Source organism: Pongo pygmaeus, chromosome X (genome assembly GCF_028885625.2).
Source record: "Pongo pygmaeus isolate AG05252 chromosome X, NHGRI_mPonPyg2-v2.0_pri, whole genome shotgun sequence".
NCBI classification, from domain to species: Eukaryota; Metazoa; Chordata; class Mammalia; order Primates; family Hominidae; genus Pongo; species Pongo pygmaeus.
In genome coordinates this window covers 56,739,022-56,883,200 of record NC_072396.2, presented here as the reverse complement: position 1 = coordinate 56,883,200, position 144,179 = coordinate 56,739,022, and the positions used below count along the sequence as shown (strand labels likewise).

Below are 144,179 nucleotides of genomic sequence, written 5' to 3'. Positions count from 1 at the left end.
TACCAGGTGCTGGAGTTAATGTAAATACCAAAGCTTCTTTGCCTTCAGATAGCTTTCACATAAAAATGACATCAAAGCAGCATTTAAGTTCTTAAAATTATTGTGAGTTTTAAAAAATAAGCATCCATGTCAGTAGGAGTGGGTTGTGGTGGGCTAAGGTTAGGGCAGGGAGAAAAACATCTGCTTTTCTGGAAATAAAGCTCCAGATTCATCTATTATGAACTTCATCTGAGGTGAAGGTGTTAAGGAACCTTCACTAAAGGCTCTATCTCCTTCTCCTTTCTGTTCACTCATAGCTAAGTCAGGATGACCTTGCCATCAGCCTAGGGCTAAGGAAGACATTTTGTACATGGCCATTTGACTTGAAGAGACTGCAAAATTTAAAATCAGTTCATGTTCCAGGGCTATGTACAACAGAGAAGACTGAGTCTTTACTCTAAGTGGACCTCCTGCCCAACATTCAAGTAGAGCAAAGATATTTGGTGAACCCAGTGCCTAACAATGCATCTTTTGAATTACATGAAGTACTCAGCATTTAAAAAATTAATAGAAGTCTCTAAAGTTTATAAAAATATAAAAAAGCAAAGGTTTCTCTAAGGTATTTATGCCTTAGAGAATCAGAAAAATGATGTGCCTGTGACTCTAAAAGGGAAAATTGGGAGGGGGCTTTTCTTAAGGGGCTAGTGAGATTTGAGCCCCACTATTGTCAGATCTTTGGATTTTCTAGGAGAAATCAGAAATCTGGATCTTTGTGAAATATTTGATAATTTTTAACATTAGCAAATAACTCAATTTTTAGGTGTATCTTTGAGACATTTTGAACCTGCACACCACCCACGTTTCAACACTCTTCTTTTTAATTTTGCTTTTTTGCGTTTCTTTTTTTGTTTTACACTTTCAACTTCTATTTTAGATTCAGGGCGTATATGTGCAGGTTTGTTAGTTTGGTGTATTGTCTGATGCTGAGGTTTGCGGTACAAATGATCCTATCAGGCAGGTAGTGAGCATAGTGCCCAATAGGTAGCTTTTCAGCCCTTGTCCCACTCCCCCCTCCCCTTTCTGGTAGTCCTCAGTGCCTATTGTTCTCATTTTTATGTCCATGTGTACCCAATGCTTAGCTCCCACTTACATGTGAGAACATGTCAACCCTCTGCTTTATACCCTCTCCCTTTGAATCTCATGCAATAACATTAGATGAATACCAAATCTAAATTTCTATCCCTGACCTCTCTTCTATGTTCCAGACTTTATGTCTAAATATCCGACATAGATATAGACATCAGGTGTCACTATTCAGATATTATAGATATAAAAATGCCCCATTCTCTTCATTGATTCCACTACCACTCTAGTTCTAGGACCCAACATCTGTTGTTGGAACTAATGTAACCAGTCCTTCACTGGTCTTTCTGCTTCTATTCTTGCTCCCAACAGTTTAATTTTCATTTACCTACAGCTTTCCATTATATTTTGAATAAAATGAAAACCCTTTATATGGGCTATGAAGCCCTTCATGGGTCTGGGCTTATAGGTGCTGCCTTTGGTAAATGAATCAATATTTACATTTCACAAGCCTTCCATTTTGATACAGTTTGGCTGTATCTCCACCCAAATCTCATCTTGAATTGTAATAATCTCCAGTGTCAAGGGCTGGGCCAGGTGGAGATAAGTGAATCATGGGGCAGTTTTCCCCATACTGTTCTCCTGGTAGTGAATAAGTCTCAAGAGATCTGATGGTTTTATAAAGGGGCATTCCCCTGCACATGCCCTCTTGCCTGCCACCATGTAAGATATCCCTTTGCTTTTCCTTTATCTTCTGCCATGATTGTGAGGCCTCCCCAGCCATGTGGAACTGTGAGTCCATTAAACCTCTTTCCTTTGTAAATTACCCAGTCTTGAGTATGTCTTTATTAGCAGCATGAGAACAGACTAATACACATTTCTTACAAAATCCACAAAGCCATTATCATGTTCTTCTTTTGCTACTTCTACTTCATAGGGAGCATAGAGTATAGTTACGGTGTAGTTCTCTATTTTTTTTTTTTTAAAAAAGCTCATGTAGGATCCTTTGTTTTAAAGTTAGAATGTATTTTTGTTCTTAAGAAATGGTATAAACTCACCAACAACAGAGACGTAGAGTTGGCTAATTAATTCTGTAATTTTTATGAATAGGGGAACACAACAGCAAAGAAAAGGAAGAATAATTGGAAGAATTAGGGCCTAATTTTAAGTTATTCATATTTTGTTTTATTATGTAGGGTTTTAAATTATCTTTTCATTCTTTGAATTCCTGCTCAAGGAACAATTAATATCAAAAGTGCATTATTAATTTCTGAGGGTGTGCATGCATATCTGTGAGGTATGCACAGCATGTAGCATATGCCCAAACATTTTTATTGAGGTAAAATTCACATAACACAAAAATAACTACTTAAAAGTGTATAATTAGAGTGACATTTAGTACATTCAAAATGTTGTGCAACCATTGCTTCTATCTAGTTTTGTTTTGTTTTGAGACAGAGTCTCACTCTGTTGCCCAGGCTGCAGTGCAGTGGCATGATCTTGGATCACTGTAACCTCCGCCTCCCAGGCTCAAGCAATTCTTGTGACTCAGCCTCCCGAGTAGCTAGGATTACAGATGTGAACCACCTTGCCAGTCAATTTTTGCATTTTTAGTAGAGACGGAGTTTCGCCATGTTGGCCAGGCTGGTCTCGAACTCCTGACCTCATGTGATCCACCCACCTCGGTCTCCCAAAGTGCTGGGATTACAGGCATGAACCACCACGCTCAGCATTCTATTTAGTTTCAAAAAGTTTTCATCACACCAAAAATAAACCTTATACCATTTAAGTAGTCACTGCTTACCGTTCTCTAACCCCACCCACTGGCAACTCTTAATTTCCTTTCTATTTCTATAGGTTTTCCTGTTCTTGATATTTCATATAAATGAAATAATCAAATACGTGACCTTTAGTCACTGGTTTCTTTTGTTAGCACAATGTTTTTTATTTTTTGTTTTGTTTTGTTTAGTTTTTTTTTGCACAAATCCCATCAGATTTCTTTTATTCTAAAATATATAAGACTTCAAGTCTAGAAATATCTGTAAGAGTTAAAAGCTCCTTTTAAGATGCCACAATATTATACTATAGTCAAATCAATCTTTCCCAGAAATTCTACTTACAGTTGAATTTCATTCAGCACAGGTGAGAACCTGTACAGAATGGAAAACTTTCTTCTATGCTCTTTCCATCACCACTAGCAGCAGTTCCAAGCCTTAGGCTCCTTCTCTTCAAATCCTGCCCTATGAAAGTCTGTTTCTCCTCTCCATTTCCCCCTGATTATATGATGACTGGTGCAATATGCCACATTCTGATGTGTCTAATAACATGATGCTATTATACAATTTCCTTTTTTACAATACCTTCTTCTTTCTTCCACCAGGCCACCTAAAATGGAATCTTGATCAAACTCCCTATGGGCATTCCCATAGTCATACACTCACCCAGGGACAACAGCAACTGCTACTGGCGCTGAGATTTTGGAAGTTCTTAAAGTACAACTTAAAGGTGAATTGTGCTTTCTGTTTAAAGACACCCTAGGACTACGTCTCTATTCATATAACGAAAGAAAATATGTGTTTTAAACCTTTTTCACAGCAGAATTGTTTTAGATAAGGTTTTGGACACTGAAAAATTCCTCCCATCTGGGTAGAATCTTGAACATTTTTCACAGACTATCTTGTACCTCTTTTTTTTCTTCTTCTTCTTCTTCTTTTTTTTTCATTATACTTTAAGTTCTGGGGTACATGTGAAGAACGTGCAGGTTTGTTACAGAGGTATACACATGCCATGGTGGTTTGCTGTACCCATCAGCCCGTCATCTACATTAGGTATTTCTCCTAATGCTATCCCTCCCCTAACCCCCCCACATCCAGACAGGCCCCAGTGTGTGATATTCCCCTCCCTGTGTCCGTGTGCTCTCATTGTTCAACTACCCCTTATGAGTGAGAATATGTGGTGTTTGGTTTTCTGTTCTTGTGTTAGTTTGCTGAGAGTGATGGTTTCCAGCTTCATCCATGTCTCTGCAAAGAACATGAACTCATTGTTTTTTATGGTTGCATAGTATCCCATAGTGTATATGTGCCGCACTTTCTTTATCCAGTCTATCATTGATGGGCATTTGGGTTGGTTCTAAGTCTTTGCTATCATTAACAGTGCCACAATAAACATATGTGTGCATGTGTCTTTATAGTAGAATGATTTATAGTCCTTTGGGTATATACCCAGCAATGGGATTGCTGGGTCAAATGGTATTTCTAGTTCTAGATCCTTGAGGAATTGCCACACCACACTGTCTTCCAAAATGATTGAACTAATTTACACTCCCACCAACAGTGTAAAAATGTTTCTATTTTTCCACATCCTCTCCAGTATCTGTTGTTTCCTGACTTTTTAATGATCATCATTCTAACTGGCATGAGATAGTATCTCATTGTGGTTTTGATGTGCATTTCTCTAATAACCAGTGATGATGGGCTTTCTTTCATGTTTGCTGGCTGCATAAATGTCTTCTTTTGAGAAGTGTCTGTTCATATCCTTTGCCCACTTTTTGATGTTTTTTTTTTTTCTTGTAAATTTGTTTGAGTTCTTTGTAGATTCTGGATGTTAGCCCTTTGTCAGATGGATAGATTGCAAAATTTTTCTCCCATTCTGTAGGTTGCCTGTTCACTCATTAACACAACTTTTTTTTATTATATTTTAAGTTTCAGGGTACATGTGCACAACATGCAGGTTTGTTACATATGTATACATGTAGCACAACGTTTTTAAGGTTCATTCATGTCGTAGTATGTAACAGTATTTCATTCCTCTATGTAACGGAATAATATTCCATTGTTTGGATATATCACACTTTGTTTATCTTTTCATCTGTTGATGGATATTTTTGTTGGTTCTACCTTTTGGTTATTGCGAATAGTGCTGCTACGTACATTTGTGTACAAGAATTTATTTGAACATCTGTTTTCAATTCTTCTGTGTATGTAACTGGGAGTGAAATAGCTGGACCATCCAGTAACTGTAGCTTTTTGAGACTTCCAAGCTATTTTCCACAGTTTTCCACAGTAGGTGTATCATTTTACTTTCCCAACATCAATGGATGAGGGTTCCAATTTCTCCATATTCTCATCAACACTTGTTATTTTCCAATCTAGTTGGTGGGAAGTAGTATCACACTATGACTTTGATTTGCATTTTCTTAATGCCTAGTGATGTTGAGCACCTTTTCGTGTGCTTGTTGGCCATTTGTATATCTTTGGAAAAACATCTCTTCAAATCCTTTGCCCATATTTTAAGTGGCTTGTTTGTCTTTCTCTTGTTGAGTTTTTAAAAGTTCTCTATGCATTCTGGCTGGGCGCCGTGGCTCATGCCTGTAATCCCAGCACTTTGGGAGGTCAAGGTGGGTGGATCACTTAAGGTCAGGAGTTCAAGACCAGCCTGGCCAACATGGTGAAACCCCATCTCTACCAAAAATACAAAAATTAGTTGGGTGTGGTGGTGTGAGCCTGTAATCCCAGCTACTCGGGAGGCTAAGGCAGGAGAATCGCTTGATCTCAGGAGGCAGAGGTTGCAGTGAGCCGAGATGGTGCCACTGCACTCCAGCCTGGGCAACAGAGCGAGACTCCATCTCAAAACAAACAAACAAACAAACAAACACAAACTTCTTTTCTTTTCTTTTTTTATTTTTTTTTTGTGTGAGACAGAGTCTCACTGTGTAGCGCAGGCTGGAGTACAGTGGCACCATCTCGGCTCACCACAACCTCCACCTCCCGGGTTCAAGCTATTCTCCTGCCTCAGCCTCATGAGTAGCTGGGATTACAGGCTCCTGCCACCACGGCTGGCTAATTTCTTATTTGTATTTTTAGTAGAGACAAGGTTTCACCATCTTGGCCAGGCTGGTGTTGAACTCCTGACCTTGTGATCCACCCGCCTCGGCCTCCCAAAGTGCTGGGATTACAGGCGTGAGCCACCGTGCCCAGCCGAAAGAAAAGTGTTCTTTATGTGTTCTGATACTAGACCCTTATCAGATATATGATTTGCAAATATTTTCTTTTATTCTACAGGTTGCCTTTTCACTTTCTTGATAATGCCCATTGATGCACAAAAGTTTTTAATTTTGATAATGTTCAATTTATTTGTTTTTTCTTTGTTTGTGCTTTAGGTGTTATATGTAAAAATCCAATCCCAAATGCAAGGTCATGAAAATATACCCCTATATTTTCTCCTATGAGTTCCTGTTTTAGCGCTTGTATTTTAGTCTTTAATTTATTTTAAGTTAACATTTGTATATGGTAAGAAGTAAGATATGCTACATTCTTTTGTATGGGGATATCCAGTTACCCCAGCCTATTTGGTGAAGAAACTGTTCACTACTGATTGAATAATCTTGGCAGTTACATCACCAGTGTTGGGTCATATTGAATTAGTGATTGAACAAAATCCCCTTTTGTTGTTGTTTTTCATGAATTCTGGGTTTCCCATATTTTGTAATACCATACTTGACTCAATGTTTCCAAGTATAGAACTTGACACTTATCTTGGATAGATTTCACCCTGTGGATTTTTATTCAATTATTCATTCAATAAACATTTATTGAAGTTCTACTACATATCAGGCACTGAACTTATCAAAGCAGTTCAAGATTGACAAGATTGTTTAAATGGTTGCAACAAAGTATAAAATTTTTCTTTCTCCCTGTCTTATTTTCAAGAGACATACATAACACACATTCATGACTCTCATTTCATCACTGAGATTTACCTCATAGGATCAGAAATGGGAGGAAGTAAAGAATGGTAAGGGTTGGGGTGAAACTTGGTAATGGAATTAAGTTCAGGGATGTGAAAGGGAAAGTGGGATGAAATAAGGGTGTCTATTACATATGCCACTCAGTCATTTGTTCATTTACCATATTTTCTTTGAAATGCCTACTATGTCTCAGGCACTATTCTAGACACTGGCGGACATATTAGTGAATAAGAAAAATAAATCCCTGTCCTTGTGTTACCTTCATTCAAGTTGGGGAGACAGATATAAACACATAAACAAATATCTGAGGTCAGACAGTGTTAAATAAAAGCAAGGTAAAAGACAGTGAGTGATTAGGGGCTGCTATTTTAATGAAGGAAGGCTTTTTAAAGAAAGTAACATTTGAGCAGAGACATAAAGGAGATAACAGAGAAAGATACAGGACAATCTAGAAGAAATGTTTTAAGCAGAGGGAATAACTAATGAAAGGGGCCTGAGATGAGAGCATGTCTGGTACATTCCAGGAACAGTGAGGGGAACATTGTGGCAAAATCACAGACAGAAAAGGGGAGAGTCGCAAAAGATGAGGTCAGAGAGGTAGCAGAATCCCAGAGTGCATAAGGCCTTGGAGGTCATGATCAGGCTTTGACTTTTATTGTGCATGAGACAGAAAGCAATTAAAAGGTTACAAAGAGAGTAGTGACAATGTCTGATCCATATTTTTAAAGTGTCACTTTAGGCCAGGGGCAAGCAAAAAGACCACTAAGTCAGCTATTGCATTAATCCAGATGAGGGATTATGGTAGCTTGTATCACAGTAGTAATGGTAGAGGTGTTGAGATCATGTTCCAAAGGCAGAATTTCCTCAGTATGCTGTTGGATAGGATGTAGAGTGTCACAGAGACTTCCAAGAGATGACCTCAAGGTTTTGGGCCTTGCCAAATGAAAAGATGGAATTGTCATTATTTGAAATGGAGAAGAGTGAAGGTTAAGTAGGTTTGGTGATAAAGGGTGAGGAACAAGAATTAAGTTTGGGACATGTTAAGTTTGAGATGCTTAACAGATATCCAAGTAAAGATATCACGTAGGTGGTTAGATATATGTTATAATTTCAGGGGCATGGTTTTAGCTGGGTATATACAACTTAAGAATAGTTGACATTTAGATGGCATGTGAAGGCATAGGACTGGAGGATAGTACCTAAAAAGTGAGCATACATAGAAACAAGCTCTGAACATTGATCCTTGTATCACTCCAAAGTTTAGAGTTGGATGAGATACGGAAGATTCAGTAAAGAAACCAGAGCCAGAGAGGTAGGAGGAAAGCCAAGAAAGCATAGGAAGCTAGAAGTAACATAAATAAACTGTTACCAAGAAAATGAACGACTAAAACTATCTTTTGCTATATATAATTTTGAGTAAGATGAGGACTGAAATTTTACTACTGGATTTAATACCTTGGAGGTTATTGGCGAACTTGACAAGCCCATTTCAGTGAAATGGTAGGGATAAAATCCTATAGTTAAAAATAACAAACAAAAAGATAGTTTAATGGTTTACTTCATAGGTTTCCACGAAAAATATAATTGCCTATTAGAGAAATCATAACAGAGAAGGGACAGAATGAAGTGAGTTCTGACAGATAAATAGAAATTTGCTGGGAAAAGAAAAGAAGGGATACTCTAGATAGAGGAAACAGCATAAGCAAAAGGCACAGAAGTCTTGATTTGCACAAGACTGTGTTCAAGCCACAATGAGCAATTTGTCTTCACTGAAAACACAGCATTCGTGAGAGGTGAAGTTCTGGTAATAGTTGAATTATTGTTCATATAACTTTTGGCTTCATTTCCAGCATGACAGCAGGATTTCAAGTGAGACCTTCGGTCATTTGTATCATCACCAGGTGGTAGTGAAGGCATCACCACATATTGTTTATTAAGGATACACTTGTGCTTGATTCTGTCCTCAAACTATGTAAGTAAGCAGTAATACCATGTCAGTTTTCCCCCAGTTAAGGTATAACCATAATTTCAACATAAATATGAACAGTTTTACTCTTCCAAACATAAAAAGATACCGTAAATTCACAGATACAAAAACAGGGTGTTAATGAAATATGATTAAACAAACAGATTCAAGAAAATAAGAGATTTCAAAAATAGACACATATATGAGGATTTGTATTTGATAAATGTGGTGGCATATAAAATTAATTAGAAAAAATAGATTACTTAATAAATTAAATAATCTTTAATTTATAAATAAATTAGATTGCATTTGGCAAACCAGCTATTCATTTGGGAATAACAAAGTTAAATTCTTACCTAACACAATATAATCCACTCTCTACCCACACACAAAAAAAATGAACAAAGGATATAAATAGGCAATTCATAGGAAAATATAAATGACCTGAGTCTCAACTTCAATTAACTGTTAGTAAATGCTGGTCGGGTATGGTGGCTCACGCCTGTAACCTCAGCACATTGGGAGGTCAAGGAAAGCGGATCACTTGAGCTCAGGAGTCCAAGGCCAACTTGAGCAAAGCAGTAAAACCCTGTCTCTACCAAAAATATAAAAAAAAATAGCCTGGTGTAGGGGCATGCGCCTGTGGTCCCAGCTACTTGGGAGGCTGAGGCGTGAGGATTGCCTGAGCCCAGAAGGCAGAGATCGTGCTACTGTAATCCAGCCTGGGTGACAGTGAGACTCCATCTCAAAAAAACTACAAAAAACAAAAAATTGTTAACAAATGCAAAGTAAACAATAATGAGATGTTTTTAGCCCCTTAGATTGTCAATTTTTAAGAAAGTTGATGATACCCTGTGTTGGCAAGAGTATGAAGAAAGTTTCATGCACATGCACAGTTGGCGGGTATGGAAATTGGTATAGCATTTCTTTTTTTTTTTTTTTTTTTTTTTTTTTTACTGGAGGGGCAGCGTTTTCATTTTTTTCTTTCCACCTTTTATTTTATGTGGAGCTAGTACTTGTGCAGGTTTCATATATGGCTTAATTGTATGTCACGAGGGTTTGGTGTAGAGATTATTTCATCACTCAGGTAATAAACATAGTACCCAATAAGCAGTTTTTCGATCTTCACCCTCTTCCCACCATCCACCCTCAAGTAGGCCCTGGTGTCTATTCCCCTCTTTGTGTACATGTGTACTCCAATGTTTAGCTGTCACTTATAAAAGAAAATGCATTATTTGGTATTCTGTTCCTGCATTAATTACCTTTTTATAATGTCTGCCATCTCCATCCATGTTGCTGCAAAGGACATGACCTTGTTCCTTTTTATGGCTATGTAGTATTCCATCGTGCATACGTATCATGTTTTCCTTACCAAGTCTACTGTAAATGGCATCTACGTTTATTCCATGTATTTGCTATTGTGAATAGTGCTTCAGTGAACATACGAGTGTGTGTGTCCTTATGGTAGGATAATTTATATTCCTTTGGGCATATACCCATTAATGGGATTGCTGAGTTGAAAGGTAGCTCTGTTTTAAGTTCTTTGAGAAATAGCCAAACTGCTTTCCACAGTGGCTGAACTAATTTACATTTCCACTAACAGTGTATAAGCATTACCTTTTCACCACAATCTTGCTGGCAACAGTTATTTTTTGACTTTTTAATAAAAGTCATTCTGAGTGGTATGAGATGGCATCTATTCGTGGTTTTGATTTGTATTTATCTAATGATTAGAAATGTTTGTTGGCTGCATATATGTCTTCTTTGGAGAAGTGTCTGTTCATGTCCTCTGCCCATTTTTTTAACATGGTTCTTAGTGTTTTGCTAGCTAATTTAAGTTCCTTACAGATTATGGATATTAGGCCTTTGTCAGATGCATAATTTGCAAATATATTCTCCCATTTTGTAGGTCACCTGTTTACTTTGTTGATAGTTTATTTTGCTGTGCAGAAGCTCTTTAGTTTAATTAGGTCCCATTTGCCTGTTTTTGCTTCTCTTGGTATTGTTTTTGGAATCTTTGTCATGAAATTTTTTCCATGTCCTATGTACAGAATGGCACTTCCTAGGTTTTCTTTTAGGGTGTTTATAGTTTTAGGTTTTACATTCAAGTCTTAATCCATCTTGAGTTAATTTTTGTGTATGGTGAAAGGAAGGGGTCCAATTTCAATCACAGCACCATTTATTCAATAGGGAATCCTTTCCCCATTGCTTGTTTTACTCCACTTTGTTGAAGATCAGATGGTTGTACGTGTGCTATTTTATTTCTGGGTTCTCCATTCTGTTCCATTAGTCTATGTGTCTGTTTTTTTGCACCAGCACCATGCTATTTTGGTTAGTGTAGTCTTGTAATATACTTTGAAATCAGGTATTGTGATGCCTCTAGCTGTGTTCTTTTGCTTAGCATTGTTTTGGCTATTCGAGCTCTTTTCTGGTTTCATATGAATTTTCAAAGAGATTTTTCTAAGTATGTGAAAAATATTTTTGGTAGTTTGATAGGAATAGCATTGTATTTGTAAATTGCTTTGCAGTATGGCCACATTAACAATATTGATTCTTCCTATCCACAAGCATGGAATGTTTTTCCATTTGTTTGTCTTGTTGCTGATTTCTTTCAGCAGTGTTTTGTAATTTTCTTTGTACAAAATTTCTTTCACATCCCTGGTTAGCTGCTTTCCCAGGTTTCTTAGGCTATTAAGAATGGGATTGTATTTTTGATTTGGCTCTCAGCTTGAGTGTTTTTGGTGTGTAGAAATGCTGTTGTACACTGATTTTGTATTCTAAAACCTTGCTGAAGTTATTTATAAGATGTAGGGGCTTTTGGGCTGAGACTATGGGCTTTTCTAGGTGTAAAGTCATATTATCTGTGAAAAGAGATAGTTTGATTTCTTCTGTTCGTATTTGGATGCACTTTTTTTCTTTTTCTTGCCTTATTGCTCTGGTTAGCACTTCCAGTACTATTTTGAATGGAAATGGTGAGAATTGGCATCCTTGTCTTCTTCAGATTCTCAAGGAGAATGTTTCCAGCTTTTGCCCATTCAGTATGATGTTGGCTGTGGGTCTGTCAAAGATGGCTCTTATTTTTTTGAGGTATCTTCCTTCAATGCCTAATTAGTTGAGGTTTTTAACATGAAGGGATGTTGAATTTTATTGAAAGCCTTTTTTGCATCTATTGAGATGATCATGTGGTTTTTGTTTTTAGTTCCGTTGATGTGATGAATCACATATATTGATTTGTGTATGTTTAACCAACCTTGCATCCCTGAAATAAGGCCTACTTGATTGTGGTGGATGAGCTTTTTGATGTAGCTGCTGGATTCAGTTTGCTAGTACTTTGTTGAGGAGTTTTGCATCCATGTTCATTAGGGATATTAGCCGGAAGTTTTCTTTTTTTGTTCTGTCTGTGCCATGTTTTGGTATCAGAATGATGCTGGCCTCATACAATGAGTTAGGGAGGAATCCTTCCTTCTCCATTTTTGAAATAGTTTCAGTAGGATTGGCACCAGCCCTTTACACATCAGCTGTGATTTCATCTGGCCCAGGGCTTTTTCTGGTTTGTACACTTTTTATTACTGATTAATTTCAAAGCTTTTTATTGGTCTGTTTAGGGTTTCAATTCCTTCCTGTTTCAATCTTAGGAGGTCATCCAGTTTGTGTGCATAGAGGTGCTCATAATAGTCTCTGAGGGTTTTTTTTTTTTTTTTGTATTTCTGTGGGGTCAGTGATAATGGCCACTTTGTCATTTCTGGTTGTGTTTTTTCATATATTCTCTTTTTTATCTTGATTAGTCTATCTAGCAGTCTACCAATCTTATTCATTCCTTCAAAGAGCTAAATTTTAGTTTTGTTCATCTCTGTATGGTTTTTTCACATCTCAATTTCACTCATTTTAAAACCAAGTTTGGTTATTTCTTTTGGTATGGTAGCATTGGGATTGGTTTGTGCTTGTTTTTCTAGTTCTCCTATGTGTGATGTTAGGTTGTTAATTTAAAATCTTTCTAACATTTCGATGTGGGCATTTAGTGATATAAACATTCCTCTTAGCACTGCTGTATCCAAGAGATTCTGGTATGTTGTTTATTTGTTTTCACTAGTGTCAAAGAATTTCTTGATTTCTGCCTTAATTTCATTGTTTACCTGAAAGTCATTCAGTAGCAGGTTGCTGAATTTCTACATAATTGTATTGTTTTGTGAGGCCTTCATGGTATTGATTTTTATTTTTATTGCACTGTGGGAGTAAGGTGGTATTGCACTGTGGTTTTGATTTGCACTTCCCTGATCATTAGTGATGCTGAGCATTTTTTCATATGTTTGCCGGTTATTTGTACGTCTTCTTTTGAGAATTGTCTATTTATGTCCTTAGCCCACTTTTTGATGGGATTGTTTTTTCTTTCTTTTCTTTCTTTCTTTTTTTTTTCCTGCTAATTTGTTTGAGTCCCTTTTAGATTCTGGATATTATTCTTGTCAGATGTATAAATTGTGAAGATTTTCTCCCACTCTGTAGTTTGTCTGTTTAATCTGCTGACTGTTCTTTTTGCTTTTCAGAAGTTCCTTAGTGAAGTTCCACCTATTTATCCTTGTTTTTGTTGCATTTGCTTTTGGGTTCTTGGTCATGAAATCTTTGCCCAAGCCAATATCTAGAAGGGTTTTTCCAGTGTTATCTTCTAGAATGTTTATAGTTTCAGGTCTTACATTTAAGTTATTGATCCATCGTGACTTGATTTTTATATAAGGTGAGAGATGAGGATATAGTCTCCTACATGTAGCTTGCCAATGATCTTAGCATCATTTGTTGAATAGAGTGTCCTTTGTTCCATGTGGCCATTTTTATACCAGTACTATGCTGTTTTGGTGACTATGGCCTTATAGGATAGTTTGAAGTCAGGTAACGTGATGCCTCCAGATTTGTTCTTTTGCTTAGTTTTACTTTGGCTATGCAAATTTTTTTTTGTTCCATATGAATTTTAGGATTGTTGTTTCTATTTCTGTGAAGAATAGTGGTGGGTGGCATTTTTTATGGGAATTGCATTGAATATGTAGACTGCTTTTAGCAGTATGGTCATTTTCACAATATTGACTCTACCCATCCATGAGCATGAGATGTGTTTCCATTTGTCTGTGTCATCTATGATTTATTTCAACAGTGTTTTGTAGTTTTCTTGTAGAGGTCTTTCACCTCCTTGGTTAGGTATATTCCTAAGTATTTTTTTTTTTTTTTGCAGGTATCATAAAAGGGGTTCAGTTCTTGATTTAATTCTCAGCTTGATCACTGTTGGTGTATAGCAGAGCTACTAATTTGTGCACATTAATTTAGTATCCTGAAACTTTTCTAAATTCATTTATCAGTTCTAGGAGCTATTTGGATGAGTCTTTAGAGATTTCTAGGTATGCAATCATATCATCAGAAAACAGTTATAGTTTGATTTCCTCTTTACCAATTTGAATTCCTTTTATTTCTTTCTCCTGTCTGATTGCCCTGGTTAGGACTTCCAGTACCATGTTGAATAAAAGTGGTGAGAGTGGGCATCCTTGTCTTGTTCCAGTTCTCAGAGGGAACGCTTTCAACTTTTCCCCTTGCAGTATTATGTTGGCTGTGGGTTTGTCACAGATGGACTTTATTACATTGAGGCATGTCTCTTGAATGCTGATTTTGCTGAGGGTTTTAATCTTAAAGGAATGCTGGATTTTGTAAAATGTTTTTCTGCATCTATTGAGAAGATCATGTGATTTTTGTTTTTAATTCTGTTTACGTGGTGTATCAAATTTATTTACTTGCATATGTTAAACCATCCCTGCATCCCTGGAATGAAACCCACTTAATCATGATGGATTATCTCTTTGATATGCTATTGGATTCAGTTAGCTAGTATTTTGTTAAGGATATTTGCATCTATGTTCATCAGAGACATCAGTCTGTAGTTTTCTTTTTTTGTTATGTCCTTTCCTGGTTTTGGTATTAGGTTGATACTGGCTTCATGGAATGATTTAGGGAGGATTCGCTCTTTCTCTGTTTTGTGGCATAGTGTCAAAAGGATCGGTACCAATTCTTCCTTGAATGTCTGATATAATTCAGCTGTGAATCCATCTGGTCCTGGACTGGTTGTGTTGGCCATTTTTTTAATTACCATTTCAATCTCACTGCTTGTTATTTTTCTGTTCAGTGTTTATAATTCTTCCTAATTTAAGCTAGGAGGGTTGTATATTTCCAGGAATTTATCCATGTCCTCTAAGTTTTCTAGTTTATGTGTGTAAAGGTGTTCATAGTAGCCTTGAATGACCTTTCATATTTCTATGGTGCCAGTTGCAATATCTCCCATTTCATTTCTAATTAATGTTATTTGGATCTTCTCTCTTTTTTCTTGGTTAACCCTCCTAACAGTCTATCAATTTTATTTATCTTTTCAAACAACCAGCTTTTTGTTTCATTTATCTTTTGTATTGTTTTGTTTCAATTTCATTTAGTTCTGCTCTGATCTTTGTTATTTCTTTTCTTCTTGTGGGTTTGAGTTTTGTTTTTCTTTCTTCTCTTCTGCTGGGTTTAAGTTTTGTTCTTGTTTCTCTAATTTCTTGAAGTGTGACCTCAGATTATCCATTTGTGCTCTTTCAGATTTTTTTATGTAGGGATTTAAGGCTAAGAACTTTCCTCTTATCACTGCTTTTGCTGTTTCCCAGAGGTTGTGATAGGTTGTGTCAATATTATCATTCAATTCAAAGAATTATTGTATTTGCATCTTCATTTCATTGTTGATCCAATGATCATTCAGGAGCAGGTTATTTAATTTCCATGTATTTTCATGGTTTTGAAGGCTCCTTTGGAGTTGATTTCCAATTTTATTCCACTGTGGTCTGAGAGAGTACTTGATGTAATTTCAATTTTTTTAAATTTAATGAGACTTATTTTATGGCATATCATATCATCTATCTTGGAGAAAGTTCCATGCACTGATGAATAGAATGAATATTCTATGGTTGCTGGATAGAATGTTCTGTAAATGTCTGTTAAGTCCATTGTTCTAGGGCATAGTTTAAATCCATTGTTTCTTTGTTGACTTTCTGTCTTCTTGACCTGTCTAGTGCTGTCAGTAGAGTATTGAAGTCCCCCACTATTATTGTGTTGCCATCTGTCATTTCATAGGTCTAGTTGTAATTGTTTTATAAATTTGAAAGCTCCAGTGTTAGGTGCATATATATTTAGGATTGCGATATTTTCCTGTTGGACAAGCTCTTTTATCATTATATAATATCCCTCTTTGTCTCTTTTAACTGCTGTTGCTTTATTAAAGTTTGTTTTGTCTGATATAAGAATAGCTAATCCTGCTTGCTTTCTGTGTCCATTTGCATGGAATATCTTCTTCCACCCTTTTACCTTAAGTTTATGTGTGTCCTTATGTGCTAGGTGAGTCTCTTCAAGGCAGCAGATACTTGGTTGTTGAATTCTTATCTATTCTGCAATTCTGCATTTTTTAATGGAGCATTTAGGCCATTTACATTCAACCTTAGTATTGAGATGTGAGGTAGTATTCCATTTATCATGCTATTTGTGCCTGAATACCTTTTTGTTTAATTGTATTTTGTTTATGGTCCTGTAAGAGTCATGCTTTAAAGAGGTTCTGTTTTGATGTATTTCCAGGATTTGTTTCAAAATTTAGAGCTCCTTTTAGCAGTTCTTGTACTGCTAGCTTAGTAGTGGTGAATTCTCTCACCATTTGTTTGTCTGAAAAAGACTGTATCTTTCCTTCATTTATGAAGCTTATTTTCACTGGATACAAAATTCTTGGGTGATAATTGTTTTGTTCAAGGAGGCTGAAGATAGGGCCCCAACTCCTAGCTTGTAAGGTTTCTGCTGAGAAATCTGCTATTAATCTGATAGGTTTCTTTAATAGGTTACCTGGTGCTTTTGCCTTACAGCTCTTAAGATTCTTTTCTTCATCTTGACTTTAGATAAGCTGATGACTATGTGCCTAGGCAATAATCTTTTTTGTAATAAATTTCCCAGGTGTTCTTTTGGCTTCCTGTATTTGGATGTCTAGATCTCTAGCAAGGACAGAGAAATTTTTCCTGGTTATTCCTTCAAATATGTTTTCCTAACGTTTAGATTTCCTCTTTCTCATTCTTAGGTTTGGTCATTTAACATAATCCCAAACTTCTTGGAGGCTCTGCACATTTTTGAAATTCTTTTTTCTTTGTCTTTGCTGGTTAGGTTACTTTGAAAACCTTGTGTTTGAGCACTGAAGTTATTTTTTCTGTTTGTTCAATTCTATTGGTGAGACTTTCCAGTACATTTTGCATTTCTCTGTGTTCTTTATTTTTTAAAGTTGTGATTGTTTTTTATTTATGCTATCTATTTCACTGAAGATTTCTTCCCTCCATATCTTGTATTTCTTTTTAAAAAATTTTAAAGTTTGGACTTCATTTTTCTCTGGTGCTTCCTTGATTAGCTTAATAATTGACAGTCTGAATTCTTTTGCCAGCAATTCAGGGACTTTTTCATGGCTTGGATCCATTGCTGGTGAGTTAGTGTAATTGGGGATAGGGGGGTGTTAAAGAACCTTGTTTTGTCATATTACCAGAATTGTTTTTCTGGTTCCATCTCATTTGGGTAGGCTACGTCAGAGGGAAGATCTCTGGCTGAAGGCTGCAGTTCAGATTCTTTTGTACCACGGGGTGCTCCCTTGATGTAGTACTCTCCTGATTTTCTTAAGGATGTGGCTTCCTGAGAGCCAAACTGTAATGAATGTTATTTTTCTTCTGGATCTAGCCACTCAGCAGGGCTACCAGGTTCCGGGCTGGTACTGGGGGCTGTCTGCACAGAGTGCTTTGATGTAAACCATCTTCAGTTCTCTCAGTCTCCAGTGAGACTGGCAGTGAGGTGGCAGGAGAGTGAAATGGACTCTGTGAGTGTCCTTAGTCGCAGCTGTTTAATACACTAGTTTTGTGCTGGTTGGCCTCCTGCCAGGAGGTGGGGATTTCAAGAGACCATCAGCTGTGGTAGTATAGGAGAGAATCAGGAGAATCAGGAGAATCAGGAGGTGGGTGGGGCCTTAGAACTCCCAAGAGAATATGGCCTTTGTCTTCAGCTATTGGAGTGGGTTAGGCATGTCTGAGCTCAGACTCTCCTTGGGCCTGGCGTGCTGAGGCTGCTGTGGGGGTTGGGAGGTTGGGAGTATGGTACCCATGCCAATGGAGTAATGCTCCCAGGAGAGTTATGGCTGCTCTGCTATGTCATGCAGGTTGTCAGGGAAGTAGGGGAAAGCTAGAAGTTACAGGCCTTACCCAGCTCCCATGCAACCCAAAAGGCCAGTCTCACTCCCACCGTGCCCCACCCTGACAGCACCAAGTTTGTTTCCGGGCAGTGAGTGAGCAGGGCTGAAAACTTGTCCCAGGCTACCAGCCTGCCAGCTGAGAAAGAAAGCATGGCTTTTGCATCTTTTTGCCTGTTGAGTCTGCACACTGGATTTATGCCCTCCCTCGAGTTTTGGCCAGGAGACTTCACGTTTGGTTCAAGTGGTTACAAAGTTTAGCTGGAGGTTTCCTTTTCCCTGTGGTCTTTCCCCAGTTCCTCTGGCAGCCCTCCCACAGGACCCCTGTGAGACAAGTCAGATTTAGCTTCCCCAGGGACTCAGATGGCTCACAGGGCTTTTCCTACTGTTTCCTCTACCCCTGTATTTCGCTCAGCTCTCTAAATTGTCTCAGATCCAGTTAAGTCATAGCCTTCTCCTGTGATCTGGACCTTCAGGTTCCCCAGTGAGCGTGTGTGCTGGGGAGTGGACAATCCCCCTTTCCCACTTTCCCAGTTTAGGCACTCACAGTATTTGGGCTATCTCCCGGGTCCTGCAGGAGTAATCCTCTTCCTTCAAAGGGTCTGTAGATTCTCTCAGCTTTTCTGGTCTATTCCTGCAGTAGTTCTTTGAGTGAAAGTTCATGATATGAGTCTCCACACCCTGCTCTGTCTGTCCAAGTGGGAGGTGCAATTTAGTCCTGTCTCCTTTCTGCCATTTTTTTCAGATATAACAGAGATTTAAAGACATTTTCATTTTGCAACTGATTAGATCTAGACAGTGTAGGAAGGTGAATCATCTTCACTGCTCAACTTTACGAGTGGCACCCCATTTATCCCACCCCAAAGTGTAACCTGGTATAAGATTTTAAAAGTACATGACTAGTACTTTTTCTCTCTCTCTTCCTGATTACACTTTTTTTCACATTGCAGACACTCAGTTTTCATATGTTCACAGAAATGATGTTTTGAGAAGTTCATAACTCCTCACAATATGACACTCGATGCAAATCTCATCAGCTACATTTGCACACCAACTACACTGTGGATTTTATGTTTGTTTTGCTTTGTTCTTATGATCTAATTTGCCAATTTAAGAAACTTTTTCTAATCTAGGCTGAATGCAGTGTTACAAAACTGATTCAGTTTTGATCCCATTTGGTACATTACAAGGGAGTATCTGACTTATAGATGGGTGCAAAACCTTTAAAAGCAGCTCTGAAGTAAACAATAAAACAGATAAATGCTAAGCCACTTATTTAAAGAGAAATCTTCCTATATTATGTCAAATATGGAAATACTTCTTTATTTTCTTCTTTTTTTCTATTGAGGTTGGGAGTTGGGGCATAAAATGGTCTCTTGTTGACAAGCAAAGATATTCTAAAGTAATTAAGTAATAGATTTTTCTGTCAAAGCTCTGGTGAAGGGATATATTCACAATTTTACCCAAAGCTGGTGAGCTGAACTAAGGATTGATACTAAAGTATGTTTGTTATTGTTCTATTCCTTACCTAAAGTAGAAGATAAACTGACCCCAGGAACATAAACCAGGCCTAAAGGATATGATTCAAATAATTTTCAAAAACATCATAAATTCTTTCAGTCTATCAGAGCTCCTCTCCAGTGAATGGAATTTTGTATATTTCACATGCTCTTCCTATTCACTCTATCCTTTTATTAATAATTGGCTGAAGATAGGTAAACCCTTTGAGAAAAATGAACAAAAATTGCCCCCGCCATGTGTACCTAATACACTAGTCCCAAAAGTTTCTCTCCATCTGTTGCTATACTCTTTTAAATATCCATGTTATTTTACTTGCTCTTCTCTTCATCTGGAATGCTTTCTCAATGAACCACTCATTACCACCACCCTTCACCCCTCAGTTGCTTACTGAATGTTCATCCTTCAAAATTCTGCTCAAATTCTAGCTCAAGCATTACCCTCATGATGACACTATCATCCTTCATGCCATGAAGCTCCCTATTCTAATCTATCAGTACCTGGCAAAGACCTTTAGTATAGTGTTGAGCATAATGGGAATTGTATAGTTATATTATTTCTTTGTTGGCCCTCACCTGTTTTTTTCTTTCTGGAGGGCCAACATAGACACTCTGTAGATACTCAATTTATTGTTTGCTTTAGCAAGGTTCCATGAAATAATTATTTTCCATCTTTATTGAAATAAATTGTACATTTTAAGGTATATAACATGATATTTTGATATATATACACATTATGAAATGATTACCAGCAAGCCTTCATTTAAAGTAGTTTTTGTTTTGTTTTGATACAGGGCCCTCGCTCTGTCACCCAGGCTGGAAGGTAAGGGCCTGATCACAGCTCACTGCAGCCTCAACCTCTTGAGCTCAAGTGATCCTCCAGCCTCAGCCTCCCAAGTAGCTGGGACTACAGGTACACACCATCATGCCTGGTTATTATTTTTTTATTTTTGTAAAGACAGGGTCTCACCATGTTGCCTAGACTGGTCTCAAACTCCTGGGCTCAAGGAATCCTCCCGCCTCAAATTGCTGGGATTATAGGCACAAGCAACTGTGATTAGCCTATGTTTTAGCACTGGAGCTCATGTTTTATCTGTAGTGGAGGCTGGAGTTCATGTTTTGTCTGTAGTGCTACAGTGTTTAAAACATAAGAGACACACAGCAAATTTTTCATTTGTTCAGTACTAGGGATACATTGTTAAATAAAACAATATGCCTTATAGAGCTAAATTTTAGTCAGGGAAAATGGACAATAAACAATATATAATATGTCAGAGAAACTAAGAGCAAGTAAAAGGGATGGAGAGTGCTGGGAAGTGTGTTGCTGTTTTACACAGGTCTCTCTGGGAGGCACTATTTGAATGGAGGCCTGAAAAATTAAGAAAGTGAGCCATGTAGGCCAGGCATGGTGGCTCACATCTGTAATCCCAGCACTTTGGGAGGCCGAGGCGGGTAGATCACCTGAGGTCAGGAGGTCGAGACCAGCCTAGCCAACATGGTGAAACCCCATCTCTACTGAAAATACAAAAATTAGCCAGGCGTGGTCGCAGGTGCCTGTAATCCCAGCTACTCGGGAGGCTGAGGCAGGAGAATCACTTAAACCGGGGAGGTGGAGGTTGCAGTGAGCTGAGATCGTGCCATTGCACTCCAGCCTGGGTACAAGAGCGAGACTTCGTCTCCAAAAAAAAAAAAAAAAAGAAAGAAAGAAAAAGAAAAAGAGAGAGAAAGAAAGTGAGCCATGTAAATATTGGAGGGAAAAGAAGTCCAAGCAGAAAAAATGACAAGTGCAAAGTTGCTCTGAGTTGAATAGAGTGAGTGAGTGGAAACAGGGAGTAGGAGATGGGGTCAGAGAGGGAGCAGGGACCAAATCATGCAGATTCTTTTATGTCAGGTATAGTACTTTGATTTTCAGTTTGAATAATATGGGAAGCCACTGAAGGGATCTGAGTGGAGGTGTGATCTGATCTAAGTTAGGTTAAAACAAAATCACTCTAGCTGATATGTTAGAATAAATTGTTAGGGGCAAGGATAGATGAGGAGTGATTAGTTAAGAGGCTATTATGATATTCTAAAAGAGAGATGGTGGTAGCTTGGATCAGGAATGGTAGACTGGAGGTGAAGAGAAGTGATTGGATTTAGGATATTCTGTTATTTAAGGTTAGAGCCAATAGCATTTGCCGATTTTGTTATTATATATGGACACAATGATGAATCTAATGTTTTTGGTCTTATTAACTGAAAGGAAAAGCTGCAGTTTACTGAAATGGGGAAGTCTGGGTGGAAAAGGTTGATGATAGCCATTGGAACGCTGAGTCGTGCTTTGGCTGGGTTAAGACTGGGACAAGTTAAGATGAATGGATGAAGATAAGCAGTTCTCATGTCTTTCCTACAAGCATATTAAGTCTACATGATTTTAGTGTTTTCTGAGTTACCATTAATCACAAAACTACAAAAATGAAATCAATGACTATTATAAAAATCACTACAATTTATTGTAAATAATAAGTACCAGGCACTGTGGGTGCTTTACATGCATACTCTCATCTCATCATTCCCCAAACCCTAGGAAGTACAAATTATTTTTTCATTTTCATATGATATAGCTGAGGTTCAGAGAAGTTAAGCATCCTATGTAAGTAATAACACTGCACTGGTAAGTGCCAGAGAGTATAGCACATCCTAAACCCGTTATGTATTTCTATTCTACATTCTTCCCCATAAACTAGATTTGAGCTATCCCTGTTACAGTAGATTTTCTCCAGATTTACAATTAGAGTAATGGATATTCTGGAAGGAGAAAAAGTATTTACTTAAGGCCTAACTACTGGCAGTGATGCAGACAGAAAGATACCATAGTCCAGGGAAATACCTTCTCATAAGAAACAATAGCTGACCACTAGAAAAGATGCCAGACAATAATAGAAAATGCAAATGTGACTTGAAGGCCCCATAACCTGTTGGAGGGAGCAGGTTACATTATCCATGCCCTGTTACTTGTAGATTGGAACACATGGAATCCTCTTATATAGTTGCTATTTTTAAAATAAAGTCAAGGTATCTATTCCATCTTAAGTATAGGACTTCCTTATACCTTATACAAAAATTAATTCAAGATGGATTAAAGACTTAAACATTAGATCTAAAACCATAAAAACCCTGGAAGAAAACCTAGGCATTATCATTCAGGAAATAGGCATGGGCAAGGACTTCATGTCTAAAACACCAAAAGCAATGGCAACAAAAGCCAAAATTGACAAATGGGATCTAATTAAACTCAAGAGCTTCTGCACAGCAAAAGAAACTACCATCAGAGTGAACAGGCAACCTACAAAATGGGAGAAAATTTTCGCAATCTACTCATCTGACAAAGGGCTAATATCCAGAATCTACAATGAACACAAACAAATTTACAAGAAAAAAACAAACAACCCCATCAAAAAGTGGGTGAAGGACATGAACAGACACTTCTCAAAAGAAGATATTTATGCAGCCAAAAAACACATGAAAAAATGCTCACCATCACTGGCCATCAGAGAAATGCAAATCAAAACCACAGTGAGATACCATCTCACACCAGTTAGAATGACAATCATTAAAAAGTCAGGAAACAACAGGTGCTGGAGAGGATGTGGAGAAATAGGAACACTTTTACACTGTTGGTGGGACTCTAAACTAGTTCAACAATTGTGGAAGTCAGTGTGGCAATTCCTCAGGGATCTAGAACTAGAAATGCCATTTGACCCAGCCATCTCATTATTGGGTATATACCCAAAGGATTATAAATCTTGCTGCTATAAAGACACATGCACATGTATGTTTATGGTGGCATTATTCACAATAGCAAAGACTTGGAACCAACCCAAATGTCCAACAATGATAGACTGGATTAAGAAAATGTGGCACATATACACCATGGAATACTATGCAGCCATAAAAAATGATGAGTTCATGTCCTTTGTAGGGACATGGATGAAATTGGAAATCATTATTCTCAGTAAACTATCGCAAGGACAAAAAACCAAACATCACATGTTCTCACTCATAGGTGGGAATTGAACAATGAGAACACATGGATACAGGAAGGGGAACATCACACTCTGGGGACTGTTGTGGGGTGGGGGGAGTGGGGAGGGATAGCATTAGTAGATATACCTAATGCTAAATGATGAGTTAATGGGTGCAGCATACCAGCATGGCACATGTATACATATGTAACAAACCTGCACATTGTGCACATGTACCCTAAAACTTAAAGTATAATAATAATAAAATAAAATTTAAAAAATTGAACAAAAAATAAAGTATAGGACAGACACATTACACTCCCCAGGACTCTAGACATTTTCACATGAATAGCTGTTTCTGTCTTCCTCTGAGAGGCACCCCTTAGTCTAAGAAAGACGCTGAGAAGTTGTTTTCAGAGGTTAGGCAAATGAAAAAGGATTGCATCTGATGTCTCTAGGCTATGAGGATGGAGGAGTGAAAGAAAAAGGTGTCTGCTACATCTGTTCTTCTAATTTAAAAGTACCACAACCCACATTTTACACTTCTTAAAAGTGCAGGTGGAAAAAGTATTGCTGATCATACCCGAATCCATACTAATGTAATGAAGGCAAAAACTGGAAAACCGGTGCAGACACTGAAGTGACTCAGACACCAGGGCTCTTTAAGCTGTCATCTGAGTCAAGCTTGCCCACTTGACTGTTAGCCTAAAATCAACTCAGTGTAGAAAGAGGCTTCTGAAGAGGTTTTGTAGTGCATTTTCATTTCTGAATGAAATCTACAATAGAGCTTCCTCTGACTTTTGATCTTCATTAAGAGAGTTCTTCTTGTGACTCAAGAAATGGGAATAAGAATGTGAAAGAAATGAACACCAAAAGGTCACAGTGACATAAAAAAATCATTTTCTCTGGGTTTAGCCATAGCCAAGACTTAATAGACAATGCACAAGTTTTTACGACATCACCTTTCTTTACCCAGAATGACCATAGTATACATAAGCTGGGCTAAACTGAGCCCACAGAGACTTGATACAGACTGGGAATTCTCCCAGAAAAATCCCTTGGCAATGATGTAGAAGACTCCATTGACTTCTCTCTCTATAGGCCACAATTGCCTATGGTTTATAAAGGCAGCTGTGAATGAAAAGCATCATGTTTTATATGGCATCAGAAATTGATAAACAATTCATGTACTTCAGGTAGAGAGATAGTATAGACTAGCAGTTAAGAGACTAGGCACTGAAGCCAGTTTGCTTGCATGCAAATCTACACTCTGTTATTCACAAGTTGTATGACCTTGGACAATTTATTTATTCAACAAAAACTGACTGAGGTTCTAATATATGTGAAGCTTTGTTTTAGGCACTTTGGATACCTCAATGAACAAAACAGGTACACACCCCTGCCTTCATCAAGCCTGCATTCTAGTGGGGAAATGTAGGCAATAAACAAATGTAATTTTATAGCATGTTTGAGTGTAAAAAGCATTAGGGTGAAACAAAAACGTAGAGCAAAGCCTACATTTCGTTTGTTTTGAGCTTCCTGCTTTAAGCCCTATTTCTGAGTTACCATTAATCACAAAACTACAAAAACAAAATCAATGACTATTATAAAAATAACTACAATGTATCATAAATAATAAGTACCAGGCACTGTGGGTGCTTTATATGCATACTCTCACCTCATCATTCCCCAAACCCTAGGAAGCATGCTGAGCTAGCAGGAAGAGAGCTACTTAACTTTTCTGGCCTCAGTCTCCTCACTTATAAAATGTATATCATAATGATTTAAAATGTGAAGTGCTGGACCAGTGCCTGCCACATAGGACATGCTTCATTAAATTTATTATTACTGTCCCACAATGTCATTTGACCAAAGACTGTTTTCTACCAAAATGTCATTAATGCCCTGGAAAAATAATTCTTTAGTTCAGCATCTATTTGTGGAAATAGTCACAGTATCCCATCTCAGAGTTAGGTAGATTTCAGAAACGTCTGAGAAGGGGTCAGCTAAATTGGATGCCATTTTTGTAAAATATTATATGGAGAATAAATATAGAAACAAGGCTTTATACTTACTTATAAAATTAATAACATTATAAAATGTTTCCTTCCTTAATGAGTGAAACCTCACCACTCTTCTTAGAAATAATCTCTTTTATCAATCCCTTCCTTTAACCAAACTTTCTCTTATGCTTCTATTAGTGCCCTCTGCCCAAGTCCTCATTTCATCCAATGTCTAGATAAATTACAACCTTAAAGAGTTTAGAGATTATTTCAGGCTTGTGCCCAGAATTGAGACTTTCATAAGTTTAGCTTTTCGGTCTACTAAGATCGGTAACTTTCTCTCTCTTTCTTTCTTTCTTTCTTCCTTCCTTCCTTCCTTCCTTCCTTCCTTCCTTCCTTTCTTTCTTTTCCTTCCTTCCTTCCTTCCTTCCTTCCCTCCTTCCTTCCTTCCTTCTCTTTTCTTTCTTCTTACTTTCCTTCCTTCCTTCCTCCCTCCCTCCCTCCCTCCCTCTCTCTCTCTCTCTCTCTCTTTCTTTCTTTCTTTCTTTCTTTCTCTCTCTCTCTCTCTTTCTTTCTTTTGTAAAAAGTAAGGGGAATGCACTGGCTCTCTGTCAAACATGCTTGGGGTGAAAGCTTAAGTAACACAGAAAAAATGTTGAAAGGAAGCATAACAAGGAGCCCTCATTCTAGAATCCTTGTTCTCCAAGACACTGGAGATGTCAGAAAAGCAGGAATGCTTATATCCAACTCCATTGATTTCTTACTCCACCCACTTATTGTGTGTGTGTGTCTTTCAGGGTGGGCAGGGAGTGGAAAAGGGGGAGAATTAGGAGAACAGAGTATGAGAGTCACCAAAGGAAAGAAAATAAGAAAGGAGGTAAGTGAGGCAAGGCAAATCAGAGGTCTTAAAACCAAGTTAAGGCTGGGCATGGTGGCTCACAGCTGTAGTCCCAGCAATTTGGGAGGCCTCGGCAGGAGGACCACTTGAGCCCAGGAGTTCAAGACCAGCCTAGGCAACATAGTGAGACCCCGTTTCTATTAAAAATGAAATATATATATATATAAAGCAAGTTCAACTCCAGGGAGTAGCATTACAAGAAAAAGAAAGCATAGGTACACAGAAATTTATCATATGAATAGGGCTTAAAGCAGGAAGCTCAATTGAAAAATTTCAATAATAAACCTCAATTTCTTTTCTCCCCCTTATTTAAAAGTACTTAATATTTTAATTAAAAAATAACACACGAAGTCATTAGAAATGTTCCACTATCATAGAGCAGAAAAAACTCCTTCATCTCTCTTTAAAGTAGGTTTGTACAAAAGTATTAGAACAGTATTATTAATACTATCATCAGTATAATTGAATGTATACCAGGTATCATATATTTTACATATTGTATGTTATTTATTTCCCAATTTTCTGGTAGCATCATTTTGACAGAGGAATAAACAGATGCTCAAAAAGGTTAAATCACTCATCCAAAGATACTCAGCTGATAAGTAGTGGGGCCATGATTGGAATCCAGATTTGGCACATTCCCAAACTTTTTCACTTTGGCATGTTGACTTCCAAGTATAATTTGTTCACATTTTGTTTTTTTCATATATGTCAGTCTTACATCCTCAAATAGACCATGAACTGTCATTGAGTATTCTTTCTCACCCCTCCCACAGCCCATACCACAAGGCAGGGCACACAACAAATTTCATTAATGTCCTAGTAAGTGTTTCATAAACCTTTATGGCTTTATTATCATTTCAGTTAATAAGAAGTAGAAAATAATCAAGTAATGACAACCTTAATGGTAATAAAAATTATGAAATCTTACTCAAAACATGTTCAGAGAAAAAACTATCACCCAGTTTTTGCAGATGTAGATACTGATTCCATAAATGTTTATTGAGTATCTACTAAGTGCAAGGGTTTGCACAATAAAGACACACACACAGTTGGAAGTGATTTTTCCTGGGATTAAGTAGGAGTGTTTCCCTCAAATGAGGACCTTTCTATTTATGACCATACTTACTAAGGACTATCAACTACGTTCTGAAGTATATGATGAGTCACATCAAACTTACATAGGTACTGTGGCAATAATGAAAGCCATCAGGCCCTGGCTGTGGCAAGTACCCTTTATTTGAATCTAAAGTTCAGCCAACATGGGCCATGTGGCTTTTCTCCAAGAATCATCCTACCGGGATGCTAAAGAAAAAGCTGAAGAAGGCAGAAACATGACAAGATAAATCACAATTCTTCTTCTCTGTCTTTGGGAAAAGAATTTCCAGGTCAGAAGAACTGAGCTTTCAGGGCAGTCTGATAAAATCACAGCCACGTGAAAACTAAAGGAGTCAGGATACAAGTCCAAAAGCAATAAATAATGCCAATAGACAAGTCAGTCCTGCCCACTCAGAAACGTTCTCTTTCCTCTCCCCTTTCTTCACTTTTCTCCCTTTTCTCTAACTGCAGGCTATTCTTTCTCCAACCTCTTCCTTTCCAGCCCTTCTCTCCATCCATTCCCCTTCCTTTGCCTTTTATCTTTTCCTTTCTTGATTATCCCTTTCACAGTCATAGGCAGGAAGCCTTATGTGTGTGGTGTCTGAATTTAGTGTTTTCCTTTTTTTTTTTTTTGAGATGGAGTCTTGCTCTATTGCCCAGGCTGGAGTGCAGTGGTGTGATCTCGGCTCACTGCAAGCTCCACCTCTCCGGTTCACGCCATTCTCCTGCCTCAGCCTCCTGAGTAGTAGGGACTAAAGGTGCCCGCCACCATGCCCGGCTAATTTTTTGTATTTTTAGTAGAGACGGAGTTTCACCGTGTTAGCCAGGATTGTCTCAATCTCCTGACCTCGTGATCCACCCACCTTGGCCTCCAAAAGTGCTAGGATTACAGGTGTGAGCCACTGCACTCGGCCCAGAATTTAGTGTTTTCTTTAGGTCCAGGGCATGCTACAGTCACCCTGCTCAGAAGCCAGCAGGACTCCTTGAGAAAGAATGAAAAAGGTCAAACTCTCACCCTCACTTGGAAACATGCCTTCTAAAACCCAGAATTTATGCTTCCTTGAGCCTCAAAGGGGAAGAGGTGGGGCATATTCACTTTTTCTCTCACCTTCATACAAAAGAAGAGGGAAAGGCCCTAGGTGGTGGGTGAGTGAGTGGCAGCAGGAAGGGATGACCAAAAGCATGTTTCTGGAGCTAGCAATAACACTCATCCCAAGACCTAAGAGACCATGGGAATTTCTGGAGAGCTGGTACAAATGGAGGAAATGGGGTAAAGCCATTCAGGCTGGGGACATTTTTCTATTTGATCCCTCTTTTGAGCCCTTCATGCAGGAACCAAGTGCACAGACAAATAGTTGGACACCTGGCCAGCTGCCTGGAATGGGCTCTTCCTTAAGGGAGAGCTTAGCCACTGCACAAAGGTCAGCTGAATAGTGGGAAATAGTGTTTGTTTAAAAGTCAAAAAAACTCAAGGAAAATTTCCTGTATTACCAAAGCTGAAAAATGAGATCCTAAGCCTTCAAGAGGGCTGTAGCTTGAGGTCCCTGGACATTCTACCTAAAGCTGGGCACTGTTAGCATCAGGGTTGGGATTGGGTGGCATAAGAAAAAGGAGACAAGGTAGTGGTGGTATCCAGAATTCCCACATCAGAAGAGCTTAGGGGCAGTAAGTTGGGTTGGAAAAAAAGTAGGAGACTAAAAAACTAGTTTTGGAGCTCTATTTGCATTGCAAGCATACTGTGGGACTTACATTGTAGATTCCAGTTTAGTTAAAAGTAGAGTTTCCAAAGATGCTTTTAAACTAAAAACTAAGAGATAATAGGTTGTTGTGTAGTGGAAAGATACATATATATATATATATAGCCTTTCTAAACACCCTCCACTAGTGTAAAAGAGCTGAAATGGAGTAACCATCAACTACGTGGACTTCCACATTTTCTAGTACCCAAAGAATACTTGGGTACTACCTTATGGCTCCTACCTTATGCAGATCCAGACCTGAACTTGCACAACCCATTCTTCTGCTTGCAGGCACACTGGAGAAGCCAGCCCCTTCTGTAACTGAGAAACTAGTCAGCCTACAGAAACTAGACTACGTTAAAACAACAACAAAACAACCCCAAAACCCAAAGTTTTTTTAAAATCACTAAAAATAGGCCAGGCGCGGTGGCTCACACCTGTAATCCTAGAACTTTGGGAGGCAAAGGTGGGTGGATCACGAGGTCAGAAGTTCGAGACCAGCCTGGCCAATATGGTGAAACCTCGTCTCTACTAAAACCAAAAAGTAGCCAGGCATGGTGGCATGCACCTGTAGTCCCAGCTACTTGGGAGGCTGAGATGGGAGAATCACTTGAACCCAGAAGGTGGAGGTTGCAATGAGCCAAGATTGCGCCACTGCACTCCAGCCTGGGTGGCAGAGGGAGACTCTGTCTCAAAAAATAATAATAATAAGCGGAACCTGGTGTGATGATTGCTCTGTCACAGCCAGCTTGCTTCAGCTGCCCTCCCCTGGGATGCCTCCTCAGCTCTTCCATTAGGCTCTTTGGGGATCAGGCAGCAAAGACAGAGGCAACCTTTCATTCTCCCACCATGACCCTCTTCCTCCTTTTCCCACTTTAGCAAAGGAAATAAAAGCTCTCTTCTGTCAAAGCGGACCCCAGTAGGAGGAAAGAAGGCTCTGTGGGAAGTAGATCAGTCTCTTTAACTTCTCTTCCTTCTGTCTTTCATATACAGGCCTCCTCTCTTCAAACTATGACAAATACTTTTGATTCCATGGCTCAGATAAGAGAATCCCTCACAGATTTAAGAAAAGTTATCCTGGGTCCTGCAAAACAGAGTTACATACAACATTCTCTGTATCTACACCTTCTCCAGGAATTTCCTCCCATTTGAGACTTCCTACATCGTGCCCTTCCTCCTCCCAACTATGAGCCTATGTGAACTATATAAAGTTTGTGACTGAAATATACATATGAATATATGTATATATAGTATATGTATATTCAACAAATGAATATATAAATACAATAAAAAACAATCTAAATTAGAAACTTCAGACCAGCAGAGCTGTATACTGCTTCAGAAAAAGCTTGCATTATGTAACCAGAAGGAAGAACATTATTACTGGCAAAATTTTATCACCCAGAAGTTTTTCCATTATAGTTTATTGATGATTAAATTACAATAATATTTGCACTAAAAACTAAGAGATTTTAGTGCAAACCTAAAATCTAGTGAAAGGATTTGTAATTAAGAGTTAGGAGACTTAGGCTTTCAAGTGTGACCCTGAACAAATCATCTAGTCTCTTTAGGCCTCAGTTAACTCAGGTCAAAATCTCCACTCTACCTATCTCATACAAATATTATAGTAAACAAGTGAAAATAAGACTGTGAGGGCCTTAGAAATTGATACATAAAATGTACTTAAGAATAATACAAATAGTAATGATAAGTATTTATAACTTCTATTTCAGACCATTTAAGGTTTATCTGACTTTCCGAGTTGTTTATGGCCTAATGGAATTCACCAGCTCCATTCTCATAGCGCATATTAACAGTAATAGCTGACTTATATTGAGCAGTAGGTGCCAGATATTGTATTAAGTGCTTTATATATATATACATTAGCTCCTTTGCAACTCACAACAGCCCTGTGGGGTAGGTAAACTGAGTATGAGAAAGATTAATTGTCTAAGGTCATACAATTAGGAATTGCTATAGTCTGACTTTTGTCCCCCCTTCTTGCCCTCATTCATATGTTGAAATCCTAAGTCCCAAGCTGATGGCATTAGGAGGTAGAACATTTGGGAGGTGATTATTTCATGAAGACTCTGCCCTCATGGAATGGAATTAGCACCCTTATAAAAGAGGCCCTAGAGAGGTCACTTGCCCTTTCTGCCATACCAGAACCAGGAAGTGGGCCCTCACCAGAAACCCAGTATTCTGGCTCCCTGATTTTAGACTTCCCAGCCTCCAAAACATGAGAAATAAATTTCTGTTGTTTATAAGCCACCCAATCTATGGTACTTTGTCCTAGCAGCTCAACGTACTAAAACAGAGGTGCAGAGGTTAGCACTAAAATTTGGGCAGTCTAACTTCACTGCTGCCCCACACTGACACAAGGATTAGATTAAACAGTTAAAGATAAATGAATTTGAAGAAACACTAAAAGGTAATCAAAAACATGATCCAATGTGTTGGTCCTGAAGTTGTCTTGCTTCAGAACAATTTAACTTTTTACATATGAGTATCTGAAAGTGGCACATTTAATAAGAATGTAGAATAATTGTTTCACTGTTCCTAAAGAACAGTTCTGATTGAGGAATAAGCTGAAATCAATGGCAAACTGAGGTTCTTTCTGTGTTTTTTTTCCCCCCCCAGAGATGATAGAGCACAATAGAGCAGCCAGGGTAGACTATATATTCTGTAAGAGGACAGGATCATGCTTTTCTCATAGAATGCAAAAATTCAGTGAATACAAAACCTCAGTTTTGTCTAAGGCACTTACATCTCCTGCTCAGCACTCAGCACAAGCCTTGCAATAGAGTAGATGCTCAGGGAATGTTTGTTGAATAGATTTGATTTCAAAAAGGAGCATGCTAATGTTCATGAGCAGGTTCAAATGTATATAAGGGGGAAGTTGAAATGGGAGGATAGTTACTTGTACTGAAATGTGTTAGGACTGTTATATCAAAGTCTCTGGTTCTTACAAGGTGTTTCATGGCTTGGAGAGTTCTACCTTTTTTCCCTTCTTTTTTTAAATTAATAGAGATAGGGGTCTTGCTGTGTTGGCCAGACTGGTCTCAAACTTCTGGTGTCAAGTAATCCTCCCATCTTGGTCTCCCAAACAGCTGGGATTACAGACATGAACCATCATGCCCGGCCAAGAGTTCTAACTTACTAGAAAGATCACTCAAGAACTCATGATAGGAATTTATTAAAGCATGATATTGCACCAAAGAAAGTATAGATAAGAGTTCTAACATGTTACAATGTTTATGAACTGTTAAGGTATTTTAAAGGCAGAACATTTCAAATGCCTAGTGAGCTAAGGTACAGCGTGGTGACTATAGTTAATAATATTGCATTGTACACATGAAATCTGCTAAGAGAGTAGTTCTTAAATGTTCTCACTACACACAAAAAAAGAAAATACAGTAACTGTAAGGTGATAGATATGTTAATTATCTTGATTGTGGGAATTATTTCACAATGTGTATATATATATATATCAGAACATCATACTGTATACCATGATATAGACAATATTTTATTTCTGAAGTATACCTCAATAAAGCTGGGGAAAAAAATCCCACATCCAACTGATGCCCATCCTCTCATGACCATTCCTCCTCCAGCTTTCCAGGCCCTTTTCAGGAACTTGCAAATTCTGGACCTCTGGCTATGACACTGATTTCTGGCAGAAAAGGCCACCAGGGTGAAAAGACTTCAGAATTAGCTCTCAACTGAGTGGAGATGAGGGTAGTTACTTTTCACTAGCTCTTTCATCAATTCTTCTCATTGGATCCCATCAGGCTATCTTCTCTCTCATAAATACTATATTGCAACAGATACAGCCTTTCTCTCAGAATCCCAGGCTGGATCCTCCTCACCACACCTGTTCCTGCCAGGTCCAGCTCCATATGAGCATTCAGGCTTGCAGCCAGGATCTCTTTGGCCAGATGCTGGACCTCAGACTGCCAAAGCAGTTTCGTGCCACATAGTACCAACTTTAATTTTAGAGCAGAAGCAGTCTGGGCCCCAAGGCAAAGAGCTAAGAAAGCACAGAATAAAAAGTCAAATCAGGGAAGAAATGCTGTTCTATACAAAAGCTGATCATCAGTTAGATAAGTTCATATTTAACAAAGTGTACCTGGTAACTTTAGTGGGAGAATTTGGTAATGGAATAGCTTTCACATGTGACAGAAAAGATAGATGCTCGAAGCCTAACTCTTCTCTTTATTAGCTCTGTGACCTTAGGTATGGTACTTACTTGCTCTGTGTATCAGGTTTCTCATCTGAAAAAAGTGGTAATAATAGTATTTATTTAATAGAGTTGTCATGAGTATTCAATGAGATATTCCATATAAAGTTCTTACAAACTTGCTTGACACAAGGTAAGTACTTGCTAAATGATATTATTATTATGAGAATATCAGCTTTTGATCCTGCTTAGCTGGGTACCACATCAGTTTACTAAAGGTATATCTGGTGCACTAAAAGATATTTTACTACATAATGCCTGCCCTCATGGTCTGAGGGCACTCCCAGCTTGCTTGTTCTACACCTCTGAATGGTAAGGTCCACTTCTATCACTAATTAACTCGGAACAACATCACTCCAAAATGCATAGGGAATAAAGATTCCTTTGATTATGTTTTCCCGTATGGTAAAGAAATTTTAGCTGTCAACTGCTAAACCTAGATTCAATAACGAAAATCCTCAGCAGATGCTCCTTTTCAGATGTGTCTGCTTCCATTTTGAGAATGAGATAAATCAGGACTTGAGTCTCAGAAAAAGAATTCAGAGACTATCTAACCTTCCCCTTCATGATTTTGACTATTTTTTACTTAATATATATATATATATTTATTTATTTATTTATTATTATTATTATACTTTAGGTTTTATGGTACATGTGTGCAATGTGCAGGTTAGTTACATATGTATACATGTGCCATGCTGGTGCGCTGCACCCACTAACTCATCATCTAGCATTAGGTATATCTCCTAATGCTATCCCTCCCCCCTCCCCCCACCCCACAACAGACCCCAGAGTGTGATGTTCCCCTTCCTGTGTCCATGTGTTCTCATTGTTCAATTGCCACCAATGAGTGAGAATATGCGGTGTTTGGTTTTTTGTCCTTGCGATAGTTTACTGAGAATGATGATTTCCAATTTCATCCATGTCCCTACAAAGGACATGAACTCATCCTTTTTTATGGCTGCATAGTATTCCATGGTGTATATGTGCCACATTTTCTTAATCCAGTCTATCATTGTTGGACATTGGGGTTGGTTCCAAGTCTTTGCTATTGTGACTAATGCCACAATAAACATATGTGTGCATGTGTCTTTATAGCACCATGATTTATAGTCCTTTGGGTAGATACCCAGTAATGGGATGGCTGGGTCAAATGGTATTTCTAGTTCTAGATCCCTGAGGAATCACCACACTGACTTCCACAATGGTTCAACTAGTTTACAGTCCCACCAACAGTGTAAAAGTGTTCCTATTTCTCCACATCCTCTCCAGCACCTGTTGTTTCCTGACTTTTTAATGATTGCCATTCTAACTGGTGTGAGATGGTATCTCACTGTGGTTTTGATTTGCATTTCTCTGATGGCCAGTGATGGTGAGCATTTTTTTATATGTTTTTTGGCTGCATAAATGTCTTCTTTTGAGAAGTGTCTGTTCATGTCCTTCACCCACTTTTTGATGGGGTTGTTTGTTTTTTTCTTGTAAATTTGTTTGAGTTCATTGTAGATTCTGGATATTAGCCCTTTGTCAGATGAGTAGGTTGCGAAAATTTTCTCCCATTTTGTGGGTTGCCTGTTCACTCTGATGGTAGTTTCTTTTGCTGTGCAGAAGCTCTTGAGTTTAATTAGATCCCATTTGTCAATTTTGGCTTTTGTTGCCATTGCTTTTGGTGTTTTAGACATGAAGTCCTTGCCCATGCCTATGTCCTGAATGGTAATGTCTAGGTTTTCTTCTAGGGTTTTTATGGTTTTAGGTCTAACATTTAAGTCTTTAATCCATCTTGAATTGATTTTTGTATAAGGTGTAAGGAAGGGATCCAGTTTCAGCTTTCTACATATGGCTAGCCAGTTTTTCCAGCACCATTTATTAAATAGGGAATCCTTTCCCCATTGCTTGTTTTTCTCAGGCTTGTCAAAGATCAGATAGTTGTAGATATGCGGCATTATTTCTGAGGGCTCTGTTCTGTTCCATTGATCTATATCTCTGTTTTGGTACCAGTACCATGCTGTTTTGGTTACTGTAGCCTTGTAGTATAGTTTGAAGTCAGGTAACGTGATGCCTCCAGCTTTGTTCTTTTGGCTTAGGATTGACTTGGTGATGCGGGCTCTTTTTTGGTTCCATATGAAATTTAAAGAAGTTTTTTCCAATTCTGTGAAGAAAGTCATTGGTAGCTTGATGGGGATGGCATTGAATCTGTAAATTACCTTGGGCAGTATGGCCATTTTCACGATATTGATTCTTCCTACCCATGAGCATGGAATATTCTTCCATTTGTTTGTATCCTCTTTTATTTCCTTGAGCAGTGGTTTGTAGTTCTCCTTGAAGAGGTCCTTCACATCCCTTGTAAGTTGGATTCCTAGGTATTTTATTCTCTTTGAAGCAATTGTGAATGGGAGTTCACTCATGATTTGGCTCTCTGTTTGTCTGTTGTTGGTGTATAAGAATGCTTGTGATTTTTGTACATTGATTTTGTATCCTGAGACTTGCTGCAGTTGCTTATAAGTTTAAGGAGATTTTGGGCTGAGACAATGGGGTTTTGTAGATATACAATCATGTCATCTGCAAACAGGGACAATTTGACTTCTTCTTTTCCTAATTGAATACCCTTCATTTCCTTCTCCTGCCTAATTGCCCTGGCCAGAACTTCCAACACTATGTTGAATAGGAGTGGTGAGAGAGGGCATCCTTGTCTTGTGCCAGTTTTCAAAGAGAATGCTTCCAGTTTTTGCCCATTCAGTATGATATTGGCTGTGGGTTTGTCATAGATAGCTCTTATTATTTTGAGATACGTCCCATCAATACCTAATTTATTGAGAGTTTTTAGCATGAAGGGTTGTTGAATTTTGTCAAAGGCCTTTTCTGCATCTATTGAGATAATCATGTGGTTTTTGTCTTTGGTTCTGTTTATGTGATGGATTACATTTATTGATTTGTGTATATTGAACCAGCCTTGCATCCCAGGGATGAAGCCCACTTGATCATGGTGGATAAGCTTTTTGATGTGCTGCTGGATTCGGTTTGCCAGTATTTTATTGAGGATTTTTGCATCGATGTTCATCAGGGATATTGGTCTAAAATTCTCTTTTTTGGTTGTGTCTCTGCCTGGCTTTGGTATCAGGATGATGCTGGCCTCATAAAATGAGTTAGTTTTTAAATGGACTTACCTAAAAAATGATTTTTTTTTTTTATGATGGGGTTTTACTATGTTGCCCAGACTAGTTTCAAACTCCTGAGCTCAAACAATCCTCCTGCCTCAGTCTCTAGAGTAGCTAGGATTACAGGCACATGCCAGCATGCCTGGCCAAAAAAAAAAAAAAAAAAGAAATAATTTTAAGAGAAAAATATAATCTTACCACAATAGAAAATTCCTCCCATATGTAGTATACATTCAAGGAAATCCATAACTATTCAAACTTTTTAAAATTTGACAAGAAAGAAAGACTTGTATAATTTCTTCATTTTGTAGATGAGACAAACTGAAGTGTGGAGAAAAGACCACACATAATATAAGTCAGCATAGTGAGTAAAAAGTAAAATTAAAAGCCAATGCTTCTGATGCCAATTTAAGTACTCTTTATATTTTGCTACCTTTGGTCTGTATAAAATTGTAATGCTTTTTCCTACCACTCCAAATATCCTTCACTTTTGCCTGAGGTAATTTGGGGAAATATGTGATTTCTAAAACAACTAACTAAAATATTTCTCAGTCGTTGATTCTGCTCTCATATCAGATAGACAAACTAAAGAACAAGGAAGTTATTGATTTAGCCCAGGCATTCAATATAAAAAACTATGTCTATGTCCATATGCAATATGAGGATGGTCATTCCACTTTTCACACCTCTTGGCACAGGTAGTCACACCCAATATTTACTGTTTTGCCTGCTGGATAATAGAATTCCACAAATCAAAGTTGCAAGAGGTCATATAATTGCAAACTCTCTTTATCTGACAAATGAGAACACTGAAGTTTAGAAAGAAAAACAAGCACTTGTGCAAGATTTTCCAGTAAGTTCGCAGCAGAGCGATATCTAAAAACTAGAGGAGGTCCTTGGGTCCCAAGCACAGAACTGTGCAGACTCTTGGCGGCCGCTAACATTGCGCCCAGGGGCAGCACGCTGGAGATGGCCTAAGATGACCAACTTCCTGGGGGAAGGTCGGCTGCCATCACTGGGGCTCCAGTAGGCCTTTATCCCCTGTGGGTGCCAAGGAGACTGGGCGGTTTGGATCAGTAGGAACTCCCCACAGTGTAGCACAGCAGCTGTGGCCAATCATGGACAGACTGTTTCTATAGGTGGGACCCGGATCCCTCCCTCCTAACCGGGCGGGGCCTCCTTGCGGGAATTTTAGCAACTCCAGCCAGGGAGTTACAGACAGAACTATGATCACCCAGGGACAGAGCCCCTCGGGGCAGGGGCAGCCTCAGTCTCCCACTCAGAGGACTTAGTCAGTCCCCCTGCTAGCTCTGAGGAATCCGGACAATCCAGAAGAGTGGGATTCCCCCCAACACAGCTCACCTGCTTAGCCAAGGGGCCAGACTGCTTCCTTAAATAAGCCCTTGATCTCCTGCATCATGACTGGGTGAGACCTCCCAACAGAGGTCACCAGACATCTCATACAGCTCTAGATCAAGGGGACCTGACAGATATCTACAGAACACTCCACCCACTCTACCCAAAAACAACAGAATATACATTCATATTAGCATTGAAGGAGTTCTCAAATTCAAAACCGATCTGTAAAGACTTGACTAGCAGTGTGTGTGTGTGTTTGTGTGTTTTCTTTTCATTTCTTTTTTTCTTTTTTCTCCTTTTTAATTTTTTTGTCTAGACATTAAAAAAAAAAAAAATCCCTGCCAGGTCACTGTCTGACCGCTGAGATAATAAAATGGAGACCTCAGTAACAACACAAAATAATAATTCTATATTTTGCAAAAATTAGTTTGGAAAAGTCACTATACAAATGAAAGCCCACAGCTCATAACAAGCACCAACAGTAAACCTAGGGAGGGGAGACAACTCTTATTTTCAGAGTTACCACATAACATTTAAAATGTCCAGTTTTCAACAAAAAACAAGGCATACAAAAAAAAAAAACATGAAAGTATGGCCTATTTACAGGAAAAAATAAATTAACAAAAATTATCCACAAAGAAGTCTAGACATTCAACTTCCTAGACAAAGACTGTCTTTTTTTTTTTTTTTCTGAGATGAAGTCTTGCTCTGTCACCCAGGCTGGAGTGCAGTGGCATGATCTCTGTTCACTGCAACTTCTTCCTCCAAGGTTGAAGCCATCCTCGAGTAGCTGGGACTACAGCCATGTACCACCACACCCAGCTAATTTTTGTATTTTTAGTAGAGACGGGGTTTCACCATGTTGGCCAGGTTGGTCTTGAACTCCTGACCTCAAGTGATCCACCCTCCTTGGCCTCCCAAAGTGCTAGGATTACAGGCATGAGCCACCACACCCAGCTGCATCAACTGGCTTAAACAGGCTCACAGAGGTTAAAAAGAAAACCTTAAAAAAATTAAAAGCTACAGAAAATCAGGAGAAGGATTTCTGAACATAATATCACTAAAAATGCATTACAAAAAGAACTAAAATAAAAATTTTGACACTGAAAAGTATAGTAGTTGAATGAAAATTTCACTAGAGGGGATACAAAGCATATTTGAACTGGCAGGAGAAAGAACTAGTGAAATTGAATATAGGACAATGTAAATTACCAAATCTGAGGAGCTAACAGAAAATAAGAATGACAAAAAATAAACAGACCTTAAGGGTTGTGTGGGACACCTACAAGCATACCAACATGTGCATTATGGGGGTCCAAAAGGGAAAAAAGGGAGAATGGGGTGGAAAGAATATTTGAAGAAATAACAACCAAAAAATACCATTTTTTTTCTTTTAAAAACATTTTTTTATTATACTTTAAGTTCTGAGATAGATGTGCAGAACGTGCAGGTTTGTTACATAGGTATACACATGCCATGGTGGTTTGCTGCACCCATCAACCCATCATCTACAGTAGGTATTTCTCCCAATGCTATCTCCCCCAGCCCCCGACTCCATGGCAGGCCCCAGTGTGGGATGCTCCCCTCCCTGTGTCCATGTATTCTCATTGTTCAACTCCAACTTATGAGTGATAACATGCAGTGTTTGGTTTTCTGTTCTTGTGTTAGCTTGCTGAGAATGACGGCTTCCAGCTTCATCCACATCCCTGCAAAGGACATGAACTCATCCTTTTTTACGGCTGCATAGTATTCCATGGTGTATATGTGCCACATTTTCTGAATCCGGTCTATCATTGATGGGCATTTGGGTTGGTTCCAAGTCTTTGCTATTGTGAACAGTGCCACAATAAACATACGTGTGCATATGTCTTTATAGTAGAATGATTTATAACCCTTTGGGTATATACCCAGTAAAGGGATTGCTGGGTCAAATTGTATTTCTGGTTCTAGATTCTTGAGGAATTGCCATACTGTCGTCCACAATAATTGAACTAATTTACACTCCCACCAACAGCGTAAAAGCATTTCTATTTCTCCACATCCTCTTCAGCATCTGTTGTTTCCTGACTTTTTAATGATCGCCATTCTAACTGGTGTGAGATGGTATCTCATTGTAGTTTTGATTTGCATTTCTCTAATGGCGAGTGATGATGAGCTTTTTTTCATATGTTTGTTGGCTGCATAAATGTCTTCTTTTGAGAAGTGTCTGTTCATATCCTTTGCTCACTTTTTGATAGGGTTGTTTGTTTTTTTCTTGTAAATTTGTTTTATGTTCTTTGTAGATTCTGGATATTAGCCCTTTGTCAGATGGATAGATTGCAAACGTTTCCTCCCATTCTGTAGGTTGTCTCTTCACTCTGATGATAGTTTATTTTGATGTGCAGAAGCTCTTTAGTTTAATTAGATCCCATTTGTCAATTTTGGCTTTTGTTGCCATTGCTTTTGGTGTTTTAGTCATGAAGTCTTTGCCCAGGTGAATGTTCTGAATGGTAAAATACCAAATTTGATAGACTATTGAATCTACACATCCAGAAGGCCAATGAACTCCAAGTAGAATAAACTCAAAGACCTCCACAACTAGATACATTATAATCAAACTGCTGAAAGCCAAGAGAAAGAGAGAATCCTGAGAGGAGCAAAAAAGAAGTGATCTGCAATAATGCATCACACATAAATGTGATCCTAAATAATTTAAAGATAAGATTTACCATCAGAAACCATAAGAGTTAGAAGGCAGTAGGCTGACTTATTCAAAATCCTGAAAGAAAAAGCTGTTAAACAAAAATTCTTTGTCTGTAAAACTATTCTTCAAGAATAAGCAGAGATTAAGACATTACCAGATAAAGAAAAGCTGAGAAAATTCATTACCAGTAGAAGGACTCTAATAAAATGGTAGAGAGAGTCCCTTGGGTTGAGATAAAAAGGCATTAGACAGTAACTTGAAGCCACATGAAGAAATAAAAAAACTTCAGTAAAGGTAACTATATAAATAAATACAAAAGCAAATATTATTAATATTAGGTTAGTAATTCCTTTCTGTTTTCAATAAGATTTAAAAGACTAATGAAACAAAAATTATCAATACATGTTAATGTATTAGATTAATGTAAAGATATAATTTGTGACAAAAACAACATAAAGAAGCAAGCCATACAGGAACAAGGATTTTGGACATAATTGAAGCTACATTGGCATAAATTCAAACCAGGTTAATCTAATTTTAGGATGCCTATTGTAATGATCATCATGAACACTATTTAAAAAACTAAGATATACACAGGAAACAAAATTAGAAGGGAATCAAAATAATACACTAGAAAAAATCAAACAGAAAAAAGTCAGTATTAGAGGAATTGAGAAACAAATAAATTATGACTTACAGGAAACAAATATAGTATAGCAGAAGTCCTTCCAATTAGTAGTCACATTACACATAAATGACTTAATCATCAGTTTAACAACAGAGTCTGGCAGAATGCACAAAATGAATGACCCAACTATATGATATTCGCAATAGACAGGTTAGAGACAAAAGACTTGAATAATTTGGAAGTAAAATAATGAGAAAAGCTATTCCATGCAAATAGTAACCAAAAGTGAGATGATGTAACTATATTAACATTACAAAAAAATAAACTTTAAGTTAAAAGAAGTGGCACTATTCACAATAGCAAAGACATGGAATCAACCCAAATGCTCATCAATGATAGACCAGATAAAGAAAATGTGGTAGATATTCACCATGGAATACTATGCAGCCATAAAAGGCATGAGATCATGTCCTTTGCAGTGACATAGATGGAGCTGGAAGCCATTATCCTCAGCAAACTCAGGCAGAAACAGAAAACCAAACACCACATGTTCTCACTCATAAGTGGGAGCTGAACAATGAGAACACGTGGACACAGGGAGGGGAACAACACACAGTGGAGCCTGTTGGGAGTGGGCAGGGGGAGGGAAAGCATCAGGAAAAATAGCTAATGCATGCTGGGCTTAATAGGTGATGGGTTGTAGGTGCAGCAAACCATGATGGCACGTGTTTATCTATGTAACAAACCTACACATCCTGCATGTGTACCCTGGAACTTAAAATAAAAATAAAAATTAAAAGAAAATAAAAAAGAAAGGGAAAAAATAAGTTATGAGAAACGAAGGTCATTTTGTATTGATAAAAGGTCAATCTAACAAGAATATATAATAATTATAAACATGCATGCACAAAGCAACAGAATCAAAATTATATGCAAATACTGATAGGATTAAAGGGAGAAATAGACAGTTTACAATAATAGTTGACTTCAATGTTCTAATTTCAATAATAATCAAACATTTAGAAAGAAGATCAATAAGAGAATAGAAGACATGGAAAACACTATAAACTAAACCTGGTAAACATATATAGAACGCTCCACCTAACAACATTAGAATACATATTTTTCTCAGGTGAGCATGCAACATTCTCCAGAATAGAATCGATCATTTTTTTTTTTTTTTTTGAGACAGAGTTTTGCTCTGTTGCTCAGACTAGAGTGCAGTGGCATGATCACTGCTGACTGAAGCCTCAATCTCCCTAGCTCAAACCATCCTATCACCTAAGCCTCCTGAGTAGCTGGGACTACAGGTGCACACCACTATGCCTGGTGAATTTTTTGATTTTTTGTAGAGACAAGGTCTCACTATGTTGCTCAGGAAGATCTCAAATTCCTGGGCTCATGATCCTCCCACCTTGGCCTCTCCAAGTGCTGGGATTAGAAGTATGAGCCACTATGCTCAGCCTAGAACATATTTAAGGCACAAAACAAGTATCAATAAATGTAAAGAGATCAAAACCACACAAAGTATTATCTCTGGCGACAATGAAATGAACTAGAAATCAATACCAGAAGGAAAACTGAAATTTACAACTATGCAGAAATTAAAGAATACACTCTTAAACAGCCAATTGGTTTAAGAAGAAAACACAAGGTAAATTAGAGAATAGCCCAAAGAAAATGAAAATCAAAACACCACATATGAAAACTTATAAAATATGGTGAAAACAATGCTCAGTGGGAATTTTACAGCAGCAAATGCATAAATTTAAAAATAAAACTTCTCAAATCAATAACACAACTTTTCACTCTTAGGAACTACAAAAGAGCAAACTAAACACGAAGCTGGCAGAAGAACAGAAAAATTAAGGTCAGAACAGAGGTAAACAAAATAGGGAATAGAAAAGCAGTAGGAAAAAATTTTAAAGACCAAAATATAATTCATATAAAAGATCAACATTATCAAACCTTAAGCAATACATAAATAGAAAACAGGTGAAGATGCAAATAACTAACATCAGAAATAAAAGTAGAGACATTACTACCAAATTTATAGAAACCAATCAATATAATATAACACATATATATACATACATATGAAAAAAGATAACACAATCTTCTCAGTTGATGCAGAAACAGCATTTGACAAAATCCAATAAACTTTCATAATAAAAGCACCCAGGAAGCAATAACTAGAAACAATAATTCCTCAGAATGATAAAAGGCATTTATGGAAAGCCCACAACTAAATTACACTTAATAGTAAAAGAATAAAACCTTTCCCCTTAAGATCAGAAATAAGAAAAGGATGTCTGCTTTCAACACTGCTATTCAACATCGCACTGGAAGTAATAGCCAGTACAATTAGGCAGGTTAAAAAAAATGCATTGCCATTAGAAAGAAAGAAGTAAAACTATTTATATCTGCAGATGATATAATCCTGTATATAGAAAATCTGTCAAAATTATTTAAAAACCTGTGGGAGCTAATAACAAAACTCAGCAAATTTTCATGATACAAGCCAGCCAACAAAAATCAGTTGTGTTTCTACACACAAGCAATGAACAACTGAAAAGATTTTTTTAAATTCCATTTACAATAATATTCAAAAGAATAAAAATAAAAATTGGGAATATATTTTACCAAGGAGGTGAAAGATTTGTCCACTAAAAACTCTCAAACATTGCTAAAAGAAATTAAAGAGGACTGGGGATCCGTTCTAAGATGGCCGAATAGGATCAGCTTGGGTCTGCAGCTCCCAGCATGATTGAGGCAGAAGATGGGTGATTTCTGCATTTCCAACTGAGGTACCTGGTTAATCTCACTGGGACTTGTTGGACTGTGGGTGCAGCACATGGAGGGCAACCTGAAGCAGAGCGGGGCATCGACCTACCTGGGAAGCACAAGGGGTCAGGGGATTTCCCTTTCCTAGGCAAGGGACTCCGTGACAGACTTTACCTGGAAAAAAAGGAAACTCCTACCCAAATACTGTGCTTTTCCCACAGTCTCAGCAACCTGCAGATCAGGTGATTCTCTCCAGTGCCAGGCTCGGTGCGTCCCATGTCCATGGAGCCTTGATGACTGCTAGCACAGCACTCTGAGATCGACCAGCAAGGCTGCAGCCTGGCTAGGAGAGGGGAGTCTGCCATTGCTGAGGCTTGAGCAGGTAAACAAAGCATCCAGGAAGCTTGAACTGGATGGGGCCTACTGCAGCTCAGCAAGGTCTACTGCCTCTATAGATTCCACCTCTGTGGGCAGGGCACAGCTGAGCAACAGGCAGCAGAAACTTCTGCAGACTTAAATGTCCCTGTCTGACAGCCCTAAAAAGAGCAGTGGTTCTCCCAGCAAAGCGTTTGAGCTCTGACAATGGACAGACTGACTACTCCAGTGGGTCCCTGATCCCTGTGTAGCCTAACTGGGAGACACCTCCCAGTAGGAGCTGAAAGACACCTCATACAGGGGGGTGCTCCTCTGAGATAAAGCTTCCAGAGGAAGAATGATCAGGCAGCAATATTTGCTGTTCTTCAGCCTCTGCTGGTGAGACCCAGGCACACAGGATCTGGAGTCATCCTCCAGCAAACTCCAACAGACCTGCAGCTGAGGGACCTGACTGTTAGAAGGAAAACTAACAAACAGAAAGGAATAGCATCAACATCAATAAAAATGATATCTACACCAAAACCCCATCTGTAGGTCACCAATATCAAAGACCAAAGGTAGATAAAACTGCAAGTATGGGGAGAAACCAGAGCAGAAAAGCTGAAAATTCTAAAAATCAGAGCACCTTTTCTCCTCCAAAGGATTGCAGCTCCTTGCCAGCAATGGAACAAAGTTGGACAGAGAACGACTTTGACAAGTTGACAGAAGTAGGCTTCAGAAGGTCGGTAATAACAAACTTCTATGAGCTAAAGGAGCATGTTCTAACCCAATCCAAGGAAGCTAAAAACCTTGAAATAAGGTTAGACAAATGGCTAACTAGAATAAACAGTGTAGGGAAGAACTTAAGTGACCTGATGGAGCTGAAAACCATGGCACAAGAACTTCATGATGCATGCACAAGCTTCAGTAGCTGATTCGATCAAATGGAAGAAAGGGCATCAGTGATGGAAGATCAAATTAATGAAATAAAGCCAGAAGACAAGTTTAGAGAAAAAGGGGTAAAAAGAAATGAACAAAGCCTCCAAGAAATATGGGACTATGTGAAAAGACCAACTCTATGTCTGATTGGTGTACCTGAAAGTGATGGGGAGAATGGAACTAAGAGGGAAAACACTCTTCAGAATATTATCCAGCAGAACTTCCCCAACCTAGCAAGGCAGGCCAACATTCAAATTCAGGAAATACATAGAACACCATAAAGATACTCCTTGAGAAGAGGGCCCCAAGACACATAATCATCAGATTTACCAACACTGAAATGGAGGAAAAAATGTTAAGGGCAGCCAGAGAGAAATGTCAGGTTACTCAAAAAGGGAAGCCCATCAGACTAACAGCTGATCTCTCTTGGTAAAAATCCTATAAGCCAGAAGAGAGTGGGGGCCAATATTCAACATTCTTAAAGAAAAGAATTTTCAACCCAGAATTTCACATCCAACCAAATTAAGCATCATAAGTGAATGATAAATAAAATCCTTTACAGACAAGCAAATGCTGAGAGATTTTGTCACCACCAGGCCTGCCTTACAAGAGCTCCCCAAAGAAGCACTAAACATGGAAAGGAAGAACAGATACCAGCCACTGCAAAAACATGCCAAATTGTAAAGACCATTGATGCTATGAAGAAATGGCATCAATTAATGGGCAAAATAACTACCAAACATCATAATGACATAAAGACAGGGTCAAATTCACACATAACAATATTAACCTTAAATGGAAATGTGCAAAATGCCCCAATTAAAAGACACAGACTGGCAAATTGGATAAAGAGTCAAGACCCATCAGTGTGCTGTATTCAGGAGACCCATCTCACGTGCAGAGACACATATAGGCTCAAAATAAAGGGATAGAGGAAGATCTACCAAGCAAATGGAAAGCAAAAAAGAAAAAAAAAAAAAGGAGCAAGGGTTGCAATTGTAGTCTTTGATAAAACAGTTTAATCCAACAAAGATTGAAAGAGACAAAGAAGGCCAATACATAATGGTAAAGGGATCAGTTCAACAAAAAGAGCTAACTATCCTAAATATATTTGTACCCAAAACAGCAGTACCCAGACTCATAAAGCAAGTCCTTAGAGACCTACAAAGAGACTTAGACTTCCACAAAATAATAATGTGAGACTTTAAAACCCCACTGACAATATTAGACAGATCAATGAGACAGAAGGTTAACAAGGATATCCAGGACTTGAACTCAGCTCTGCAACAAGCAGACCTAATAGACTTCTACAGAACTCTCCACCCCAAATCAATAGAATATACATTCTTCTCAGCACCATATCACATTATTCCAAAATTGACCACATAATTCACATAATTGGAAGTAAAGCACTCCTCAGCAAACAAAAGAACAGAAATCACCACACACTGTCTCTCAGACCACAGTGCAATCAAATTAGAACTCAGGATTAAGAAACTCACTCAAAACAGCACAACTACATGGAAACTGAACAAACTGCTCCTGAATGACTACTGGGTATATAATGAAATGAACACAGAAATAAAGATGTTATTTGATACCAATCAGAACAAAGACACAATGTACCAGAATCTCTGGGACACATTTAAAGCAGTGTGTAGAGGGAAATTCACAACACTAAATGCCCACAAGAGAAAGCAGGAAAGATCTAAAATTGACACCCTAACATCACAATTAAAAGAACTAGAGAAGCAAGAGCAAACAGATTCAAAAGCTAGCAGAAGGCAAGAAATAACTAAGATCAGAGCTGAACTGAAGGAAATAGTGATACAAAAAAACGCTCCAAAAAATCAATGAGTCCAGGAACTGGATTTTTGAAAAGCTCAACAAAATTGATAGACCTCTAGCAAGACTAAAAAAGAATAAAAGAGAGAAGAATCAAATAGACGCAATCAAAATGATGAAGGGAATATCACCACTGATCCCACAGAAATAAAGTACCATCAGAGAATACTATAAACACCTCTATGCAAATAAACTAGAAACTCTAGTAGAAATGGATAAATTCCTGGACACATACACCCTCCCAAGACTAAATCAGGAAGAAGTTGAATCTCTGAATAGACCAATAACAGGCTCTGAAATTGAGGCAATAATTAATAGCCTACCAACCAAAAAAAGTCCAGGACCAGATGGATTCACAACTGAATTCTACCAGAGGTATGAGGAGGAAGTGGTACCATTCCTTCTGAAACTATTCCAATCAATAGAAAAAGAGGGAATCCTCCCTAACTCATTTTATGAGGCCAGCATCATCCTGATACCAAAGCCTGGCAGAAACACAACAAAAAAAGAGAATTTTAGACCAATATCCTTGATGAACATTGATGCAAAACTCCTAAATAAAATACTGACAAACCAAATCCAGCAGCACATCAAAAAGCTTATCCACTATGAACAAGTGGGCTTCATCCCTGGGATGCAAGGCTGGTTCAACATATGCAAATTAATAAACATAATCCAGCATTTAAACAGAACCAAAGACAAAAACCACATGATTATCTCAACAGATGCAGAAAAGGCCTTTGACAAAATTCAACAACCCTTCATGCTAAAAACTCTCAATAAATTAGGTATTGACGGGTCACATCTCAAAACAATAAGAGCTATCTATGACAAACCCACAGCCAATATCATACTGAATGGGCAAAAACTGGAAGCATTCCCTTTGAAAACTGGCACAAGACAGGGATGCCCTCTCTCACCACTTCTATTCAACATAGTGTTGGAAGTTCTGGCCATGGCAATCAGGCAGAAGAAAGAAATAAAGGGTATTCAATTAGGAAAAGAGGAAGTCAAATTGTCCCTGTTTGCAGATGACATGATTGGATATCTAGAAAACCGCATCGTCTCAGCCCAAAATCTCCTAAAGCTGATAAGCAACTTCAGCAAAGTCTCAGGATACAAAATCAATGTGCAAAAATCATAAGCATTCCTATACACCAATAACAGACAAACAGAGAGCCAAATCATGAGTGAACTCCCATTCACAATTGCTTCAAAGAGAATAAAATACCTAGGAATCCAACTTACAAGGGATGTGAAGGACCTCTTCAAGGAGAACTACAAACCACTGATCAACAAAATAAAAGAGGACACAAACAAATGGAAGAACATTCCATGCTCATGGATCGGAAGAATCAATATCGTGAAAATGGCCATACTGCCCAAGGTAATTTATAGATTCAATGCCATCCCCATCAAGCTACCAATGACTTTCTTCACAGAATTGGAAAGAACTACTTTAAAGTTCATATGGAACCAAAAAAGAGCCCGTATTGCCAAGTCAATACTAAGCCAAAAGAACAAAGCTGGAGGCATCACGCTACCTGACTTCAAACTATACTACAAGGCTACAGTAACCAAAACATCATGGTAATGGTACCAAAACACAGATATAGACCAGTACAACAGAACAGAGCCCTCAGAAATAATACCACACATCTACAACTATCTGATCTTTGACAAAACTGACAAAAACAAGCAATGGGGAAAGGATTCCCTATTTAATAAATAGCACTGGGAAAACTGGCTAGCCATATGTAGAAAGCTGAAACTGGATCCCTTCCTTATACCTTATATAAAAATTAATTCAATATCGATTAAAGACTTGCATGTTAGACCTAAAACCATAAAAACCCTAGAAGAAAACCTAGGCAATACCATTCAGTCATGGGCAAGGACTTCATGTCTAAAACAACAAAAACAACGGCAACAAAAGCCAAAATTGACAAATGAGATCTAATTAAAGAGCTTCTGCACAGCAAAATAAACTATCATCAGAGTGAACCTACAGAATGGCAACCTACAGAATGGGAGAAGGTTTTTGCAATCTACTCATCTGACAAAGGGCTAATATCCAGAATCTACAAATAACTCAAATTTACAAGAAAAAAACAAACAACCCTATCAACAAGTGGGCAAAGGATATGAACAGACACTTCTCAAAAGAAGACATTTACGCAGCCAACAGACACATGAAAAAATGCTCATCATCACTGGCCATCAGAGAAATGCAAATCAAAAGCATAATGAGATACCATCTCACACCAGTTAGAATGGCGATCATTAAAAAGTCAAGAAACAACAGGTGCTGGAGAGAATGTGGAGAAATAGGAACACTTTTACACTGTTGGTGGGACTGGAAACTGGTTCAACCATTGTGGAAGACAGTGTGGTGATTCCTCAAGGATCTAGAACTAGAAATACCATTTGACCCAGCCATTCCATTACTGGGTATATACCCAAAGGATTATAAATCATGCTTCTGTAAAGACACATGCACACGTATGTTTATTGCAGCACTATTCACAATAGCAAAGACTTGGAACCAACCCAAATGTCCAACAATGATAGACTGGATTAAGAAAATGTGGCACATAAACACCATGGAATACTATGCAGCCATAAAAAATGATGAGTTCATGTCCTTTGTAGGGACATGGATGAAGCTGGAAACCATCATTCTCAGGAAACTATCACAAGGACAAAAAACCAAACACTGCATGTTCTCACTCATAGGTGGGAATTGAACAATGAGAACACCTGGACACAGGAAGGGGAATATCACACACCAGGGCCTGTCGTGGGGTGGGGGTTGGTGGGAGGGATAGCATTAGGAGATATACCTAATGTAAATGACGAGTTAATGGGTTCAGCACACCAACATGTCACATGTATACATATGCAACAAACCTGCAAGTTTTGCACACGTACCCTAGAACTTAAAGTATAATAAAAAAATAAAAACAAAAAATAAAAAAAGAATACAATCCCATTTACAATAGCCAAAATAAGTGAAATATCAAGAAATACAGGTAACCAAGAGGCGAAACATTTCTACAAGGAGAATTTTAAAATCCTGCTGAACGAAATCAGAGATGACACAACTAAATACAAAAACACTCCATGTTCATTAAATGGAAGAACCAATATTGTTAAAATGGCCATACTGCCCCAAGAAATTTATAGATTCAAACCTATTCCTATCAAACTAACGATATCATTTTTTTTCACAGAATTAGGAGGGAAAAAAACTATTCTAAAATTCATGAGGAACCAAAATAGAGCCTCAACAGCCAAAGCAATCCTAAGGAAAAAGAACAGAACTGGAGTTATCACACTACCTGATTTTAAGCTATATTACAAGGCTAGAGTAACCAAAATAGCATGGTACTGCTACAACAGGAAAACATAAACCGATGGAATAGAATAGAGATCCTATAGAAATAAAGCCACATGCCTACAACCATCTGATCTTCAAGAAAGCTCACAAAAATGAGCAATAAGGAAAGGAGTCCTTATTTAATAAATGGTGCTGGGATAACTGGCCAGCCATATGCAGAAGATTAAAAATAAATGCATAACTTTCACCATAAACAAAAATTCACTCAAGATGGATTAAATATTTAAATATAAGACTAAAGATTTAAATATAAGACTTCAAACTATAAAAATACTAAAGAAAAACCTAGGAAATACCCTTCTTTACACCAGTCTCAGGAAAGAATTTTTGGCTGAATTCCTAAAAAACAATAGCAACAAAAGCAAAAATTGAGAAGTGGGACCTAACTAAACTAGAGGGGTTCTGCACAGCAAAAGAAGCTATCAACAGAATAAACAGACAACCTACAGAATGGGAGAAAACATTTGCAAACTATGCATCTGACAAAGGTCCAATATCCAAATGCATAAGGAAACTAAACAAATCAAGAAGCACATATCAAATGACCTAATTAAAAAATGGGCAAAGGACATGGACAGGCACTTCTCAAAAGAAGACATACAATCAGCCAAGAAGCATAAGAAAAAATGTTCTACATCACTAGTCTTCAGAGAAATGCAAATCAAAACAGCAAGATACCAGAGTGGCTGTTATATAAATGTCATAAATTAACAGATGCTGGTGAGGCTGAGGAGAAAATTGAATGCTTATACACTGTTGGTGGGAATGTAAATTAGTTTAGCCACTGTGGAAAGCAGTTTGGAGATTTCTTAATGAAATTAAAATGGAGCTACCATTTGACGAAGGAATCCCATTACTGGTTGTATATCCAAAGGAAAATAGCTCTGTCAAAAGGTCACATGCACTACTACATTCTTCACAATGCTATTCACAATAACATAGACATGGAATCAGTCTAGATGTATGTGAGTGGTAGATTGGATCAAGAAAATATGGTACATATAGACCATGTAATTATATGCAGCCATAAAAAAGAATAAAATCATGCCCTTTACAGCAACTGGATGCAGCTGAAAGCTATCATCCTAGAAGGTTTAACACAAGAACAGAAAGCAAAATGCCACATGTTCTCATTTATAAGTGGAAGCTAAACTTTGAGTACACATGCACATAAAGATGGGAACAACAGACACTGGAGACTACTAGAGGAAAAAGTATGGGAGAGGTGCATTATCTGAAAAACTACCTATTGGTTATATTATGCTCACTACATGGGTGACAGAATCATCCATATCCCAAACCTCAGCATCATGCAATATACCCATGTAACAAACCTGAACATGTACCCCCTGAATCTAAAATAAAACTTGAAAAAATGTTCTAAAAATAGATTGTGATGATAGTTGCAAAATTGTGAATATACTAAAAATCATTGCACTGCACACTAAATGTATGTTTATGATATGTGACTTATATCTAAATAAAGATGCTTAAAAAATGAAAGTACTTTATTTGCTCATCCATAAGAAACAATTCCTCATCCATTCAAGTTTTATCACAAGATTGCAGCAATTTAGTAATAGCTTCAGGCTCTACTTCTAATTCTAGTTCTTTTGCGATTTCCACCACATCTTGCAGGTGTTTCTTTGGCTGAATTCTTGAATCTCTCAAAGTCATCCATGAGGGTTGGAACCAACTTCTTCCAAACTCCTGTTAATGTTGATATTTTGCCCTTCTCACATAAATCACAAATGTTCTTAATAACACCTAGAATGACAAACCCTTCAAATTCTTTCCAGAGGTTTTCCATTTACTTTGCTAAGATCCATCAGAGAAATTAGTATCTATGGCAACTATTGTCTTACAAAATGTATTTCTTAATAATGTTTGAAAGTCAAAATTACTTTTTGATCCACGAGCTACAGAACGGATGTTGTCTTAGGCATACAAACAACATTAATCGCCTGTATATTTTCATCAGAGCTTGGGTGACCAGGTGCACAGTCAATGATCAGTACTATTTTGAAAAGAATATTTTTTATTCTAAGCAGTGTCTCAATTGTGGGCTTAAAATATTCAGTAAACTATGCTGTAAACAGATATGATGTCATCCAGGCTTTGTTCTTCCTTTTATAGGGCACAAGCAGAGTAGATTTAGAATGATTCTTAAGAGCCCTTGGGTTCTCAGAATGGTGAATGAGCATTGACTTCAACTTGAAATCCCCAGCTGGAGTAGCCACTAAGAAGACATTCAGCCTGTCTTTTGAAGATTTGAAGCCAGGCATTGACTTCTCTTTTCTAGGTATGAGAGTCCCAGATGGCATCTTAGTAAAATATAGGCTCCTTTTGTCTACATTGACAATCTGCTGTTTAATGTAGCCACTTTTATCAATTATCTTAGCCAGATCTTCTGGATAATTTCCTGCAGTTTCTACATCAGCACTTGCTGCTTCACCTTGCACTTTTATGTTATGGAAACGGCTTCTTTTCTTAAACCTCATGAACCATCATTCTGGTTTCCAACTTTTCTTCTGCAGCCTCTTCAACACTCTCAGTCTTCATGAAATTTAATAGTTAAGGACTTTCTCTGGATTAGACCTTGGCATAAAGGAATGTCGTGGCTGGTTTGATCTTCTGTGCAGACAATAAAACTCCATATCATCAACATGGCTGTTTTGCATTTGTGTTGGTGTGTTTACCAGAGTCATCCTTTTGGTTTGTCTTAAGCGCTTTTCATTCACATTCATAAGTTGGCTAATTGTTGAATGCAAGAGGCCTAGCTTTCAGTCTCTCTTGCCTTTTGGCAAGACTTTCTCACTAAGCTTAATCATTTCTAGCTATTAATTTTTACTGAGAGATATTTGACTCTTCCTTTCACTTGAACACTTAGAGGGCATTGCAGGGTTACTAATTTACCTAATTTAATATTGTTGTGTCATAGGGAATAGAGAGGTCTGAGGAGAGAAACAGAAGTGAAGGAATGGCTAGTGAGAAAAACAACACACATAACATCTCTCAATTAAGTTTACCATCTTATATGGGTGCAGTTCTTGGTGCCCCAAACAAATTAAAACAATAATATCAAAGATTACCACAGATCACCATAACAGATATAATAATTTTAAAATTAAAATCTTGTAAGAATTAGCAAAATGTAAGACAGAGACACAAAATGAGCACATGATGTTAGAAAAATGGCACTAATAAACTTGCTCAATATAGGATTAATACCTGTGTAGCATGGGGTGTTTCTGTGAAAACACATCCTCAAAGTGCAATAAAGAGTGAAGCACAATAAAGTGACATATGCCTGTTACTCAGAAATAAGACTGCTGGATCATATGGCAGTTTAAAATGGGATTGTTTTTATTAATTTCCTTTTTAGATAGTTCATCCTTTTTGTATAGAAATGCAACTGATTTTTGTATGTTGATTTTGTATCCTGCAAAATTACTTAATTTGTTTATCAACTTTAAGAGTTTTTTGGTGGAGTCTTGGTAATCTTAAACATAAAACCATGTCATCTGCAAGAGAGACAATTTTAATCCTTCTCTTCCAATTTGGGTGTTTTTTATTTCTTTCTCATGCCTGATTCCTCTGGCTACGACTTCCAATGCTATGTTGATTCAGGTGGTGAGAGTGGGCATTCTTGCCTTGTTTCTGATCTTAGATGAAAAGCTTTCAGTTTTTCACCAATGAGTATAATGTTACCTGGAAGCTTTTCATATATAGCCTTTACTGAGTTGAGGTACTTTTTTTCTCTTCCTGGTTGACAGTTATTTTTTTTTTAATCATAAAAGGATACTTAATTTTGCCAAATGCCATTTCTGCATCCATTGAGATAATCATGTGGTCTTTGTTCTTTAATTTGTAAACATGGTGTATCACATTAATTGATTTTCATAAGTTGAAACATCCTTGATTCCCAGAGATAAACCTCACTTTTTATATACCTTTTGTTTCCTTTTCTTTGTTTATCACATTGGCTAGGTGTCTAAGTTGGTTTGTGTTGCTATAAATGAATACTTGAGGCTGGGTAATTTATTTTTGAGAAGTTTATTTGGCTTATAGTTCTGATGTCTGGAAAAGTTCAAGATTAGGGATATGCATCTGGCAATGGCCACAGGTTACCTCCATTCATAGCAGAAGGTGAAAGGGAGCCAGCATGAGCAGAGACCACATGGAAAGGGAGGAAGCAAGAGAGAGATGGGAAGTGCCAGGCTCTTTTTAACAACCAGTTCTTGTGGTAACTAATATAGAAAGAAATCACTCAGCCCCTACCTCCTAGGGAGAGTATTAATCTATTTAGTTATATGCCTCCGTGATACAAACTCCTATTAAGCCCTATCTCTAATATTGGGGATCAAATCTCAATATGAAATTTGGAGGAGTCAAGAACTAGGACTTCCAATATGATGTTGAATAGGAGTGGTAAGAGCAAATATCCTTGCTTTGTTACTGATCTAGTTTTTCACCACTGTGTATGATGTTAACTGTAGGGGTTTTTTTAGATCCTCTTTATCAATTTAACAAAATTCTCCTCTATTTTCTAGTTTGCTGACAGCTTTCATTAAGAGTGATTGTTGAAAATTAGCTGGGTGTGGTGCACACACATGTAATCCCAGCTACCTGAGACGCTGAGGTGAGTGGATAGCTTAAGCCCCAGAAGTAAAGGCTGCAGTGAGCTATGATCATGCCACTGCACTTCAGCCTGTACCCTGCCTCAGAAAAAAAAAAAAAAAGAAAGAATGGGTGTAGAAATTTTCTCACATACTTCTGGGATCAACTGATCCTCCAGCCTCAATCTCCCAAAAAGCTGGGACTTCTCCACACCCAGCTTTGTCAAATACTTCTTCAGCATCTGTCGATATGTTCGTATAATTTTTCTTCTTTAGCTTGCAGATGTGACGAATTATATTTATTGATTTTTGAATACTAAACCAGCATTAGACACACCTGAACTTAATCACACTTGTTTGTGTAGTATAATTACTTTTGTACATGGTTGAACCTGATTTGCTAATATTTTGGGGAAATTTTTGCATCTATGTTCACAAAAGATATTTATTTGTATCTTTTTTTGTGCTTTGACAGATTGTGTCTTTCAAGGTTGGTTAATTTTATCTAGTTTACAAAATTTATAGGCATAGAGTTGTTCATAATGTTCTTTTAGTGTCATTTTAATGCTCTCGAATTCAGTAAACGTTTAGTATCATTTTAATGCCCTCAAATTCAGTAAATTACTGAATTTAAAATTTAAATTACTAAAATTATCTTATTTCTCATATTAGTAATTTACATAATCTCCATTTTTAGATTAGCCTGTCTAGACTTTATCAATTTTGTTGAGTTTCCAAATAATCAGCTTTTGATTTTGTTGATATTCCCTATTGTTTTCCTGTTTATAGTTGCATTAATTTCTGCTCTAACATTTGTTCTTCTGCTTCTTTGAATGTAATTTGGTCTATTTTCCTCAGATAAAAGACATTATTGATTTTTAGATCTTTAATATATACATTCATATTATAACTTTCCCACTAATCCCTGCTTTTGTTGCATCCCACAAATTTTGATAATTTGTATTTTCATTTTATTTTAAACATGTAGAAATTTCTCTTGAGATACCATTTTTAAAATTTTCATAGATTTAAGGGGTACAAATGCAGATTTCTTACATGCATATATTGCATGGTGGTGAGGTCTGGGCTTTTAGTGTACCTATCACCCACAGTGTACCTATTACCCAATAGGTAATTTTTCAACCCTCATGCCTCCTACCCTTGCATATTTTGTAGTTTCCAATGTCTGTTATTCCACTCTTTACGCTAGATGCACCCATTCTTCAGCTCCTACTTATCCGTGACAATATGTAGTATTTGGCATTCTGTTTCTGAGTAATTTCATCTAGGATAATGGCCTCCAGTTCCATGCATGTTGCTGCAAAAGACATGATTTCATTCTGTTTAATGTCTGTGTAGTATTCCATGGTATATATACCATATTTTCTTCATTCAATCATCCATTGATGAACACTTATGTTGATTCCATGACTTTGCTATTGTAAATAGTGCTATGATAAATACATGAGTGTGGGTATATTTTTGATATAATGATTTATTTTCCTTTGGATGATATCCAGTAATGTGATTGCTGAATAGAATAATAATTCTATTTTTAGTTATTTGAGAAGTCTCCATAGTGTTTTCCATAGAGGTTGTACTAATTTACATTCCCACCAACAGAGTATAAGTATTCCTTTTTCTCTGCATCCCCACCATTTGATGATTTTTTACTTTTTAATGATATCCATTCTGATTGGAGTGAGATGGTATCTAATTGCGGTTTTAACTTTCATTTCTCTGATGATTAGTGATGTTGAGGATTTTTTCTGTTTGTTAGTCACTCGTATGTCTTTTTTTTTTTTTTTTTTTTTTTTTTTTTTTTAAGAATGGTTGTTCATATCCCTTCCCATTTTTAAATAATATTATTTGTTTTTTTCCTGTTGTCTTGTTTGAGTTCCTTGTAGATTCTGGATATTAGCCCTTTGTTGAATGCTTAGTTTGCAAATATATTTCCATTCTGTAGGTTGTCTGTTTACTCTAGCTTTTTTTTGCAGTGCAGAAGCTCTTTAGTTTAAGTCCCATTTGTCTACTTTTCTGTTGCATTTGCTTTTGAGGACTTGGTCATAAATTCTTGGCATAGGCCAATGTCCAAAAGAGTTTTTCCTGAGTTTTCTTCTAGTGTTCTTATAGTTTTGAGTCTTACATTTAAGTATTAAACCATCTTGAGTTAGTTTTTGTATATGGTGAGAAATAGGGTTCCAGTTTCATTCTTCTGCATGTAGCCATCTAATTTTCCCAGTAACATTTATTGAATAGGGTGTACATTCCCCAGTATATATTTTTGTTGGCTTTGTGAAAGATCAGCTAGTTGTAGGTATGGTGCTTTATTTCTAGGTTCTCTATTCTGTTCCATGGATCTATATGTCTATTTTTATACCAGTGCCATGCTGTTTTGGTTACTACCTGCTTGTACTATGATTTGAAACCAGGTAATATAATACTTCCAGCTTTGTCCATTTTTTTTCTCAAGATTGCTTTGGCTATTCAGGTTCTTTTTTGTTCTATTTGAACTTTTCAATTGCTTTTCCTAATTTCGTGAAGGGCATTGATAGTTTCATGGAGACTGTGTGAAATCTGTAGATTTCTTTGGGCACCATGATCATTTTAATGATATTGGTTCATCCAATGCAAGAGCATGGTATGTTTTTTCATACCAATTTTGACCTATATGTTACTTAAAAGAGTGGGTTTTACCTCTAAGTGTTTTGGACTTTCTAACTATCATTCTGTTATTGATTTCTAGTTTAATCCCATTGTTGTTTGGGAGCACTTTTGTATAATTTTACTGTTTTAAATTTGTTAAATTGTACTTTATGGCCCAGATTGTGGTCTATCTTGGCATGTGCATTTTAGCAGAATATGTAGTGCTCTGGTCTTGGAAAAAGTATTTTATAGATATCAATTAGATACATTTTTTTGATGGTGTCTTTTAGTTTAACAATATCCTGTTTGATTGTCTACCTGCTGGATTTGATAATTACTGAGAGAGGGATATTAAAATCTTTAACTATAATGGTTACTTTATTTATTTTTCTTGCAGTTTTGCCAGTTTTGGCTTCCTATATTTTGGCACTGTGTTGTTAAGTACATACACAGTTGATGTATTTATGTTTTCTTGGATAATTTGTACTTAGTCATTATATAATGCATGTCTTGATAACTGGCAATTTTTCTTGCTCTGAAATTTGCTTTGGCTAAAATTAATATCGTTACCAAAACTTTCTTTGGTTGGAGTTAACATGAAATATCTTTTCCTACCCCTTTACTTATAACCTATCTATGTCTTTATATTTAAAGTCTGTTTTTGGTAAATAACATAGTTGGATCTTGTGTTTTAAATTTACCCTGAGAATCTATGTCTTTTAATTGGTGTATTTGGACTCCTGATGTATAAAATGATTATTAATGTAGTTGGACCAATATTTTCCATATTTGGTACACTTTTCTACTCATTGTCCTTGTTCTTCCTGCCCTATTTTGTCTATCACTCATTTTCTACCTTCTTGTTTTAATTAAACACTTTATATAATCCCATTTATCTCCTCTGTTAGCATTCGGTTCTCTCTCTCTCACACACACACACACACACACACACACATATAATATATACGTTGTTGCCATTTACAATTAATCCATGTAGTCTTTCAAATTACATCACTTCATAGTAGCGCAAGCAGGTTATAAAAGAGTATTCCCAACTTTTCCCTCTCATCCTTTATAACATTATTGTACTGCATTTGACTTATGCAAAATGTGTAATTATTAAATATGTTGTTACTGTTATTTTGAGCAGACTATTATGAATATTTTGAGCAAACTGTTATGTTACATAAACTAAAAATAAAAATATATAAGTATTTTATTTATTTTTCCTTTAATACTCCTTTTTTTAATTTTGGTCCAAGCTTCTGACCTATATCATTTTCCTTTCTTATGAAGGATTTATTTTTACATTTGTTATAAGGCAGGTCTACTGGCATCAAATTTCCTCAGTCTTTGCCTGTGAATGTCTTTGTTGCTCCTTCATTTTAAAAGCCAATTTTGTTACATACATCATTCTAGGTTATTTTATCTTCCTTCAACACTTTATAAATACCTTACTCCACTCCCTTGTTGTTTGCATGACTTATGAAGAGAAATCTGATTAAACTTATATTTTTGCTTCTCTATAGGTAAGGTGTTTCTCTTCATTGGTTTCTTTCAAATTTTTCTATTTGTCTTTGATTTCTGTAATTTGAATACAATATGCCTAGGTATAGATTTTTTGATATTTATCCTGCTGGGTGTTCTAAGAGCTACCTGGATTTCTGGTTTGTTGTTTATTATTACTTTTGAAAAATTTTCAGGCATTATTGTTTCAAACATTTCTTCTGTTTCTTCTCTTTTTTCTGCTTCGGGTATTTTTATTACATGCACGTCACACTTTTTGTAGTTGTCCCACAGTTCTTGGGTATTGTTTTTTTTTTTTTCATTCATTTTCCTCTTTGCATTGAAGTTTTGTAATTTCTTTTGACATTTATTTAAGCTCACTGATTTTTTTTTTCTCAGCTGTTTCCAGTCCACTGATGAGCTCATCTAAGGCATATTTCATTTCTGCTGGAGAGGTTTTAATATATAGCATTTCCTTTTGATTCTGTGATAGAGTTTTCATCTCTCTACTTACATTACTCAGACAGTCTTGCATATTTTCTTCTTTTTCCATTAGAGCCCTTTGAATATTAATTATGGCTATCTTAAACCAAAGCAATTCTGAGAAAAAAAAAGCTGGAGGCATCACATTGTCTGACTTCAAAATACATTTCCAGGCTACATTATTCAAAATAGAATGGTATTAGTATAAAATAGACACACAGACCAATGGAACAGAATAGAGAACCAACAAATAAAGTTAAAGTGATCTCCAGCAAGGATAATAAGAATTTACACTGGGGAAAGGACACCCTCTTAAATAAGTGGTGCTGGGAAAGTTGGATAGTCACATGCAGAACAATGAAACTAGACTCTTATCTCTCACCATACACAAAAATCAACCCAAAGTGGATTAAAGACCCAAAACTATAAAAATATTCGGAGAAAACAAAAAGAAAACTGTCCTGGACATTGGGCTACACAAAAAACATGACTAAGACCTCAAAAGCAATGACAAAAAAATTGGACTTAATTAAATTAAAAAGCTTCTGCACTGCAAAAGAAATAATCAGCAGAGTGAACAGAAAATCTACAGAATGGAAGAAAGTATTTGCAAATTATTTATCTAACAGGGGACTAATATCTAGAATATACAAGAAACTCAATTCAACAGGAATAAAACAAATAACCCTATTTAAAAATGGTCAAAGGACAAGAAAAGACATTTTTCAAGTGAGGACACACAAGCAACCAAGAAACAAAAAAATCTCAACATCAGTAATCATCAGAGAAATACAAGTTAAAACCATACAATCAGATACCATCTTACACCAGTGAGATGTCTATTATTAAAAAGTCAAAAAACAATAGATGTTGGTGAGGACGTGGAGAAAAGGAAATACTTATACACTGTTGGTAGGAGTGTAAATTAGTAAAACCTCTATGGAAAATACCATGGAGATTTCTCAAGAAACTAAAAATGGAACTAGCATTCAATCTAGCAATTGCAATACTGGATATTTACCCCAAGGAAAATAAATCATTATATCAGCTAGGCACGATGGCTCATGCCTGTAATTCCAGCACTTTGGGAGGCCAAAGTGGGTGGCTCACCTGAGGTCAGGAGTTCAAGACTATTCTGGCTAACATGGTGAAACCCTTTCTCTACTAAAAATATAAAAATTAGCCAGGCATGGTGGCACACCTGTAATCCAATCTACTCAGGAGGCTAAGGCAGGAGATTTGCTTGAAGCTGAGAGGCAGAGGTTGCAGTGAGCCGAGATCACACCACTGCACTCCAGGCTGGGTGACAGAGTGAGACTCTGTCTCAATAAATAAATAAATAATTATATCAAAAAGATACCTATACTTTTATGTTTATCACATGTATTAATCAGTTTTCACTCTGCTATAAAGACATACCCGAGACTGGGTAATTTATAAAAGAAACAGGTGTAATTGACTCACAGTTCCACATGACTGGGGAGGCCTCAGGAAACTTAAAATCATGGTGGATGGTGAGAGAGAAGCAAAGGCATGTCTTACACGGTGGCAGGTGAGGGAGAGAGAAAACAAGTGATGGGGGAAGAGCCCCTTATAAAACCATCAGATCTCATGAGAACTCACTCATTATCACAAGAATAGCATGGTGGAAACTGCCTCCATGATCCAATCACCTCTCACCAGGTCCCACCCTCGACATGTGGGGTTTATGGGGATTACAACTGGAGATGAGATTTGGGTGGGGACACAGAGCAAAACCATATCATTACATCACTATTCACAATAGCAAAGTCATGGAATCAACATAGGTGTCCATCAATGGAGAATGGATAAAGAAAACATGGTATATGTAAACTATGGAATACTACTGAGCGTTAAAAATAAAATTATGTTTTCTGCAGCAACATGAACACAGCTAGAAGCCACTATCATAAGTGAAATAACTCAGAAACAGAAAATGAAATACCATATATTCTCACTTATAAGTGGAAACTAATTAATTGGCACACATGGACTGAGGGGAAAAATAGACGCTGAGGACTCAAAAAGGTGGGACTCTGGGAGATGCATGGGTGTTGAAAAATTATGTATTGGGTACAGTGTTCACTATTCAGACCTCACTGCTATGTAATATATCCACATAATAAACCTGAATGGGTACCCCCTGAATTTATAAAATTAATTTTTTTAAGTGAGCCAAAAACATGAATAGAAATTTCTCAAAAAAAAACATACTATGGCCAACAGGTGTATAAAAACATCAACATCACTGATCATCACAGTAATGTAAATCAAAACCACAATGAGATATTATTTTATCCCCACTAAGAATGGATATATTACCTAGCTATTAAAATTCCTGGTTTAATAATCCCAACACATTTGAAATACATAAGTTTGATTCTAATGTTTATTCTGTGTCTTCATATTGCATGTTTTGTCTTTTACCTTGGCTTGTAATTTTTTTTAATGAAAATCAGACATTATTCACTAGGTAAAAGGAACAGAGGTAAATAGGCTTTTAATATGAGGCTTTATGGTTTTCTGTCTAGCAGTTAGGTTGGATTGACTGTTTGCTGTAGCTCTATTTGTCATATACTAAACTTTCTTCTTGTGTCCTTGAGTTTGTCTCCCATGTTGTTGGTTGATGTGGTGGCAGCATATAAGGCTGAGAAAGCATTCTATAGTTCTATGGGTAGCTGTTAATCTTTTGATGAGCCTGTGCTTCTGGGCTGTGACCTTCACAGATGATTCTGTTTTTCCCCATTAGGTGATAAATGAAGGTTAGAGGGAGCTGGAGTATTTCCCTTCCCCCAACTTGGTTAAGCTCTGGTAAAACTCTAGTAGGTTAGCTTCTGGCAAAATAGTTTCTCTGGACAGCAGGCCTTGTTAAGAAGAAAAGAATGCTCTGGGCATATTTCAGCATACTTATTTTTCCCTTCCACTTGCCAGAATATGAGGAAATTTTTCTAAATTTTATTGTGAGAACCTTGTTGTGTTCATGGAAGTAAAACTGAGAAACGTGTGGGGTCCACATAAGACTGGTGATTTTATTGTAATTCTCAAAGCTTTTCCAAACTGAGCCTCCAGCAATTTTTGAATTGCAGTTTAAGTTTACCCATCCCAGTACTCATCTTTATGGAAGTTTCCACTCTCAGGCATTCACTCTAGTAAACTGTGGTTCTCTGTATTCACCTGTCGGTGTCTCAAACTTTGAAGACAGTGGTTTGCCCTGGGGCCTCAGTTCTATGCTGAGTCTAAGAGGAGTCACTGATTTTCAGTTTGTTCTGCTTTTTTCTTGTTGTTAAGACAGGAGTGATAATCTCTGTACAAGCCAACTGGGAAACTGAAAGTCCTCTAGATACTGATTTTGATTAATAAAAACAAGCATCATACATAAGGTTTGGGGGTGCACAGACTTGATTTTTTTAATATTTCAGACACAAATGTTATTTATTTTTGACTATAAACTGCCATGTACCACTGCTCTTGTAGGCACAGCTTCTCTGCTCACTTTTTCCCTGCTTGGGAAATTAGTAAAAATTAAATAGTCATTTACTACTTGGTATATATCATTTTAATTACTTTGCCTTTCTTTCCCGTAAATTCTGGATGAGATCTTGGCACTGAGAGAGCAAGAGTTTTTAATACAGTTAAGGTTGACAAATTGAGAGGTAAGAGTTAAGTGTTACTATTAGAGCAAATATTAACTTCAGCGGTGGATGGACCTGAGTGGAATACTGCAGTGGGGATGACTTTAGAAAACTAGTAAGTAATACATTACTAGAGGGTAGGAAAAAACAGTTGTCAGGAGTTAGAAAAAGATGATGCTTAGAAATAGATGAAGGGCTTGAAAAGACACTTTTTTCTTTGATTGTTTTCATATTTCAGGCACAAATGTTATTTTGGACTATAGACCGCCATGTCCAACCCTTCTTGTAGCCAAAGTTTCTCTACTTACTTTCTCCCTGCTTGAGAAATCATAATGAGGCTGTTCTTTGTGCAAGAATGACCACCAATTAAACTAGGTTTCCTGACTCAAATGGAGCATGTATGACTTGTGGGGACCCATAACATGGCCCAGTGAGAAAGGCTCTGTACAATGAAGACAATAATAATGAGCCAAATCTGTTAGAATGGCTCCCTCTGGAATCTGATGTGGAAATTAGCCAGTGATTAAAGGATAATGAAACAGAATTATAAAAGTGAGAAAAGGAGAGCAGTTGGTCCTCAGAGCCACTTTGGGAAAATATCAGGTAATAAAAAGGAAAGTATGTGATGAAATACAATACCACTTGAAAGATATACTGCCTTATGAGCTCAGATGATTTTAATAAGGTGGCACATACATCCTTACTAACCTTAATTCTCCTTGTTTATTAGTTTGTTTGAGTGACCATTATAGAGAAGTAGAAACAGAAAAAAATTTACCTATACACTCAATATCCCGTAAACAAAAACGATTTACATTATTTAGGTATTTTTCACACCTCCTTTATAATAGTTATATTCATCACTCTAGCAGATAAAAAGAAAAGAACTCCAGTTCTGATTCCATGTGCAATGGAAAGTTCAGTTCCCTTATACCTTGCAGGATTCAAGGTGGGTTTTTATTTTTTCTAGGTATATGTTGCCCTGAGCACTGCTTCTGGTGAATTATTCTTATTTGCATCCTAATATTGGTTTCTTCTATTTGGACTATAATTTTTCCAAAAAAGACCATATTTCCTTTTACGACAATTTTCCCAAATCATCACTTACACAAGGCAATTGTATGTGGATTAGAGTCTTCAGGAATAAATGTTACCTAAAAATACAGTATGTTCATATGGCTATATGTTCATAACTAAATGCAGTTTTATGTCTGCTCCATCCAACATCTGATGAAAGTGACTAATGGTAAAAAAAAATACCCAAGACAATGAACCAATTAACCAATAACTATTTATTGAGCAATAACAGCGTGCAGATTATAGAAAAGAAAAACAAATAATCTAATTGATTCACAAAGTAAATAATCAGCCTCTGAGAGTTAAATAAATAACGCTATTTTTCATCTCAAAGAGGCCTGAAGACTGTAATGAAAAATAACTGTTCACAGAAAATGCCTTAAGAACAGAGCTCCATTACCTCCAAAGAAATTGGGCAGCTTTGCTTGGAATATTGCATTGTAGTAGTCTGTTCTCTCATTGCTATAAAAAAACCTGATACTGGATAATTTATAAAGAAAAGAAGTTTAGTTGGCTCACAGTTCCACAACCAGAACAGGAACCATGATGCTGGCATCTGCTTGAATTCTGGGGAGGCCTCAGAAAACTTACAATCATGGTGAAAGGCAAAGTGGGAACAGGCATGTCACATGGCAGGAGCAGGAACAAGAGAGGGGTGAGGGAGGTGCTACACACTTTGACCATATTTCACAAGAAGTCACTCACTATTATGAGAAAAGCATCAAGGGGATGGGGCTAAACCATTCATGAGAAATATACCCCCATGATCCAATCAGCTCTCACCAGGCCCCACCTCCAACACTGGGGATTACAATTCAACATAAAATTTGGTAGGGATACAGATCCAAACCATATCAGGCATACTAAATATTTAGCATGCAGTAAACATCTGGTGAATGAATGACTGAATGAATTCATCAAAGAATACAGCCAAACTTCCCTAATCTTGGCAACCTGTGTTCTGTTTGGTTAATATCAGTATTCCCCTCTAACCCTAATAGAGGCCTCTACTTAATTGTCACCTCTGAATTCAGCTTCCAGATAAGCATCAACAGCTTATTCCTTCTAGTTCCAATCTGACCTTAATGACTTCATCTCCCAGTGACTGGTTTCATGCTCTTGAGCTCTAGTCTCCCAGTGGCTGGATTCCTTCTCCACATATCATTGTCCTTTGGTGCTTAGTGTGTAACACTGAATTCTAGAATGCTCCCAGTTCTTTAGGTTTGAGTTTTGGGAATCTACTGGTACATCTTAGTGCTGATTGCCTGAACATTAAACCATTGCTAATTACTAACTACATTTTGGCTTTCCACTAGTATTTGCAAGAAGGGGTGACTTTAAGAAGGCTTTAGCCTGACTAATCACCTCCTTAACTACTACTACTACTACTGCTTCTACTAACCATAATAATTATCATTATCACAAGAAGCCTATATATTTATTTTATAAACTATAAGAAGAATATGAATAAAGCTACATTTAGAAAAAAATGTCTCTGTTATTGCTTTAGACTACAGACTAACATAAAAGCTTTAAGACAAGCTTACTAGATCTTATTTCCAAATCTTTGTCATCTCTAAGCTCCTCATATTTAGAAATGCTCATGGAACTACTTAGTATTGTTTTTGAACTCAGGAGTGACTTCTCTCAGCCCCAAATTTTATAGAACCTTGCTCTTTTCCTGCTCTGTTCATGTCCCTCCAATTGGATGGAACTCAAAGGGTCAAGAAAATTCCAGGTAAGAAAATCAATCACTGGGAGGTGGAGTCACTAAGGCCAGATTGGAACTAGCAGCAAGAAATGAGGCTGAACTGGAAGCTAAACTCTGAAGTATGAATTAAGTAGAGAAATAAGATTTACTAAGTTTTCCAATCATAGAATTATTTCTGCTTCCCGACAATTTCTAGTCCACAGAAAGCCTTGCTTCCTTGTACCCTTCCCCAAATCACCGCACAGAAGCCCAAATCCTAGTAAGCATCTTCTAACATTCTCTTCTTGAGATGCCCTTGGTTTTCTGTAATATGTGTTCTCTTTCGCCGCAATGAGTAATAAATCCAATTTGTTCAACTGCAGGTGTGGTCTTAGTTGTCTTTGTTTAGAAGTACCATTAAAAATGGAAAATCTACTGAGGTTTAGTAAGCCCTCACTGACTTGGACCAGAACTCATGACGCAGTGATAGTGTGCATATCTGAGACTCTTTATGTTTCTACATATTCAAGCTGTCATCTTGCCGTGGCTGGGAGTTAAGTTTATGCTGAAGTGAGCTCAGATATTTCTTGAAGTCCTTCAGCACTGGGTTTATTTTACTTTCCAAGTAATAAAGTCCCTAGATATATTTTTAGTTAACTAATCTGAAAAATATTGCATTTGTGTTTTTCTTATGGTTCATCTGCTTTTCTAGTGTGATAGTTACTTTCATGTGTAAACTTGATTGAATCATGGGATGCCCAGTTTTCTAGTTAAACATTATTTCTGAGTATGTCCACAAGTACGTTTCTAGACGAGATTAGCATAGGAAATGATAGACTAAATAAAGCAGGTTACTCTGTCCAACTAATATAGGTGGGCATCATCCAATACATAGAGAGCCTGAATAGAACAAAAGGTGGATGAAGGAAAGATTTGCTTTCTCTACTTAACTGAGCTGAAATATGAACATTCTGTCTTCAACGCTACTGGTTCTCAGGACTACAGACCCATACTGGAATCTGTCTCTGGCTCTCAGGCCTTTGAACTACACTGCCGGATTTTCTGAGTCACCAGCTTGCAGATGGCAGATTGTGAAACTTCACAACCACCATAATCACATAAGCCAATACCCTATAATGTGGGGGGTGTGTGTGTGTCTCCCCTCTTGGTTTTGTTTCTCTGGAGAACCTTAATTAACATATCTAGTGATGAGTGCTATTTGTCTACAGGAGAAAAAGTCTATATAGAGTGGCAGGATGTAGGCCAGATAAGTTCATTTTCAAGCGGTTCCCTGGGGCTAATTAGCTCAGAAAATCTTCTCTGACCAGCATTCTTTGGACAAAATTTGTCTAAAATCATCATTTCAAAACCTTATAAAGGCTTCTTCTTAAGTATTTTCTTTGTACCCCAGGAACTCTTTTGCTTACTTCCAGCTGTCTAGAATCAGGAAGTTTTGTTCTGTCCTTGATTGGTAATGACTGGCCATTGGCCAAGCATATGAGATAGAAAGTTACACAGGCAGTATCCTTAAATACTTAGAATTCTCATGGGGACTTCTCAATCTAAAGCTGTGCCTTTTCTGTGTTAAACACTTTTTTCCTTCATGTATTCTTATTATAATGCTCATTTAAATGCTTTTCTCTCGAACTGGCACAATATTTCACTACAGAGAATTTGAATTCCAATGGCTACTTTAAAGAGCTTTTAAAACAAGCAAAATTATTAATTTGAGAGGTTGCAGATAACCAAAAGCAAAGAAATCTTCATGAGGAGATGGATTGTCTAAAACGAAGATCATTTTGTTTAGTTTAGATGACCTCCCTTCTTCTGATTCCATACTTTGAAGCTTAATGAGTTCTGCCTCGTAAAATTATATGGTTTGATTAAAATTGCCAACAGCCTAAGTTACGTCAAGACTGGCTGTATGTCATTTTTTTTGTGCCTATATATGTCAAAATATGTTTTTATGTTTTCTTTTCCTTGCAGAGAGCAAAGAATTTCTTTTTTTGTTTGTTTTGTTTGTTTGTTTGTTTGTTTTCAGGGTCTCACTATGGCCCAGGCTGGAGTGCAGTGATGTGATTTCAGCTCACCACAGCCTTGACTTCTAGGGCTAAAGCAATCCTCCCACGGTAGCCTCTCAAGCAGCTGGGACCACAGGCATGTGCCACCACGCTTGGCCATTCTTTTTTTTAATTTTATGTGGGGACAAGGTCTCACTATATTGCCCAGGTGACTCTCAAACTCCTAGGCTCAAGTGATCCTCCTACTTCAGCCTTCCAAAGTGCTAGGATTACAGGCATCAGCCACCATGCTTAATTATAGTTATAATTGGCTTTTTATAGCGACAATTTTATACTTGCCTGAAGATAGGCCCCTCTCATTTGTTCCTGTCTTGTGAAATTTTAAAGATCATCTGATCAAAAAATAATTCAGTTGTTTTCTCTGCACTCTAGATCAGTGGTCCCCAAACTTTATGGCACCGGGGACCAGTTTCATGCAAGACAATTTTTTCCATGGATGGAGGGGAAGTATAGTTTTGGGATGAAACTGTTCCACCTCAGATTATCAGGCATTAGTTATAGTCTCATAAGGAGCCTGCAACACAGATCCCTCACATGCACAGTTCACAATAGGGTACACACTCCTATGACAATCAAACATCACCACTGATTTGACAGCAGGCAGAGTTCAGGCAGTAATACTCACTTATCTGCCACTCACCTCCAGCTGTATGGCCCGGTTTCTAACAGGCCACTGACTGGTACTAATCTGTGGCCCAGAAGTTGGAGACTCCTGCTATAGATCATCTAGCCCAGATAAACAGTCGAATAGTCTAACAAAAATAAATTATTAAATTACGTTTCTTTTAGTGAGCACTGAAAAGTAAAAAGCCTCTGTTACTATTGCTATGAGATAATCAAAAAATGCTTTATTTTCAAGGTAGAAAAACACTGGGGGCATGTTCTAGAATCTTTAATAATTAATTCACTGTATAAAATAATGCTAGCACAATATTTTGGTTTGTTAAACATAAGGACTTAAATTTCTTATAATTCAAACTTCCTGCATTTACTTCACTGGTTTTATGAGATACATGTTAATGTTATGTTATAAATCAAATGTTAAATGAGTTAAATGAACCTCACAACTTTTGTTTCCATAACTTGTTAAAATATTTACATATAATACATAATTTTTACATTGATCACAAAAAAATAAGCAGAGCCTTAGGGACTTAGGAGACAACATCAAGCCAAATAATTTACACATTGTGGTAATCAAAGAGCATGAAAGGGGCAGAAAAATTATCTAAAGAAAATGGCTGAAATTTCTCAAACTTGAGGACAGACAAGGACATACAAATCCAAGAAACTTAATTAACTTGATATAAGTTAAACTGATGGAGAACCACACAGAGGCACATTATATTCAAAGTGCCAAAAGTCAAAGAGAGAATCTTGAAAGTAGTCAGAAAAATGTGACCTGTCACATATAAAAGATCCCCAGCAAGACTACCAGTGGATTTCTCAACAGAAAATACGGAGGAGAGAAGACAGCAAAATGATATATTTAGGTGCTCAAAGAAAAAAGAAAACTGCCAACCAAGAATTCGACATCTGGCAAAACTGTCCTTTACAAATGGGAAATTGTACCATAAGAAAAAGTGGAAATTTCACAAATTTGTGGAAATTCTATAACACACTCAAAAAATCATTAAAATGAGAAGAAACCATGAGAGAAATGGTAAAATACCTTCTGAGGAAGCAAAACAGAAAGGAGCTTACGTGATGTATGAAAACTATGATAAAAGGGCAACTTATAGCTGTAAATGCTTACTTTTTTAAAAAAGAAAGATCTTGGATTAACAACTGAACTTTACAGGTTAAGGAATTAGAAAAAAAAAGACTAATTCAAATCTAGCAGAAGCAAAGAAACAATAAAGATTATAGAAGAGACAAATAAAATAGAGAAAATAAAAATGATGCAGAGAGTAAACAAAACCAATAGTTGATTCTTCAAAAATATCAACAAAATTGACAAACCTTTAGTCAGATTGACTAAAAAAAAGGGAAGACACAAGTAACTGACATCACAAATTAATCATGAGATATAATCAGCAATTTTACAGAAACAAAAAGAGTTATTTATAAGTGGATAATACAAACAATTGTACACCAATGAAGTGGTTAAGGTAAATAAAATTTTAAAATTCCTAGAAATGCACAACCTGTCAAGACTAGATCATGAAGAAATGGAAAAATCTGCCTACATCCATAACCAGTAAGGGGCTTGAATTAGTAATTTAAAACTTCTAAACAGAGAAAAGTCTAGGACCAAATGGTTTTACCACTGAATTCTAGTAAACATTTAAAGAGAATCAACACTAATCCTTCTCAAACTGTTTCAAAACATTGAAGAGGAGGGAAAAAATCCTAATTCATCCTATGAGGCCAGACTTACCCTCAAATCAAAATAAGATTAATATACCACAAAAAACTACTGATAAATATCCATTATGAATGTTGATGCAAAAATCCTCAGTATCATACTAGTAAATCGAATTCAACAGCATATTAAAAGAATTATACAACACAAAAAAGCGAGATTTATCTGAGGAACACAAGGGTGTTTCCACATAAGAATTTCAATCAATGTAATACATCACATTAATAGAATTAGGAAAAATTAGTGCATTGAAAACATCTGACAAAATCTAACATCCTTTCATAATAAAAACTACCCAGAAACCTGGAATAGAACAGAACTTTCTCCACATAATAAAGGGCATTTGTAAAAAATTCATAGCTAAATCATACACAACAGTGAAAGATAAAATTTTCCCCCTAAAATCAGGAACAAAACAGGGTTGCCCACTTTCACCACTGCTATTGAAAAGTGTACTGAAAGTTCTAGCTGGAGCAATTAGGTAAAATTAAGAAATAAAAGGCATTACAATTGGAAATGAAACATGAAAACTACTTTGTAGAATACATGATCCTTTATATAAACATACCAAAAGATCCACAAAAAGCTACTAATTTGCCATATACATAAATCAAATCAAAATGGAGTAAGACATAAATCTAAGACCTCAAATTATGAAATTACTACAAGAAAACACTGAGGAAAATCTACAGGACATTGGTCTGGGCAAAAGTTTAGTAAGTAATACCCCCACAAGTACAGGTAACCAAAGCAAAAAATGGACAAATGGGATCACATCAAGTTAAAAAATCTTCTGGCCAGGCACGGTGGCTCATGCCTGTAATCCCAGCACTTTGGGAGGCCAAGGTGGGCAGATCATGAGGTCAAGAGACCAAGACCATCCTGGCCAACATGGTGAAACCCCGTCTCTACTAAAAATACAAAAATTACCTGGGCGTGGTGGCGGCGCCTGTAGTCCCAGCTACTCGGGAGGCTGAGGCAGGAGAATTGCTTGAACCCAGAAGGCATAGGTTGCAGTCAGCAGAGATCGTGCCACTGCACTCCAGCCTGGTGACAGAGCGAGATTCTGTCAAAAAAAAAAAAAAAAAAAAAAAAAAAAACTTCTGCACAGCACGAGAAACAATCAACAAAGTAAAAGATTGGAAGAAAATTTCTGCAAACTACCCATCTGACAAGGGATTGATAACCAGAAAATATAACCAGATCAAACAACTCTAAAGGAAAAAAAATTAATAATCCAATAAAAAATGAGCAAAAGATTTGAAAAGGCATTTCTCAAAAGAAGACATACAAAGGGCAAACAAGCACATGAAAAGGTGTTCAACATCATTGATCATCAGAGAAACGCAAATAGACTCCACGAAATATTATCATTTCATCCCAGTTAAAATGGCTTTTTTTCAAAAGACAGTCAATAACAAATGCTGGCAAGGATGTGGAGAAAAGAGAACTCACTGTTGGTGGAAATGTAAATTAGTATATCCACTGTGAGGAACAGTTTGGAGGACCCTCAAAAGTCTAAAAATAGAGCTACCATATGATCCAGCAATGTGACTGCTGAGTATATACCCAAAATAAAGGAAATCAGTATATCAAAGAGATAGCTGCACTCCCATGTTTGTTGCAGCACTATTTACAATAGCCAAAATTTGGAAACAGTGTAAGCATCCATCAACAAATGAATGGTTTTTAAGAAATGTGGCATATATACACAATGGAGTACTATTCAGCCATAAAAATAATGAGACATTGTCATTTGCAACAACTGGGTGGAACTGGAGATCATTATGTTAAGTAAATAAGCCAGGCACAGAAAGAAAAACATCACGTTCTCACTTATTTGTGAGATCTAAAAATTAACACAATTGAACTCATGGAGACAGAGAGTATAAGGATGGTTACCAGAGGCTGGGAAGGGTAGGAGGGGTTGGTGGAAGGTGAGGAGGGTTAATGGTATCAACAAATAGAAAGAATAAATAAGACATACTAATTGATAGCACAATGGAGTGGGTACAGTCAAAAATTACATTGTATATTTTAAAATAACTAAAAGAGTGTAATTGGATTGTTTGTAACACAAAGCATAAATTCTTGAGTGGATGAATATCTCATGTTCCATGATGTGATTATTACACATTACATGCCTGTATCAAAACATCTCATGTGCCATATAAATACATACACCTACTATGTACTCAGAAAAATTAAAAATAAAAAAAATTTAAAAAGCTACTCTACCTAATAAATGCATTCAGAAAAGTTACAAAGTACAAGTTTGACATGCAAAATAGGTTGTATCCCTATACAATCTCAATGAACAATTTGTAAAGTTAAGATTATATAAGAAAATTATTAAAATTAATAAGAAAATAATTCCTTTTACAATAGCATCAAAAAGAATGAAATATATAGTAATACATTTAACAAAAGAAATCAAAGACTTACACACTGAAAATTAGAAAGAGAAAACAAAATTGATCAAAAGAATTAAAGAAGACCTAAATATAAATGCTCGTGGGGATGGATACTCTATTTTCCATGATGTGATTATTATACATTGCATACCTCTGTCAAAACGCATCATGTACTCCATATATATATATACACCTACTAAATACCCATAAAAATTAAAAATTATAAAAATAAAGAATACCTAAAATATAGAAATACTTCTTGCATTCATAGATTGGAAAATGTAAGTCATTGAAATGTCAATGCTACCCAAAACAATCTACAGATTCAATGTGATGTTTATTAAAATTCCAACTATTTTGCAGAAATGGATAAGCTAACCCTCAAGTTCATATGGAATTGAAAGTGGCCTTACATAGCCTGAATAATCATGAAAAAGAAAAAGTTGGAAGATTCATATTTCCCAATTATCTAAAGAGTGTGTTACTGGTATAGAAATAAATATATAGACCACTGAATTAGAATTTATATTTCAGATATAAACCCTTAACATATATAGATAAACTAATTTTGACAAGGGTGCCAAGGCTATTCAATAGTAAAAAGATAATCTTTTCAATAAATGGTACTAAGAAAACTAGATTTCCATATTAAAAAATGATGTCAGATCACTATCTGAAAACATACAAAAATTAATTAAAAGAAATCAGTTACCTAAATATATAATCTAAAACATAAAACTCTTAGAAGATCACATAGAGGTAAAATTTCATGACCTTGGATTTGGCAATGGATTTTTAGATATGACACCAAAAGGTGACAAAAGGAAAAAAAAAGGAAAAAAATATAAAAGTGGGACTTCATGAAAATTAGAAGCTTCTGTGCATGAAAGTACATTATCAAAAAAGGAGAAGACAATCTACAAAAAAGAGGGTATTTTCAAATCACATATCTGATAAGGCTGTAATATTCAGAATACATAAATAATACCTACAATTTAATAACAAAAAAACAAACAGACCAATAATGGGCCGAAATCTTGAATAGATTTTTTTCCAAAGAAGAAATAAAAATGGCCAAAAAGTTCATGAACAAATAAACATCACTGCCAGGCGCGTTGCCTCATGCCTGTAATTCCAGCACTTTGGGAGGCCAAGGTGGGCGAACCACCTGAGGTCAAGAGTTTGAGACCAGCCTGGCCAACATGGCGAAACCCCCGTCTCTACTAAAAATACAAAATATTAGCTGGGCATAGTGGCGCACGCCTATAGTCCCAGCAACTTGGGAGGCTAAGGCTGGAGAATCGCATGAACCCAAGAGACTGAGGTTGCAGTGAGCTGACATCGTGCCATTGCAATCCAGACTGGGCCACAAGAGCGAAACTCTTTCCAAAAAAAAAAAAAAAAAAAAAAAGCCATCATTAGTCATCATGGAAATGCAAATCAAAATCACAGTGAGATACTACTTCACACTCACCAACTTAGGTTTAATCAAAAAACATGGAAAATAAATGTTGGTAAGGATACAGATAAATTGGAGCCCTTGTCTATATATGTGGTAATATAAAATAGTGCAGCCATTGTGGAAAATAATATAGTAGTACCTCAAAAAGGAATACATAAAATTATCATGTGACTCAGCAATTCCACTCCAGGCATACACCCACAAGAATTGAATACTGGGACTCATACTTGTACAACAATGTTCACTGCAGCATTACTCACAATGAGCAATAGGAGGAAACAACACAAGTCTGTCAGCAGAAAAATGGATAAACAAAATGTGTTATATACATAAAATGGAATATTATTCAGCCATAAAATATGAATTTATGATACATACTACAATATGGATGAATCTTAAAAACATAATGCTGGCCGGGTGCAATGGCTCATGCCTGTAATCCCAGCACTTTGGGAGGCTGAGGCGGGCGGATCACGAGGTCAGGAGATCAAGACCATCCTGGCTAACACAATGAAACCCTGACTCTCCTAAAAATACCAAAAATTAGCTGGGCGTGGTGGCGGGTGCCTGTAGTCCCAGCTACTCGGGAGGCTGAAGCAGGAGAATGGTGTGAACCCGGGAGGCCGAGGTTGCAGTGAGCCGAAATCGCACCACTGCACTCCAGCCTGGGCGACAGAGCGAGACTCCATCTCAAAAAAAAAAAAAAAAAAAAAAAAAGCTAAGTGAAATAAGCCAGATGCAAATGTAAAAATATTGTATGATTCTCCTTATATAAAATATCTAGAATTGGCAAATTCATAGAATCAGAATGTAGATTAGAGTTTACCAGAAACTGCAGGAAGAGAGAGTTAAAGTTATTGCCTAAGAGCGACAGATTTTGCTTGGGATGATTAAAAGCATTTGGAAAAAGATAGTAGTGATGATTGTACAACATAAATGTAATCAATGCTACTGAATTGTACATTTAAAATGGCTAAAATGCCAAAATTTTGTTATATATATTTCACCAGAATAAATTTTTTACAGAATGAATGTTTTACAAAAATTAAGCTTCTTGTTGTAATAAAGTCAATTTAGAAGTCTGCATTAGTTGCTCTCACATGGATTTATCAGCTGACAAAAGATAAAAGCGTAAATATATCACCCAAGATAGTAGAGATATAACGGCCACAACATTAAACTAATATTAGTGGGGGAATTTTAAGAGATACTGCCAAGGATGATTTGAAGAGCTAATCTACCTGCCAATAACACAATACTAGTAAGACTGCAAATATAGACTATTGACTGGTAACAGATCCTCAGGTACCATTTGAATACTTCCAAATGGAAAATAAGTACATTATAGTTATTGTTGTTTATCCTTGGAGTTGGTTGAGGCTTTTCCTTGCTGCTAAACTAAAAATGTAATGATTTTTAAATTTAATCAAAAGTTCTTGATTATTTTTATTCCCAAATTGGAAAATTCATACTTATCACTCCAGTAACAAGGATGTACATTTCTCTGGTACCGTTATTTAATATTAAAGAGCTCTTTACACCTTACATTTAACTCAAAATCTCAACTGTCCTTATCACCCAGAAACTTCAGGAAGAATAAAGAGAATTAGTGAAATTGTAATAATGTAATTGTCCAAAACTGTAGTAACCCTCAAACTTCCAAGGCACAAAAAGTCATTCTTATCTGATAAAAGTAACTTCATACCTCTCAAGCACCCACAAGTTATCTCCTTACGAGTTATTAACAGGCTGTCTCATGCAGTGTCATGAGAAATTTCACTTCCAATCCTGTATTCTAGTCTATTACAGGCTAATGACAGAATAATACATACTACTCAAATAATATCTCCAGCTTTATTTACAACAAACACAAGGAACATTTTCACAACTCTTAGCTAAACATTCTCTGATTGATTCAGAATCCTGGAGATTTGGTCTTCTGAAAAAAGCATCAAAGAAAAACTGTTGTTGGGCTTCAATTGAAGTGACCAAATTAGGTACTGTTTTATTCATTTACATATCAGTAAAACTCTGGTGTTGATCCTGGGATTCATGTTTCTTCACTTAAATGACTACTAGACTTTATTCCACTAAAATAATTTAAACTGAGGATTATTAAAAATCCTGCACAAGCTGCTGACTTCCGAAGTGAAAAGCTTCTATCAAACACAATGAACAAATTAATTTTCTCATTCTTCAACATCCTTTTTTGTCTCTTTGCTTTACTGATAGTTTTGTCTATGATAACATTTTGATACCTCCTAGAACACTAATATAATTTATTTTATATTCCTTCTATTATTTTGAACCCCTGTGATCTTCTTATGCCACTTAAAGAAAATAAAAGAGCTCATTTTTCCCACTCCATAGCAACTATTCTGAACTTAGCTGATTGCTGAATCTTCTACCTCATTATGCTGACAAAAATTTAACAGTTTTTTTGTCTTTTAATACTTCAAATGGTAGATTACCTTAAATTACCTTCTGGTAATTAGGTTTCCTTCATATCTCAAATTCAGTCTTGAAAAATTAGACCTTGACTTTATGACATCAAAATGCTTCTGCTGAGGTTATTACAATCCTATGAGCTATTGGCCAATCCCATGGCCAATATGAAAGACACTAATATCTAGGTTATCTATTATACTCAGTCTGTTCTCTTCAGTGGCACTTCAGCCTGCTTTGAAAAACTATTTCACTCTTCTCAGGATGTTTGTATACTACAGGAACATAAAATTAGCTGTCTCCTATTAGAGTAAATGATGCATATATTCCCAATACAGTCTGTGCCATAATAGGATACTGTTTCTTACATGAGCATCAGGCTTACATCTGACTACCTTATATTTACTTAGCCTATGTATTTAGTTAGATACATTCAGATATTTAAAAATTACCACATGTTCTTTTTTTATTATTTTACTTATAGTTCCAAGATACATGTGCAGAACGTGCTGGTTTGTTACATATGTATACATGAGCAATGGTGGTTTGCTGCACCTATTGACCTGTCCTCAAAGTTTCTTCCCCTCGCCCCCATTCAACAGGCCCTGGTGTGTGTTCCCCTCCCTGTGTCCATGTGTTCTTATTGTTCAACTCCTACCTATGAGTGTTTGGGTTCCTGTTCCTGTGTTAGTTTGCTGAGGATGATGGCTTCCAGCTTCATCCATGGCCCTGCAAAGGACATGATCTCTTTCCTTTTGATGGCTGAATAGCATTTCATCATATAAATGTACCACAATCTCTCTCTCTCTCTCTCTTTTTCTTTTTTTAAAAAAATTTACTTTAAGATTTGGGATACATGTGCAGAACGTGCAGGTTTGTTACATAGGTACACATGTGCCATGGTGGTTTGCTACACCTATCAACCTATCATCTAGGTTTTAAGCCCCACATGCATTAGGTATTTGTCCAAATGTTCTCCCTTCCCTTCCCTCCAACCCCCCGACAGGCCCCCGTGTGTAATGTTTGCCTCCCTGTGTCCGTGTGTTCTTTTTCAACTCCCACTAATGAGAGAGAACATGCCGTGTTTGGTTTTCTGTTCCTGTGTTAGTTTGCTGAGAATGATGGCTTCCAGCTTCATCCATGTCCCTGTGAAGAACATGAACTCATTCTTTTTTATGGCTGCATAGTATTCCATGGTGTATATGTGCCACATTTTCTTTATCCAGTCTATCATTGATGGGCATTTGGGTTGGCTCCAAGTCTTTGCTATTGTGAATAGTGCTGCAATAAACATACATGTGCATGTGTCTTTATAGGAGAATGATTCATAATCCTTTGGGTATATACCCAGCAATGGGATTGCTCAGTCAAATGGTATCTCTGGTTCTAGATCCTCGAGGAATCGTCACACTGAAGCAGGACTGCTGGGCAGGACTGCTGGGCAGGAAGCCAGGCAAGACCGCTGGACAGGAAGCCAGGCAAGACCACTGGGCAGGAAGCCAGGCAAGACTGCTGGGCTGGAAGCTCTAGGGGATGTGGCACATCTGGCTACAGGAGATGGGGGTGGGTGGAGTTGACTGCTCTGGCATCTGGGTGTTTCCAGGGCAATAGGGGGCTGCACCCCCTAGCAAACTCAGGCAGAAGTAGAACTGCTGGGCCAGAAACTCAATCAGGCATGACTTACCTGGCTATCAGCAGTGGGGGTGGGTGGGGATGCCATCCCTACTGTCTGGGTACCTCCTGGGACAAAAGGAGGCTGTGCCCATCGGCTGAGTTTCCACAGAAGCGGGCTTACTGGGCCAGAAGCTCTAATACACATATCCCACCTGGCTACTAGTAGTGGGGGACAGCAGGGTGGGTATTTCTCAGGACAACAGGAAGCTGCACCCTCTAACCGAGCTCACACAATAGCAGGGCCACTGGGTCAGAAGCTCTAGTGGGCATTGCATTCCTGGCTCTCAGTGGCAGGGATTAGATCAGTGGGGTCATGCACCCTGCCATCCAGGTGTTTCTCAGGACAACAGGTGGCTGCACCCTCCAGCTGCGTTCCCACAGATGCAGGACAGCTGAGCCAGAAGTTCTAATAGGCATTGCCCACTTGGCTGTCAGTGGCATGGGTGGGTGGGGTCATCTCTCCTGCCATCTGAGTGGTTCCTGGGACAACAGGAGGCTGCGCATGCCAGCATAGTTCAGACAGAAGTGAGGCTGCTGGTCCAGAAACTCTAATAGGTGTTACCTGCTTCATTAATAGTGATCAGGGTGGGTGGAGTGTCATGTGCATGGGCAACCAGGTGTTTCCCAGGATAACAAAGCTGGGCCTTCCACCTGACTTTAGAAAGAAGCAGGACTGCTGGCCTATAAGCTCTAGCAAGCATTACCTGCATGGCTATCAGTGGTGGGGGCAGGCAGGGTCATGTACTCTGCCATTTGGATGTTTCATGGGACAACATGAAGCTGTGTCCTCTAGCTGAGTTCACACAGAAGCGGGGCCGCTGTGCTGGAAGCTCTAGCATGCATTGCTTGCCTGGCTACCATTGGCAGGGGTGGGTGGGGTCACACATTCTGCAATCCAGATGTTTCCTGGGACAACAGGAAGCTGTGACCTCTAGCTGAGTTTACACAGAAACGAAGCTGTTAGGGCAAAAGTTATAGCAGGCATTGCCTGCCTGGTTGCCACTGGTGGGAGTGAGTGGAATCATACACTCCAAAATTTGGTTGTTCACCAAAACAACAGGAAGCTGTGTATTCCAGCTGAGTTCACACAGAAGCAGGGCCACTGGGCAGGAAGCTCTAGGAAGTGTTGCTCACCTGGTTTCCAGTGGCAGAGTCGGGTGGGGTCATGTGCTCTGCCATCCAGGTGTTGCTTGGTAAAACAGGAAGCTGCACCCTCTAACTGTGCTCAAACAGAAGTGGTCTGTTGGGCCAGAAGCTCTAACAGGTGTTGCCCACCTGGCTTCCAGTGGCAGGGCAGGTGGGGTCACACACTCTGCCATCCGGGTGTTTTCCAGGACAACAGGAAGTGGCACTATCCAGCTGAGTTCACAAAAAAGCAAGACCACTAGGCCAGAAGCTCTAGCAAGCATTGACATTCTGGCTATCAGTGGTGTGCCTGGATGGGGTCATGTGCCCTGCTGTCAGAATGTCTCCTAGAACATCAGGAGGCTTCACCCTCCAGCTGAGTTCACACAAAAGGGAGGCCATGAGGCTGAAGGCTATATCAAGCATTTCCACTTTGGCTACCATTGGCAAGGTGGGTGAAATAGCTGGCTGAATTCAAGCCAAAGTAGGACCTCTAGGCTAGAAGCTGGTGCTGAGCCTCTTCCAGCAAGGGGAAGTAAAGCAATCTTACTGCTCCCAGATACTGCCACTTTGGCCTCTATTGAGCTATGGTGCAAGTGCTGGTGTTTTCTAGGGCCCAAGGCTTGTAGAAGTCCCCTTGGACTCCAGAGTTGCCCATGAAAAAGTCTGAACAGTTTTCTGCCTCAGTATTAGAAGTGTAGTAGGGGGACAGGGGGATGGGGGATTCTCCCATTCCTAGTCTTGCACAGGTCCCTGTCGGAGTGTGAATCTCCCTAGGTGCTCTCACTCACTCTTTCTCATATTAGAGAGGTTTTCCTGACTCTGCTGAGTCCAGGCTGGATGTTGACCAGCTTTGATCCTCTGCTCTCTGTGTTCCCCTGCTGCATTGATGGATCCTGACCTGGTTTCTCAGAAGATCAACCTGCAGTGTTAGTGTTCACTAGCCCTTTTGTTTCCTTTCTTTGAGAACAGCACACATGAGCTGCTACTAGTCTACCACCTAGGCACTGCCTCTCATGCAGGTAAAAATGACCCAATTACTCAGATTAAAAGCTTCCAAAAGCATTCTGAGTTCCTAGACACTATTCAAATAAAAACAAACAAAAACCTGACATGTAAAAAAATAGGCCTGACCTATTGCCTACAAGACTTCAAGGGGATTTCAAAATTTTTGTGGGAAGAAGTTTTAAGATGGCTGACTAGAGGCAACTGGTACTCAAGTACTCCACAAAGACGAATGGAAGACGTCAGTACCAGATGCCTCTAGTCAGCCACCTTAAAGCTTCTACCACACAAAACCAAATTAGTGAGTAGATAGTATCATCTTGAATAGATCACCTAAGACAGAATGCTGAAATTTAACAGAAAAAAGACGGAAAACATTTAAGGCAAGAGAGGAGAGAGAAGCAAGGTAGCCTGCTTGGTCAGAATTGGCTTGGAGCCTGGAAAGGATCCTCAGTTAATGGAAAGTGAGAGGCTGCCAGCAGTCCAAATTCCCAGCATGATCTTCTGCAATCCTAACCATTGTAAAGCACCTTGGCCCTTGTAGGCCTGGAGACTAATGTAGGGAGTGGCCTGGAGAACACACTGTGACACTGCTCCACAGAGGAAGCTCACTCTGTGTCCCAAACACCTCCTGAGTCCTAGGCAGTTACAAGGCACCATTTGGAAGGTCTAGTCCCCACCAGACTGCATCCTGCCTTAGGCCTCAACAGTTTCTGTATATTCACATCCCTGGAGCCTAATTGATATCCTCCACCCACATCCAGGTGCCACTGCTGGCTAGTGCCAACAGGATTAAGGCAGGAACCATTAACAGTGAGCCTGCTACCCCCAGTAGCAGGACAAACACACAGGTACAAGTGCAATGAAGACAAGCTACCCTGCTTGCAAAAACCACCCGGTGCTGAAGTATATGCTCCCCAGCTGCATGCCTAGTGCTGCTGACAATGCAAGCAACCTCACCCTCCTGAACATCAGGGAAGCAACAAAACTACTGCTGCACCAACCTGCACATACTGCACATATCCAGGACCCTGTCTACCATAGCCAGTGCTCACATGAACCACTGAGGGGCCTGATAACAGGCCCATCTGTCCCAACTATGCCCCTGCAGAGCCTGAGGCCAACATCTGGTGGCCTGGGAATCACTCTGCCCCATTCATCACCTTTGACATCTGACCACTACTCCCAAGAGACTGGAGAATACCCAACATGCCACGACTGCAGCTGGCACCCACACACACACACAACTGCAGGCTTGAGTACTTTTGTGCACAGCACATCACAGAAACCATCAACACTAGTGGAAACCACTTGGGAGCCAGAGTGTTGTACTGCCCTTATTACTGCCATCACTCATGCTACACCCATTACCCAAGGCCCCAAAGACTCACTCACCCACTTGGGAAAATGGTGAAACTGCTTGTACCTGAGCAAGCTGTTTGGAGTCCAACAAATCAGCCTACCTAGACCTGCTGTCACTGGGGCCCAAAACTAGGCACACTAAATCAACTGCTGCCACATTGGAAGCCTGAAGAAAGGCATACTTGGCATTCATATCCACACACAAACATCACAACAGCCTCTACTAGCAACTGCACCATAAACCACTGAAGAAATCATAGCAATAACTTCTGTTTACAGTCAAATAACTCATACAAGGACTACATTACTGCAAACACCCAGAATCAAATCCAAAGTTCCCTACCCAACCAACAACATACATGCATCTTTAAAAAAAAAACCCTTCTTGGGGGGAGGAGCCAAGATGGCCGAATAGGAACAGCTCCAGTCTACAGCTTCCAGCATGAGCGGCGCAGAAGACAGGTGATTTCTGCATTTCCATCTGAGGTACCATGTTCATCTCACTAGGGAGTGCCAGATAGTGGGCGCAGGTCAGTGGGTGAGTGCACCCTGTGCCCCTCGAAGCAGGGGTGAGGCATTGCCTCACTCGGGAAGTGCACGGGGTCAGGGAGTTCCCTTTCCAGGGGTGACAGGCCACACCTGGAAAATCGGGCCACTCCCACCTGAATACTGTGATTTTCCCATGGGCTTAGGAAATGGTGCACCAGGAGATTATAGCCCACACATGGCACAGAGGGTCCTATGCCCATGGAGTCTCGCTGATTTCTAGCACAGCAGTCTGAGATCAAACAGCAAGGTGGCAGCGAGGCTGGGGGAGGGGTGCCCGCCATGGCCCAGGCTCGCTTAGCTAAACAAAGCAGCCAGGAAGCTTGAACTGGGTGGAGCCCACCACAGCTCAAGGAGGCCTGCCTGCCTCTGTAGGCTCCACCTCTGGGGGCAGGGCACAGACAAACAAAAAGACAGCAGTAACCTCTGCAGACTTAAATGTCCCTGTCTGACAGCTTTGAGGAGAGCAGTGGTTCTCCCAGCATGCAGCTGGAGATCTGAGAATGGGCAGACTGCCTCCTCAAGTGGATCCCAGACCCCTGACACCTGAGCAGCCTAACTGGGAGGCACCCCCCAGCAGGGGCAGACTGACACCTCACATGGCCGGGTACTCCAGCAGACCTGCAGCTGAGGGTCCTGCCTGTTAGAAGGAAAACTAACAAACAGAAAGGACATCCACACCAAAAACCCATCTGTACATCACCATCATCAAAGACCAAAAGTAGATAAAACCACAAAGGTGGGGAAAAAACAGAGCAGAAAAACTGGAAACTCTAAAAAGCAGAGTGCCTCTCCTCCTACAAAGGAACGCAGTTCCACACCAGCAACGGAACACAGCTGCATGGAGAATGACTTTGACGAGCTGAGGGAAGAAGGCTTCAGACGATCAAATTACTTCAAGCTATGGGAGGATATTCAAACCAAAGGCAAAGAAGTTGAAAACTTTGAAAAAAATTTAGAAGAATGTATAACTAGAATAACCAATACAGAGAAGTGCTTAAGGAGCTGATGGAGCTGAAAACCAAGGCTTGAGAACTACGTGAAGAATGCAGAAGCCTCAGGAGCCGATGCGATCAAATGGAAGAAAGGGTATCAGCCCTGGAAGATGAAATGAATGAAATGAAGCAAGAAGTGAAGTTTAGAGAAAAAAGAATAAAAAGAAATGAGCAAAGCCTCCAAGAAATATGGGACTATGTGAAAAGACCAAATCTACGTCTGATTGGTGTACCTGAAAGTGACGGAGAGAATGGAACCAAGTTGGAAAACACTCTGCAGGATATTATCCAGGAGAACTTCCCCAATCTAGCAAGGCAGGCCAACATTCAGATTCAGGAAATACAGAGAACGCCACAAAGATACTCCTCGAGAAGAGCAACTCCAAGACACACAATTGTCAGATTCACCAAAGTTGAAATGAAGGAAAAAATGTTAAGGGCAGCCAGAGACAAAGGTCGGGTTACCCTCAAAGGGAAGCCCATCAGACTAACAGCGGATCTCTTGGCAGAAACCCTACAAGCCAGAAGAGGGCGGGGGCCAATATTCAACATTCTTAAAGAAAAGAATTTTCAACCCAGAATTTCATATCCAGCCAAACTAAGCTTCATAATTGAAGGAGAAATAAAATACTTTACAGATAAGCAAATGCTGAGAGATTTTGTCACCACCAGGCCTGCCCTAAAAGAGCTCCTGAAGGAAGCGCTAAACATAGAAAGGAACAATTGGTACCAGCCGCTGCAAAATCATGCCAAAATGTTTACATCGAGAATAGGAAGAGACTGCATCAACTAACGAGCAAACTAACCAGCTAACATCTTAATGACAGGATCAAATTCACACATAACAATATTAACTTTAAACGTAAATGGACTAAATGCTCCAATTAAAAGACACAGACTGGCAAATTGGATAAAGAGTCAAGACCCATCAGTGTGCTGTATTCAGGAAACCCATCTCACATGCAGAGACACACATAGGCTCAAAATAAAGGGATGGAGGAAGATCTACCAAGCAAATGGAAAACAAAAAAAGGCAGGGGTTGCAATCCTAGTCTCTGAGCAAACAGACTTTAAACCAACAAAGATCAAAAGAGACAAAGAAGGCCATTACATAATGGTAAAGGGATCAATTCAACAAGAAGAGCTAACTATCTCAAATATATATGAACCCAATACAGGAGAACACAGATTCATAAAGCAAGTCTTGAATGACCTACAAAGAGACTTAGACTCCCACACATTAATAATGGGAGACTTTAACACCCCACTGTCAACATTAGACAGATCAACGAGACAGAAAGTCAACAAGGATACCCAGGAATTGAACTCAGCTCTGCACCAAGCGGACCTAACAGACATCTATAGAACTCTCCACCCCAAATCAACAGAATATACATTTTTTTCAGCACCACAACACATCTATTCCAAAATTGACCACATACTTGAAAGTAAAGCTCTCCTCAGTAAATGTAAAAGAACAGAAATTATAACAAACTATCTCTCAGATCACAGTGCAATGAAGCTAGAACTAAGGTTTAAGAATCTCACTCAAAACCCCTCAACTACATGGAAACTGAACGACCTGCTCCTGAATGACTACTGGGTACATAATGAAATGAAGGCAGAAATAAAGATGTTCTTTGAAACCAATGAGAACCAAGACACAACACACCAGAATCTCTGGGATGCATTCAAAGCAGTGTGTAGAGGGAAATTTATAGCACTAAACGCCCACAAGAGAAAGCAGGAAAGATCCCAAATTGACACCCTAACATCACAATTAAAAGAACTAGAAAAGCAAGAGCAAACACATTCAAAAGCTAGCAAAAGGCAAGAAATAATTAAAATCAGAGCAGAACTGAAGGAAATAGAGACACAAAAAACACTTCAAAAAATTAATGAATCCAGGAGCTGGTTTTCTGAAAGGATCAACAAAATTGATAGACCACTAGCAAGATTACTAAAGAAAAAAAGAGAGAAGAATCAAACAGATGCAATAAAAAATGATAAAGGGGATATCACCACTGATCCCACAGAAATACGAACTACCATCAGAGAATACTACAAACACATCTACGCAAATAAACTAGAAAGTCGAGAAGAAATGGATAAATTCCTCGACACATACACCCTCCCAAGACTAAACCAGGAAGAAGTTGAATCTCTGAATAGACCAATAACAAGAGCTGAAATTGTGGCAATAATCAATAGCTTACCAACCAAAAAAAGTCCAGGACCAGATGGATTCACAGCCGAATTCTACCAGAGGTACAAGGAGGAACTGGTACCATTCCTTCTGAAACTATTCCAATCAATAGAAAAAGAGGGAATCCTCCCTAACTCATTTTATGAGGCCAGCATCATCCTGATACCAAAGCCGGGCAGAGACACAACAAAAAAAGAGAATTTTAGACCAATATCCTTGATGAACATTGATGCAAAAATCCTCAATAAAATACTGGCAAAGCAAATCCAGCAGCACATCAAAAAGCTTATCCACCATAATCAAGTGCGCTTCATCCCTGGGATGCAAGGCTGGTTCAATATACGCAAATCAATAAATGTAATCCAGCGTATAAACAGAACCAAAGACAAAAACCACATGATTATCTCAATAGATGCAGAAAAGGCCTTTGACAAAATTCAACAATGCTTCATGCTAAAAACTCTCAATAAACTAGGTATTGATGGGGCATATCTCAAAAAAATAAGAGCTATCTATGAGAAACCCACAGCCAATATCATATTGAATGGGCAAAAATTGGAAGCATTCCCTTTGAAAACTGGCACGAGACAGGGATGCCCTCTCTCACCACTCCTATTCAACAGTGTTGGAAGTTTTGGCCAGGGCAATTAGGCAGGAGAAGGAAATAAAGGGTATTCAATTAGGAAAAGAGGAAGTCAAATTGTCCCTGTTTGCAGATGACATGATTGTATATCTAGAAAACCCCATCGTCTCAGCCCAAAATATCCTTAAGCTGATAAGCAACTTCAGCAAAGTCTCAGGACACAAAATCAATATACAAAAATCACAAGCATTCTTATACACCAACAACAGACAAACAGAGAGCCAAATCATGAGTGAACTCCCATTCACAATTGTTTCAAAGAGAATAAAATACCTGGGAATCCAACTTACAAGGGACGTAAAGGACCTCTTCAAGGAGAACTACAAACCACTGCTCAAGGAAATTAAAGAGGATACAAACAAATGGAAGAACATTCCATGCTCATGGGTAGGAAGAATCAATATCGTGAAAATGGCCACACTGCCCAAGGTAATTTACAGATTCAATGCCATCCCCATCAAGCTACCAATGACTTTCTTCACAGAATTGGAAAAAACTACTTCAAAGTTCATATGGAACCAAAAAAGAGCCTGCATCGCCAAGTCAATCCTAAACCAAAAGAACAAAGCTGGAGGCATCACGCTACCTGACTTCAAACTATACTACAAGGCTACAGTAACCAAAACAGCATGGTACTGGTACCAAAACAGAGATATAGACCAATGCAACAGAACAGAGCCCTCAGAAATAACGCTGCATATCTACAGCTATCTGATCTTTGACAAACCTGAGAAAAACAAGCAATGGGGAAAGGATTCCCTATTTAATAAATGGTGCTGGGAAAACTGGCTAGCCATATGGAGAAAGCTGAAACTGGATCCCTTCCTTACACCTTATACAAAAATCAATTCAAGATGGATTAAAGACTTAAACGTTAGACCTAAAACCATAAAATCCCTAGAAGAAAACCTAGGCATTACCATTCAGGACATAGGCATGGGCAAGGAATTCGTGTCTAAAACACCAAAAGCAATGGCAGCAAAAGCCAGAATTGACAAATGGGATCTAATTAAACTCAAAAGCTTCTGCACTGCAAAAGAAACTACCATCAGAGTGAACAGGCAACCTACAAAATTGGAGAAAATTTTCACAACCTACTCTTCTGACAAAGGGCTAATTCCCAGAATCTACAATGAACTCAAACAATGAACTCAAACAAAGAAAAAAACAAACAACCCCATCAAAAAGTGGGCAAAGGACTTGAACAGACACTTCTCAAAAGAAGACATTTATGCAGCCAAAAAACACATGAAAAAATGCTCACCATCACTGGCCATCAGAGAAATGCATATCATAACCACAATGAGATACCATCTCACACCAGTTAGAATGGCAATCATTAAAAAGTCAGGAAACAACAGGTGCTGGAGAGGATGTGGAGAAATAAAAAAACTTTTACTCTGTTGGTGGGACTGGAAACTAGTTCAACCATTGTGGATGTCGGTGTGGTGATTCCTCAGGGATCTAGAACTAGAAATTCCATTTGACCCAGCAATCCCATTACTGGGTATATACCCAAAGGACTATAAATCATGCTGCTATAAAGACACATGCACATGTATGTTTATTGTGGCATTATTCACAATAGCAAAGACTTGAAACCAACCCAAATGTCCAACAATGATAGACTGGATTAAGAAAATATGGCACATATACACCATGGAATACTATGCAGCCACAAAAAATGATGAGTTCACGTGCTTTGTAGGAACATGGATGAAACTGGAAATCATCATTCTCAGTAAACTATCGCAAGAACAAAAAACCAAACACCGCATATTCTCACTCATAGGTGGGAATTGAATAGTGAGAACACATGGACACAGGAAGGGGAACATCACACTCTGGGGACTGTTGTGGGGTGGGGGGAGGGGAGAGGGATAGCATTGGGAGATACATCTAATGCTAGATGACGAGTTAGTGGATGCAGCGCACCAGCATGGCACATGTATACATATGTAACTAACCTGCACATTGCGCACATGTACCCTATTTCCTAAAGTATAATAATAACAAATAAATAAATAAATAAGAAAAAAAACCCTTCTTTGAGAAAATAAATTCAAAAAATTGAAAGAAGCTGTTTATACATTAGATACACAGATATTAACATAAGGACAGAAGAAATACAACAGAGTAAGAAAAGACAACATCTCCAAAGGAATGCAACAACTTTCCAGCAACAGATCCATCGAAAAAAATGTATGAAATCTTAAAAAAGAGTTGAAAATGGTATTAAAAATCTCAAAAAGATACAAGAAAACAGATATTATTTTAAAATACCAATTTAAGATATTAATGAGAAATTTACAAAAAAATAGATATCATAAAAAAATCTGGAACCAATTAATTCATTGAATGAAATAAAAATATATTTGTAAGTTTCAAAACTAGGCTAAATCAAACAGAATTTCAGAACTTGAAGACTGATGTTTTCAAATAACGCAGCCAGAAAAAAACAGGGAAAAATTAAAAAGAATAAGGAAAGTCAACAAGACATATGGGACACCATAAAGTGACTAAATATTCAAAATTTTTATGTCCCAGAAGGTGAAGGGGAAACAAAATAAATGGAACAGCTATTTAACAAAATGATAGCTGTAAACTTCCTAAGCCTAGCAAAATATTTAGATATCTAATACATAATAAACAGAAATTCCAAAATATACACAACTAAAATTTCTTCCCCAGGTCACATTATAGTCAAACTGTAAAAAGTCAAAGAGAGAATTCTAAAAACCCCCAAAAATGCCTATAAAGGCACATATAAAGGAATTTTCATGAGACTAACAGCAAATTTCTCAGCAAACCTTACATGCCAGGAGAGAATTCGATAATATATTCCAAGTTGTGAAAGAATAAAAACTGCCAGCCAACAACACTATACCCAGTAAAGGAGCTTTTCATAAATGGATGAGGAATAGTCCTTCCCAGAAAGGCAAAAGCTGAGAGGGTTTATCACCACTAGAATGGCCCTACCAGAAATGCTTAAGAAAGTCATACACCTGAAGTGAAAGGACAATATCCACCATTATGAAAACGCATAAACATATAAAACTCACTGGTAGAGGAAACACAAAAAATAATAAAAGGAAAGCACTGAAATGGTACCACTACAGAAAATCACCAAACCCCAGTGATAAATAATGAGAGAAAAATAAAGAAACAAATAATATATAAAACAACCAGGAATCAACTAATAAAATGACACAAGCAAGTCCTGACATATCAATAGTAAGCTTGAATGTAAGCAGGTTAAATTCTCCACTTAAAAGATATTGACTGGCAGAATGAATTTTTAAATGACCCAATTGTATGCTGCTCACAAGAAACTCACTTCACATGTAAATGTGTATCTAGTAAAAGTAATGGGATGAAATAAAATGTTCCATGGAAATGAAAACCAAAAGCAAGCAGGAGTAGCTGTACTTAAATAACAGACTTTAAAGAAAAAAAGGCAAAAAGACAAAAAGTATTACATAATAATAAAATAATAAATTCAGCAGGAGAATATAACACCTCCTGAGTCCTAGGCAGCTACAGGCACCATTTTGAAGGTCTAGACCCACACCAGACTGCATCCTGCATATATATATATACACACACATATATATGTATATACACATATATACACACACACATATATATGTACATACATATATATACACACACATATATATGTATATACACATATATACACACACACATATATGTACATACATATATATACACACACACATATATGTGCATACATATATATACACACACACATACATATATATGTATATACATATATACACACATACATGTACTATATACACATGCACATTCTATATATATGTGTGTGTGTGTATATATATCTATATATGTACATATATAGAAAGTCATACACCTGGAAGTGAAAAGACTGTATCCACCATTATTAGAACACATAGGGAGCCTACTGCAGCTCAGTAAAGCTGCCATAGCCATACTGTCTCTCTAGATTCCTCTGCTCTGAGCAGGGCATCTCTGAAAGACAGCAGCCCCAGTCAGGGACTTATAGATAAAACTCCCATCTGCCTGAGACAGAGCACCTGGGAGAAGGGGTGGCTGTGAACACAGATTCAGCAGACTTAAACATTCCTGCCTACTGTCTCTGAAGAGAGCAGGGGATCTCCCAGCACAGCACTTGACCTCCACTAAGAGACAGACTGCCTTCTCAGGTGGGTCCCTGACGCCCATGTCTCCTGACTGGGACATACCTCCCAGCAGGGGTCAACAGACATCTCATACAGGAGAGCTCTGGCTGCCATCTGGTGGGTGCCCCTCTGGGACAAAGCTTCCAGAGGAAGGAACAGGCAGCAATCTTTGTGTCCTGCAGCCTTTGCTGGTAATACCCAGGAAAACAGGGTCTAGAGTGGACCTCCAGCAAACTCCAGCAGACTTGCAGCAGAGGAGCCTGTTAGAAGGAAAACTAACAACAGAAAGGAATGGCATCAACATCATCAGAAAAAACGACCACACAGAAACTTAATCTGAAGGTCATGATCACTAAAGACCAAAGGCAGATAAATCCACAAAGATGAGGAAAAACCAGTGCAAAAAGGCTGAAAATTCCAAAAACCAAAATGCCTCTTCTCCTACAAATGATCAAAAATCCTCACCAGCAAAGGAACAAAACTGGATGGACAATAAATTTGATGAATTGAAGGAAGTAGGCTTCAGAAGGTGGGTAATAACAAACTCCTCAGAGCTAAAGAAGCATGTTCTAACTCAATGCAAAAAAGCTAAGAATCTTGAAACAAGGTTAGAGGAATTGCTAACTGGAATAACCAGTTTAGAGAAGAATATAACTGACCTGATGGAGCTGAAAAACACAGCACGAAAACTTCATGAAGCGTTCACAAGTATCACTAGCCAAATCGATCAAGCAAAAGAAAGGATATCAGAGATTGAAGATCAACTTAATGAAATAAAACATGAAGACAAGATTAGAAAAAAAAAGAATGAAAAGGAGCAAGCAAAGCCTCCAAGACATATGGGACTGTGTGAAAAGACCAAATGTATGTTTCATTGCTGTACCTGAAAGTGACGGAAAGAATGGAACCAAGTTGGAAAACACTCTCCTGGATATCATCCAGGAGAACTTCCCCAACCTAGCAAGACAGGTCAACATTCAAATTCAGGAAATACAGAGAACACAACAAAGTTACGCCTTGAGAATCATCAGATTCACCAAGGGTGAAATGAAGGAAAAAATGTTAAGGGCAGCCAGAGAGAAAGGTGTGGTTACCCACAAAAAGAAGGCCATCAGACTAACAGCAGATCTCTCTGCAGAAACCCTACAAGCCAGAATAGAGTGGGGGCCAATATTTAACATTCTTAAGGAAAAGAATTTTCAACCCAGAATTTCATATCCAGCCAAACTAAGCTTCATAAGCCAAGGAGAAATAAAATCCTTTACGGACAAGCAAATGTTGAGAGACTTTGTCACCACCAGGCCTACCTTACAAGAGCTCCTGAAGAAAACACTAAACACAGAAAAACAAAGACAAAAACAAAAACAAAAAACAAGGTACCAGCCATGAGAAAAACCTGCCAAATTGTAAAGACCGTCGAAACTATGAAGAAACTGCATCAATTAACAAGCAAAATAACCAGCTAGCATCATAATGACAGGATCAAATTCACACATAACAATATTAACCTTAAAAGTAAATGGGCTGAATGCCTCAATTAAAAAACACAGATGGAAAAATTGGATAAAGAGTCAAGACCAATCACTGTGCTGTATTCAGGAGACCCATCTCACATGCAAAGACACACCTAGGCTCAAAATAAAAGGATAGAAGATTAACAAAGCAAAAAACAACAACAACAAAAAAAAGCAAGGGTTGCAATCCTGGTCTCTGATAAAACAAACATTAAACCAATGAACATCTAAAAAGACCAAGAACATTACATAATGGTAAAGGGATCAATGCAACAAGAAGAGGTAACTAACGTAAATATATATGCACCCAATACAGGGGCACCCAGATTCATAAAGCAAGTTCTTAGAGACCTACAAAGAGACTTAGACTCCCACACAATAATAGTGGGAGATTTTAACACCCCACTATCAATATTAGACAGGTAAACAAGACAGAAAAGTAACAAGAATATTCAGGACTTGAACTCAGCTCTGGACCAAGCTGACCTAATAGACATCTACAGAACTCTCCACCCCATATCAACAGAATATACATTCTTCTCAGCACCACATTGCACTTATTCTAAAATTGATGACATAATTGGAAGTAAAACACTCCTCAGCAAATGCAAAAGAATGGAAATCATGACAAACAGCCTGTCAGACCACAGTGCAATCAAATTAGAACTCAAGATTAAGAAACTCACTAAAAACTGCACAACTAGATGGAAACTGAACAACCTGCTCCTGACTGACCACTGGGTAAATAACGAAATTAAGGCAGAAATAAATAAGTTCTTCAAAACCAACGAGAACAAGGACACAACTTACCAGAATCTCTGGGATACAGCTAACGCAGTATTTAGAGGGAAATTTATAGCACTAAATGTCCACAGGAGAAAGCAGGAAAGATCTAAAATTGACACCCTAACATCAAAATTAAAAGAACTAGAGAAGCAAGAGCAAACAAATCCAAAAGCTAGAAGAAGACAAGAAATAACTAAGATCAGAGCAGAATTGAAGGAGATAGAGACACAAAATCCCTTCAAAAAATCAATGAATCCACGAGCTGGTTTTTTGAAAAAATCATCAAAATAGATAGACCTCTAGACAGACTAATAAAGAAGAAAAGAGAAAAGAATCGATATCACCTCTGATCCCACAGAAATACAAACTACCATCAGAGAATACTAGAAATACCTCTATGTCAATAAAATAGAAAACCTAGAAGAAATGGGTAAATTTCTAGACACATACACCCTCCAAAGACTAAACCAGTAAGAAGTCGAATACCTGAATACACCAATAACAAGTTCTGAAATTGAGGCAGTAATTAATAGCCTACCAACCAAAAAAACCCAGGACAAGACAGATTCACAGCCGAATTCTACCAGAGGTACAAAGAGGAGCTGGTACCATTCCTTCTGAAACTATTCCAAACAATAGAAAAACAGGGACTCCTCCCTAACTCATTTTATGAGGCCAGCATCATCCTGATACCAAAACCTGGCAGAGACACAACAACAGCAACAAAAAAGAAAACTTCAGGCCAATATTCCTGATGAACATCGATGCAAAAATCCCCAATAAAATACTGGCAACCTGAAACCAGCAGGACATCAAAAAGCTTATCCACCATGATCAAGTCAGCTTCATCCCCAGGATGCAAGGGTGGTTCAACATATGCAAATTAATAAATGTAATCCAACACATAAACAGAACCAATGGACAAAAACCATATGATTGTCTCAATAGATGCAGAAAAGGCCTTCAATAAAATTCAACACCTCTTCATGCTAAAAACTCTCAATAAACTGGGTATTGATGGAAAGTATCTCAAAATAACAAGAACTATTTATAACAAACCTACAGTCCATATCATACTGAATGGGCAGAAGCCAGAAGTATTCCCTTTGAAAACTGGTACAAGACACTCCGATTCAACATATTATTGAAAGTTCTGGCCAGGGCAATCAGGCAAGAGAAAAAAAATAAAAGGTATTCAAACAGGAAAAGAGGAAGTCAAATTGTCTCTTTTGCAGATCACATGATTGTATATTTAGAAAACCCTGTCGTCTCAGCCCCAAATCTCCTTAAGCTGACCAGCAACTTCAGGAAAATCTCAGGTCTCACTGCTCAAGGAAGTAAGGGAGGACACAAACAATTGGAAAATCATTCCATACTCATGGACAGGAATAATCAATGCCATGAAAATGGCCATATTGCCCAAAGTAATTTATAGATTCAATGCTATCCTCATCAAGCTACCATTGACTTTTTTCACAGAATTAGAAAAAATTACTTTACATATGGAAGTGAAAAAGAGCCCATATAGCCAAGACAATCCTAAGCAAAAAAATAAAAGCTGAAGGCATCACACTACCTGACTTCAACTATACTACAAGGCTACAGTAAACAAAACAGCATGGTACTGGTACCAAAACAGATATATAGACCAATGGAACAGAACAGAGGCCTCAGATATAATGCCACAAGTCTACAACCATCTGTTTTTGAGAAACTTGCCAAAAACAAGCAGTGGGGAAAGGGTTCCCTATTTAATAAATGGTGTTGGGAAAACTGGCTAGCCATATGCAGAAAACTGAAACTGGACCCCTTCCTTACACCTTATACAAAAATTAGCTCAAGATAGATTAAAGATTTGAATGTAAGACCTAAAACACACAAATACAAAATCCCTAAATGAAAACCTAGGCAATATCATTCAGGACATATGCATGGGCAAAGACTTCATGACTAAAACACCAAAAGCAATGGCAACAAAAGCCAAAATTGACAAATGGGATCTAATTAAAATAAAGAGCTTCTGCACAGCAAAGGAAACTATCATCAGAGTGAACAGGCAACCTACAGAATGGGAAAAAATTTTTGCAATCTACCCATCTGGAAAAGGGCTAATATCCAGAATCTACAAAGAACTTAAACAAATTTACAAGACAAAAAACAAACCACCCCATCATAAAGTGGGCAAATGATATGAAGAGATACTTCTCAAATAAGACATTTATGCGGCCAGCAAACATATGAAAAAAAGCTCATCATCACTGGTCATTAGAGAAATGCACATCAAAATCACAATGAGATACCATCTCATGCAAGTTATAATGATGATCATTAAAAAGTCAGGAAACAACAGATGCTGTAGAGGATGTGGAGAAATAGGAACACTTTTACACTGTTGGTGGGAGTGTCAATTAGTTCAACCATTGTGGAAGACAGTGTATCAATTCCTCAAGAACCTAGAACAGGAAATATCATTTGAACCAGCAATCCCACTACTGGGTATATACCCAAAGGCTTATAAATCATTCTACTATAAAGACACATGGCCATATATGTTTACTGCAGCAGTATTCACAATAGCAAAGACTTGGGACCAACCCAAATGCCCATCAATGATAGACTGGATAAAGAAAATGTGGCACATACACACCATGGAATACTATGCAGCCATAAAAAATGATGAGTTCATGTCCTTTGCAGGGATAGGGATGAAGCTCAAAACTATCATTCTCAGCAAACTAACACAGGAACAGAAAACAAAACCCCACATGTTCTTACTCATAAGCGGGAGTTGAACAATGAGAAGACGTGAATACAGGGAGGGAAACATCACACACCAGGTCCTGTTGGCGGTGGGGGGGGGGGGTGGGGGGTGGCGCTAAGGGAGAGATAGCATTAGGAGAAATACCTAATGTAGGTGACGGGCTGACGGGTGCAACAAACCACCATGGCACGTGTATACCTAGGTAACAAACTGGCACATTCTGCACAGGTATCCCAGAACTTAAATTATATATAAAAAATAAAACAAATAAACATAATACTCACTATATATATATATATATATATATATATATATATATATATATATAGTGCACCCAGTTGCCACTGAGGGACTGAGATGATTGGCACACTCCTAATGTATCATCAGAGTGGAGAGAAGAAATAAACAGTAGCTAGCAAGACGGAGAAAGCGGGGCTACTCCACACTGGGACTTGTTCCTGGCCGCCAGTAACTCCAGAAGAATGCATGAGTTGAACTGGTAAAAAAGCAACCTGTTCTCTCCATAGGCTTCTTGAATGCCAGCAGAAGGAGACCTCTCAACCACCATGGACACTCGAGTTGGCAGGGAGACCTGCTTAAAGAAGTGGTAAGGGTAGCAATCCAGCTGAGGTGAAGCCCAGAGAGTTTCGTGCAGCAGCATCTGTAGTGGAGCAGAGGCAGAGGCAGCCATTCCCCCAGGCTTGACTTGCTCCCATAGGAAACATTAGCCCTAGAGGAACTATTGAACCTTAACTCTGCAGGGTGTTCTTGTCCACCACATGGGGCTGGTCTGACATGAGCAGCCCTTAATTTCCTGGCCTCTCCAGTTGGCCCAAGCCTAGTCACACTTGTGCAAAGAAGCCTTGAGTGCCCTAGGGACCTGCATCATGGCTTCTGTGCTGGTGAAACGTTTCTGACTAATGGAGAGCTCCAACAGTGCTGCCCCCATGGCCACACAAGAGAATTTCTGCTACCTCCTCACAATGCAGCTTCCCGTGGGCCAACAGCAACCCTGCACATCACTTTGATGACAAGTGTGTACATGGGCATGTTTGCTTTCTTTGACCTGTCAGTGCACCTCTGTGCTTGCACCCTGCCCTTCCACTGCTACAGCAAATATACAGACCACTGCCCTCTCTGCACAAACCGCCATTGCAGTCAGAGCCTTGGCAAGCACAGAATCAGCAAGGCCCACCCTTGCACCAACACTGTCACAGGAGAAAAACTAAGCATAAAAACAAGGAATTCTCCTCCACCCTGAGCAACCACCCATATCTGTGGCACGAAAAGAATGCACACAGACCTGCTCCACCCCATGCGAACACCACCACCATCATGACCCTTGCAAACAAGGACCCCTTGGCCCCAAGCCGAACTGCCTTCACCACTGTGATGAACACTCACATAGAGGCAGTCCCCCAAGCCCCTGTTAGCACCCTGCCACAGGTGACAAGTGTGCACCTGCCAGACTGCTGCTGTTGCTGGCACATGCAAAAATGAACAGATTCTTCAGTAGCCGCATTACAAAACACTTTGGCTGACACCACCCATCAGAGTCTAGTGACCAGCTGCTGGAGAGCATCTTGGCCCCTCAGTGTAGTGAATTTCAAACATCAGAAAGACAGAGAACAATTCTGGGGCCTGATACAAGGCCCCCAGAGTGAGAGCAAATGGTACAAGAATTCAAAGTAGAGTGTTGGTCCCCTAAAATCTTCCAGAAATGAAGCCAGTTGGCTTAAGTGACTTCATACCACAATCAAACCATAAAGGGCATAAATAAAATACAAGAAAAAAATGCAAGTTCAGCAACTCAGACCAAAAATTTTAAAAATAAAAAAACCCCATAAGCCCATAAAGATGAGAAAACCAGCACAAAAACCCTGACAACTCAAAAGGCCAGAGTGCCTTGGTCCTCCAAATGACTGCACCACCTCTCCAGCAAAGGTTCTGAACAGGGCTGATGGCTGAAATGACAGAAATAAAATTTATAATATGAATAAAAAGGAAGATCATTGAGATCCAGGAGTACATCAAAACCCAATCTATATAAGCTAAGAATCAAAATGAAATAATAAAAGAGCTGAAAGATAAAATAGCCACTATAGAAAGAAATATAACTGAACTAATAGAGCTGAAAATCACATGACAAAAATTTCATAATGCAATCACAGGTATTAATAGGAAAATAGACCAAATGGAGGAAAGAATCTCAGAGCTTGAAGACAGGCTTTCTGAAACAAGACAGCCAGACAAGAAGAGAGGAAAAAAAATTTAAAAGAATGAACAAAACCTCTGACAAATATGGGATTATGTAAAGAGACCAAATCTTTGATTCACCGAAGTCCCCGAAAAAGATGGAGAGAGTGGAAGCAACTTGGAAAACATATTTCAGATTATCATTCATGAGAACTTCTTCAACCTAGCTAGAGAGGCCAAAACGCAAATTCAAAAAATGCAGAGAATCCCAGTAGAATACTTCTGAAGAAAATCATCCCCAAGCAACATAATCATCAGATTCTCCAAACACAAAATAAAAGTAAAAATGTTAAAGGCAGGCAGAAAACAAGGTTAGGTCACCTAGAAAGGGAATCCAATCAGAAAAACAGTGAACTTCTCAGCAGAAACCCTACTGGAAAGCCAATATTCAACATTCTTTTTTTTTTAATTTTATTATTATTATACTTTAAGTTTTAGGGTACATGTGCACAATGTGCAGGTTAGTTACATATGTATACATGTGCCATGCTGGTGTGCTGCACCCATTAACTCGTCATTTAGCATTAGGTATATCTCCTAATGCTATCCCTTCCCCCTCCCCCCACCCCACAACAGTCCCCAGAGTGTGATGTTCCCCTTCCTGTGTCCATGTGTTCTCATTGTTCAATTCCCACCTATGAGTGAGAACATGCGGTGTTTGGTTTTTTGTTCTTGCGATAGTTTACTGAGAATGATGATTTCCAATTTCATCCATGTCCCTACAAAGGACATGAACTCATCAATTTTGTGGCTACATAGTATTCCATGGTGTATATGTGCCACATTTTCTTAATCCAGTCTAACATTGTTGGACATTTGGGTTGGTTCCAAGTCTTTGCTATTGTGAATAATGCCACAATAAACATACGTGTGCATGTGTCTTTATAGCAGCATGATTTATAGTCCTTTGAGTATATACCCAGTAATGGAATGGCTGGGTCAAATGGTATTTCTAGTTCTAGATCCCTGAGGAATCGCCACGCTGACTTCCACAATGGTTGAACTAGTTTAGAGTCCCACCAACAGTGTAAAAGTGTTCCTATTTCTCCACATCCTCTCCAGCACCTGTTGTTTCCTGACTTTTTCATGATTGCCATTCTAACTGGTGTGTGATGGTATCTCATTGTGGTTTAGATTTTCATTTCTCTGATGGCCAGTGATGGTGAGCATTTAAAGAAAATAAGCTCCAACACAGAATTTCATATATAGCCAAACTAAGCTTCATAAGCAAAAAGAAAATAAGATAATTTCCAGACAAGCAAATGCTAAGAAAATTTGTTACCATCAAACCTACTTTAAAAGAGCCCCTGAAAAAGTCACTAAATATGGAAAAGAAAGCCCATTACTAGCCACTACAAAAACATACTGAAATACAGAGGCCAGTAACAATATAAAGCAACCACATAAACAAGTCTGAAAAATAGCCAGCTAATATCATGTTGACAAGATCAAATGTACACATATCAACACTAATCTTGAAGGTAAACAGGCCAAATGCCCCAATTAAAAGGCACAGAGTAGTAAGGTCGATTAAATGCCAAGAACCATTGGCAAGCTGTCTTCGAGAAATCCATCTCACATGAAATCACACACATAGACTTAAAGAGCTGCAGAAAAATCTACCAAGAAAATGGAAAACAAAAGAAAGCACAAAATGTAATCCTAACTTCAGGCAAAACAAACTTTAAACCAACAAACATCAAAAAAGACAAAGAAAAGCATTATGTGATGGTAAAGGGTTCAATGAAACAAGAAGACCTATCATAAATATATATGCCCTGAGCATAGGAGTACTCTGATCCATAAAGCAAGATCTTAGAGACCTTCAAAGAGACATAGACTCACGCACAGTAAGAGTGGGAGACTTCAACACCCCACTCAGCATATTAGAAAGATCATCAAGGCAGAAAATTAACAAAGATATTCAGGACCTAAACTCAGCACTAGCTTAACTGGACCTGATAGATATCAACAAAACTCTCCACTAAAAAACAGTAATATATACATTCTTCTCATCTCCACATAACAAATACTCTAAAATCAATCATGTAATCATAATTAAAACAATCCTAAACAAATGCAAAAGAACAGAAATAATAACAACCAATCTCTCAGACCACAGCACAAACAAATAATAAACCAGGACTAAAAAACTCATTCAAAACCATACAATTACATGAAAATGGAATAACCTGCTCCTGAATGACTTTTGGGTAAATGATGAAATTGAAATAGAAATCAAAAAGTTTGTTCAGACTAATGAGCATAAAGATACAACATCCCAGAATCTCTAGAATACAGCTAAGGCAGTGTTAAAAGGAAAATTTATAGCACTAAATGCCCATATCAAAAAGTTAGAAAGTACGCCACTGCACTCCAGCCTGGGCGACAGAGCGAGACTCCGTCTCAAAATAAATAAATAAATAAATAAATAAATAAATAAATAAATAAATAGAAAGACCTCAATTTAACAACTTAACAGCACAACTAGAAGAACTAGAGAACCAAGAAAAAGCCAACCCCAAGGGTAGCAGAACACAAGAAATAACCAAAATCAGAACTGAAAAGAAGATAGAGACAAGAAAAAGCATTAAAAGATTAACTCAAGGAGTTGGTTTTTTGACATAAAATAATAAAATAAGTGCATAGCTAGGTAGAATAAAGAAATAGGGAGAGAAGATCTAAATAAATACAATCAAAAACTATGAAATGGATATTACCACAAACCCTACAAAAATACGAATTAACACCAGACTGTATAATAACCTGCAATGCATATAAATAAAAAGATATAGAAAAAGATAGATGAATTTCTGGACACATACACCCTCCCAAGATGAAACCAGGAAATAATTCAATCTCTGAACACACCAATAATGAGCACCAAAAGTGAATCACTAATAAATAGCCTACCAATTAAAAAAGGCCCAAGACCAGAAGGATTCACAACTAAATAGTAACAGATGTACAAAGAAGAGCTGGTATCATTCCAGCTGAAATTATTCCCCCCCAAAAAAAAACAACAACGAAGAAAAGACTTCTCCCTAAATCATTTCACGACCCTGACATCAAAACCTAGCAAGGAAACAACAACAAAAAACCACCCCAGGCCAATATCCTTGATGAAAATATCTTCAACAAAACACTGACAAACTGAAGCTGGCAGCATATTAAAAAACTTATCCACCAAGATCAAGTACATTTTATTCATAGAATTAAAAATTGGTTCAACATACACAAATCAAAAAATGTGATTCATTATATAAACAAAACAAAAAACAAAAACCAAACTATTATCTCAATAGTTGTAGAAAAGCTTTTTAATAAAATTAAACACCCCTTCAGGCTTAAAATTCTTAATAAACTAGGTATTGAAGAAACATGCCTCAAAATAATGAGAGCCATGTATGAGAGACTCACAGCCAACATCATACAGAATGGGACAAAGCTGAAAGCATTCTCCTTGAAAACTGGTGCAAGACAAAGGTGCCCTGTCTCACCAACTCTATTCAACATAGTATTGGAAGTCCTCAGCAGAGCAATCAGGTAAGAGAAATAAAAAAAAAAAATCCAAATAGAAAGAGAGGAAGTCAAACTGCTCCTGTGTCCAGATGACATAATCCTACACCTAGAAAACCTTGCGGTCTCAACCCAAAAGCTCCTTAAGCTGATAAACAACTTAAGCAAAGTCTCAGGATAAAAAATCACTGTACAAAAATCACAGGCCAAATGCGGTGGCTCACACCTGTAATCCCAGCAAATTGGGAGGTGGAGGCAGGTGGATCTCTTGAGGCCAGCAGTTCGAGACCACCCTACCCTGGCCAACATGGCAAAACGTTGCCTCTATTAAAAATATAAAAAATAGCCAGGTGTAATGGTGCATGCCTGTAGGATCAGCTACTTGGGAGAATGAGACAGGAGAATCACTTGAAGCCGGCAGGTGGAGTTTACAGTGGACCGCGATCATGCCACTGCACTCCAGCATGGGCTACAGAGCGGGACTCCATCCCCACAAAAAAAGTCACTAGAATTCCTACACTCCAACAACGGTAAAGTTCAGAGGTAAATCAAGAATGCAACCCCAGTCACAATCCCTACCAAAAAAATATGAAATACCTAGGAACATGACTACCAAGAAAGGTGAAAGATCTCTACAAAGAGAATGCAAAACACTGCTAAAAAAAAAAAAAAAAAAAAAAAAGAGATGACACAAACAAATGGAAAAACATTTCATGCTCATGGATAGGAAGAATGATTATCATTAGAATGGTCAAATTGCCAAAAGCAGTTTCAGGATTCAATGCTATTCCTATCAAACTACCAATGACATTCTTCGCAGAACTAGAAAAAAACTATTTTAAAATTCATATGAGAGCTCAGATTAAGATGGCGGATAAGAGGCAGGACTAGCGCTAGAAGGTGTGATACAGGGTCCAGAGTGGGCTCAGAGGCCGGTGCCTCTCAGCAGTCACTGTGGCTGCAGCTACCTTCTCATGGCCATGGCTGTGCTCCTCTAGCCTTTCAGTGGCTTCCCTTTGAGCTGCAGTTTGGACTTCCTGCAGCCGCTGGCTCGCCTTCCCTAGCCGGTTTTCCCACCTGGGAGCAGACAGCGCCCAGCTGGCACAGTGGCTAGGACCATGCGCAGTTCCAAGCAGCCTTAGCGGGAGAATGGTGCACGGCATTTTTTCATTCGTTGTAAAAAGAAACACAAGCGAGAGGAGGAGGATGACGATTGCCTGCTAAAAAAAAAAAATAAATAATAATAATAATAGTAATAATTGAAGCAGAGCTCTGTGCTGGTCATAATGAATGAATTCTTTGTGCACACCAAGATGTAGAGGGGTGTGGAGTGTGGAGTAAATCCATGCACTAGTAGCCTTTCTCTACCTGGGATATTAGATGCTATTTGTGAAGAAATAGATCAGACGACTGGAGAACCAGTGTGAAGTTGCCTGAAGTAAGCTTCAGGAGATTGAAGATAGGATAAGTGATGAAGATGAAGAAGTTGAAGCTCATAGAAATGTTAACCACCTCCGTAGTCTTCTCCTTCTCCATGAAAACAGGTTTGAAGAAGGAATTTGATGAACTTTACAAAAAAATAATTGAGTTTATGAGCCATCCTTCCATGGAGCTTGTTCTCTAGAAACCCCTCACCGAGCTCCTTCCCGATAAGCCAAAGCCATCCTCTAATGCTAAGAACTATACAGGAGAGAGCCAAGCTAAGCATGCAGCTGCTGGCACTGCCTTCTCTCAGAGAACTGTCCTTGGAACTTTGGCACACAGGGGTGTCTCTTTATAATGGTTTGGAGATAGCTACTAGCACAGAAGAAGAGAAGGAACTCTAGAGACCAATTTCTACACTAAAGTCATCAAACGTTAGGAGAATCCTGTGTTCATTTATGAGCCGATTTGCATAGTATAGGGACTTGCAAGTTTTATGAAACGGGTTTAATAATATCTACACCTGTGATTTGGGGTGGGACTCTCTTTTAGGGTAGACATTTATTGAATTCAACTTTTTGCCAAGAAAGTTTGTCTCAAAGGAAAAACAGTTTTCTGTGGGGCTTATTAAAGAAATGTTGGATTACAGTCTCTTCAAACGTAAGTATAGAAGCTGTATGTATAAGGGTGACTTAAATCACATGTCACATTGTCTAGACTATTCAGACACTTAGAGAATATTCTCCTTGAATTAAAAAGAATGATTAAGAAAGAAGGATCCTCCTACTACAACTGTACACTGACAGTTAAGTCACAGCTTAGACTGTAGATACAAGCTGTTTACAGTAGTGACTGTATATAATGGGGAGAAGGAGGGAAGAGAGCAGTAGCTTAAGCCTATTGCTAAGAAATTTAATAAAGGCCCTGAAACTTGTAAATTAGTTGTCGATTCAATATAGCTCTGTTGAATAAATAGCCAATAGCATTGTGGCTCTCCTCTTTGCCTATGAAAATACAGACAAAAAATTTTTCCTTCAAGGCTTTTTGCCTTGTGCCACTGTTGCTCCTTGGTTTCCCATGCATAATTGATAAGCCAAGTTATTCAATAATGTTTACAAATTAATTAACTTTGAATGATAGTTAAAAGATTATGAGGTAACTCATGTGCAAATTGCCTATGGGAGAAGCATCCTATAGTTCATCCTAAGGAAGTGCTTTGTCAGCTAAACCCAATATTGATAACTTTAGTAATTAAAAAAAAGTTATACTTGTATTAGAAAGTTGTTTTAAAATGTTAATTTAGAAAACAGTGAAATTGAAAATGTAGGAGCAAATGACATTCAGGTTAACTGAAATAGCCAATTTGATTGGTGCTTAGACTATTGTGCAGCAGGCCTAAATGGTAGTGGACAATTGCTTCCTGCTAGCAGAAAGCCTTCATCTTCTTGAGTACCTAAGCCAGGTTCCAGGTGTCCTTTGAGGATAGCCAGATTTGAAAATTTTAGTTTATCAAGAAGAGCTCTTCTGTGTGGCAGGGACTCACAGGGCAAAGTAAAATTACAATTTCTTTACTGCTACAGAATATGCACTTAAGTTACTAAATGAGTGCTCTGGTATAATACTGGCCCTCCCTTCACACAACAGGACACTATCCCAGTTTTGTTTTGTTTTCTGGGTTTCCTCCCCCTTTGTAGGCAGGCACAAGATACCATTTGTAGAAAAAAAAAAGTTTTATGCCACATAAAGGTGAATTTTTAGAAACCACATTCCAGTCATTTTTGAAACCCTTACTGTAATGTCTCCCCTTGTTACAGATGGCGTAGAAGTCACAAGTCTATTAATTGTTGCTTCTTTGCCCTCTTCCTGCTTTCTCTTTCTGTCTGGATAGTCGGGAAAAGATATAATGTTTAATATTTAACAAAATATTTAATGTCTACACAGTAAAAGTATTCAAACTTCACACCACTACTGAAAGCACTTGGAAACCAGACAATAGTTTCTTAATCTTATATTTAGAGATGAATGTAAACTTGAAATGTGCAAGTGTTTGATTCATGCCATTTGATAAACTCATGCCTTATATTCATTAAACAATGACTGGAAACAACTTGTAAAGTTTGTAGCCTTAAAGAAATCTCCGTGCTAAAAAGATGTGTTCTAGTGCAACACAAAAACATGAAGTGACTGCCCAGAGGTGGAGTTAGTGTTAAAGTGGAAAGGGAAATGACAGATTTCCCAAGAAGGACCCAAAAGCACACCAAGATTGTCTTCTACAGGAATTGTTTGGGAGGCCTCTGATTAAAGGTCTTATGATGAAAAGGAAGCAAAGAGCCCCCCAAACAAAGCTCTGATAGTACTGGTAAATATAGGAGAGAATTAAGATTCTGTTAATTAAAATCCAAACAGAGCTTATTTGAGGAGTCAAGTTACCTGATATGATAATTATTTCTGTAGGATAATTGATGTTTTTTGTCCTTTTTTGGACTTTATCCTCTTACATTTGTTTGTACAAAAATTGTTTTCCATCCTTGTGGTACTTATTCATCTGAGCAGGCTCCATAGTCCCAATCCCTCTTCTTTTTGTTTTACTTTTGTAGCATAGGGTTTTTGCTTTTGCTTTTGCCTTAAGATTTCCCTACGGAGTTAACAGGGCTTTTCATTTTGTATAGCTTTTGCAGCATGGATCAAACTTTAGCTTATTGTGCTAATGTGTGAAGAGAAAACAATTATCTAAAGCAAATGAACTTTAATGAACAAATGTATATTTTATCTGTTTGAGTAAGGTGCATGTGGTTATTGTTTTTATTTGTTTTTGTATTTAGTATGAAGAAAGTCCAGTTTTCATAAATATTAATCACTTAAAAAACTGCTACTCATTCTTGAAAAGGTACAAATAAAAAATTTAGAAAAATAACTAAGGTAGGGGCTAGAACCATGAAAAGGAGATTCATTTATTATTTTAGATTTGAAACTTGGTTTTGTCTTACAGTAGTGACAAGAATGGCTCAGTTCTAGGAATGTTTTGGAAGATACTGTCAATTTTACTTTAAAATGAGGGTCTGGTGTTTCCGTATTTTATCATTTTCAATAAACTTCTTAAGTGTTTTGGGGAAAAAAAAAAGAGGTAAGACTAGCTTGCAGCTCCTGCTCAGACAAACAGAGCAGCATCTGGACACTCAAATTGTGAACTTTTGCTCCAAGAACTACCAAAGGAACATACCAGGAAAGTCGAGAGAATCCACAGACCCTTTGAAGGAACTGGAACACTGCTGCAGTCTCCTTGAGATGCCAAAAAAACTGTGAGTCTGCTTGCTTTATCAATGGGGAGGTTCGTGGTCTGAAGTGAGTTCCCAGCCCCGGTCACTGGCTGCCTGGGCCTGTGACTGTCAGCTTTCCCCAACTTCCCTGGCAATGTATGACTTGGAAGAGGCAGCCATAATCCCCCTGAGAAAATAACTCCATTGGACTGGGAGGGAACCGCACCCTCATCCCCCATAGCAGCCACAGCAAATCCCACCCAAGGAGTGGCTGAGCTCAGACATGCCTATCCTTGCCCTCTCCTGGTGGACTTTCTCTACCCACCCTGCTAGCTGAAGACAAAGGTCAAACCTCTTGGGGCCTTTATGGCCCTGCCCACCAACTGAGAAACCTGAATGCTTAACCAGGTTTCCCTAGAATAAGTTTGCATCCTCCCTATAGGACTGTGGATGATGGGCTCTTGAAAGCGCCACCTCCTGGCTAGAGGCCAACCAACACAAAATCAGCCCACTAGACAAAAACACAACCAAAGACCCTCACAGAGTCCACTTCACTCCCCTGCTGTGTCCGGAATTGGTGGGTTCTCGGTCTTGCTGACTTCAAGAATGAATGAAGCTGCGGACCTTCGCGGTGAGTGTTACAGTTCTTAAAGATGGTGTGTCCAGAGTTTGTTCCTTCAGAAGTTCAGATGTGTCCAGAGTTTCTTTCTTCTGGTGGGTTCGTGGTCTCGCTGACTTCAGGAGTGAAGTTGCAGACCTTTGGGGTGAGTGTTACAGTTCATAAAGGTGGCACCTCCGGAGATGTCATTCCTCCTGGTGGGTTCGTGGTCTCGCTGGCTTCAGGCGTGAAGCTGCAGACATTCATGGTGAGTGCTACAGCTCATAAAGGCAGTGCAGACCCAAAGAGTGCAGCAGCAGCAATATTTATCGCAAAGAGCAAAGGCACAAACCTTCCACAGTGTGGAAGGGGACCAGAGCAGGTTGTCGCTGCTGGCCCCGATGGCCCGCTTTTATTCCCTTATCTGGCCCCACACACATCCTGCTGATTGGTCCATGTTACAGAGAGCTGATTGGTCCGTTTTACAGAGAGCTGATTGGTCCATTTTAACAGAGCACTGATTGGTGTGTTTACAAACCTTTAGCTAGACACAGAGTGCTGATTGATGCATTTACAATCCTTTAGCTAGACACAAAAGTTCTCCAAGTCCCCACCAGATTAGCTAGACACAGAGTGCTGATTGGCATGTTTACAAACCTCTAGCTAGACACAGAGTGAAGACTGGTGCATTTACAATCCTTTAGCTACACAGAAAAGTTCTCAAAGTCCCGAGCCCACCCAGAACCCAGGTGGCTTCATCTCTCAATGGCACTCACCATGGGAATTTGTGGCACCTAGCCCGGACACTCTGGCAGCCCAGAGGGAGCTAATCCCCTGATCAAGCCCAGCAGACACCGGCCAGCCACGCCGAGTGCAGGGCCCACCAGGCACCCACCCGGAACCCTTGCCAGCCTGCAAGTGCCCATGCGCAGCCCTGGATCCCGCCCGTGCTTCTCTCTCTGCACCTCCCCATGAGCAGAGGGAGCCAGCTCTAGCCTCGGACAGCCCCAAAGAGGGGCCCCCCCACAGTGCAGCAGCCAGTTGAAGGGCTCCTTGAGCATGGCCAGAGCAGAAGCTGAGACCGAGGAGGTGCCAAGAGCGAGCGAGGGCTGCTAGCACATTGTCACCTCTCACTACTACCTCTACTACAGCAGGTGCTGGTATCCATGACTGCAAGACCTGAAGACGAATCATGTCACAGGACTCTATGCAGACACTCCCCAGTACCAGCATGAAGCCTGATAGCTCTATTGGGTGGCTAGACCCAGAAGAGCAAAAACAATCACTACAGTTCAGCTCTCAGGAAGCCCCACTCTTAGGGAAAGAGAGAGAACACTATGTCAAGGGAGCACCACATGGGACAAAAGAATCTGATCAGCAATGCTTGAATCCCAGATCTTCCCTCTGACACAGTCTACCCAAATGACAAGGAACCAGAAAAACAATTCTGGTAAGATGACAAAACAAGGTATTTTAACACCCCCAAAAGATCATACCAACTAATCAGCAATGGATCTAAACCATGACTAAATCTCTGAATTGCCAGAAAAAGAATTTAGAAGGGCAATTATTAAGCTAATCAAGGGGGCAGCAAAGAAAAATGAAGGCCAACTTAAATAAATAAAAAACATGGTACAGGATAAGAAAGGAAAATTATTGATTGGAATACACAGCATAGGTGGAGACAAGATGGCTGAATAGGAAGAGCTCCAGTTTACAGCTCCCAGCATGAGCGACACAGAAGACGGGTGATTCCTGCATTTCCAACTGAGGTACTGGGTTCATCTCACTGGGGAGTGCCAGACAGTGGGCTCAGGAAAGTGGGTGCAGCGCACTGTGCATGAGCCAAAGCAGAGGGAGGCATTGCCTCACCTGTGAAGTGCAAGAGGTCAGGGAATTCCCTTTCCTAGGCAAAGAAAGGGGTGACAGACGGCACCTGGAAAATCAGGTCACTCCCACCCTAATACTGCACTTTTCCAACGGGCTTATCGAACGGCACAACAGGAGATTATATCCCTCAACTGGCTCAGAGAGTCCTACGCCAATGGAGCCTCGCTCATTGCTAGCACAGCAGTCTGAGATCAAACTGCAAGGCAGCAGTGAGGCTGGGGGAGAGGCGCCTGCCATTGCTCAGGCTCAAGTAGGAAAACAAAGCCGCTGGGAAGCTCAAACTGGGTGGAGCCCAACACAGGTCAAGGAGGCCTGACTGCCTCTGTAGGCTCCACTTCTGGGGGCATGGCACAGACAAACAAAAGACAGCAATAACCCCTGCAGACTTAAATGTCCCTGTCTGACGACTTTGAAGAGAGTAGTGGTTCTCCCAGCATGCAGCTTGAGATCTGAGAATGGGCAGACTGCCTCCTCAAGTGGGTCCCTCACCCCCTAGTAGCCTAACTGGAAGGCACCCCCAGTAGGGGCAGACTGACACCTCACACGGCCGGGTACTCCTCTGAGACAAAACTTCCAGAGGAACGATCAGGCAGCAGCATTTGCGGTTCACCAATATCCGTTGTTCTGCAGCCACCACTGCTGATACCCAGGCAAACAGGGTCTGGAGTGGAACTCCAGTAAACTCCAACAGACCTGCAGCAAAGGGTCCTGACTGTTAAAAGGAAAACTAACAAACAGAAAGGACATCCGCATCAAATACCCATCTGTATGTCACCATCATCAAAAACCAAAGGTAGATAAAACCACAAAGATGGGGAAAAAACAGAGCATGAAAACAGGAAACTCTAAAAATCAGAGCGCCTCTCCTCCTCCAAAGGGACACAACTCCTCACCAGCAATGGAACAAAACTGGATGGAGAATGACTTTGACGAGTTGAGAGAAGAAGGCTTCAGAAGATCAAACTACTCCGAGCTAAAGGAGGAAGTTTGAACCAATGGCAAAGAAGTTAAAAACTTTGAAAAAAAATTAGCTGAATGCATAACTAGAATAACCAATGCATAGAAGTCCTTAAAGGACCTGATGGAGCTGAAAACCCAAGCACGAGAACTATGTGAAGAATGCACAAGCCTCAGTAGCCGATGTGATCAACCAGAAGAAAGGGTATCGGCTATGGAAGACGAAATTAATGAAATGAAGTGAGAAGAGAAGTTTAGAGAAAAAAGAATAAAAAGAAATGAACAATGCCTCCAAGAAATATGGGACTATGTGAAAAGACCAAATCTGCATCTAACTAGTGTACCTGAAAGTGACAGGGAGAATGGAACCAAGTTGGAAAAAAACTCTGCAGGATATTATCCAGGAGAACGTCCCCAATCTAGCAAGGCAGGCCAACCTTCAAACTCCGGAAATACAGAGAATGCCACAAAGATACTCCTAAAGAAGAGCAACTCCAAGACACATAATTGTCAGATTCACTAAAGTTGAAATGAAGGAAAAAATGTTAAGGGCAGCCAGAGAGAAAGGTTGGGTTACCCGAAAAGGGAAGCCCATCAGACTAACAGCGGATCTCTCGGCAGAAATTCTACAAGCCAGAAGAGAGTGGGGGCCAATATTCAACATTCTTTTTTTTTAACTTTACTATTATTATACTTTAAATTTTAGGGTACATGTACACAACATGCAGGTTTGTTACATATGTATACATGTGCCATGTTGGTGTGCTGCTAAAAGAAAAGAATTTTCAACCCAGAATTTCATATCCAGCCAAACTAAGCTTCATAAATGAAGGAGAAATAAAACACTTTAGAGACAAGCAAATGCTGAGAGATTTTGTCACCACCAGGCCTGCCCTAAAAGAGCTCCTGAAGGAAGCACTAAACATGGAAAGGAACAACCGGTTTCAGCCACTGCAAAAACATGCCAAATTGTACAGACCATCAAGGCTAGGAAGAAACTGCATCAACTAATGAGCAAAATAACAAGCTAACAACATAATGACAGGATCAAATTCACACATAACAATACTAAGCTTAAATGTAAATGGGCTAAATACTCCAATTAAAAGACACAGACTGGCAAATTGGATAAAGAGTCAAGACCCATCAGTGTGCTGTATTCAGGGAACACATCTCACGTGCAGAGACACATATAGGCTAAAAATAAAGGGATGGAGGAAGATCTACCAAGCAAATGGAAAACAAAAAAAGGCAGGGGTTGCAATCCTAGTCTCTGATAAAACAGACTTTACACCAACAAAGATCATAAGAGACAAAGGAGGCCATTACATAATGGTAAAGGGATCAATTCAACAAAAAGAGCTAACTATCCTAAAAATATATGCACCCAATACAGGAGGATCAAGATTCATAAAGCAAGTCCTTAGTGACATACAAAGTGACTTAGGACTCCCATACAGTAATAATGGGAGACTTTAACACCCCACTGTCAAAATTAGATAGATCAATGAGACAGAAAGTTAACAAGGATATCCAGGAATTGAACTCAGTTCTGCACCAAGCGGACCTAATAGACATCTAAAGAACTCTCCACCCCAAATCAACAGAATATACATTCTTTTCAGCACCACACCACACCTATTCCAAAATTGACCACATGCTTGGAAGTAAAGCACTCCTCAGCAAATGAAAAACAACAGAAATTATAAGAAACTGTCTCTCAGACCACAGTGCAATCAAACTAGAATTCAGGATTAAGAAACTCACTCAAAACTGCTCAACTACATAGAAACTGAACAACCTGCTCCTGAATGACTATTGGGTACATAATGAAGTGAAGGCAGAAATAAAGATGTTCTTTGAAACCAAGAACAAAGACACAACATACCAGAATCTCTGGGACACATTCAAAGCAGCATGTAGAGTGAAATTTATAGCACTAAATGCCCACAAGAGAAAGCAGGAAAGATCTAAAATTGACACCCTAACATCACAATTAAAACAACTAGAGAAGCAAGAGCAGACACATTCAAAAGCTAGCAGAAGGCAAGAAATAACTAAGATCAGAGCAGAACTGAAGGAAATAGAAACACAAAAAACTCTTCAAAAAATCAATGAATCCTGGAGCTGGTTTTTTGAAAAGATCAACAAAATTTACAGACTGCTAGCAAGAATGATAAAGAAGAAAAGAGAGAAGATTTGAATAGACGCAATAAAAAATGATAAAGGGGATATCACCATTGATCCCACAGAAATACAAACTACCATCGGAGAATACTATAAACACCTCTATGCAAATAAACTAGAAAATCTAGAAGAAATGGATAAATTCCTCGACACATACACCTTCCCAAGACTAAACCAGGAAGAAGTTGAATCTCTGAATAGACCAACAACAGACTCTGAAATCGAGGCAATAATTTATAGCTTACCAACCAAAAAAAGTCCAGGACGAGATGGATTTACAGCCGAATTCTACCAGAGGTACAAGGAGGACCTGGTACCACTCCTTCTGAAACTATTCCAACCAATAGAAAAAGAGGGAATCCTCCCTAACTCATTTTATGAGGCCAGCATCATCCTGATACCAAGACTAGCAGAGACACAACAAAAAAACAGAATTTTTGACCAAAATCTTTGGTGAACATTCTTGCAAAAATCCTCAAAAAAATACTGGCAAACCGAATCCAGCAGCACATCAAAAAGCTTATCTACCATGATCAAGTGGGCTTCATCCCTGGGATGCAAGGCTGCTTCAACATACAAAAATCAGTAAACATAATCCAGCATATAAACAGAACCAAAGACAAAAACCACATCATTATCTCAACAGATGCAGAAAAGGCCTTTGACAAAATTCAACAACCCTTCATGCTAAAAACTCTCAATAAATTAGGTATTGACGGGACACATCTCAAAATAATAAGAGCTATCTATGACAAACCCACAGCCAATATCATACTGAATGGGCAAAAACTGGAAGCATTCCCTTTGAAAACTGGCACAAGACAGGGATGCCCTCTCTCACCACTCCTATTCAACATAAGGTTAGAAGTTCTGGCCAGGGCAATTAGGCAGGAGAAGGAAATAAAGGGTATTGAATTAGGAAAAGAGGAAGTCAAATTGTTCCTGTTTGCAGATGACATGATTGTATATCTAGAAAACCCCATTGTCTCAGCCCAAAATCTCCTAAAGCTGATAAGCAACTACAGCAAAGTCTCAGGATACAAAATCAATGTGCAAAAATCATAAGCATTCCTATACACCAATAACAGACAAACAGAGAGCCAAATCATGAGTGAACTCCCATTCACAATTGCTTCAAAGAGGATAAAATACCTAGGAATCCAACTTGCAAGGGATGTGAAGGACCTCTTCAAGGAGAACTACAAGCCACTGCTCAATGAAATAAAAGAGCATAGAAACAAATGGAAGAACATTCCATGCTCATGGGTAGGAAGAATCAATATCATGAAAATGGCCATACTGCCCAAGGTAATTTATAGATTCAATGCCATCCCCATCAAGCTACCAATGACTTTATTCACAGAATTGGAAAAAACTACTTTAAAGTTCATATGGAATCAAAAAAGAGCCTGCATTGCCACGTCAATCCTAAGCCAAAAGAACAAATCCGGAGGCATCACTCTACCTGACTTCAAACTATACTACAAGGCTACAGTAACCAAAACAGCATGGTACTGGTACCAAAACAGAGATATAGACCAATGGAACAGAACAGAGCCCTCAGAAATAATGCCACATATCTACAACTATCTGATCTTTGACAAACCTGACAAAAACAAGAAATGGGGAAAGGAATCCCTGTTTAATAAATGGTGCTGGGAAAACTGGCTAGCCATATGTAGAAAGCTGAAACTGGATCCCTTCCTTACACCTTGCACAAAAATTAATTCAAGATGGACTAAAGACTTACATGTTAGACCTAAAACCATAGAAACCATAGAAGAAAACCTAGGCAATACCATTCAGGACATAGGTATGGGCAAAGACTTCATGTCTAAAACACAAAAAGCAATGCCAACAAAAGCCAAAATTGACAAATGGGATCTAATTAAACTCAAGAGCTTCTGCACAGCAAAAGAAACTACCATCAGAGTGAACAGGCAACCTACAGAATGGGAGAAAATTTTTTCAACCTACTCATCTGATAATGGGCTAATATCCAGAATCTACAATGAACTCAAGCAAATTTACAAGAAAAAAACAAACAACCCCATCAAAAAATGGGCGAAGGATATGAACAGACACTTCTCAAAAGAAGACATTTATGCAGCCAAAAAACACATGAAAAAATGCTCACCATCACTGGCCATCAGAGAAATGCAAATCAAAACCACAATGAGATACCATCTCACACCAGTTAGAATGGTGATCATTAAACAGTCAGGAAACAACAGATGCTGGAGAGGATGTGGAGAAATAGGAACACTTTTACACTGTTGGTGGGAATGTAAACTAGTTCAGCCATTGTGGAAGTTGGTGTGATGATTCCTCAGGGATCTAGAACTAGAAATACCATTTGACCCAGCCATCCCATTACTGGGTGTATACTCAAAAGATTATAAATAATGCTGTTATAAAAACACATACACATGTATGTTTATTGCGGCTCTGTTCACAATAGCAAAGACTTGGAACCAACTCAAATGTCCAGCTATGATAGACTGGATTAAGAAAATGTGGCACATATACACCATGGAATACTATGCAGCCATAAAAAAGGATGAGTTCATGTCCTTTGTAGGGACATGGATGAAGCTGGAAACCATCATTCTCAGGAAACTATCGCCAGGATGAAAAACCAAACACCACATGTTCTCACTCATAGGTGGGAATTGAACAATGAGAACACGTGGACACAGGAAGGGGAACATCACACACCAGGTCCTGTTGTGGAGTGGGGGGAGGGGGGAGGGATAGCATTAGGAGATATACCTAATGCTAAATGACGAGTTAATGGGTGCAGCACACCAACATGGCACATGTATACATATGTAACAAACCTGCACGTTGTGCACATGTACCCTAAAACTTAAAGTATAATAATAATTTTAAAAAATGAAAAAAATAAACAAAAAAATAAATACATAGCATAAGTAAAAAACAACCACAACTTCTGGAAATCAAGGACACACTTAGAGAAATGCAAAATGTACTGGAAAGTCTCAGCAATAGAGTCAAATAAGCAGGAGAATGAAACTCAGAGCTCAAAGACAAGGCTTTCAAATTAACCCTAATCATCAAAGACAAAAGAAAATCAAAAAATGAACAAAGCCTCCAAGAAGTTTGGGACTATGTTAAATGTCCAAACCTAAGAATTATTGGTGTTTCTGAGAGAGAAGAGAAATCTAAAAGTTTGGAAAGCATGTTGGAGGGAATAATCGAGGTAAACTTCCCTGGCCTTGCTAGAGATATGGACAGCCAAATAAAAGAGAAAGAGAAGAGAAATCTAAAAGTTTGGAAAACATATTTGAGGGAATAATCGAGGTAAACTTCCCTGGTCTTGCTAGAGATCTAGACAGCCAAATAAAAGCTCAAAAAACACCTGGAAAAAAGATCATCGCCTAAGCACATAATCATCAGGTTATGTAAAGTGAAAACAAAGGAAAAAATCTTAAGAGCTATGAGGTAAAAGCATCAGGTAACCTATAAAAAATGTATTAGATTAACAGCCAATTTCTCCACAGAAACCCTTCAAGCTAGAAGGGATTGGGATCCTATGTTTAGCCTCCTTAAATAAAATAATGAGGAAAGAATTTTGTATCCAGTGAAACAAAGCTTCATAAATGAAAGAAAGATACAATTTTTTTTTCCAGAAAAACAAATGCTGAGAGAATACGACACTACCAATCCAGCACTAAAAGAACTTCTAAAAGTACCCTGAAATAGAACCTCCTTAACGCATAAATCTCACAGGACATATACCACAAAAACGCAATGAAAAATACACAGGGCATTCAGACAACAAATAGCACAATGAATAAAATAGTACCTGACATCTCAATACTAACACTGAATGTAAATGAGCTAAGTGTTCCAAAGTGCTAATATCAGAGGAGGTAGTATCACCCTAATCCTAATACCAAAACCAGGGAAGGGCATAATAAAAAAAGAAAACTGCAGGCTAATATGCCTGATGATTATAGATGCAAAAATCCTCAACAAAATACTAGCAAACAATATTGAACAGAATATCAACAATATAATCCACCACAATCAAGTGGGTTTCATACCTGGAATTCAAGGATGGTTTAACATATGTAAGTCAATAAATGTGATACACCACATAAACAGAAGTAAAAACAAAAATCATACAACCATCTCAAAAGATGCAGAAAAAGCATGTGACAAAATTCAGCATCACTTTGTGATGAAAACTTTCAGCAAAACTGGCATAGAAGAGACATAACTTAAGGTAATAAAAGCCACTTTTGACAAACCCACAGCCAACTTTATACTGAACAAGGAAAAGATGAAAGCATTCCCCCTGAGAAATGGGAAGAGACAAGGATGCCCGCTTTCACCACTTATTCAACATAATACTGGGATTCCTAGCCAGAGCAATCTTTGCTGATGATATGGTAATGTACCTAGAAAACCCTATAAGACTCATCCAAAAAGCTCCTAGATCTGATAAATGCGTTCAGCACAGATTCAGGACACAAATTTAATGTACACAAATCAGTAGCTCTGCTATACACTAACAGTGACCTAGCAGAGAATCAAATGAAGAACTGAACCCCTTTTCACAACAGGTGCAAAAAAAGTAAAATACTTAGTAATATACCTAACCAAGGATATGAAAGACGTCTACGAAAACAAAAAACAAACAAACAAAAACACTGCTAAAAGAAATCATAGATAACACAAACAAATGAAAACAAATCTTATTTTCACAGATGGGTAGAATCAATATTGTGAATATGACCATACTGCTAAAAGCAATCTACAAATTCAATGCAATTCCCATAAAAATACCACCATCATTCTTTACAGAACTAGAAAAAACAATCCCATAATTCATACAGAACGAAAAAAAAAAAGTTTTCATAGGCAAAGCAAGACAAAGCAAAAAGAACATATCTGGAGGCATCACATTACCGAACTTCAAACTATACTATAAGGCCCTAGTCACCAAAACAGCATGGTGCTGCTAAAAATACAGGCACATAGACCAACAGAACAGAATAAACAACACAGAAATAAAGCCAAATACTTACAGCCAACTGATCTTCGACAAAACAAACAAAAACATAAAAGTGGAGAAAGGACATCCTATTCAACATATGGTGCTGGGATAACTAGCAAGCCATATGTAGATGAATGAAACTGGATCCTCATCTCTCACCTTATACAAAAATCAACTCAACATGGACCAAAGACTTAAATCGAAGACCTGAAACAATAAAAATTCTAGAATGTTGGAAAAACCCTTCTAGACATTGGCTTAAGCAAAGAGTTCATGACCAAGAACCCAAAAGCAAATGCAACAAAAACAAAAATAGATTGGACTTAATTAAACTAAAAAATGGCAAAGCAGGAAATCTGTCCATACATAACTTTAGAAATGGGGCTGAATCCTGGAAGCCAGGCAGCATCATTCTGCAGTCTCCTCTTCCACAGCACCTCACAAGTTAAGATTCACTGGCTTGGAATCCCATCCAGCCAATGGCAATGAGTTGGAGTCTACCTGAGATGGGTCTGACTTCCCAGGGTGAGAAGCAGCCATGATCTCTGCGATTTTGTTGACTAAGCCATTGTATCCTGCCAGCTGTGGATAATAAAGATGGTATGGACAAGGGATGGTCCCCCACAGTGCAGCACAGCTGCCTTGCCAGATCGTGGTGAGACTGTTTCTTTAAGTGAGAGCACAATCCATTTTTCCTCACTGGGTGGGACCTCCCTGCACGGCCTTCAGACAATCCAGACAGATTGCTATGGACAAAGCTTTAATCTCTCCATAGGGTGAAGCTCTCAGTGGGATGAGAAGCTGACATCTCTGTAGTTCAGTTGACTCAGCAACTCCAGCCTGCTGGCTTTGAAGAATACAGGCAGTCTGGACAAAAAATAAACCCTGCAACACAACACACTTTCTCTCCCAAAAAGCAGCCAGACTGCTTCTTTGGATAGGTGCCTGAACTCATTCCTCCTTACTGCATGTGAGGTCCTAATGGGGGCCTCCAGCCATCATATACAGTGTGCACAGGCCAGGAACAGGTCAGTACTCCGCTGGGATGAAGCTTCCAAAGAAGAAGCTGGTTGCCATCTTTGTTGTTTCACAGTCTTCACTGGTGATACCTCCAGGTACAGAAGAAAGTGAGGAAACTGGGGTCTAGAGCAGACTCAAAGCAAACTGCAACAGCCCTATGGCAGAGTGGCCTGACTGTTCAAAAAAAATTACAAACAGAAAACAACAACAACATCAACAAAAAAGACCCCATAAAAACCTCATTCAAATGTCAGCAACTTCAAAGATAGAAGGCAGATAAAGCCACAAAGACAGAAAGAATCAACAGAAAAATGCTGAAAAAAACCAGAGTGCCTCTTCTCCTCCAAATAACTGCAACACCTCTCCAACAAGGGCACAAAACTGGCTGAGACTGAGATGGCAAAATTCACAGAAGTAGGCTGCAGAAGGTGGGTAATAATCAACTTCACTGAGCTAAAGGAGCATGGGGTAACCCAATGCAAAAAAGTTAAGAATCATGATAAAACAATGCAGGAGCTGATAGCCTGAATAGCCAGTTTTGAGAGAAACATAACTGACCTGATGGAGATGAAAAACACAACATCAATTACAAGTATCAATCACAAAATAGAAAAAGCAGAGAAAAGAAACTCAGAGCCTGAAGACTAGCTTTCTGAAATAAGACATGCAGAGAAAAACAGAGAACAAAAAAACAAAAAGGAATGAAGAAAACCTCTGAGAAACATGGGTTCGTTATAAAGACACTGAAACTATCACTGAATGGGGTACCTGAAAGCGACAAGGTGAATGGAACCAAGTTGGAAAATATACTTCAGGATATCTTCCAGAAGAACTTCCCCAACCAAGCAAGACAGGCAAACATTCACATCCAAGAAATGTAGAGAACCCCAGTAAGATACTCCATGAGAAGATCATCTCCAATACACATAATCATCCAATTCTGCAAGGTCGTAATGAAAAAAAATTTTAAGGGCAGCCAGAAAGTCCAGATTACCTACAAAGGGAAGCCTATCAGATTAACAGTGAACCTCTCAGTGGAAACCCTACAAGCTGGAAAAGATTGGGGGCCAATATTCAACATTCTTAAAAGAAAAGAATTTCCAAAGCAGAATTTCATATTTGGCAAAACTAAGTTTCATAAGCAAAGGAGAAATAAGATATGTTTCAGACAAGCAAATGCTGAGGATGTTCATTAACACCAGGCCTGCCTTGCAAAAGGTCCTGAAGGAAGCACTATAAAAAAAGAAACCATTACCAGACACTACAAAAACATACTGAAGTACACAGTCCAGTGATACTATGAGGCAACCACATAAACAAGTCTGCAAAGTAACCAGCTAGCGTCTTGATGACAGGATCAAATTTACACAGAACAATACTAATCTTACGTGTAAACAATCTAAAAAACACAGAATGGCAAGATAAAGAGCCAAGACCCATCTAATTGCTGTATTCAGAGACTCATCTCAGGCGGAAACACACACATAGGCTCAAAATAAAGGAATAGAAGACAACTTTACAAGCAAATGAAAAACAGAAAACAACAGCGGTTGCAATTCCAATTTGTGACCAAAGAAACTTTAAACCAACAAAGATTTAAAAAGACAAAGAAGGGCATTACATAATGGTAAAGTGTTCAGTTTAACAAGATGAGCTAATTACTCTAAATATATATGCACACATTCCAGGAGCATCCAGACTCAAGCAACTTATTAGAGACCTACAAAGAATCATAGACTCCCACACAAAAATAGTGGGAGTACTTTAACACCCCACTGACAGAAAATTAACAGATATTCAGGACCTGAACACAGCTCTAAATTAGTCGGACCTGATAGCTACAGAACTCTCCACCCCAAATCAACAGAATGTACATTATTCTCATTGCTACATGGCACTTACTAAAAAATTCATCACAAAATCAGAAGGAAAAGACTCCTCAGCAAATGCAAAAGAACTGAAATCATAACAAACAGCCTCTCAGACCACAACACAAATTAAACCTCAATGTAAAGAAATTCACATAAAACCATACAAGTACATGGAAATTGAACAACTTGCTCCTGAATGACTCCTGGGTAAATAAGAAAATTAAGGCAAAAATCAGTAAGTCCTGTGAAACTAATGAGAACAAAGAGACAACAAACCAGAATCTCTGGGACGCAGCTAAAGAAGTGTTAAGAGAGAAATTTATAGCACTAAATGCCCACATCAAAAAGCTAGAAAGGGCTGGGTGTGGTGGCTCATGCCTGTAATCCCAGCACTTTGGGAGGCCAAGGCAGGCAGATCACGAGGTCAAGAGATCAAGACCATCTGGCTAACATGGTGAAACTGCGTCTCTACTAAAAATACAAAAGTTAGCTGGGTGTTGTGGCATGCGCCTGTAGTCCCAGCTATTCAGGAGGCTGAGGCAGAAGAATCCCTTGAACCCGAGATACGGAGGTTGCAGTGAGCTGAGATGGCACCACTGCACTTCAGCCTGGTAACAGAGCAAGACTCGATCTCAAAAACAACAACAACAACAAAACTAGAGAGATCTCAATTTATCAACCTAACATCTCAACTAAAAGAACTAGAAAACCAAGAGCAAACAAATCCCAAAGCTAACAGAAGAAGAAATAACCAAGATCAGAGCTAAACTGAAGGAGATAGAGACATGAAAAACCATTCAAAAAGTCAATGAATCCAGGAGAGGTTTTTTGAAAAAAATAAAAAATAAAATAGATAGACTGCTAGCTAGACTAATAAAGAGAGAATAGACAGAATAAAAAATAATAAAAGGGGTCGGGTAAGGTGGCTCATGCTTGTAATCCCAGCACTTTGGGCGGGTGGATCACCTGAGGTCAGGAGTTCAAGACGAGGCTGGCCAACATGGTGAAACCCTGTCTTTACTAATAATACAAAAATTAGCTGGGCATGGTGGCGCACACCTGTAATCCTAGCTACTTAGGGGGCTGCGGCAGGAGAATCACTTGAACCCGGGAGTGGAGGTTGCAGTGAGCCGAGGTCATGCCATTGCACTCCAGCCTGGGCAACAAGAGTGAAACTCTGTCTCCAAAACAGAAAAGAAAAAAAAAGATAAAGCAGATATCATCACTGACCTCACAGAAATACAAACAACCATCAGAGAATATGATAAATACCTCTATGCACATAAACTAGAAAATCTAGAAGAAATGGATAAATTCCTGGACACATGCACCCTCTCAAGACTGAACCAGGAAGTTGAATCCCTGAGTAGACTGATAACAAGTTCTGAAATCGAGGCAATAATAAATAGCCTACAAACCGGAAAAAAAGAAAGAAAAAAAAAAAAGCCCAAGACCAGACAGATTCACAGCTGAATTCTACCAAAGGTACCAAAAAAAAAAAAAAAAAGCTGGTATCATTTCTACTGAAACTATATCAAAAAATTGAAAAGGAGAACTCTTCCCTAACTCATTCTATGAGGCCAGCATCATCCTGATAACAAAACCTGGAAGAGATACAACAATGGAAGAAAACTTCAGGTCAATATTCTTGATGAACATTGAGGCAAATATTCTCAACAAAATAACCAAATCCAGCAGCACATCAAAAAGCTTATCCACCACAATCAAGTAGGCTTCATGCTAGAGATGCAATGTTGGTTCAACATACATAAATAAATAAATGTGATTAATCACACAAACAAAACTAAAGATGAAAACCACATGATTATATAAATAGACGCAGATAAGGCTGTCGATAAAATTCAACTTTCCTTCATGTTAAAAACTCTAAATAAACTAGGTATCGAAGGAACAGAAGTCAAAGTAATAAGAATCATCTATGACAAACCCACAGTCAATATCATACTGAATGGGAAAAATCTGGAAGCACTGCCCTTGAAAACTGGCATGAGAAAAGGATGCCCTCTCCCACCACTCCTATTCAACATAGTATTGGAAGTTCTGGCCAGAGCAATCAGGCAACAGAAAGAAATAAAGGGTATACAAATTGGAAGAGAGGAACTCAAATTATCTTTGTTTGCAGATGACATGATCCTGTATCTTGAAACCCCCATTGTTTCAGCCCAAAAGCTTCTTAAGCTGATAAGAATCATCAGTAATGTCTCAGGCTACAAAAGCAATGTGCAAAAATCACTACTATTCCTATGCACCAATAACAGGCAAGCAGAGAGCCAAATCATGAATGAACTCTCATTCACATTTGATATAAAAATAATAAAATGCCTAGGAATACAGCTAACAAGAAAAGCAAAGGACCTCTTCAAGGAGAACTAAAAACCACTGCTCAAAGAAATCAGAGAGGACACAAACAAATACATATTCCATGCTCATGGATAGGAAAAATCAATATAATAAAAATGGCCACATTATCCAAAGTAATTTATAGATTCAATGTTATTCCCATTAAACTACCATTGACATTCTTCAAAGAATTAGAAAAAATGATTCTGAAACTTATATGCAACCAAAAAAGAGCCCAAATAGACAAGACAATCCTAAGTAAACAGAACAAAACTGGGAGCATCATGCTACCTGACTTCAAACTATACTACAAGGCTACTGTAATCAAAACAGCATGATACTGGTACAAGAACAGACATATTGACCAAGGGAATAGAATAGATAACTCAGAAATAAGACTGCACACCTATACCCATCTGATCTTTGGCAAACTTGACAAGAACAAGCAATGGAGAAAGATGCCCTACTTAATAGTTACTGCTGTGAGTGCTGGCTACCCGTAGGCAGAAAACTGAAATTAGACCTCTTCCTTACACCATATACAAAAATTAACTCAAGAGGGATTAAAGACTTAAATGTAAAACCCAAAACTATAATAACTCTAGAAGAAAATCTAGGCAATACCATTTAGGACATAGGCATGGGCAAAAATTTCATGACATAAACACCAGAAGCAATTGCAACAAAAGCAAAAATTCAAAAATGAAATCTAACTAAACTAAAGAGCTTCTACACAGCAAAAGTGACTATCATCAGAGTGAACAAAGAACCTACAAAATGGTAGAAACTTTTTGCAATGTATCCGTCTGACAAAACTCTAATATCCAGAATCTGTAAGGATATTAAACAAATTTACAAGAAAAAGAAAAACCCCATTAAAAAGTGGGCAAAAAACCTCAACAGCCACTTCTCAAAAGAAGACATAAATGGGGCCATCAAACATAGGAAAAAAAAGCTCACCGTCACTGATCATTAGAGAAATGCAAATGAAAACCACAATGAGATACCATCTCATGATAGTCAGAATTGCTAAAAAAGTCCAAGAGCAACAGATTCTGGTGAGGTTGTGGAGGAAAAGAAACACTTTTTGACTGTTGGTGGAAATGTTCAATCATTGTGTAAGAGAGTGTGGCAGTTCCTCAAAGACCTAGAGGCAGAAATACTACTTCTCCCAGCAATCCCATTACTGGGTATATACCGAAAGGAATATAAATCGTTCTGTTATAGATACATGCATGCATATGTTCATTGCAGCACTATTAATAATAGCAAAGACATAAGATCAACCCAAATGCCCATCAATGATCGACTGGATAAAGACAATGTGGTACATATACACTATGGAATGCTATGCAGCCATAAAAGGTAATGAGATTATGTTCTTTGCAGGGACATGTATGGAGTTGGAAGCCATTATCCTCAGCAAGCGAATGAAGGAAAAGTAAAACAGTGCATCTTCTCATTCATAAATGTGGTCTGAATGATGAGAACACAGGGACACATGGCAGGGAACAACACACTGGGGCCTGTCAGAAGGTGATGTGTGGGGTGAGTGACAGCATCAAGAATAGCTAATGGATGCTGGGCTTAATATCTAGGTGATGGCATAATCTGTGTAGCAAACCACCATGGGCACATGTTTACTTATGTAACGGATCTGCACATCCTGCACCATATACCCATGAACTTAAAATAAAATGATAAAAAAAGGAAATTTGGTAAATATACACAATAGAGTACTATTCAGTCATAAAAAGAATAAGACCCAGTCATTTGCAACAACATGGTTAGAACTGAAAATCATTATGCTAACTGAGATAAGCTAGGCAGAGAAAGACAAACATCACATGTTCTCACTTATCTGTAGTACCTAAAAATCAAAACATTTTAGCTCATAAACACAGAGAGTAGAAGGATGGTTACCAGAGGCTGGGTTGGATAGTGAGGGGCTGGAAGTTGTGGGGAGGTGGGATGGTTAATGCACACAAAAAATATTTAGAAGAAATAAATAAGACCTACTATTTGACAGCAAAACAGGGTGACTGTAGCCAATAATAACTTAATTGTACATTTTATAACAACTGTGTCCAATAGTGTTATTGAATTTTTTGTATCGCAATGGATAAATGCTTGAGGGGATGGATACTCCGTTCTCCTTGATGTGTTTATTTCACATTGCATGCCTATATCTCATGTACCCCATAAATATATACACCTACTATGTATACACAAAAATTAAAGAAAAAAAAGTAAAATAAAGAAATTATAAAAAGGATTGAACCAAGAAAAAATAAATAGAAAACCTGAACCATCCAAAAAACAGGTAATAAGAGTGAATCAGTAATAAAAATAATCCCAACAAAGGAAGGTCCTTAACCAGCTGGCTTCACTGCTGAATTTTACCAAACTTTAAAAAAAAATTAATATCAATTATTCTCAAAATATTTCTAAAAAATTGAAGCAGAGAGAATTCTTCCTAATTCAGTCTATGAGGCCAACATAACACTGATATCAAAACCAGACAAGGACACAACAATAAAAAAAATACAGGCCAATCTTCCTAATGAACACAGATGTAAATTCCTGAACAAAATATTAGTAAATGGAATCTACCAACAAATGAAAAAGATAATACACCACGATCAACTGGGATTTATTCCAGGAATGGAAGGATGGTTCAACATATGCAAATCAAGGATGCCCATTCTCACCATTCTTATTCAACACAATACTGGAAGTCCTAGGCAGTGCAACTAGGTAAGAGAAAAAAATAAAGGACATCTATATTGGAAAGGAGGGTGTCAAATTGTACATGTTTGCAAATGGTGTGATCTTATACACACAAAAAAACTAAAGACTTCAGTGAAAATCATTTGAATTGATAAATTTGGTAAAGTTGTGAAATAAAATCAAAATGCAAAAATCAGTAGTGTTGCTATACAGGAACAACAAACTAGCTGAAAAAAATCAAGAAGGCAGTCACATTTACAATTGCTTTAAAAATTAGGAATAAACAATGAAGGTGGTAGCAGATTTCTACAAGAAAAATTACAAAACACTCATAATAAAAGAAGATACAAAAAATGGAAAGACATCTCATGCTTATGAATCAGAAAATTTATTATTGTTAAAAGACAGTACTACCCAAAGGAATCTACAGATTAAATGCAACTCCTATCTTGACACCAATAACATTCTTCAAAGAAAAAAAATTTTTAAATTCTAAAATATGTATGGAACTACAAAAGACTCTAAATACCTAAAACAATCTTGAGCAAAAAGAACAAGGCTGCAGGAATAACACTGCTGAACTTCAAAATATACTACAAAGTCGAGGTAATCAAAATAGTATGGCACTGGCATAAAAACAGAAACATAGAGCAATGTAATAGAAAACAGAACACAAATTTTAATCCACATATCTACAGCCAACTGATTTTTGACAAAGATGCCAAGAACATTCATTGGGGAAAGGACAGTCTTTTCTATAAATGGTGGTGGGAAAATTGGATATTCCTATATGGAAGAACAAAACTAGACCACCAACCCTCACCCTACACAAAAGTCCACTGAAAATGGATCAGAGACCTTAATGTAAGAAACAAAACTATAAAACTACTAGTAGAAAATATAGGAAAAATGCTTGAGGAAATTGTTCTGAGAAAATAATTTATGAATAAAACCTCAAAAGCACAGATGAGATGATAAATATGCTAGTTACCCTGAACTGATCACTATACATCATATGTATCAAAATACTACTATGTACCCCATAAATATATATAATTATTATGTGTCAATTAAAAAATAAAATAAATTAAAAATGAAGTATAAGATTTAAAAAGTCCATATAGTCAAGGGAAACTTCAGCAACAACAAAGCTGGAGGCATCACATTATCTGACAAAAGCACAAATTTAAAAAAATAGTATTCTATCAAACTATTAAAATTTTGCACAGCAAATGGAACAATCAACAAAGTGAAAATACCACCTACATTATGAGAGAAAATATTTGCAAATTATTTATCTGACAGGGGATCAATATCCAGAATATATAAGAAACTCAAACATCTCAACAGCAAAAAAGCCAAGCAATCCAATTAAAAAGAGGTGAATGGGTGAATGATCTGAACAGACATTTCTCAAAAGAAGACATATAAATGGCCAACAAATATATGAAAAAAATGTTCAACATCACTAATCATCAAATAAATGTAAATCAAAACCCAATGAGATATCATTTCACTCCAATTAAGGAGGCTTTATCAAAAACACAAAAAATAACATATGTTGGCAAGGATGAAGAGAAAAGAAACTCTTATACAATCTTGGTAGGAATTTAAATTAGTACCACTATAATGAACAGTATGAAGTTTTCTCAACAACCTGTAAGTAGAACTACTATATGATCCAGTAATCCCATTACTAGGCATTTATTTAAAGGAAATAAAAACAGTATGTCAAAGAGACATCTGTTACCCCATGTTTGTTGCAGTACTATTCACAATAGCCAGGGTATGGAATTGACCTAAGTGTCTAACAACAGATGGCTGCATAAAGAAAATGTGGTATATATAAACAATGGAATACTATTTGTCAATGAAAGGGAATAAAATCCTGGAATTCTCAGCAACATAGATGGAACTGGAGGATATTATGTTAAGTAAAATAAACTAGGAACTGAAGGTTAAACCATGTATGCTCTCAGTCATATGTGGAAGGTAAAAAATGGTGATTTCATAAAAGTAAAAAGTAGAACAGAGGATACCAGAGGCTGGGAAGCATATAATGAATGAGGAATAGGGAGAGATTTCTTAAAGGACATAAAATTATAGCTAGATAAAAGAAATAAGTTCGTTTTCTATCCCATTGTAAGATGACTATAGTTAAAAAAATTTATTTTTTCAAATAGCCAGAAAGTGGATGTTGAATATTCTCAACTCAAACAAATGATAAATGTTTGAGATGATAAATATGTTAGTTACCCTGATTTTATCACTATATGTATCAAAATATTACTATGTACCTCATACATATATATAACTGTGTCAATCATAAAATAAAATACATTATAATGTATAAAATTTAAAAACCCAAACAGCCAAGGCAAACTTCAGCAAAAAGAACAAAGCTGGAGGCACTATCTGATTGCACATTATATTAGAATGCTATAGTAATTAAAGCAGCATGGTACTGGCATAACAATAGACACATACACAAAGAAATGGAATAGAACTTCCAGAAATAAACACGTGTTTTCATTCAATTCATTTTTGACAAAGATGCCAATAATATACAATGGGAAAAGGACAGTCTTTTGAACAAATGATGTTGGGTAAACTGAATATCCATATGCCGAAGAATGAAATTGGACCTTTATCTCACAGTGCCATGAAAATCAACTCACCATGGATTAAAAATTTAAAGAAAAGACCTGAAAATGTAAAAATACTAAAAGAAAATATAGTGGATAAAACGACATGAAATTGGTCTGGCAATGATTCTTTGGGTTTACATCCAAAATCTTAGGCAACACAAACAAAAATAGACAAACCTGATTGTAACAAGCAAAAATGATTTTGTAACGCAAAGGAAACAACAAATATTTGCAAGCCAACATCTGATAAAGATTTGCTATACAAAATATGTAAGGTATTCAATATGTAAGGTATTCAAACAAAGGTATTCAAAATATGTAAGGCATTCAAACAAATGACTAGCAAGAAACAACTATTTTAAAATAGACAAAAGATCTGAAAAGACATTTCTCAAAGAAGACATACAAATGGCCAACAGGTACATGAAAAAAATGTTCAGCATTACTAATCATTAGGGAAATGCAAATTAAAACCACAATATAATATAACCTCATGCCTGTGATGGTGGTTATTATAAAAAAGAGAAGTGATAACAAGTGAAGAGAAAGGAACTCAGGTATACTGTTGGTGAGAATGTGAATTATAATATTACAGCCATTATAAAAAAGTGTGTGGTGGTTCCTCAAAAAACTAAAAATAGAACTACCATATGATCCAGAAATCCCACTTCTGTGTATATATCCAAAGGATTTAAAATTAGTATGTCGAAGGGATGTCTGCACTCCTATATTCATTGCATCATTTTTCAAAACAGCCAGCATATAAAATCAATCTAAGTGCCCATCAAAAAAAATTGATAAAGAAAATGCAATATGTATACACAATGGAGTAACAGCCCTGAAAAGGAAAAAAATCCTGTCACTTACAACACCGTGGATGAACCTGGAGGACATTACGCTAAGTGAAATATGCCAGCCACATAAAGAAAAATACTGAATAATCTCACTTTTGTTTTGAATATAAAATAATCTAAATCATAGAAATAGAGAGTAGAATGGTGGCTATCAGAAGTTGGGTTGGGGAATGGGGAGATGTTGCTAAAAAGGTACAGAGTTTAAGTTAGATAGGAAGAATACATGATAAGTATTTGAGGAGATGGATATGTCACTTTTCTTAGCTCAATCATACCGCATTATATATCTATATCATATGGTCCTCATAAATATATAGAATTATTATTTGTTAATGTATTATAAAATTTAGAAACACAAATGGTGGCAAAGATGTGGAGCAATGAAATTCTAATACATTGTTGGTAGGACTGCAAAATTTTAAAGCCAGTCTGGAAAGCAGTTTGGCAGTTGGTAGTAAAGTTGAACATTTACTTAACATAATACCTAGTAATTCCACTCTTGGATATTTACCCACTCCAAAATACAAACACAAATCTGTCCACAGGAAAATCTGTCTGCAAATGTTTAAAACAGCTTTATTCATAGTCACTAAATATTGGAAACTACTGAAGTGTCCATCTATAGATGAATGGATAAACAAATTGCTATATTCATACAATAGAAAACTACTGAACAACAACAATAAAGAATTACTGACATGCACAACAACACAGATGAATCTTGAGAAAAATGTTGTGTAAAAGAAGCAAGAATCAAAAGGCTACAAACTTATAATTTTGCTTATATAACAGTTTATAATGAACAAAAATGCAGTGAAAGAGATCTCATCAGTAGTTGATAAAGGCTGGGAATTAGAGGGAGGAGTTGATTACAAAAGAGCACAAGGGAGCCTTTTCAGGTGACAGAAACATTATTTATCTTGATTATAGTGGTGGTTACAGGATTGTATACATTGCCAAATTTCAAAGAACTGTAGATGTAAAAAGAATAAATTTTACTAAATATAAATTATACCTCAATAAAAAGATCAAAGACTTGAGGCATATACAACAAAAACCAAATAAAACAAATATTTAATGGCCAGGCATGGTGGCTCATGCCTGTAATCACCAGCACTTTGGGAGGCCAAGGTGAGAGAAGAGAAAAAGAGATCCTTCATATTGATTTACATTGTTTTATACTCAGTACCTGTTTTAAGAAGAAACAAGGAAGTGAAACCAAAGGCAGGCAGCCGGGCGCCAGGCACCAGACCCAAAACCAGACCCAAAACCAGGTCTGGGCCTGCCTGACCTAACCTGGTAGTTAAAATTCAACCCATGACCTACCAACCGATGTTATTCATAGATTCCAGACATTGTATGGAAGGACATTGTGAAACTTCTTCTGTTCTGTTTCACTCTGATTACTGGTGCATGAAGCCCCTGTCACATACCCCCTAGATCGCTCGATCAATCACGGCCCTTTCATGTAAAATCTTTAGCGTTGTGAGCCCTTAAAAGGGACAGAAATTGTGCACTCCAGGAGCTCGGATTTTGAGACATTAGTCTGCCGATGCTTCCAGCTGATTAAAGCCACTACCTTCACTACCTCGGTGTCTGTGGGGTTTTGTCTGCAGCTCATCGTGCTACATTTCTTGGTTCCCTGACTGGGAAATGAGGTGACTGATGGACGGCCGAGGCAGCCCCTTAGGCAGCTTAGGTCTGCCCTGTGGAGCATCCCTGAGGAGGACTCCGGCCCACCCGAGCGACATGATCCAAAGAGCGCTCCTGGGTAGGCAATTGGCCTGGTGGAACGCCTCACCAGAGCAGTGCATGGCAAGCCCCCGTGGAGGATCAACGCAGTGGCTGAACACCAGGAAGGAACTGGCACTTGGAGTCCAGACATCTGAAACTTGGTAAGAATAGTCTTTGAAACTTGCCCACTCCATTTGAGTGGAAGCATGGCCTGATCACCCATGGCATGCCTGTATCAGCTCTTTTATTCTGGTTTTGACTTGACTTGAATTACTTGATATTTTGGTTTGGTTTTGACTTGGCTTAAATTTCTTGATACTCTGATTTTGGTTTGGTATAAACGATAAAGGTGTGTGTGTGCCCTCTTTACTTGTTCTTTGTTTGTGGTAAGTGTGTGGTGTGAGCATGATATTTTGTCTTGAGAAAACATGGGTCAGGCACAAAGTAAGCCCACCCCATTGGTAACTATGTTAAAGAATTTCAAGAAAGGATTCAAAGGAGACTATGGAGTCACTATGACTCCAGGAAAACTTAGAATTTTGTGTGAAATAGATTGGCCAGAATTAGAGGTAGGTTGGCCATCAGAAGGTAGCCTGGAAAGGTCTCTTGTTTCAAAGGTATGGCACAAAGTAACTGGCAAGCCAGGACACCCAGATCAGTTCCCATATATAGATTGCTGGTTACAGCTAGTTTTAGATCCTCCACAGTGGTTAACGGGTCAGGCAGCAGCAGTACTAGTAGCAAAGGGACAGTTAGTTAAGGAAGGTCCTCACTCCACCTGCCGAGGGAAGCCAGCCCCTAAAGTTCTGTCTGACCCAGAGCCCAAAGACTCATGGCAGGAGATGGCACCAACAGTGCCCCTCCCTTACCAAGCAGAGAGGCCCCCTAATCCTGAGCCCACAGCCCCTAGACCACCCAGAGTAGACAAAAAAGGAAGTGAAGCTGCAGGAGAAACTCCTCCCTTGGTGGCTCGCTTACAGCCCAAGACTGGAATCCAAATGCCCCTGAGAGAGCAGCGATATACTGGGGTAGATGAGGATGGACACATGGTGGAAAGGAGTGCCTTCCTGTATCACCCTTTCACTTCTGCTGACCTCCTCAATTGGAAAAATAATACTCCATCTTACACTGAAAAGCCTCAAGCTCTAATTGACTTGCTCCAAACTATTATACAGACTCATAATCCTACTTGGGCTGATTGCCACCAGCTACTCATGTACCTCTTTAACACAGATTAAAAGCGAATGGTGCTCCAGGCAGCAACTAAATGGCTAGAGGAGCATGTCCCAGCCGATTACCAAAATCCCCAGGAATACATAAGAATTCAGCTGCCAGGAACGGACCCTCAATGGGATCCGAATGAAGGACCAGATATGGAGAGGCTAAGATGATACTGGGAGGCATTAATTGAAGGTCTGAAAAAAGGGGCTCAAAAGGCCACCAATGTAAATAAAGTTTCTGAAGTCATCCAAGGAAAGGAGGAAAGCCCAGCCCAATTCTATGAAAGACTGTGTGAGGCCTATCATATGTACACTCCTTTCAATTCAGATAGTCCTGAAAATCAGCGTATGATTAACATGGCCTTAGTTAGTCAAAGTGCAGAAGATGTCCAAAGGAAATTACAAAAACAGGCTGGTTTTGCAGGAATGAATATCTCGCAGTTACTGGAGATAGCTAATCAAGTATTTGTAAATAGAGATGCAACAAGCCGCCGAGAAAGCCATAAGGAGGGAGAATGCCAGGCCAGGTGGAACACTGATTTGCTGGTTGCGGCAATTAGGGGAATCCCCACGAAGGGACAGGGAAAGGGGTGTTCTGGGAGGAATGCCCAGTCCAATCGCTCATGTCTGCAGCGTAACCAATGTGCCTACTGTAAAGAAATAGGACATTGGAAAGATAAATGTCCCCAACTAGAAGAGAAGCAAGGTGATGCAGAGCAAAAAGACCATAGAAAAAGACGAAGGGACTTTGTTAAATCTGGCCGAAGGGCTACTAGACTGAAGGGGACCGAGCTCAAATGCCCCCAAGGATCCCATGGTCAGGATGACAATAGGGGGCAAGGACTTTAAGTTTTTGGTCGATACCGGGGTTGAACACGCAGTAGTAACCACCCCAGTGGCCCCCTTATCTAAGAAAACCACTGATATAATAGGAGCAAGAGTCTCCGCCAAGCAGGTTTTCTACCTACCGCGGACCTGCTTGGTAGGAGGACATAAAGTGACTCATCAATTTCTGTATATGCCTGACTGCCCCTTGCCTTTGTTAGGCAGAGACTTGCTTAGCAAGCTGAGAGCCACCATTTCCTTTACAAAACAGGGCTCTTTATAACTGAAGTTACCAGGAACAGGAGTTATCATGGCCCTTATGGTCCCCTGAGAAGAAGAATGGAGCCTTTTTCTAACTGAGCCAGGTCAGGAGATAAAACCGGCTCTAGCTAAGCGATGGCCCCGAGTATGGGCGGAGGACAATCCTCCATGGCTGGTGATCAATCAAGCCCCTGTACTCATAGAAGTTAAGCCTGGGGCCCAGCCAATCAGACAAAAGCAGTATCCGGTTCCCAGGGAAGTTCTTGAATGAATACAGGCACATTTTAGACACTTGAAAGCTTTTGGAATTATAGTTCCTTGCCAGTCTCCATGGAACACCCCCCTCCTACCTGTGCCCAGGCCAGGGACCAAAGACTATCGACCCGTACAGAACTTATGCTTGGTTAACCAAGCTACTGTGACTCTGCACCCAACAGTTCCTAACTCTTACACATTTTTAGGATTGCTGCTGGCTGAGGATGGCTGGTTCACTTGCCTGGACTTGAAGGGTGCCTTCTTTAGCATTATATTAGCTCCTGAGAGCCAAAAACTATTTGCCTTTCAGTGGGAAGACCCGGAGTCAGGTGTCACCACACAGTACACTTGGACTCAGCTTCTCCAAGGGTTCAAAAATTCCCCCATCATCTTCAGGGAGGTGTTGGCTTGAGACCTCCAGAAGTTTCCTGCTAAAGACCTAGGCTGCGTCTTGCTCCAGTACGTGGACGACCTTCTGCTAGGACACTCCACGGCAGTTGGGTGTGCAAAAGGGATGGATGCGCTACTTTGGCACCTGGAGGACGGCGGATATAAGGTGTCCAAGAAGAAAGCTCAGATTTGCAAACAGCAGGTACGCTACCTGGGGTTCACTATTCAGAAAGGGGAGCACAGCCTGGGGTCAGAAAGAAAGCAGGTCATCTGCAGCCTACTGGAACATAAAACCAGAAGGCAAGTAAGGGAATTTCTAGGAGCTGTGGGTTTTGCAGATTATGGATTCCAAACTTTGCGGTGCTAGCCAAACTGTTGTACGGGGTTACAAAGGTGGGCGACTGAGAGCCCTTTGAATGGGGGCCTCTACAATAGCAAGCCTTTTGTAAGTTAAAAGAAAAACATGTCAACCCCAGCTCTGGGACTACCCAATTTGACCAAGCCCTTCACACTGTATGTGTCAGAAAGAGAAAAAATGGCAGTTGGAGTTTTAACTCAAACTGTGGGGCCCTGGCCAAGACCAGTGGCCTACCTCTCAAAACAGCTAGATGGAGTTTCAAAAGGCTGGCCTCCATGTCTGACAGCCCTGCCAGCTACAGCCCTGTTAGCACAAGAAGCAGATAAGCTAACCCTTGGGCAAAACTTAAATATAAAGGCCCCCCATGAGGTGGTAACTTTAATGAATACCAAAGGACACCATTAGCTAACAAATGCTAGATTAACCAAGTACCAAAGCTTGTTGTGTGAAAAACCCTGCATAACCACTGAAGTCTGTAACACACTAAATCCTTCCACCTTGCTCCCAGTATCAGACAGCCCTGTTGAACATAACTGTGTAGAGGTGTTGGACTCAGTCTACTCTAGCAGACCCGATCTTCGAGACCAGCCATGGGCATCAGTAGACTGGGAGTTATACGTAGACGGGAGCAGCTTCATCAACCCACAAAGAGAAAGATGTACAGGATATGCGGTGGTAACCTTGGATAATGTTATTGAAGCCAAGCCATTGCCTCAGGGCACTTTGGCCCAGAAAGCAGAACTTGTTGCTTTAACTCGGGCTCTAGAACTCAGTGAAGGTAAGACTGTAAACATTTATACTGACTCTCGATATGCCTTTCTAACCCTTCAAGTACATGGGGCATTATATAAAGAAAAAGGCCTGTTAAATTCTGGGGGAAAGAACATAAAATATCAACAAGAAATTCTACAATTATTAGAGGCAGTGTGGAAACCCCAAAAGGTGGCAGTCACGCATTGCACGGGACACCAGCGAGTTTCCACCTCAGTGAGCTGAGGAAACTCCTGGGCAGACACAGAGGCACGAAAAGCAGCATCTACTCCCTACTGGGCATCAGTCACAGCCCCCCTACTCCCTCAAACACCTGATCTGGTCCCTACTTATTCTAAAGAGGAAAAAGACATTCTTCAGGCAGAGAGAGGACAAACAATAAAAGAAGGATGGATAAAGTTACCAGATGGGGGAGAATAGCTGTGCCACAGCTGCTAGGAGCCACAGTAGTGCTGGCTGTACATGAAAATACCCATTTAGGCCAAGAGTCACTTGAAAAGCTGTTAAGCTGGTACTTCTACATCTCACACTTGCCAGCTCTAGTTAAAACAGTAGCGCAGCGATGCGTTGCCTATTGACAGCACAATGCAAAGCAAGACACTTCTGCTCCTCCCGGCATACAAGCCTATGGAGCAGCTCCTTTTGAAGATCTTCAAGTAGACTTCACAGAGATGCCAAAATACAGAGGTAAGAAGTATTTACTGGTTCTAGTGTGTACTTACTCTGGGTGGGTAGAGGCTTATCCAACACGAACTGAAAAAGCTCGTGAAGTAACCTGTGTGTTTGAGATCTCGTCCCTAGGTTTGGACTGCCGCTATGGATCGGCTCAGATATTGGGCCAGCATTTGTGGTTGACTTAGTACAGAAGACAGCAAAGGTATTGGGAATCACATGGAAGTTACATGCTGCCTACCGACCTCAGAGTTCCGGAAAAGTGGAGCGAATGAATCGGACTATCAAAAATAGTTTAGGGAAAGTATGTCAAACGACAGGATTAAAATGGATACAGGCCCTTCCTATGGTATTGTTTAAAATTAGGTGCACCCCCTCTAAGAAAACAGGATACTCCTCTTACAAAATATTATATCATAGGCCTCCTCCTATACTGTGAGGACTTCCGGATACTCCCCAAGAGTTAGGTGAAATTGAATTGCAGCGACAGCTACAAGCCTTGGGGAAAATTACCCAGACAATCTCAACTTGGGTAAATAAGAGGTGCCCGGTCAGCTTATTCTCCCCAATTCACCCTTTTTCTCCAGATGACCATGTGTGGATCAAGGACTGGAAAGTAGCTCCTTTGCGGCCATGGTGGAAAGGACCCCAGACCGTTATCATGACCACTCCCACAGCTGTAAAGGTGGAAGGAATCCCAGCCTGGATCACACAGCAGCGTAAAGCCTGCTGCCACTGAAACCTAGGAGGCCAAACCAAGCCTGGACAATCCCTGTAAAGTGACCCTGAGGAGGACGACCAGCCCTGCTCCAGTCAAACCCGGAAGTTGACTGTTCTACGCATGGCCGAAGCATGAGGAAAATCGTCATGGGACTTATTTTCCTTGTGACATGGACTTGTGTGGTAAAAGCTTCCACTGCTTCTTTTCACATGGAGGACTGCTTTCAGTGTATACTGAGGTAGGACAACAAGTTAAAACAATCTTTTTGTTCTATAGTTATTATAAGTGCCTAAGAACTCCAAAAGGAACATGTTTATATAATAACACCCAGTACAAAGTACGTAATCCAGAAAGTGATCAGCCTGATGTGTGTTATGACCCCTCTGATCCTCCCATGATCACGGTATTTGAAATAAGACTAAGGACTGGCCCTTTTCTAGGTGACACAAGTAAAGTAATAGCTAGAACAGAAGAAAGAGGGGTCCCCAAACATGTAACCCTAAAATTTGACACTTGAGCCACTATTAATAGTAATCAGCAAGGAATAAGATGCAGTTCTCTAGATTGGGAAAAGAGTTACACAGCAGAAAATAAGTATATCTGCCATGAATCATATTCATTTACAAATGTGTGTCAATACTGGTCTTGTGTCATCTGGGCTACTTGGAAAAAAGATGAATAAGATGTTGTTTGGCTCCAAAAAGGAAAAAGCAGCCCCTCCTGCACAAGTGGAAGCTGCAACCCCTTAGAATTAATAATTACAAATCCCTCAGACCCAAAGTGGGGAAAAGCAGAGCACGTATCTCTAGGCATTGATGGAAAAGGACAAGATCCTAGAATAAATATCTTAATAAAAGGAGAGATTCAAAAACACTCTCCAGAACCAGTATTTCAGACTTCCCATGATGAACTAAATGTGCCACTACCTGAGATTCCAAGAAAAACTAGAAATTTGTTTTTGCAATTAGCCGAGCATGTAGCACAGTCTTTAAAAGTCACTTTGTGTTATGTTTGTGGAGGAACTGTAACAGGAGATCAATGGCCATGGGAAGCCCAAGAATTAGTCCCTACGGACCCAGTTCCTGATGAATTCCCAGCCCAAAAGAACCATCCTGACAATTTCTGGGTTCTAAAAGTCTCAATTATTGGACAATATTGCATAGCTAGAGAAGGAAAAGCACTTTGGGAGGCCAAGGTGAGGGAAGAGAAAAACAGACCCCTCATATTGTTTTATACTCAGTACCTGTTTTAAGAAGAAACAAGGAAGTGAAACCAAAGGCAGGCAGCCCGCTGCCAGGCACCAGACCCAAAACCAGACCCAAAACCAGGCCTTTAAAATTCAACCCATGACCTAGCAACCGATGTTATCCATAGATTCCAGACATTGTATGGAAGGACATTGTGAAACTTCTCCTTCTGTTCTGTTTCACTCTGATTACCGGTGCAAGCAGCCCCTGTCACATACCCCCTAGATTGCTCGATCAATCATGGCCCTTTCATGTAAAATCTTTAGCGTTGTGAGCCCTTAAAAGGGACAGAAATTGTGCACTCAGGGACCTTGGATTTTGAGACATTAGTCTGCCAATCCTTCCAGCTGATTAAAGCCACTTCCTTCACTATCTCGGTGTCTGTGGGGTTTTGTCCGCGGCTCGTCCTGCTAAAAAGGTGGGCAGATCACTTGAGGCCAGGAGTTCCAGACCAGGCTGGCCAACATGGCAAAACCCTGTCTCTACTAAAAATACAGAAATTAGTCCAGTGTGGTGGCACGAGCCTGTAATTCCAGCTATTTCGGAAGCTGAGGCAAGAGAATAGCTTGAACTCGGGAGGCAGAGGTTGCAGTGAGCCAAGATCCTGCTACTGCACTCCAGCCTGGATGACAGAGAGACTCTAACTCCAAAAAAAAAAAAAAAAAAAGAAATTAAAAAGACATTTTGTTCCCCATCAGATTGATAAAGATTAAAAATATTGTCAGTACGCAGTGTTGTAAAATAATTTTTTTAAAAAATTAAATGTGTGAAAATATTCAATCTCATAAATTGGTGGGCATGTAATTTATTACAGCTTCCTTAGAGAAAACTAATATATATCTATCAAGTATTAAAATGTATATCTCCTCTGATCTAAATAATTCCACTTGTATGACTATTCTCACACAGTCGTATAAAATTATATGTAGAAAAATATCGCTGGAGTTCTGTTTGTGCTAGGAAAATACTAGAAACAACCCAAATAAATGTCCATCAGTAGATTACTGAATAAATGCATCAGAGCATGTTGATAGAATGACATTCTTTACATCCATTGAAAAGTCTGCTAAGAGTTGAGATTTTTGAAAAGGGGGAGTAAAGACCTGCAAAAATATTTTCTTCCATAAAAGCAATAAGAATGCTGGTAATAATTCTCAAAATCAACATTTTAGAACTCTAAAAATTAATCAAGCTCTTGCAACAATCAAAGGAGTGTTTGTGTTAAAAAAAAAGTATGAATGTCAGTGCATATAACAAGCTTTGCATTTGGGGTTCAGTTTAGGTGAATGTATATTTATCATATCATCTTGATTCAGTGACCCGTTTATCATTATAAAATGCCCTTATTCATGTACCATAAAACCTAAAGTATAATAATAATAATAATAATAATAATTACAATAAAAGAAAAAAAAAATGCCCTTATTTACATCTAGGAATAATTTTGTCATAAATTCTGTTTGGTCTGATGTTAGCACAGCCACTTTGGCCATGATATTCAAAATATAGCTTTTTCATCTTGTTTGTGTCTTTGTGTGTCTCATAGAAAGCATGTGGTTGGATCACGGTTTTTAAAAATCTGTTCTGTTAGTCTATGCCTTTTGGTTAGAGCAGCTAATCAATTTAAATTCAATATAATTACTGATAAAATAGGATTCACATCTATCATTTTGCTATTTGTTTTCTGTATGTTTTATGTATCTTGTTTTCCATTGCTGTCTTCTTTCTTATAAATATTTTGCCACATACCATCTTAATTCCCTTGTTTCTATTACTATAGTTTATAATTTAAAATTAAATAACATAAAAAACTTTGCCCGTATAAATCTCAATTTCCTCCCCATCTTTTGTGTTGTAATTGTCCTATAAATTACATATTTAAATATTGCATGCCCATTAACACACTTATGGACATCTTATTCCCCATATTTCCTTTGTAAGCTTTTTGGTTAACCTAATTTTGAACCAATCCTTATCTACCACCTCAGGTGTTGTGATATAATATAAAATTATTGGTGGTAGATTTTATATATATATATATACATAATTTTCTCTGATTATTTCTGACAAATGGCTCCACGGAATGGTCTAGTCACCCTGGGGGAGCTTTTAGTCAGGTCTATTAAAGATAGCCTTGCATATGAGGTCTCCCTGAGAGCGGTCATACAGGTTGAATAATGACAGTTTTCTGGTAAGGGACTTTGAAGAGCCTCCAACCTCATTCTACCCTCTTCAGTGGTTACCACGTTGCTGCTTTTCGCTGTGACTTGCATGCTGTTGATTTTCAGGGCTGCTGTGGAACTGGGGAGAGGGCATAGGAACAGGGCAAATTAAAATGATAAAAAGCTCATGCTCCTACTGAGCTTCAGATATATATATATATATATTTTTTTTTTGGTGAGACGGAGTCTCGCTCTGTCATCCAGGCTGGAGTGTAGTGGCGCGATCTCGGCTCACCGCAAGCTCTGCCTCTCGGGTTGACGCCATTCTCCTGCCTCAGCCTCCCGAGTAGCTGGGACTACAGGCATCCGCCACCACCATGCCGGGCTAGTTTTTTGTAATTTTAGTAGACACGGTGTTTCACTGTGTTAGCCAGGATGGTCTGGATCTCCTGACCTCGTGATCCGCCCACATCAGCCTCCCAAAATGCTGGGATTACAGGCGTGAGCCACCACACCTGGCCTCAGATATTTTTCTTGAATAAAGCCTCCATGGACTTCTGCAAGCCTTTGGTTAATTTCCAGAGTTCTGAAAACATTGATTCTCACATTATTTTTGGCCAGTGTTCTCATTGGTTTTTATAGATAAGGGATATTCTACAGGTTTTCACTCCACCATTTTCACTGATGACACACCAGACTGTATTCTTAAATTCAGATATTTTATGTGAGGTTTTTTGTTTGTTTCATTTTGTTTTGGTTTAAATTGTAGTGAATATGGTTGACACTTGCTTTGAATTTTTTCCACGATGCATTTTTTTTTTTTTTCTCTATTCTCTGCACACATTTCTGGGACATCAATTACCCAAATTTCATGTCCTGAATGAGGCTATGAAGTGTTTATGAGAAATATCTTGGACCTGCACAAGGCCTGCTATTCCCTCGGCAAAGCAGAGCGCCAAGGTGGGGTAAACATATATTCAGATACCTATCAAGCTTTGGATTTCAGACTTTCACTAGAAGCTGTCAATCTTACCACTCACTAGCAGTACTTACTAGTAGTACTTACAAACTACTCACAGAAATTATATTTCTGTACTTTGTATTTCCTGATGAGCATAATTCTGACATCTCTGCTATTTAACTTCAAAAAAATTCAATGGGAAAAACTGTATTTTTGGAGTTATATATATATATAAAAAAAAGAGTGGGTCAGTATAACCACTTTGGAAATCTATTTGGCACTACTGACTAAAACTAATCACATGCATAACCTCTTGCACACCAATTCTACTCCTTTATATATAATCAACAGAAACGGGTGTGCACATATGTAGCAAAAAAATTACTTACAGAAAAACTCATACAGCTTTATTATTTTAATAGTATGATTATTATTAATAGCCAAAAACTGAACATGACCCAAATGTCCATCAATCTTAGAAAGAGCAAATAAATTATGGTATAGTCATACAATGAAATACTAATGAGAAATGAAAAAAGAACAAACCACTGCTGCATACAACAGCATCAATGAATCTCAAAATCATTAAGTTGCATGAAATCAGATACATACAAATAAATAGATATCATATGGTTTCATTCATATAAATTTCAAAAACAGATGGTATTAATCTATAATTCTAGAAGATGGGGTGAGAAATAATAATGTTTCATATTTCTGGTGCCAATTACACAGGTATGTTAAATTGATGAAAACTTGCTGAGTTGTACATGTATAATTTCTGTACTCTTTCATATGTATGCCATATTACAATAAGTATCAGCAAATCAGAATGTAAACATACATATTCTGACTGAAGAGAGAAAGAAAGGAAGCACTTAAGGCAAAGGGAACAATATGTACAAAGGTATTGTGATGTGAAGAACATGCTGTGTTCTTTGTTATTGGAATGGTGATTAGTTCAGTGGGGCAGGAGCACAGCTATGCTTATAGGTAAAAGTGGAGAGGTAGAGCAAGCCTTTTATTTCTGGAAAACAGTAAGAGTGTTTAGAAATGGTTTTGACTTGTTTATTCCCAAAATTAAGTCTACTCTCACCACATATATTGCATATATGTATTTACAATAGGCCGTCTATCTAAATGTTCCAGAAGCACCTCAACATAGACACTCTGGAACAAAATATCTTCAGTCTGATACTGCATCTACAGACTAAAACTTGTTCTTCCTTTGGTACCTTGGCACCATTCTTCACCCCATTGCCCAAATCAGAATCCCGCGAATCACCTTTCCTTCCTCTTCTCCCACAACCAATCAATAACCAAATATTGGTGATACCATATCATGTCATTTATAACTTTAGAATCTACCTGCTTCTCTACAGCCCAATGTCTACTACCTTAGTTTAAGGCCCACTGTTTCACATGGACTTATCACAAAAGCCTCTAGACAGTATTTCTGCTCCTAGTTTCTCCTCTTTTCTAAGCATGCTCCACACTGCTGTAGCAGGATGTTTCTAAACACCAAAATCTTTAGCATGCCTTATATTGCCCTTCACAATCTTTCCTTTTTTTTTCCCCAGAGCCCTTATCTTCTCTAAATAAAACTGCTGTCCTAAATGGCACTCCAGCTGAATACATGCTGATTTCCATTATGTTCAAAATGCTGCTTTAGAATTCCTTTCATATTTGGTGTATGTAGAGTTCTAGAATAAGGGATATAATAACTAAAACTTTGTTGTCCCTCCCACCTAACTTTTATCTGACTGGTCAGATGCCATGACACATCAATACTTGATTGTGGTCAATTCTGTATTCTCTTTTTATTAATCAAGCTCATCATTGTGGCCTTCTGCCACATTGCAGTCAGTTGTCAAATAAGACTCTGAGATTAAGGTTTGAGTTTAGGTAGAGGAAAATGGCCTCACAGGCCTCCAAACTTAACTATAAGATCTAGCTTGACCTATCACAGTTCTCTGAGTAGAGTTCTAGGAAACAAGTCTGTCTAATTATGTGTTACGTTCCTTTTCCTTACCATTCTTTCTTGTGTTCCTCAGGGACTTTTTGGAGAGGACCATGATAGGTCCAAGATAACTATTCTTGGTTTTCTGAGCCAAACACCATTAAAGTCTACTATTACTTCTAAAGGTGTATATGCATAGAAGAAAATCAGCCTCAGGACTTTATCTTACCACATAACCCTCATCACTAACTTTATGTACCCACCTCTGCTTTTGACTCTTTATTCCAAAAATTAAGTCCACTCTCAGTAATCTGTCACAGAGATGTTAAAGTATTTGTGAATATCCAAAACATAAGTCTTTGCAGAGTTTGCTGCATAGAGCAAGTGCTCAATACATCAACTGGATGTTAATGAAGATAATCCAATAACCTTTAAAATAGACAGTCAACGAAAAATTTTCTGGGAAAGAAGTGCATTTTATTCCTAGGTATTCTCAGCACTCTCTGAAAGGAATATTCTAAAACAGCAGCCATAGTTTAGTAAAGATCCATTCTCCAAGAGGAGTCTAAAGAGTAGCTTAATAACATATAAAAATCTCCAGGGGACTGGTTTTTATATCAAATGACTATCTGAGAAGATCTGATCATATTTGTGAAATCCAATACTAATTTTTCCTTTGTAGTCATGAGACTATCATATACAACTGGCTGTTACTATTTTGTTTTATAATGCTGATGAGTTCTTTCTTTTCTCCTTCTATACAGAATTCAAAGTGGATTGAACAGACTTAAACAGCAGTATGAGGATTCCACCCAAACAAATGACCAAAACATCTAGAAAGTAAAGGCTGTCAGAGCCTAAAATCCCTGAGATGATCAAAGAGCTCTACTAAAGAAGGTGGAAGTTCATTCCTTAAAAATATGTTGAAAAGAGTGTCCTAGCCACTTTTCTGAGATCCTTCCTAAATATAGCTAGATAGATTCCTACAGCTTGAAAGTTTTATCATGACATACACATACCAAACACACACATCCCTCTCCTTCTTCCTGTCAAGCTCTTACTCTCTCATTTGTTTTAAACCACACACACACACACACACAAATGCCCCGTGTAACCATATAGAATTGCTAATATTTAACAATTTTTACCTACAAAAAAGGTAATTTTTTATGGTTTAACTGAATATATATATACATATAGTATAGTAAATTAGCATATATTATATAATAATATGTATATGTGTGTAAATTAACATGCATTATATAACAAAACATATTGATGTGTGTTTGTGTGTGTGTGTGTGTGTGTATTTTTCCCTCAGAGAGTTAGGCCATACTTGTTTCTATGAAAACCAAACTTTGCCCAAAGAGCATAATTCAGCTGCTATGACCAGTTTCATTCTTCTTTCCACCCAATACACATTCATACACATAAACAGAAAAAACTCAAAAGTCTTTACTATGACTTTCATTCAGAGCTATGTCAAAGATAGGTTTCTTTTTTCTTCTGAGTAGTATATTTTTATTTATGGTTAATAATGTGGAAATTAAAGTTAATAAAAATTAAGAGAAAATTATGTTAAGTGAAATAAGTAAGGCACCAAAAGACAAATGCATGTTCTCACTTTTATGTGGAAGCTACATAATTGATTTCATGGAGGTAGAGAGTTTGTAATGGTGATTGCCAGAGGCTGAGAAGGGTAATGGGGATAGGAGGATGAAGAGGAGTTGGTTAACAGGTACAAAGATACAGTTAGATAGAAGAAATAAGTCCTAGTGTTTGATAACACAATAGGGCTACTATAGTTAACAATAATTTATTGTACACTTCAAAACAGCTAGAAGAGATCTGGAGTGCTCGCAACACAAAGAAATGATAAGTGCTTGAGATGATGGATATCCCAATTACCCATATTTGATCATTACACATTGTATGTTGGTATTACATGTACCCTATAGATATGTACAACTACTACGTATCATAAAAATTTAAGAATTTAAAATTAATAAAAATCAATAAAACACTTCAAATGCTATTTGGGAGTAGGGTCAGATATATTAGGAGAAGAGGTAAAACAGTCTTGATCCAAAATGAATGCAATTTTTCTTCATTTGGCTTTATGTCCATCGTT

The 144,179-nt window shown here is 38.4% G+C and overlaps 1 pseudogene; it reads left to right on the top strand.

Moving 5' to 3' along the window:
- Positions 1–102,670: 102,670 nt before the first annotated feature.
- LOC129023980 (coiled-coil domain-containing protein 117-like) lies at positions 102,671–103,516 on the top strand (annotated as a pseudogene).
- The last annotated feature ends 40,663 nt before the right edge of the window (positions 103,517–144,179 follow it).